At 39.4% G+C, this 144,179-nt stretch overlaps 1 protein-coding gene across 1 annotated transcript; it reads right to left on the reverse strand.

Annotated features, from left to right (window-relative positions):
- Positions 1-28,792: 28,792 nt before the first annotated feature.
- Positions 28,793-99,254, reverse strand: syndig1l (synapse differentiation inducing 1-like). Its single transcript, XM_051960695.1, has 4 exons — positions 98,700-99,254; positions 87,191-87,841; positions 49,201-49,338; positions 28,793-31,450 (listed from the first exon to the last, which is right to left on the reverse strand). The coding sequence occupies exons 2-4, from the start codon at positions 87,707-87,709 to the stop codon at positions 31,292-31,294; spliced, it is 816 nt and encodes a 271-aa protein (XP_051816655.1). The 5' UTR covers positions 87,710-87,841; positions 98,700-99,254; the 3' UTR covers positions 28,793-31,291.
- Between the last annotated feature and the right edge of the window lie 44,925 nt (positions 99,255-144,179).

Consider the following 144,179-nt stretch of genomic DNA (forward strand, 5'->3'; position numbering starts at 1 on the left):
AATCTCCTAAATTGTGTCATAAAGGCAACACAGTTGGTGAGCAAGGTGGGTTGAAAATGATGATTGTTATTATTGTAAAACAAAAAAAGGCCTATATGTAATCCCTGTGCTCTGACTGATAATGTAGCACACTGGAGTAGCTCAATGTTATCAAGACACACTAAGGTGGTTCTGAATGTTCTCTCTCAGATGCTTCAGAACATACCAGGAGAACTCTGCGTTTACAGTTGGAGGCTGTAGGAAGAAGTCACTGTGCACGAAGAGAACAGTAAACATGCTCCTGGTGTTCCTGACCTGACTATCCTTTGCTAGTGTTAGAGACTGCAGCTATTCCATTGTGAAAACTATTGTTTGTTCTCTGACTCAGAACCACAGACTCACCTTTGGTTGACATGATGATCCTCCACATGAAGGTTAGATTTTCCAGCTGCTGACTGCTGTAATGTTTACTCTCTCTCTTTGAAAGTTTGAGCTGCACCAATAAAAGGTCTTGATATTTTTCACGCGGTGTCCTCATGACTCGTGACAGTTTTTGCTCGTACATGTTGCATATGCATGAAAGCAACACACTCCACAAACTGTCTTTAAGCTTTGGGTTGAAAAGTTCATCATTTTTACTCATTTGATGAAAGGTTTCCATCATGGAAAATTAGGCCCATTCTCATCAGGTCCTCTTTCTTTTGTCAGAAACAATCTGCAGTGAGTTCTGAATTTCGACTCATTTGGAAGACTTTGAAACATCCTGTTCATTTCCTGTTCGGGATGGTATTACAATTTGGCAAATCTTCTGATGTCATCCAGAAGTTTCCTGCAGAGCGGTTTTGAAGCTCCTATTTGGTGACTCCTGCCATTCCCATCTTGGCAGTGCATGACTCCTATTAACTCCCAGATAATCCAAAAATTAACAGAAGTGGCACATATGTGGAGCCGAGGCGAGCTATTGACTGTCCTATGAAGGCATCCACCAGCTGCCTGAAGCAGCTACACTTTTGATTTTGCTTCAAAAGAATGATTTATATAAAAATTCACCACTTGTACAGTTGTCGTGAACGAGGAAAAAAACTGTAAAGACCAAAACTGCTTCTTGATCCAGACTGTAAACATGTTTATTTCTGCTGTAAAGTTGGACATTTTAACAATGAGGTCTGTGGGGACTGACTCTCTTTTGTAGCCAGCCTCTAGAGGTCATTTGTGGAAATGCAGTTTTTGGCACTTCAATGTTAGTTTCATTTTTCAGCCCTGGAGGCTGCTGGTTGGCTGCAACAAGCCTAATTAAGGTCCCACCCTATACATTATCTGGCAGATGCTTTTAATGTATGTGCACACCCTGGTTTTTTTTTTTAATGTGTTTAGCATGCTGATTACCAATGCACATTTACTGGCTAATGTATGAAACCATCTGCACTGCCATTTAACATCATTAATTGTAAAAATGCCAAAGAAGTCTGACGAATCAATTAATCAGCTACTCATGTAAGGTCTAATTGCAATGAAATAAAGACAAGGATTGACTCATAAATTAAGGCGAGCATACAGTACATGAGCCTACATGTGTTACCAGTTTACACACATCAAATGGTTTTGAGCCTTTTCCACAAATGTGTCATATAAACGCTTTGATGTGTATTTAATGTTGAGTTTCTATGCACCAATGCACTCTGGGTGAGAGTTTTCACTGGAATCGTAGGTGGGCGTCAATCTGCTCATCTGGAGCTTCCATTCCAATCCTTTTAATATCAGGAAGGGCATGAAAAATGTGACATTGTGCTAAAATTAAGGGAGTCTATAATAAAAGCAGCAGCATGTGAGCTACAGGCGTCAATATGTACAAATGTGCATTAATATTTATCTGTGTGCAAGTGTAGGCGCAGTGCGTCCACATATCGGCATGTGTATGTTTTCTAAATCCAACAGCCGCCTCGTCGCTACCCTCTGGCCCTCGTATATATGTGTGCACAGAGTCTATTGGGATCCCACAGAGTCAACAGAGCCAGACAGACCTCCTCTGTGCGTCTGCCTGTCTGTCTACTAATCCTCACACTTCCCATCCCCGCTTCTGAGTTAGATATCAAGCAAATGAAATGAACACGCATCCCCAGTAGATGGGCTTCCATTTGAAAGGCATTAATGTGAGGTTCTTCTGCACTCCTCCCACACTCCGAGAGAAGTGGGGGGGAAAAAAATGACAAGACAGATCTCCCATGGGCTGCTGCTCAGATGATGGATTTGTAGTGAAAGTGCTTCATTTCTAGCATGAGGATACATTTCAGCACCAAAGAAATGTGTCAAAATGCTTTATATCCCAAATATGTTCCCCCTCTGTTTCCTTAAATAATAGAAGACCTCCGTAAGGTTTGTATTCCCTTTTGATAACAAAGCCTGAACGAATCCTCAAATGTAATTATGTGGCAATAGCATTAAATTCACACTGGCGAGAAACATAAAACATTTTTTTCTTTTTTTTTGCCAACTGCATCCAGCCCAAAGCTACTAAAACCCTTGACATGTACCATTAATATAAATATATGTAATACATTTTCCAATAAAGTACCTGTGTCAGGTAGTCTCGGCACAGTGTTTGTTCAGGGACAGCTCAGTCAGATTCTAGGGTGCAAACAGCGATTTTCATTATTTCATTTAGTAGACCACAGAATTGGCGGAATTGTTTACAGGATCCCTTGCAGTGTCAGATTCAACAGCTTCAAGTCCATCAAAACTATGACTAATAGTGGCTATTTGACCTAACTGCAGTTCTATGGACACAAAGGAAACAGATCAATGGGGGTTTATGATGTTAACCGTTCACCATGACCATTTTTATGTGCATTTTGATATAGAACAGAAACATTATTGGAAACAGCATTTAAAAAAAGAACCCCTCCAATTTCATTAGAGAAACATTATTACCTTCACTTGAGGTGATCTTTAACTTTTTCTGAAAAGAGTTAATGTGCAGAAAACAGATGGAAACTTTTCTGAGTAAGTTCTGATGTAGAGTCAGCCGTGTCTGCCTCTTATGTTGTCTACACAACTGTACAGCATGAAAAATGGCCAGTATCAGCTGACATTAAAGAATAATTCTTACTTCCCTAACCGGTAAAAAAAAATCCTAAAGATTTTTGCTCCAGTCATAGAGGGACAAAGTTTTGTTGGCTTCGTCTTCTTTGAGGTTTTGTTGCACTTGGCGAACTCTTGGTTTGATTTGCAGCTTCTTTACTACAACTAGCTTTTAGTGCCACCTTCTGATGACACAGTGCAGCCTAGTTTATTAGCTTTTTCTTGCATAATTTAGCAATGAATGGAAACAATCCCCACTCTCATCCAACCGGTTGAGGCAGCTGGCCACCTGCTTCTGTTGGAGTTTTTTTTTTTTATCCTCCCTATTTTTTTTTTCCTTTGTCAGTCATAGAGAATCCAAAGTCAGTTTTTGATTGTTGGATTTTCTGTTCTTCATTTATAATTTCTAAGGGTATACCTTACTATGCTAAGCGCTGTGAGATGCCATATGTTGTCAGTCTGATCTAAATAAATAAATTTGAATTGAAAAGCACCCTAATATGCATTTTTCTTCTGTTTATAATTTAATTATGACGTTTCAAAAGTGTGCTTCAAATTCACTTGATAGTAATATGAGAACACAATATGTTAAATTTCAAATTTTATGCTGGGGATGGCGATGTTAAAGAGGAGAAGGCTGCTACTTAATGAAAGCAACGAGAGAACAGTAAAAAATGGTGCTTTTTGTCTATTCTGAATTTAACCAATCAGCATTAAGCACCACAGCAGTTTTTACAGTACTGCCTACTCCAGAAAGCTCTGAAATAGGATCTATAGGTGCAGTTCATGCTGTTGGAAAATGCACTAAGACAGCTAAACATCTTTTAAACCAGGTCACAAACACACACTTTGTGCTGTAAGCAAAAATGGCTAAAGCATGTGCAAGGTCCCAACCCTTTATTGGGAGCTGTTTACAACTGTGGATTTAGTGTATGAGCCAGGATTTAAAGAACCCATGTTATGCTTTTTGTGTTTTTGTTTGTTTGCTTGTAACTGTACATGCTAATATTTTGCAAATCTATAAATCCTAAAGTTCACACCATAGGGAGTCATTGTCTGCCACAGAATACTGCTTTTTACCTGACGGAAACACCTTGTTTAAAATCCAGGCTTTTCTTGTGACGCTTATCTGCATTATATTTCTTTAACGCTGGACTAACTACAAGGTAGTTTCCAACAAAAACAAGCGGCTTCCTTGCAATCCAACATCTTTACATGTACGTTTCTGCGCTACCTCTCTGTCTTTACTCAGAGATCTGGGGTCACTAACATACAGTACATGGTTTTGATTTTGACCAATCACAGCAGACTGGGCTTTACGTGATCTACGGTGTCTGAAAAAGAATGTTTTGAGCATTAAAGCATGTACCAGAACGCAGAAATATAATTCTAAACATGCAAATGTGTGTGATCTGGGCTCTTTAAAGCTGTATGTGTGTTTGAAACATAATAAAGTCCAGTACCCATGCTGATTGCAAAAGATGAACTCATGAACCAGTGTAAAAGTATGGCTGTGGGATTTGTTCACTTTAAGAAAGATATAGATTTTCATCATCCTTTGAAAACGCCTCAGTACAACATACATTAAAGTAACACCAGCATGGAGCCAAGTGCAAATAATTCAAAAGCGCTACATTTACATTTGTGAAGATATTGAACATTGACTTCAGGACTTCACTGCAGGGCAGCAGCAGATTCACCATCGAGCTGCAAACCTGGTATGAGATTTCTTTTTTCTCCATCGTTTGCTGCTATTCGAGTGCAAAGCTGTCGGACTGAGCCAGAACCCCTTCTGAGTTCACTGTGATGGGTTGTCTGGTGAAGATCAGCTGGTCTTTCTTGTTTACTCTAGAGTGTAATATAAATAACAATTCTGATTAAAAACTGAGACAAATTTAGTTGAACTTGGTGAAGTGAAGCCACCAATGTGATTTGAGCTCAACTAACATTTCAAAGGCAAATATTGTACTTTTTACTCTGCTGCATGCATTTGACAGCTTAAATTACTTTACAGATTAAATTTTTAATACAAAACACCATGAACAAATAAATTGTGATATAATACTGCAGGTTAGCATAAGGGTTTATTGATCTGTGAAGGGAAATTCAGAAGCTACCGGGCAGAAACCAATAAAGCATTTTTTGAGATTTAATCCAATTGTCGAACATTTATTATCCTGAATTACACTATTCTGCACAATGTGCACTCTTATTTTTTGGTGTTTTAAGTGTATTTCACTGCTCACATTTTGTACTTTTAACAGAGTATGTCTACACTGAGCTATTGCTGCATTTACTTGAGCGTCAGATCTTTAGTAATGTTACTTTATTTCGGTGGACAAGTTTAATAAAATTGCACCATGTGTGTAGCTTTAAAGACAAACTCTACTAGCACACTACTGTAGCAAACATTTCAGTATGAACACACATGCTGCTACACCTCTAGCTGTTATTTTAGAGCTGCTGCAGCTCATCGCTTTTTCCTCAAACCCATGCTGGGAAATGCATCACTTGTTGACGGATGCCTTGTGTGTACCTCGCCATGTTATGCAGCACATACAGCCTCCCCGAGAGGCTCACGCCAGCTGTTCATCTCTTTACGGTGAAGGCAGCTTGTGGGCAAGACACTCTACAAACAATCGCTGGTACGATGCCTATGTTGACGGCTTTACATGGCCAGGAGGGAGGGGGCATCCTGCCAAGAGGACGGCAACTTTAGGGTTTCTGTTCGATTTAACAGTGGGAGACATCTGTGTGGCAGCGCTTTATCTGTCTGTTGAGATTCTATGGATCTTTCTGAGGGTCCGATCTCAGTTGTGGCTCTGCAGATATTAAGCTGCAGTGTTCTGGTCCTGTTTTATGCCAGTTAGCTGACAAGGTGTGGTGCATTGGGGCTGTTTGGACATTTACGTACCATATTAATTCCATTTGCTTATGATACTTGCCAAAAAATCAAGTTGTAAGGAAGTCAGAGGAATGGAAAGTGAATGAAATGTCAACCAAAGACTGCATTTTTATTTGATCACAGTTTGTCGCTGAGAGCAGTGGGCCGTATTGAATTTGGCTCAGAGGAGTCACCAGCTGTAGTCAACTGTAATCACTCACAAGACATTAACCCTTTAAGCTTCAGTCAATTCCAGCCGTTTTCAGTACAAAAAATCGCTAATATTCTATTTTTAAATAAAAAAAAATACGAAAAATACAGGGAATATTGGACGGGCATCGCGAGGTGCATTTCCTTGAAAATGACTGATTCGGGGATTTTATACCGACTTCAGGACGTGTTTTGGATAAAATAGTTTACTGGCTTGTGTCATCTTGATGTAAAAGGTTGGATTGTGGCCGTTTTTTGTGGAATCTTTTTTTTGTGTGTAATAATAAACCCGGAAATGTGAGTCGCGCTGTGTGCGTTGAAGCCGTGTATAGAGAACAGATGGATGAATATTCGTTTTTGTCGGACAAATGTGTTTTTCTCACCCGCTGTGGTAATCGCATCTGAAAGTGGTTTATACCGGCGGATTCATGAGAATCTAAGCTTTCCATTGGCGTATTCACCTTATTCAGGAAGTGAGGCAGGGCGGCGCCATTTTTGAGATCGACTTCCGGTTGACCGTCTTCGCACTACAACAACATCGAGTCCTCTCGCTACTGTAGCTACTTTTAACTGTTCTTTTAAGCGATTTTAACATGTTTGGCATCAATTGCGCTGTCCGTGGGTGCCACAACAACTGGGGAACGATGAAGCTTTCTCTTTCTCAGAATTGTTTAGAGCACGGAAAGGTTAGATCTGAATGCTGCGGACCAGCTCATGGCTATGTAAACACACAGCTTGCATCGGTCACTGTCAGCGCAGCTACAGCGATTCTACCAAAGTTCAGTTTCCACTAAAGACCTTGCTATGCCATCAGTGAGGTAAAAAGATACTCTCTGCTATTTTGAAATGTTGTTATGACTGCGGTTTGGTCAGAATCAGTTTTTTGTTGCTCCAGAGAATTAGCATTAGCTTGTGACAGGGCTAATAACACAGTAAACCGCAGGAGCTGTTTCACAAATGACAATAACAACCTCCGTTTGCACAACCACATCATATATACATGAATCAAATAAAGTTTTATTCAAATCAACATACCTTCCATAATATCGCAGCAGCGTGACTGCAGGACCGTCTCAACCCAGCGATACAGGAGCATCCCGTGGTCTCCACCGCTTCATCAGCTGTCGCCAACACCCACACCATGTGTGAGGAGGTACTAGCCTGACTCGGGCTGACATTAGCTTTAAGAAACGTATATTCCCGTTCTTGATGTAACAGAACAGCGCCGACTTTACCACTGTGCAAATATTGATAGGCTTCAGTGCTCTAATAATTCCTCATAGCCGAGCGATCAACGCCAAGAGACAACACGAAATAGTTCAAAATATCGCCATACATGACTTGTGGCCACTTTTTCATGTCATCCTCCCACTCTGTAATAAGTCGCGGATGAGGCAGACTTGATCCATTTCTGTTTTTTAAAGAGGTTTTCGTTTCTTCCCACATCACTTTCTCAGTTGTAAACACCGCCATAACCGAGTTACCGGAAGTGCTACTCAAAACAGGAAGTCCCGCCCGTTGGAAAATGGGCGGAGCTGAATAAGGTGAATAGTGTTTGTATAATCGTGTTTGCAGCCGTCGGACATTCTTGAAATTCCTATGCAAATTAGTTGGTGTACCGCCGGTGGTACACTGAAGCTTAAGGGGTTAAGAGGCCATTTCACCAAGAAAATTGGATTAACACCACTTTCTACATCACAAAAACTAATAATCTAAGTTGCAGTGTGTATATTTTATAATATTTACAGAAGATTTTATGAAGGAATTGAAATGCGGGATCGTTTTGTTGTGATCCACTTTTTTTTCTTCCAATATATTCACTCAGAGGAACTTTCTGAGGCCACAAAATACCACCTGTGTTTGAAAATTTGGCACTTCTCAACAGGCAATAATTAAAAATATGTCCTCTGCTGGAGTCATTCAATCATTTAGGCCTGCTGGGAACACGAGAACAGTTGCTGCATCAAAATGCCTTCCAGTAAAAAGGATTGTTATTACTATTATGAATGTAACCTAACAAGTGTAAATATTGAAGTTGAGACCCTATAATATTGTTTATGGTGTGATTTTCCCTGATTAATTTGCAAATTAGGGATTAAAACCCTTCTAAAAATGACATGAAACACTACTTTACCTGACCATAGTAGATATTAAGGACAAGACCTTACAGTGGAGATTAACCTGACAAATGCCATAATATATTTGAAACCCTAGAGTATTAAAAATAATAGACCTCAACTTAGCTATTGTAAATATTATGGCTCCGACCCCGCGGCATTATTAATTATGGAGATTAACCTGACCAATTTGAAGTTTTGACCCTACCACAATCCCATTTTCCCATATGAGTAAGTTTTATTTTTATTTATTTATGTTGCATATCAGAATCTAATTCGGCTCAGCTTCCTTTTAAAACATGTTTTTTTAAATAATTAATTCATCACAAGAACTAACCGACAATGGCCTTCTGCTTACTGAGATTTGTTAAATTACAGTAAAATACCAAAGATGATGATATCAGCCTCGTTTCAACAATATGTTGCATTAATTTACATGTTGCTGCTCTTTATTAGATACCTGTAACAGTGGGATTCTGGCAACACATATTCAGCGTGTTCAGCACCACTCTGTCACTTTCCATTAAAGGATTTCCTGAGGCATTAATAGATGAAATTCTCAGATTATATCAAAGCAATTATTTGAAAACAGTGTGATTTCTTTAGAATGGATTCTCGCAATTTTGCATTCAAATTGGTGCATGGAGCTGCGGGGCGGCTGGTAGACTCGTATAGTAAACACTGAAACACAACAGAAGTGGCGGCGTGAGACAAAATCATCGGATTAGGCGTGTTAAAACAAAGCCTCTCAAATTGGGAAATACTCAAAGCCTTTATCTCCACCACTTCTCCGAGTGCGTATCTGTATTCCGACTGTTCCAAAAGGGCTTATTGAACACTGTTAGAAGAGTCGGTGTTTGAAAGAAAATGAAAAGGAAATGAGAGAGCGAGAGGCAAATCCCATCCGTCCCTCTGTACCCCGATTAATTAGTTCCGAGTTATCCATGAAAGTAATACACTGATAAGGCCAGGACAAACAGAAGCCAATTACTAGTGTTTCCCTGTGAGCTCAGAGCTCCTGAACACCAGCAGCACTGATGGAAAACATTTAAGGCTCGGTCTTGTGGGCTGATTGGGCAGGTGTTGGAGGGTGTTTGAAACCGCTCTCCTTGCCTGGCAGCACACCGCACATCTTTTCATTACCGAGCCAAGTGCACACCCTTATCAAGCTGTCTCCATTGACACTGGGAGATGAGCCGGTGCATAAAAACGCCTTCTCCAACAACAGCTGTGATTGAGGGAAACGTTGGGACCTGAGCTGAGCCTTGAGGACAGCAAAAAAAAAAACAAAACAAAACACATGAGAAACTTCACACACTTCCATTCAGACTCCGTGATATGTAGTTGTGTTTGTGTGTTTTTACTCTGCTGCTGCAACGCCGTCGATTCATTGATTCTGCTGCCACCACGCTTCACAGGCACCCTTTGACCTGGAATAAGAGTTTTTCTACAATAACCTGAACAGCTGGATTCTTTCGCCCCCAGCATAATTAAGCATTGATTAGCAGTCCACTGGTCTGCTAATGCATCATGCACCAAACCCCACGGTTGGGAGCTTTCAGCAGATGTCCATCTGTGTTTTCAGAACTCAGTACCCATTGAGTGTAGAAGTGAATTTTATTTAGTCTTGCGCAGTGGTGGAGAATGGTCTGCTGCACCTCATTATCTACGGTAGGTTGTTGGGAACACTCTGCTGCATTTTGTACTTCTTTAAACCAATTACAATCGTCTTGGGTGGTGCAAAGTGCAGGATGTGGCGACGTTGCTGCTGCAGAATAGTGAAAAGGGGACTGTTCTGGTGGAACATTTGGATACAGGAAGGCGAGTGCTGTCATTAACCTTCTGGACCCCAAAACTCACCTAGAGGTGTGAAAATGCATATTGTTTTCAAGAAAATTATCAAAATGATGCCAGAAAATTGTCAGATTATCAGCTTTCTGTCAAAATACCTTCATTGTTCGTGTCTAAAAATCCAGGTAAAAATGCATTGTTTGTGCTAAACTGCTCATGTAAATAATTAAAAGTTCTGTATTCCTCGACCTAAGAGTGAAGCTATTATCGACTCAACTGCAACCAACAACCATGTAGCAGAAATTCAGGGGCTTGTTTGTTGGATGAACTGCAGGCTATGAGGAACAAAGAAAAAGACAAATTATAAATTTACATGGCAAAATATCTGTAGAGTCACCATGTGTTTTTTTTCCAGGGTTAGCAACACCTGTGGGCCTTGGGGGAAAAAAATGGTACTGTAGATTCCAAATTTCTGTAAAATGATTTATTATTCAGACGTTGCTGAGTCCTCTCTACTTCTAGTCATATTTTGTCTGTCTCTATTGAGGACCGGGATTTTATAATGCATTGAAAACTGAGCCCCCGCCCCTCCACACCCCCCCATCCCCCACCCCCACCCCAAAAAACGGAACATGTGCAAAAACATCAAAACAACTTGCATTTTTTAATGGTTGAAGTGGCTAATTCACCAAAACAATCAGCAGGGCTTTCTTTTTGCTTCAAGTCTTTGTCAAAACCTGAAATTTCAGCATGTAAGTTGCAGCTTGGAGGTTGTTTTTCCTGTAGTGAAAGACTTGTGAAAACAGTAACAACAAAAGAAGGATGGCTTGGCTGAAATGGCAGATTTATATGTAAAGTTTCCATCTGATGAGTCTGACTAACAATTTATTTAGAAGCGCTTTAATGTTCATTACTCAAAGCGTCTCGCTGCTGAATGAGCCGCCTTCACAGCCTGACCCGACATTTCTTAAAGAGCAACTCCACTCTCTTCCTCCTTGTCGCCGTCATTAACCGTTCTACTTAAACATAATAATCAAGTGCAACCACTCGCCCTGCAATCAGCCTCTTACTCACTTAAAAGCACCTTCTCTTCCTCCTGCACTGTGAGTCTATCTTCTCCCCAGACACCATTCACACAATGGGCCTTTTTCCTTTATTCTCAGAGGAGAGAGGTGGGATGTCGACAATTGTTTTGTCACCGGAGTCGAGCCTTGTAAACTTGGCCGATGCCTTTGAGGATGTCAACAAAGCCTTCACCGCGGACCAGCTCGCCACTGGATGGGGCTGTCATTGGGAGATAATTGACTGTCAATTAGCGTCACGGACAATGACGCGAAAGTCAGCGGGAAGGCAGTAAATCACTACCTGTCTGTCAGGATGGCCTCGGCTGCCCTGGTCTCGTCTTCATTTCGCTTCACTCTCCATCTCAATTTCTCTCCTCTACAAGGTGTGCTCTGAAGTATCCTGCTCTTTCACTTTATCCTGTATTGTCTCCTGCCACTCTCCCTGATGATATTTACTGCACCTTCAGCCGCCACCTCTCTGAGGAACGATCGCTCCAACCGGGGTCAGGGAAAAAAATGCCACAGATGGTCTCCATTTCAAAGGTCTTCCTGTGCCACTAGCTGATTGTCACCACTCTTTGCTTAAAGGCCAAACACCTCCAGTATCATTCCCCAGGTTATATGCATCAACTCGTGTCGGCAGCTCGGCTTCTTTTATCTCGTCATGGCGAGATCTAAAGGGGGCTTGTGGCACACAAGTTCTATTGAGCTGTTGGCTTTTGTCTGCGCTTACAAGCACAAACACAAAGCTGTGAAGGAATCAATAAGCGTAAGAGCCATTTAAATAGAGCAGTTTTAGCTGTGACAGACCGACGCCACAGTGCAGCATAGCTTCCAGAAATGTGTCTGGTTTTTTGAACAACACAGAGCTAATATGTCCGGAAAAGAAGAGCTGTTTTTAATCAGAAACCGGGGCAAAAGCCGTTCGCCAGGCTCTCAGGTTGAAGCTTCACGGGTATTCTCGTGTGTCATCTCAGTCATACACACACTAAAAGACTGGAAAATAGCATCAGAATATTAACATTATGGTTCTAGGTGCTCATGTGATCTCACAGGAAAACAGATGGAAACAAAAATGAGACTGTGGAGCAACAACTTGCTGTAACACCAATAATACTTTGCAATGATCAAAAATCTAAAGCACGAGGCTGAACTATTCTGGGTGAGAAATTGGTTGGGAAGAAATGGTCAGTTTGGGTGGTTTATACTTCAGAGAGAACTAGAAGTGAGAGATTTAGTGCCACTTTTATTATCTGCTGCCAACATTTGCCGCAAGGGCTAGGATGTGTAGTGTTGCTTGAAGAGGCTAGCATGATAATCATCCAGATGTCAGCTTCTAAATATCAAACATGTTTGATATGAAGACCAGTTCATGCTTTCTGCATTTGTCTAAATGTTCGCCAAGGTATGCTTGACATAAAATGCATCATCAAATTAATTCTGCGAGGGTCCACAGCCCAAAATTTGCAACCGCACGAATTGTCTAATCACTTAGATTAAGTGACTTATGCACTTATGCATGTGCCACGAATATTCTGTCGTTTACAATTTTATAATTCATCACGAACAGAGTTGTAATTCACAGTTGCTGCAGGACTTCTGAGGAACTTCAATTTTTGTATGCTTTCCATTGATGAAATGGGAAGTTATAAATTCTCCACATATCCTTTGCTTTGTCCCACTGTTCTCAGCATATGGTGCTACATTTCAGTCTGTCAGTAGCTGCTATGTCCTGGAGAGAGAACAAATTTGCTGTTGTTAATGTGGCCCTGGTCAGTCTACAAGTACTTTGGGAGGTTTCAGACGAGAAACCCTTTACAGTACCAGATATTCTGGGCTAAACATCATTTCACACCAAGATCCTTGACTGAACTTCCTGTCTGATCCCTATGAGAGCTGAAATGTTGATTCCAGCTAGAAGAATTAACCCTTCGATGCACAACATGGGTCAAGAGATACCCATTTTCCGTTGAATATGGGTCACTTTTGACCCATGTTGTGCATCAAAGGCCAAAGAGTGTTATTTCCACTCACCCTCCAGCAGTGTGAGACAAATTCACCCCAGTTTACCCTTCGGGACAGTCGGAGGAAAAATCTGGTTTGGGATCTTGGTCTGAACTGATGTTCAACCGAGATTATATGGTGAAGCTTACAGATCCAGTCTGACTCATCAGCCGAGCAGATAATATCAAAGGTGGTATTTACGAGTTGAAATCAGGATGGTTCAGACTATCACTCTACCTCCTGCAGCCGTGGATGCTGTTGCCAAGCTACACTTAACCTCCTGACTCTCGAGGCTAATGTTAGTTATTAAAGTTGATTGTTAAAATCTCACCTCCAGTTCTGACTGAGAAATAGACGTGTGCTGGCGATTTTCTCATTCAAGATTCGTTTCTGCTTTCGTTATGTTTTGTTTCTTTTTTCTCCCTGCAAAGTATTATTAATAACGTTGCAGCAAGTTGTGGCACCCAAGGGCGTAATCATCAGCCAAATATTGGGGGAGGACTGAGTAGGATCTTGAGGCTTATCTTAATAAAACTGTCCTGACGGCTCTGAAGGAGCTCAGGATTCATCGAAAGAAGCTTTAATACAAATAATTCCCTTGGAATCTATGTAGAATAGATGAACTGTTGGGTTAGCAGAGGTGCCCAGAACATTATTTACCGTCAGATCCTGTTTTCATGACGTTATTGCAGGTGTGCCACATGCATGTATTTAAAATGCACATCACTCTCAGTTTAAAGGAGCATTTATAGTTTTTGCCAACAACCGATGAGCCCAGGAAATATCACTGATAATATGTCCAGATCCATTAACTTTACAAACTGTGCATTAAAATATAGCAAAAGGAAAGATGCACCATGATTGAAGACAGCTGCAAAAGAAACAGAACACAAGAAGTTTGATTTGTGATATTGCAGAACTCTGTATTTGTACTACTGCTGACTAAAACATACAAACAAAAACGCATATTCATTGGAATTTCTATTCTGGACCACTCTCAGTGCAGAAATATGCATAATTCTTTGCATCCTGTGATGCTCCATTTCATTTAACAGCACTTTCACTACATTTACCTTATTTATTCCTTTATAATGTGTGTGTATGTGTGACTGGCAGAGTAAATGGAGCTTTTTTCTTTTGTGAAAGACTTTAAATTTTGTTTTATGTGTACACGCAAATACAATCATAGCTTTTGAATTGATTTTAGCACCAGAATTATGCAGGGTACTGCTTTAAATATTTAGAATAAGGAAAAATTGTGGCCCACAGGAAATACAGGACAAATCCAACACTTTAGCACTGCATTCAAGGATGTTGTATTCACTCTTGGTTACTGGGTGCAACCAAATGTATAATAATTAGGAGGAGGTATCACACACCCAGGTTTTCCCAAACAAACAGAACTAAACTGAAAATAAATGGGAACTAACAGACAGAGTAATTGACAGAACTCTTAGAGGATAAATGCTACATTTTTTCCTGTATGTTGGTTGGGACGAACCCTTGGTGTCCCAACAGTCTCCATTTTTGCTTTCTGGTTCACCAGCAGATTACATGATGTGATGCTCTGCTGCCTGACTGCTCCCTCTGCCACCATAATCTTAATAATATCTTGTAGTGTGTGATTTGCCATTATTTTCCAATCTTGTATGTCTGGGATTAGAGAGAGGAATGCGTGCGAAGCTTCTCCTGATGTCTGTGATGAAACCCAGCATTAAAATCTGTTTGGAACGCCTGAAGTCTGAACCCAGCATTCGATGCAGCCTCCTGCAAACAAATTTATATTTGTTGTATATAAGCTGGGAGAACGATAAGTGCACCTCCATATTAATAGGTAGACTTTTTTATTAACCCCCTATGGGAAATTGCAGTCTTGCAGCAGCAGTTTATATATATATATATATATATATATATATATATAAGAAAAATACTTTTAAAACATATACTAGATAAAAATTCTAAATAAAAAAGAAGAATTTATAATATAGAATAAAAACTCTCCTACTGCGATTTAAGGTTAAATATTTAAGCGTCAAACCTAGTGACTTTCAATTTTTGTTGATGGGTCTAAATGGTGTCCAGTCATTTAGACTAAAACTGGGTTAAATTTGGTTCAAAAGGGAATATTTAGTAGACGTCTAAACCACACTTTGCTGTAGTTTTGACATAATTTCATTGGCTGTGTGTTTAAATCCATGTCAAAAATGACATTTATATTTAAACATGTATATTTAATGTATGTGAAATGAAAATGAAAATTAAGAGGGAGCAACAACACAAACAGCAGACTCAAGCAGAGATCAAACCTACAATATTCCAATACCAACACCAAATTAACAGCTCAAAAAACACACAACGGAGGTTTATATTATCAGACAGGAATATAATGATCATGTAGATATTAAAAAAATGGCATAAACATGGTTTTTACATTTGAAAAATAGGTGTCGGTCATAGAGTTGTTTGACCGTACCACTGAGAGACGACTATTTAAAATAATTTTAGCACAATATATGAGCTTCAGTTGTGCATATTCAGTAATACAACCATTTGTGTGACACAAAAATCTAATAATTGAATCAAATTCATATAAAATATAAAGAATATAACCATCATTAATGATTGAAATATAACATAATCAACTGAAATCAGTACAGATAAATGGTTCTCTCCACTACAGTGATCTAAAGTGGGTCTATATACAATCTTTTTTGGGGTTTAAAGATGACAAAACACAAATGAAAGCTAATTAATCACTTCTTATTTCTATATTCTGCATCTGGCTTTGTTCTGGATACATATATATCTTAATTTGTTTGGCTCAGACTGATCTTAATTGAGCTTTGACATACCCATGCTGCAGAAAAATGGCACTTAAAACTATATTAGCACAGTATCTGATTCACTTAAACTGCAAATCTGACATATTTACACTTGTGTGATTTATAAATTATGTAGCGCAGTAAACCGTTTGCGCTAAAAGTGTAAATATTTCATAGCTGCAAAGTTGGAATCAGCGTGTAAGAAAGTCTGAAGCCCAGATATGGAGTGGGTCTTCTGAAATTGGACAACGCTGCGGGTGGATGTTTGAAAGCAGAAACTGTGCCTCGAACATACAGCTGCAGGGGATGTTCCTACAGAGCAGGTGTATTGTTAAAGATAATGACAGCGGGATGCGTGTGTGGGCAGCCGCTGCATTATTCAAAGTGCCATTGCTTCCATTTCACGTTGCCTATCGCCGCTGTAGGCCTCATCTCGTCTGCAGAGAGACGCCGTAATAAAACTCCCGCTGAGATGCTGTTAACTCAATCAAGCACGAGGATGTCGTCGTCAAGGAGCTGTTATTCTGACGCACTGTAATCTTTTAACAGTCATTAATGTGACAGTTCTCTGCTGAGGTTGATGTGAAGCGGGCTGATTTGTCTCCTGACAGTTCTGCATGGTGTCATTCTTAACATTTACCGACATTAATGGGTCATTCAGTGAAAAGTCAATCAGTACCTTGAAGTTTTACCTTTGTGATATCAATAATTTCATAGTTACAGACACTTAAAGTATGAAGAGGTGGGTTAAAAGTTTGCGCTTTTCTATTTGCACTCCATATTCCAGTATTTATAGCTTAATAAGTGCAGGAATTAAACACAGTTCACAATTACTGTTACATCCACTCCTAAAGTCCGTCTTGTTTTTGTTCAACATGATTATTTCTCTCACCAACTTCAAGCATCAGTATGAAGTATACTGAAGTTTCAACATTGAAACTGCAGCAGTTTAAATTCTAAGAGTCATAGAAACATAAACTGGGATCCTGGATGTGTTTGTTTTCTAATAATTCACCAGAGAAAGCTTAAAGTGCATTCTGGCTAAACTTTCCAGGCTCATATCCGCATACGTGATAGGTGGTTGATTCGGAACTAGTTATAGACAATGAAAAAAATCATTTTTGCTCACATTTACTATCTTCTAGATGTGATATCTTCTGTTTTAAAGAAGTCGTTTTGTAATATAGGCATATTTTAGCACAGCTTTTGGCTGTGAAATGGAGAAATAATATCGGTTTTAACATGTTTTCTACAACAGTTTGGATAAATCACATTCATCAAACCAGTTTGGAGCATTCAGAGCTCTTTTTTCTCCAGTCATAGTGCTCAGTTCTTTTTCTGTCTGCCTTCTTCCCATGAAGAGTAATCTTAGAATCAAACGCTTGTTTTCCCCACAGGGCAGGGAAATGACTGTCCTTGAGCAAATAGAATCTCAAATTCTACATTTTGTGTGTTGTACTATGTCTAAAGTAGAAACGTCTCCTGACACTAGGGCTGGCCCGAATAGTGGTTTCTGGTCTCCAGATATTCAGGCCCTATTAAAGACGAATATTTGAATATTCGAATATTCGTTCCGCCCTGTAACGCCCCGAGGGGTGGAGGTGGGGGGAGCGAGCGAATATTCGGATATTCGGGTCCAGCCCCACCTGACACAGAAGGAAACCTCTATTAGATGATCCTGGTATCTTCTTTGTTTAAAAATGACCCTTTCATTGTCTATAACTTGTTCCAACCAACCACTTATCACGCATGCTGATTTGAGCCTTGAAAGTTCATCCAAATTGCACCTTTTAAATTTTACTCTGGCGAATTGTCAGAAAACAGAAACACATCCACGGTATCAATCATGTTTGTCATAGACATTAAACTGCTGCAAATTTATGGTAGAAATTACGATACATCCCATGATTCTGATGCTCAAGATTGTTGTGTGGAAGAAAAATCTGATTTAGTCTTCAGATTGTGACACCTGGAGAGGATGTAAAACGGATTTGGTTCTAATTTATAACAAAACTCAAATGTGTTTTCCACTCTTGAAAACTTCTTGTGTTTACTTCCTGTACTTAGGAAGTCATGATGACTAATAATGCAAATTAAAAAGCAGGTAAGCTTGACCCACTCTTATGTACGTCAAAGACCTGCAACTCTGAAAATATTCGTAGTATGAAGGTAAAACTTTGCATGACTTCATTAAATATACTGAGGTTTTTGTACATAAAACATCAGCTCATTCTGAAGAGATCAAGTGTGAACTTCTCAGACTCAGGTATTCAAAAGCCTTGCAGAAAATAAAAAATAAAATACTGGCTTTTCCCCAGTCAGTCCGAAGTTCAGTCCTCAACCTTGACATTTGAAAGTCAGCTTTGCCTTGTAGACATTCAGTTGGCCTCGTGTGCAAATTAACATCATAACATTCTAAAAGCAATGAATGCTCGTATTTCCCCTGCAGTGTTTTTCTGCTTGAGGCTGGTGTTGATTAGCTGCTGCTCAGTTATACTCCTCCATCACGACAGGTCTGAGCCCATTTCACTGCAGTGCTTATTCTTTTTTAATGTTTCGCTTAATGAAAGAGCATTTTAATCCAACTTGTGACACATAAAGTCTGGAGCGTCTGTCGCCGTGGCATCAGAAGCTTTAATTCTGTTGACAAGAGAACAAGGCTAAATTTGGCTCCTTTAAAACGTGGAAGAAAAGCCGTCTTTTGAAGGCGTCTGTCAGCATCACTCCCAGCCAGTCGCTTAGAGTTGGCCGTTTTATTGGCTTCTCTCTGCACCCTGTCCCACTTTGTCCCGAGGAAAATAGCTTTTGAATTTCATAGACAGTCATGACTCTGCTTGGAGCGTAAATGTTTATTAGGCAGACGACCCTGAAAACACACAAAAGCCAATATAGAGGAAAGAAGAGATTAGTTTTCACTTCTGCTAAAACACAAATGGATGTGCTTGTGCTACAGGCGGCAGATTTAGATGGCTGCGTGTGTTTTTCTTGGTCGTGGGTGTGTCAGAATGTTAATCAGTTTGATTTGAGGCATGAATTATCTATGAGCGTTTAAGTCTGGATCATCCCTCGTGGCATTGTTGGACTTATTGTTACTGTTGCAGAAGAAGACAGCGAGCAGATTCCTGAAATCAGTTCATTATTTCCTCTTTATTTTCCCTTTCTAACCCCAGTGTGACAAACAGCCACATGTGGTAAAAGGTCTTCCTGTGTGGCTCATATAAGAGAGATGGATCGAGTGCTGCCATTCGACCAAACTATTTTCCCCAAAATTACATAAGTCTGTAAAACTGCAGGCAGGACAACTACTTTTTCTATTTTGAGATTTTACTACATAGAGGTTTAATGTCTGTAAAATTGCTCTACAGCGTTGGAAAGTTTGCATGAGTCATCCAGTGTAAAGCCTGAGGACGGAATCAAACACTAAGAGGCTGGATTTGGGTTGCACACTTACCAATTAACATTTACATGAATAGACACCAGTTTCCAGTTCTACAGCACTCCTTAATGGCCTCCTCTGGATTTTGCTATAAGCAGTGGACATAAATGGAGTGATACCAACATTTAAATGTCATTTAGCCAACTGGAAAATAGCTAGGTAGAATAAAACCTTTGCAAAGCATTCGATTAGACAATTTTACCACTGATTTGAGTAAAAAAATAAAATTAAAAATCCTGCTCCTTCATGTGCCCACTGAGCATGAGACCCAGTTCTAGTGTTGCAGCCTTTCTGTAGTTTTAATTGAGCCCAGGATCTCTTGGGTTAAACCTGTTTACTTATTTATTAATAATGTACAAATCACATAGATATACAATGTAAATATTAAAAATTCCAGTCCGAAGTTCATATATTGTGTCAAAAGAATATGAATGTTCATCTGTCGAGATTAGATACAGACCAGTTTCAGCCTAAACATTATACCATATTTTTCTCACTAAAACAGCTATAAATTTCCAGAGATGCACAATATAAAAATATTAAATAATTACTTGTTATGTCTAAAAGTGTACTGTAAATAGCTGGAGAGATTTGGGTTTAATAAAATCTAGGCACAGAGAATCATTTGTCCAGCTAAATGTAGCCTCATTCATTTGGAGATATTTGATTTATTTTTTTAACCTTAATCTTTAAAGAAACAAAACAGATTGTGTGTGTCCGCCTGCAAACTGTGATATTTCATCAATCGTGCTGTGCTCTATATGCCAAAAATACGCCATTTGCACCAGATCTTTTTCAGCAGACTGACTCAGCTGTGACCAACAGTTGCGGTAAGAAGTTCTGAGAATTTTCGGCTGAACTGCAGGCAGCGTTTCCACAGACAAGTATAGAAACAAATTAGAGAGACTGAGAGAAAGAAATCAAACCTACTGGACCAATTAAATAAATGCAACATGGCTCCAAAACAGTTAACAGAGAAGCAGCTTCTTGGAACATACTTTTAGCATGGTGAAACATCTTTCTACAGCTGATCAGTGGAGACTCAAAACTGGACTAAAACTTACCTAAAATTGTAATTTTGAACAAATTTTTGAGTCATATTGGGACAATTTTCAGATAATTCTGTACAATTCTTGAGTCAGGTTGGACATTTTTTGTTACTTTGGATTAATTTTGTGGTAATTTGGATACTTATGTGGTACTTCAGACACATTTCAAATGATTTTTAACAGTTTTAGGAAAATTATGCATACTGGATCAAAAAATAAATGAAACATGGCTCAAAAATGGTAGGTGCAAGCTACTGGAAGATGCATTCAGCATGGTGAAACATCTTTCTATGGCTGATGGGTAGAGAAGAGAGAAAAATGTCACTATCTATAGTATATAGAGAACTATTGTTCTCTAATATTTGCAACACCTGTGTGCACCTGGAATGTGGATTTCACATTTTGTCTATTATTGGAAAACAAATAATCAAATAAATTCCACATTTATGGCTTTTTAAAAGGTATAATAATGCACAGTAGACATTTCTGAGTTCTCTCTACTTCTCGTCATGGTATCTGCTGTTTAAAGTCCTCCACTTCTATAGAAACAGAAGTGGAAGACTTTAAATAGCAGTGAAAAATGAGCCCATGGTGAGTAAAAATGTAGCAGGCGCAAAACTGCTGAGTTCGAGGGGTTAAAAAAGAAAAATTAGAAATGCAACTGATGAAAACGAGGCTAACATGTCTGTATCTGCTGTTGACAAACTTAATAAATATTAAAGGCTAAAATGAATGCACATTTTCATCAAAAAGCTGAAACTGAATGGATATCAGGTGCTAAGCTATCTTCTAGTTCATTGTATGCCTATGAAGAAGCATATTTCTGGAAATATGGAAGTACAGCGAAGGCTTTGCAAATTATCTATTCTAGGAGTTTGCAGGCTCATAATACAGCTTGTTGTAAGAAATTTTCTATTCACGTTGATAACTGCCTTGCCGGCTTTTTACTTTATCTTATCTCCCAGAAAAGATCCCCAGCTGCTGCCTCCGACAAACTCTGAATAGCTGTCCGTACACTGATTCCTCTGTACAATCTCATGTTTCCCCTCTCTGACTCGGCTTCCCCTCGCGTTGCTTTGGAGCTGATAAATAAATCTTTACAGAGGTATCTGGTTCTCTCCCGAGGGCCTCAAAATCCATAAAATTAGTTCCATCGCGCCCCCTTTTCTTCCCCTTTGCTTACAGACAAACCGACAAGTGCAGAAGCAAGATAATAGCGGGAGTTATGTGAAAACGCGAAATCCCTCGCTTTCATTGCATTTGAAAGGACTTTCCTCGAAACGTGTCGAGAGGTGTGCAGAGTCATGGATGTAGCCCAGCGGTGCAGGTTTAGGACTGTATTTTTCTAACAGGAGCCATTTTTCCCAACGTGAGAGGTTCTCAGGCAGCCCTGTGAGATTCACCACCTCTTCAGCTGCAGCCCGAATATCCACCTGCACAAAGAAAAACCGCAAGGTAAACAACGATCCTAATGCTTCACCGAGACACACACTGTAAACATGTGCAGATAATTGCCCTGTTTAACACGAGTGCTGCTCCATGAGTCTCCTCTTGACTCAAAGTGGCACACGTTTGTCACTCTGCAGGCTTGGGACGGGAAAAAAATCCGGATATTTTCTCTTGTAGGAGTAAAAATCTACACAAACTCAATCGCTGCTGCAGTGTTTGTTTAACTGCTGCCAATTAAAATAGATTTCTCGCTCTATGGATATTTTCAACTTTTTCTCATGAATAACTGACAAATACAGTTCAGTCTTCTCATCAGGGTTATTCAGCAGGGACGTCATTTTCTTCTCTCCACTGAGGTTTTCTTATTGAAAGGCAAAAGTAAAAGCAAATATACTCACAAAAGAATATCCAATCTAAATATAGAGACTCTCAGTGGAGACACGGCTAAAGCTCTACAGCAGCAATACTGATGGAAGGCAACATTCACTGTACTTCACCATATTTGTAATAATTGCAGAGGTCGACCGTGATATTAATTCAACCATATTTCACCAAACAGAGTCGTTTTCTGGAAAGGCTTTCTTTTTCTGCACCTTTCTTCTGCCTCTTTCCAGCTCAACAATTACAGACATTGTGCAAGCAATGATAAATGAAAAATTCAGAATTTTCGGTGCAAATTCAGGAAGCTCCCATTGCTGCACAGCATGAAGACCCATTAACAAAAAGCTTTAATCTATCAGAGGAGTGGAATCTCAAAGGATGATTAGATGGATGACTTGCACGGCAGCAGGCAGTAAGGAACATTTTAATGTCTTCCTACAGGCTCCACAGTTATTATGTGACGGGCAATTAATATCATATTCAAGGATAGTGTCAGTAAATTAAAGTAAAGCACAGACTTTTCTTATCTTCTCTAAATGTACTGTAGAAAACACAGATCTAAGAGAAACTGCAAGGTTTTCTGGCAATACTAGACCCATGCAAAGGATTTAAAAACAATTTAACTGCAACATACAGATAATAAAGACAAATTGTTCCTAGACCAACATTCAGAAAAAATCTTTTCAAGATGTTATTTAGGACTAAGATGAAGGAACATTTTCTGGAAACCTCTTGTCATGTGATACACTCCGATCAGGTATAACATTGTGACTGCTGACAGGTGAAGTGAATAACACTGATTATGTCTTCATCATGGCTCCTCATCTTTAGTAGGTTGGATATATTTGCCAGGAAGTGAACATTTTGTCCTCAAAGTTGATGTGTTAGAAGCAGGGGAAATGGGTAAGGATTTGAGTGAGTTTGACAAGGGCCAGTTTGTGATGGCTATCTGTAACATATTCTGTCTGTAACATAACGATGCCTGTATATGTTAAAATATCTATCAGAGGGACCAAACCAAGACTTTTGCTGCAATACTTGGCTTTTCACGCAGGAATTTTACTTTCACTTAAGTATTTTCACCTTGCTGTACTTATACTCTGACTGAAATAGAGGATTTGATTCCTTCCACCGCTGGAGACAGAAATGTTTGTATAAAAGTTTCTTCATGGCTGAAATGCTTTCCTGATCTACAAGCTGTAGCCTGAGGAGCTGCTATGGAAGTGAAGCTGCCTGAGGCCTGACTTGAACTCATTAGCTCAGGTGATAACTGCAACATTCATGGGATGTTTGGAGGATGTTGTCAAGGCCATACATTGTAGGGGAATAATGTTCCCAAAGCCAGCATTTAATCAGTGTTTTCAAGATGTTTAGGAGGTAACCAATGGCCTTTTTTAGTGGTATTTATCAACAAAGGTAGAAAATTTTTCCTTGAATGTTGCGACCAAAGTTTGGCGATGTTGTTGATGTTTAGTGGAAAAACTTTTCTACAATGTTGCATGAAAACATAGGAAAAATGCTTTCAATGTGACATTCAGAAAAGGTTTTAAGAATGTCAGGGTGTGACAGGTTTAAGAATGTGTTTGGAAAATGCTCAAAAAATTACTGGAATTTTGCGCATTATGTATACAAAATGAAGAATGTTCTCAATGCTACATTTACACAGCATTTAAAGCATTTTAGAGCGTTACAAATTAAACAAAGTTGTTACTAAACATTTGTAAAAAGTCTTTAAAGAAGGCTAATCTAACTTAAATACTTTCTGGGAAATAAAAAATAATAATAAAAAAAATTTGATGTAAACAAAACTTTCTGCTGAATACATTTCCTGAACTTTCTCAACACATTTTTACAACAAAAAAATCCAAAAAAAATCCAACCGAGATGCCACAGAGACACTGAATCCTCACCATTTGTAACCGAGTAGCATAATAAAGCCAAAATAGCTGCGATTAATGATTGCTTTCACTGTTGATTAATCAGCTGATTGTTTTCTTAATAAATCAAATAGTTGTTTGGTCTGTTAAATGTTAGAAAACAGTGGCAAATGTTGATCTTTTTTTTTTCCAAAGTCAAAGATGACAGATGCCTTTTTTGTCCACATTTCAAAGATATTTATTTGACTGTCACAGAGGAGGAAAGAAAGCAGAACATATTCACATTTGAGAAGCCAGAATCATAAAATTTAGACACTCAATTCATCAAAACAGCTGTTAGTCTAATAGCTGTCAACTAATCCATCAGTTATTGTAGATCTAAGAGGAAGCAAATTGTACTTACTTTATTTGTCTGCTACGTATCTGCCATAGAGTATTTTCACATTGCTGGATTGCGTCTTTAACTTTGTTAAACGATGCGAATATTTCCACTGCTGGGAGACGGGAGTTTGTATAAAAAGAGCATTTTTTTATGGCCAGAGTGCTTTGCTGATCTATATAGCTGCAGCCTTTAGGAGCTGCTATGGAAATGAAGCTGGACAGCCCGAGGCTTGACTGGTTCTGTCCTCTGAGATGAGAACATTTACAGAATATAACATCTGCACTTTTTTAAAATGGTTTGGAGCTCTGGAGACACTCGGTGTCCTTTCAGTATTAAAAAAGAAAAAGAAAAAGAAAAGCAGCGCCCACTTCTCTAAGCTGCTTTCTCTACATAATCTTGCACCACAAAGGTACACTCAAAACCAGCACCTGCTCATTGTGCTATTTTTGTGAAGTCTCATAAGCTACAAGAGCCTCTTTGTCTGAGGTTCCAATCTGTCCAGAAATTTACTTAACATCCCAAGAAATTCTATTTTTTAAAAAAAGGTGAAATTTGCATATCTTTCGTTGTCTAAATCACTGAAAAACCGAGGCAGCATCACGAAGCACTCCAAATCAAATATGTTAAGTATGGATATTTGAAATAGTTTCTGCTGTAGGGGAATATTACACAAGATGACCTCAGTGGGAGGAGGATACTCGCTCGCTTTTCAATTTCCATTTTGCTCAGCTTTTCTCGCTGGTATGAAATCCTCACAGGTGCCTCGAAGGCACTTTATCTCCCCAAACAAACCTCAAAAACCTGTAAGGGGAGCAGGATATCTGCAGCTTCTGATGTACTACACCCACAATCTTCCATTCGGCAGGTTGGAAGAAAACAATGAATTCCTTCAGAAAGTATTTGCAATTGAATTCGGGCTCTTTTTATTTTATATTTTTTATCCCGCTCTCGTCTCTGTGTTGTGGTTTCAAAACGCTGTCGGTTCCACCTCTGTAGGAGTGAATGTTTACTGCAGTGCACAGCGGCTAAAAAAAGACTCGATAAACAATGGGTGAGGGACGTGTGGCGTGCACATCGTAATTAAAGCGCAGTTCTGAAGCTGATCTGCATGTCTTTTAGCCCGATCCACCTGTGAACCATGTAATTAAAGCTGCACATCTCCACTGACTTGCAGTCGCTGTCATTTGTGGGCAAGTGTGAGAGCTCATAAAGTGGAGTTTCCAACGTATTGCACTATGCTTGAGTGAAATACAACAACCCATCTCAAGCAAAGAAAAGAGACTCTAGTGTCGTAGCTCCCAGTCTGGAACCCAAATAAAGCTGAGATTCATTTCTCTCCAGTAATCTTTGACATGATCCACAAAGCATCGAGAAACGGTCGTCGAAATGATGAATACTGACTCATCTGCAGATCTGTGGGAGTGCTGCTTTTTTAAAAACAAAAACCTCTCAATGATTGAAAGCTTGTGATGATTCTATTTGCAGCTTTACAACAACAGATCACTTTTCCAGAGCTGCCGATAACTTCACAAGTGATTTTTAAAGGGAGCATTTGAAATCCCTCGTACACAAATCAGAAGAAAACACGAGAGGACAAGCAAAATATTTTCCTGCTCGCTGTCTTGTTTTCTCAGACAAACCCGTCGAACACTGAGAAACACAAGTGCCAGCTTTTGATCTATATTGTTCATTAATTCAGCCGGCTTGTGCGTCTGCTGCTGTGGAGTGTCGCCTGTTTAGCATATCCTGGTGAGAAAATAAAAAAGGAAAGTGGAGCATGCTCTTTGTTTTGCTGTATATGAGCATTGTTCACCCCTGATGACTAGGCGAGCATCTCAACATCGCCTATTGTGCTGCAGCGTGTTCGCTGACAAAGACATCATCCTGTGACTCACTCTTTTCTCCTCCTCCTGTAATGAAAGCTGCTGCTGCAGTCAAACCCACTGCTTTTAGCATGAACACAGCCGAGCCATGTTTAACCTTCGCTGGAAGATTCAGCCGCTGGAATTTAGATCCTTCAGGATCCATTTTGAGACCAGTTGTTCTCTGCTGTTGACCAGAAATTCCCATGGAGGAACAGAAACTGGGTACGGCAACGAATTTAATTCTCTGCCAGGGTGGGTCTAGTTACCCTCGGTAAGCCTCGATGTTGGATTCTCCTAAAACTGGCCGACGAATCACCATGAAGTGTAGAGTTAGAAGGCAGGCGTAACTAAGTGACGACAGAGGCACGATGATTCTGACAGAAACAACCGGAAACAACTAGCCTAGCCGCACTAGACAACCCACGGCAACGAATTTAATTCTCTGCCAGGGTCGACAACAAAAACGACAAGAGTCGTTGAGCTCCATTAGCACCGACTCTGAATAATCTTTCTGTTAACATGTCTGTAATATACTTGAGCTTCACCCATTGACTGTATAAATAAGGCTTCACCGAACTACCGCATCCTCTGATTTCCGGCGCTCTAGGAACTACATCAGCCTATTCGTTGCGCTGATTGGTTGTATACCTGCCCAATTGCTGCAGAGGGATTTGATAGACAACCTTTTAGCCCGCCTCCCTGTCAAGAGTTCCTAGACCCTTGCGTCTTCAGACCTGGGTCTAGTGTGGCTAGGCTAGAAACTGGGGTTAAAAAGAAAGAAATTGCGTCAATCGGAAAATAAAACAGGAAAATAGAACTGCATATTTTGTGTTGATTCACAATATGTTGAGTCAGTGCAACAGAGAATGAAAATGATGCCCGATCAAAAAAAAAAAAGTTGCACACTAATATTTTGTTGGACCACCTTTAGCTTTAAAAACGGCACTCATTCACTGTGGCATCATTTCAAAAAGCTTCTGCAATGTCACAACATTTATTTCTGTCCAGAGATGCATGAATTTTTCACCAAGATCTTCTATTAATGATGGGAGAGTCGGACCACTGCGCAAAGTCTTCTCCAGAACATCCCAAAGATTCTCAATGGGGCTGAGGTCTGGACTCTGGAGGACAAGCTACTCGTAAAAATGAAGTCTCATGCTCCCTGATCCACTGATTCACAATGTGAGCCCCATGAATCCTGGCATCATCATCTTGGAACATGCCCATACCATCAGGGAAGAAACACTCCAATCATTCAGTATATTCAGGTATCAGCTGACCTCATTCTTTGGGAACATAATGTTGCTGAACCTGACCAACCCCAGATCATAAACCTAACCCCCACAGGCTGGTAGGCACTAGCCATGATGAGGGCATCACTTCATCCACCTCTCTTCTTACCCTGATGTGCCCATCACTCTGGAACAGGGTAAATCTGGACTCATCAGGCCACATTTGTTCGTCAGAGATGATGGTTCACCACTATCCTTCCAGGTTTTAATAATGTGTTGGATGATTCTTTACCTGATTTTAGTAGTTTCAGAAATCACTTTGGTGGTTTTCTTTGGCCAGTTCATCACTGCAGTAATTATCCAAAGGAAGGCTCTTGCCAGTTTGCTGAGTTAAATCCAGATGGTGACTTTTTTTTTGGCAAGACAGTGTAATAGCTACTTGAAAGTAATGGCTAAGCAGTTAGCTTTGAAAATGAATAAATAGTTGAAAAATGGTAATGGACAAAATATATAGTATTTGTTACCTATAGTGTATATTAAAATAACTAGAAATAATTAGCTAAACTAATGCGCAACCAAAAAAAAAAACAAGTAGTTTGAGGGTTAGTGAACAGCCTGAACAGCTGACATAGTTCGCTAAAATGAACCACTGAAATGGTCAACTAATGTGTAAGAATGAACTGTCAAAATAGTTTTTCTCAGTTGATATTTAACTCACTACAATTTATAATACTGATGTTTAAAGGGTGTTTTTTGCTCACAGCTGTATGTGTTTGCTGGACAAAGAGTTTGAAGCCATCAGAAATAATTTGCACCAAAAGCAACAGCCACTGGTCTCTGGAACATAATCGCTGCTCTGACTGTGTGAAAGTGACGATAATTTGCTTCAGTGTAGGAAATGCCAGTTTGTCCTGTTTCTGTTGAGCTGAGTGCCGAGTGGCTCTTACATTCAATAACCGAGGCGGTGACAGCAGCAATGAGAAACACTAGAGCTACAAATTTCAGAGCTGCTTTGTCTCTTTCTGGGAAAAAAAAAAATCCTCCTACACTGCATGACTCAATCATCTGCTTTAAGAACAACTCAGCCAATTCTCTGTTTACTGAGGGTTTTTTCAGATATGAATTTTTCTGTAGAGTCTATTTTTATGTAAATCAAAGCGAGGAAAATAATATTTGCTTTTAAGAAAGGTCATCCTTCCTTTCTGGTTTATTTGTCATTACATTTGAACATGTCTTTATTTGCACTATGTACACATTGCCTTCACACAAGATAGGGGGAAAAAAAAAAAAAGATCTCCAAACATAAACAAAATAAAAAAGTCATCTTCTTTAACTCGGCTTAAGAGCACGACACAGAGAGATCACTATCACCCTGGCATTGAGAAACGCATTCAGCAAAGGATCTGATCACAATGAGAAGAAAAATAACAACAGCATCAAAACTCACGTACTGTCGGAGCACATTGCACGATACCAGGTCGCCGAAGAAGCCGGAGGAAAAACACAGCATTTGTATGACACGCTACAAAAACACAAAGCATCACTATCAGCGGTGAACCCTTCTCTGAGTGATGAAAGCAGACTTACACGCTCTTTCACTATAGTTACAGTGATGGTCATGACACACTGGAAGTCAGTAGCTCGCCAGTTGCTGCTGGGACGAGAGGTCAGAGGTTAAAATACCAAACATGTACAGTATAATAACCAGCTCATGAGATGACCAGAAACTCAATGAGGTGAATCTCAGGGCTCCGAATGTATTGATCAGCTCTTTAAGATCTGTTTCTCCAAAATAAAACATTCTCAGCAGCTGTTTTAGTCAAGCAAAGCAAACTTTAAACATCATCTTATGAAGAATTTTGCTCTTCATTAGTGTGTTTCTTTTTATTTTCACACAACTATAGATGGGGATTGTTTACTTTCAGTTTCTTGACAGCAGCCGGTGACACTGAAAGTGGCTTATTAGTGAAATTAATGTGGTTGTGCTATTTTTGGGCTATGCTCCAGAGAATACACATTCCTTCAGAAAAAGCCATTACGGCGAGCTAATTGTGCACAATAACTGTCAGGTATGACTAATGCAAGACCTGTGCAGGGAAGCGTATTTTGTAGCCTCTTGAGGCTTCACGGCTTGAAGCGGTATCTGTCTGGCTTGCAATCGACAATATAACAACACGAACTGACGCACTAGTATTTAATAAGAAGCCCTTTGTATATAAACTCAGTGGATATCTGTAAGGAGTCTGTGATGGGGGAGATTGAGACATGTGAAATATCCTGGTTTATTAGCCACAGAGACGAATGTGGGCCAAAGTATTGTGCAAAAAAAGGAAAATAAAAATGAGCCCCTTCCCAGCCAGATCAATTTTAATTTAAGCTGTTTTATGATCTGACAAAAACATGTTCAAAGTCCAATCAATCATGCGCAGCAGCAGCGGTGTACTGCCGCCATAGCCGGAGTCATGCAAAGAATAATTGATCAGCTGAATTCAGAGCTGTCGGGCGGAGACACTCTGTTTATTTGTGCAGCCCTGGAGGATACGTAGGGCTTTTAATGACATTATCTACCTGATTTATAACTTCCCCAGCCTTTGTGAACGGCTGATGCCTCATTTCACTCGGATGCTGCATTTATATTTTTTGTTTGGGAAGCCATTTTGCCCTGAATTTCTGACCATCTCACCACCTCACATCTGTGCTTTTACTTCAGAAGCGACGTTAATGAAGATGCCTTCAGACAGCAGGAAACACAAAGGGACAAACGTGAAAAAACAAAGCACATTTAGATGTATGTAGGCAAACCGCATCTGCACGAGCAGATTTTGCGAGTTCTTTGGGCACCTTCTTCGATAACCTACACTCCTCAGGCGTTGTTGAGATTTTTGTATTCATGCCAGTGCATATAATTCAATCAGAATGAAGCATCTTCTGGTCCTGATGTCATTTTATCATCATTTTTCCGAGCTTTCAGTGTTTTTTCGATGACACTCAGCAATAGTTCTGCATTTTTGTCGTTTCTCCGAAAACAGAAGCCCTCCTTTTTCATGATTTAACAAACTGTGCATGTGATCTTGTGTTTTTGTTCTTGTTTTATCATATTTTTCGTTGGTGAAGGCTCAGGTGGCAAACTGACATGACAGATGGCAAGACTCCATAGAAAGGCTCCAATTTTAACAGCAGTTCAAATATCAACAGTTTAGTGTTTCTGACTTGGTTTTTCACCTTCTTTAAACTTGTCTAGTTAATAATGATGAGTTATTGGGTCAGTTTGTTCTCTCCAAAGTTTCCATTTGGGCTCTTGGAAACGAAGAAGATGATGGTTTAAGTCAGTGGGATGCAAACTGGGCTCCAACAAGGACTCCTGCCATTACTCAAACCCTTCGTCTCAATGAAAAAAACAAAAAAAAGCAAAGTTTCGCTATCCCCATTCCCTCTCTCCTCGCCCTCCAGCTTGACCTCTCTCCAGTCACTGTGGCTAATCTTGGCTGACGGAGGGCCTGTTGGGAGAGAGAAGGCTGGAAAGAAAGGAAGGTGGAGTGGGGGGGGGAAACTGTACACTCCCAGAAAAAAACTTTTTCCTTGACGTCTGCAGGAGCAGCGACGTTCCCCAGAGGGGGCTGTTTCTCTTCCTGGGCTCCCTGGAGGCATTCGGGGAAGGAAAGGTGCGGCCGCTATATGTGTCCTGGTTTCGAGAGGTAGGCGATGAGAGCTACCACCACCCCTACGTAGACGCCAGTGCCTATAGTGATGGAGAGGGCTGCGAGGAACAAAGCCCTCCGGGAGGCGATGTTGGCCAGCGGGAAGTCACCTTTGTTCACTGCCTTGGTGGTCTGCAAGACAGAGAAGAAGAAAGTCAGGAGTCGGATTGTGTTTGCGGTAGATTTATTTATTTCTGTGGCAGTGTAGAAAAAAAAAAATTGGAATTGGAGGACGGGCCCACTGACCGAGCAGGCGAGCTCATCATGCGTGTCAGGACTAAAAAATGGCAATTAGTGTGAAAATGTCAAGGACTGGAGGATACGGTCATTTCAGCTGCTGGTAGTAAATGATAAACGACACATGAGAAATGTAGATTTATCATAATTTCTCACTAAGTTTCAAAAAAGCCTTTGTATACATGTTTCTATACAAACGCTGGACACTTTCAAGTACTAATCAAGCTAAAAAGCAGGTTATTTTTGTGCTTCTGAAGCACAGAGGGTAGTAGCAACTCCCGCTGCCGTGACCCAATTACTATGTGTTTAAGGCTCTAGTGTATTTCTACATCCCAGTATAGAAACATATAGATCCCCTCTGTGGTGTTGAGGTAACCACTCCAGTAAAATAATAGCTGCTCTCTGCATAGTGAGAACCTAACTGCAGTGAAAAAACAACCAAGACGTCACCATCCAGAGACAAACTGTAAATAACACCAACTACTTTTCTCCAATCAAACAGAAATCCTGAAATAAATAACATATTTTTGCCCTTTGACAAAATGTTTTGCTTTGACGACTGAAAAAAACGATAAATCCTTCAAGCCAGAACGAAACCCTGTCTGCTGTTTTTAATCATCTGAGCTGAACGTCTTGAATCAGGCTCATCAACGAGCCCACAGAGTCGCTGTGTTTTTCTCCCAGACTTGTTATGTTGGTGGCCCTTTGGCCTGCTGTCTCTGCCCTCTGATGACTGCCTTAGAAAATGTTGTTGCTTAGAAAAGGCACAAAGCCGCCGCTATACAGGCTGTCATGACGAAAAACAGAACACTGAGCACTTAATACGGTGTTATGTGCTGTTTTATAGTTTCATATCGTTGTTTGATGCAGTATTAAATGAGACATCAGCAGTTTGAAATACTTAAAAGGTGCATTTAAACGTGTATATATATTCAGTTGTGGTTTGATTTTGAAGAACTATTCCCAGTTACATCACTGTTCATTGCAGAGTTCATGAGTACTACATAAAACACAAACCTATGCTAATCTTAGAAGCTTGAAGACCACAACCGCCAACAAAACACATGCTTGACTTACAATATAAAGCTTCATTTATCCATCTGCACTTGGTACTTTAAATTGATTTGCACAAAGATAAAAACTCTGTGAAATAAACTGTAAGAATAGGATGTAGCTTTATCTATCTTGCTTATAATGCAAATATAAGAGCCAGGATTCTGCCATTGTAGCCATGTGTGGTTTTATTAGCTTCTGGTACTGACATGATTGTTATTTCTCTCTTTTCAACTGCATTTATTTCAGTAAAAGTAATGGTTTTTGACATGTTTTATTTACTCCAACTTCAACATAATCTGTTCTTTCACTATTTATTGATGTATTGACGCAAATTGTAAGAAATTTTTCCTCACCAATTATATGCAGCATTGACCACTAATCATCAATTGATCATTAAAACAAATTGAGATCAGTCAGATTAAGCTATTTTTAATTACATACATAAGAGGTGGCTTGGCTTCATTAGCATCTCTATCCTAGTATTGCTGCCCTAGCTCTGCCCAGAATCCATTTACTACCACAGAAGTCTTTGTCATGGTGCCTGTTGCTAGCTTGACTTCCACAATACTGTCTGCTTGCCAACATGACCACCTCTTAAGGTCACTTCAGTTCTAAACACAGATGAATTGATTACAAAATCATGTGCTACCAGTCAAAAATTTGGACACACCTTCTCATTTACTGTTTTTTCTTTATTTTCATGATTATTACCTCCGCCAAGGAGGTTATGCGATCGGGTCCGTTTATTTGTCTGTCTGTGTGCGTGTCTGTGGACAGGATTTCTCGGAAACTACTTGTCAGATCTTCATGAAATTTTCACCAGAGGTGGATCTTGGTAGCCTAGCCGCGCTAGACAACCCACGGCAACGAATTTAATTCTCTGCCAGGGAGGGTCTAGTTACCCTCCATAAGGCTCGAGGCTGGATTCTCCTAAAACTGGCCGGACCAATCACCATGAAGTGTAGAGTCAGAAGGCGGGCGTAACGAAGTGACGACAGAGGCGTGACGATTCTGACAGAAACAACCGGCGCACAATAAACAGTTATCTTTCGACTCGGCTTTGGCCACAGCCCTTAAAGATTTGAAGCTAAATTTCAACTTGAAAGATAAACAAAGGACAGCACTGAAGTGTTTCATTGAGAAGAAAGACGCATTTGGACTTATGCCGACGGGATATGGCAAATCCTTAATATACCAGTTGGCTCCGCTGGTTGGGAAGCTAATGGGACTTAGCCACACAATCCGCCGGTGCTCTCGGAACCACGTCAGCCTATTCGTTGCGTTGATTGGTTGTATACCTACCCAATTGCTGCAGAGGGATTTGATAGACAACCTTTTAGCCCGCCTCCCTCCCTGTCGAGCTTCCCTAGACCCTTGTGCCGTCAGAAACATGGGATCTAGCATGGCTAGGCTAGGATCTTGGCCCAGGGAAGACTCCATTCAAATTTTGTGTTGATCCGGTTAAGGATCTGGATTCTGGATCCGGATTTAGATTTTCCAACTACGTATCATCTTCCCTTGGCGGAGGTCAGAAATCTCGGATTGCTCTTGTTTACATTGTAGATTCTCACTGAAAGTATCAAAACTATGAATGAACACATATGGAATTATGTAGTAAATAAAAAAGTTTGAAATAAGTCAGAACATGTTTTATATTTTAGACTCTTCAAAGTAGCCGCCCTTTGCTTTGATTACTGCTTTGCACACTCTTGTCACTCTCTCGATCAGCTTCATGAGTTAGTCACCTGAAACAGTTTTCGAGTAATCTCGAAAGAGTTCCAGAGATGCTAAGCACCTGTTGGCCCTTTTGTCTTCACTCTGTGGTCCATCTCCTCCCAAACCATCTGGATTGGGTTTAGGTCAGGTGACTGTGGAGGCCAGGTCTTGGTCAGATAGCCCTTACACAGCCTGGAGGTGTGTTTGGGGTCATTGTCCTGTTGAAAAATAAATTATGCTCCAACTAATCGCAAACCTGATGGGGTAGCATGTCGCTGAAGGATGCTGTGGTAGCCATGCTGGTTCAGTGTGCCTTCAATTTTGCATAAATCCCCAACTGTGTCACCAGCAAAGCAGCCCCACACCATCACACCTCCTCCTCCATGCTTCATTTGGAAACCATGCATTTAGAGACCATCTGTTCACCTTTTCTGCGACGCACAAAGACACGGCGGGTGGAACCAGAGGTTTCAAATTTGAACTCATCAGACCAAAGCACAGATTTCCACTGGTCTAACGTCCATTCCTTGTGTTTCTTGGCCCAAACAAATCTCATCTGCTTGTTGTTTTTCCTTAGTAGTGGTTTCTTAGCAGCTATTTGTCCATAATTGGTTCAGTCTGCTCTGAACAGTTGATGTAGAGATGTGTCTGCTACTAGAACTCTGTGAGGCATTTATCTGGGCTCTAATCTGAGGTGCTGTTAACTTGTGATTTCTGAGGCTGGTGACTCCGATGAACTAATCTTCAGCAGGAGAGGTGACTCTTGGTCTTGATTTCCTGGGGCGGACCTCATGTGAGCCAGTTTAATTGTAACGCTTGATGGTTTCTGTGACTGCACTTGGGGATACATTAAAAGTTTTTTTTGCAATTTTCCGGACTGACTGACCTTCAATTCTTAAAGTCATGATGGACTGTCATTTCTCTTTATTTAGCTGATTGGTTCTTACCATAATATGGTTTCTAACAGCTGTTAAATAGGGATGCCAACTGTGTACCAACCTGATTTCAGCACAACACAACTGATTGTTCCAACCCCATTAAGAACGCAAGAAATGAACCACAAATGAACCTTGATAAGGCACACCTGTGAACTGTAAACCATTTCAGGTACCTCATGAAGCTCAATGAGAGGAGGCCAAGGGTTTGCAAAGCAGTAATCAAAGTAAAGGATTGCAACTTTGAGACTCTAAAATATAAAACATATTTAGTTATTTTGTATTTGCTACATAATTCCATATATCTTGCTTCATAGTTTTGTTGTCTTCAGTATGTATCTACAATATAGAAAGTAGTAAAAATAAAGAAAAAACATTGAATGAGAAGGTCGGCACAAACTTTTGATTGGTAGTGTAATTTTATGAAGGAAAAATATATAAAACTGTGCAGACACAAATCTGCCAAATCACAGATGGCCAAGCAGTAAATATTATTCATTTGAGTTAACAGCTGGCAGACACAGACACTCATTTGTTTGGAGTTATGTTTCTGGACAGTTTTCATTTCCTTTTAGCTCTGTTTTATTCTCCACCAACTTCTGAGACCATGAAGCAATGTGATGACGGCAGGAAACAATATCCAGAAACTGTTTTGGTTTCAGAAAGCCAAATGATTTGACAATAACGAGTCAAAAAATTAAAAAGGTTGATGAATTTTTAGCAGGCTGTAGCTTATATTTCAGAGCATTCATACAGGACAATGCAGCAAGAGACCACAGTGTAATGACTATCACAGCAGAGAGGTAACATCAGCTATGTAACTGATGCTAACATTGCTCCTTGCTTTTTGTATCATTCAACAAAACCTGCAGCATTGACATGAATACTAAAACCCAATAATGACTGGAGGTTAAATGGTGGTTTATCTTGTCTATCGTGCTCATTGTTGTTGTGTTTTCAGAGCTCACTGTTTGAATGGACTTCCTTGCTGAGAGGTAAATAGAGGAAAGACAAATTATTTTCATTTCTTGTTTCATTCACATCACTGAATAGAGGTCAGCGCCGAAGCAGAAATGACACAGTATAGAGTGTTGCACTGGCATTGTTCAGGACTCCGCATTGGTTTTTCCATTTTCCGTCGCCATTGTCTTCCCCTAAACTAAATTCTGTTCTGCTTTATTACAGCATTGTCACATATTTATCTGTGTTTTCTTGATGATGAGATTCAGCGTGTTGCTAAATCTCAGCCATAATTGATTGTCAGTCCGACTATTGTGCTGATTGTGTGCCGATGCAGTTTTGAAATGTAGTCCGTGGAAGTGTGCGGTGACCTTCATTATTCTGGAATCCATTTTAATAATGACGGACTTGGTGTATGTGATGTGTGCGAGCTGATGAGGCTGGCCTCGGGGTCGCTACATCTCTCTCCGTCCCTTTCAGTTTGGAGGCGAGCCAAGAAGACGAGGCTACGTTTCTTCTGTCGCAGCCGAGGTTAAGAGCGAGAGCTAGTTAGACTGCAGCGATGTGGTGTCTGATGGTGGCAGTGAGGAGAAAACTAAACGCCAAACTGAGCTTCCATACAAGCCTGTTATGACCTTCAGCTCAGAGTCTGTGGAAGTGAGGTTCATTTGCAGAAAGCTCTGCTCATCACAACAGAAGTCTGGGAGGATTTTGGAATTGAGCTGTAAAAGGCGGCTGATTCATAGAGCTCCTGTCTTTTATCAGATGTGCTCCACATAGCTAACTGAAAGGATAACATGAGAAAAAAACTAGCCGGAGAAATCAAAACTGGTCATTGCAATTCTGTGCAAATATTTTTTTTAAATGACTCGGTATTCTAATTTCTATTTCAGTGTTTTGTTCTTGTAGTTGACGGTACCGTTAGTGTCTAGGGGAGTAGCCTACAACCACAATGTATGGGAAAAAAAGTAAATAAATACATTTTTTAAAAAGTGGAGTCCTGTAATGTTTAAAAACTGTACAACAAAAAAACAAAACAGAGAAAATGAGAAAATATTCGTGAAACAGTATTTTTGTTTGCTGATTAAATATAATACATGAATGGAATTTTATGATCATATGTTGTAAAATAATTAATACAATTATTTGTGGACATTATTTATAGTTTTGTCCTGTTTTTTGCAGTGTAAATTCATACTTTTTCGGCAAGTTTTCCAGATATTACCTGTAATTTAACAACACAAATAAAATCAATAAAATTGTGTTTGAAATATATACACCATTTCAAAACCTTAACACATATAATTTAAATTTTTTTAAACGTAATGAAAATTTACAGTGAAATGTTTTAACCGAACAAATTACTATTCTGTGGAAACATTTTAATGCTGATTCTATGTACAGTTTTTTGCAGTTTATCTGCAAATTAATATATTTTTTTCTGTCAAATTCTGTGAAAAACAATTAAAGAATCTTTTCCAATCTTCAAACCTTAACATACATAACTCTTCTTTCAAATAAAGGCATGTATTTGTCAAATGATTATTTTTTCAGATTTAAATAAAGTAAAACTGTAATTTTACTGTCAAGACAGATTTTCATTTGTAAAGACACAGATTTTTATTATTGACAGTTTTGCTCTTTATGTTTTTAACATATATTTTTTTTCTGGTATCTGTATCTTTTTAAACTATGATCATCCTTAAAATAATAAATTGTTTATAAAATTACAGTTAAAACCTGTTTAAAAATAAATTTTAGACAGTGCAGTCTGACCCAGGCACACGACCATTTTATGTTTTATATAGCACATCTGACCGAGCAATAATTTATTGACTGCTGCTGACTGACATTAATAAAACACTATAGAATATATTCTCGTTTTTGTGGCTATATTCCTTTATTTATTCATTCATAGGCGTTCATTTATTCAATAGGCAGCCAATGTTTGAGGATTTCTATCACTACACACAGAAACACTGACTTCTTAGGTCAGCTGCAGCAGAGTGTTGGAAGAAGCAAACTAAAGCCGTTATCTGAAGGCTGCTGCTAATTTAAATTTCATCCGAACAACAAGGATAATATGACAGATCAAGTCTTTTAATTCTGTTCAAATACCAAACTGTCCAGAATTAGGGCAGTCAGTTTTTGCATGGCCAGAAGTGCACATATTCCACATAATACAACCACTCTACTGAATGTAGACTCACATGGACACTAATGGTACAGTGTGACCACAAGAGCAAAACACAGAAATGGAAAATTTGATTATTAGGGTTTTTTTTTAAGTTTAAAAAAAAAAATTCTGAAGCAACAACTCAAATGCACACAATTAAAAAAAATACTCGAGAGACAATTATCTGTTTGTAAAGTAATAAAAAAACTGGATAATTAAAATTTCACACCCAATTTTCATGTTTTGATGACACCTGCATTATAAATTATTTAAAATATGTAAAATACTAATTCAAATAAAATGTAAATATGGCATTTAAAGCTGTTAAATTCTGTAACTTTGCACCGCTGAACCATTTTAGAACCTTATTATTTGTGGTCAAAACAATATTTGCCATTCTTATCTCAGCATATTCCATTTTGAATTTTTACATTTAATTTTATTTTTTGTGAAGAAAATTCTTCACTGGAGTACTGTTTGCTCAAAAGAACACTCACAATCGTCTCCCAAGTCAAAAAAAATGTTTTAATTGGAATCAACATGCACAGAACAAAGTCTGGGAAAGTGACTGACAATATGTGGAAACAGTTTAGCAGTTTAGTCACAGGATGTTTGTTTCGCAGTGGTACTATCAGTTTCTGAGCAACCCAGTTTCAGCCATCTGCTTACAAAACCAACTTGTTATATTTTCATGGTGAAAGTTAATCAAATTTACTGGGTACATCGGGTTATATGGGTTCACAGTCACGCATGTTATACAGTAGTTTGAAATCATAAAGAGCATTTAATCATAACATTATTATAATTTTAGAACATTTATCCTATTTCAATGACCACATGGCTGCTACTCTTGTACAGTTGGTGCTACTTTCTGTGTCCAACAGCTTTATGTTCTTTGAATTGCCCCAAGGGGACCATTTAAGACTCTTTTTTTTTTTTTTTTAAACTGAAAGAACAGAACAAAGAACTGCAAAGTGCAAAATCCCTCAAACCGTGGCCCAAGTAAATGGCTAAAAATCCTAGTAGATTGATTTTAAACTATTATTAATTCACTTTACATAATGTTTATGTGTAGAAGTAATGATAAAAGCAGAGTAGCATTCCAAATAGAAGGTAAAAGTTCAGTTATGTCTGCAGAAGTGAAGCTAAGTGAGGACAACGGTCATGCTTTCTCTGTTTACGTTTCCTTTCTCTTCCCTATTCCTACTTCAAACTCAATCATTGTCTGCTTTTTTCTTCCTGTTAATCCAATCAGATGTCACCGTGACCTTTGCTAGCCAATCATCATTTAACTCTTCCTTTCCCTGCTGCTGTCATTTCACTGGAGACTGATTTGATCCTTCCTCTATATCTCCAGTTATCGTCTTTATCAGCACTAGTGTCTAAACTCAAATGGTGGCATCACAGTAACTCAGAACTTTTACTCAAGTGTTGTATTTGAGTACAATTTTGAGGTACTCTGCTTGAATATTACCATTTCCTGCTATTTTCTTCTTCCACACTGTACTTCATTGCATTAATCATTCAGTTTTTTAGGATGATTTGATACAATGGATGAAAATGAATTACAACACAGTCGCAGAATACATCCTCCAGACTTTTTGATTTCTTCCAAAAAGCAGTGTTTGTGGTTGTTAAAATCTCCACCAAAGAGTGATTTTTTTCTTGTAAACTTTTTTTCATATTTCAATAAATATTCCAATGATGCAACGTCTCAGCAAAAATCAAAGATGAGAGATAAACTGAAAACGTTCTTTTCCCTCTCTCTTGTTGATCATATTTGATCCCCTCATATTTATTTGCTGTCTCGCCATATAAAACTGGATTTAAGGTAGTTCAAATCTACAGCATCTCCAACAAAGCCATTGATTCTTCATTATTAATCTAATGGCATGTCTCAGATAGTCTCAACGAGTGTCCCACAACATACTAGAGATGAGAAGTGAACGAAAACCTCCACATTACTTGGCGATCACCATTTGTTGTTGTCTGTATCCAAATCTCAGGACGCTAGAAAGCAAATCTCATTCCAAAATCGCGCGATATCGACTATCCGAGCTGGTCAGTGTGGGGGGAAAAAAGCACGTTAGGGCGGACTTTGACACGGGGGGGCAAGTTGCCCCATACTTTTCGCTAGCTGAGCTGCTAAGCTGCCTGCCTGGCTAAATACTGGAGCTATGTCCAAAATTCATTTCTCCATCACTCACATGTATGAAATGACATGAAAACAGACCCCAGGTTGAAAAAAAAAATGAAGTTCCCCTTTAAGTATCTTTACATTCCTGTATCAGTACGTTTACTTAAAGTAGAAGACCTGAGTACTTCTTCCACCACTGCAGTATGTGGTCTAATCGCCAAAGACTCCTTGCATATTCTTTCAGCTTCCCCTTCTGTGCAGACTAACTCAGATAAAAATAATTTAATTAGCCTTTAAGCCTCTTTGTCTCTCCTGATTGAAATATTGTATTATTCATAGTCTCGGCCCATTTGCACTACAGTCATGCAAACCAGACAAAAGAGCAGCGGCACCAGACAATGACCTCTACTTTCTGTTACCTCTCTTTGTGACTCAACGTTCTGGATCTTTCTGTCTGCAGTTTAAAATCACTTCACTGATGCATAAAGATTTGACGAAATGTGAGACCGTATCCCTGCTTTGGCAGCAAATATTAGAACAAGACAAAGATGCAGCATTTATTGCTGCAAAATAACGCTAAGCAACGTAAAAAGACAGATAATTAGTATCTGTGCTTCCTGCATTTTCTGTTTGAGCATTACGACATAATTACCATTTACTCACTTAGCGGAATGAAAAGGTCTTTGTTATGGCTGTCTTTAGGGTACAGAGACTTTCTTTGAGACATTTATTTTAACAAGATCAGATTTGTAAAACTCCCTGTGTTTTCTGTGGACAGAAACGCAATGAGAAAGTGGCTGTTTATTGAAATAATTCACTTTAAGGTGGCAGCCCAGGACAGACTCAAAGCAGTAAAACTTTGGCTCCATCCATTGTTTTAAAATGCATAAAAGCAGCTTTCAGACAGGAAGTGGCACCGGCGCTCCCATTCATTTCAACTGCTTGCACCGCACAACAACAGCATGCCGCTACACCGAGCAAAGCGCAGGTCAGAATTCTACTTTGTTGAACTTTAACCCTGCACGCCATTACATAGGAATATGTGGCCAATAGAAATGCAGTTAATGCCCAAAACCTGGAGCTCGCATCTTGTGGACAAACTGAAGTGTGCAGCTCCAGCATTACTATGGGCTTGTGGCTGATGGTCAGTGCCAGCACTGTGTTAAATGACCGTGTTCAGAGTAGTTTCATCAGGACATGGGATGATCATTTTGCATTATTGATTAATCCATTAGGAATTTAATCAGGCTGAAAATTGCACCCCTCGACAGAGATTAGTTTTGAAACACTGTTGTAATATTAGTGTGGATGTAGCCATAGTCAGGACCCCTTGGCATCACCTTTGAACACATTGGTTACCCTTTCGTGTCGTTTTTTATTACGCAGAACAGTCAGAACACCTGCTTCAGACATTATCAGCCCATTAAATCGCTGTTATTATTGCGCATCATTCCATTACATATGAACCAGTAGGGACCTCCTAACCCTAAGCTTAACTAAGTAATGGTGGTGTCCAAATTGAAGTAAACACCAAGTGAAAAACAATGAGTTTAAGTCAAAATAGGACGTAATGATTCAAGATGGGACTTGAATTCAAGCCAGGTGGGTGGAAGTCTGCTGACTTATGACTCCAACCTCCGTATGTGGAAATTTGTTCTTTGTGCAAATACATTTACAGCTTTACCTTCACTGAGCCTACCAGAAGGTGGAGGAGGTCCGTACCTGCTCATATGTACAGGAGCAAACTGCTAGTAATAATGATTTATTGGCCGGGTATAATATCCTAAGCTGTTGGTCCATCAGACCATCAGACCATAGAAAAATGTTCTGGCCCGGTGTCATCACTGTTCCTTCTTGTCAGGTAACAAGAAGTTTTCTTTGTAATGTGTGTCTAATGTAATGAAAAAGTGTATCTTGACCCAAATCATGATCTTTTCCTCAGCTTAGCCAAGTAGTTTAAGGGCCTAAACTTAACCAAACAGTACATCAAGTAGGAAAGTAAGTGAAAAGTGATGGTTTGGCATGGGACACCTATGTCTCTTCGGTGAAAGTCCTGTAACGTACACCACCACCAATCCAACTTCCGTACATTCTATTGGCTTCAAATGTTGATGGGTATGCACTGATGCCAAAAGACACCTTGTGCGTAGTAAAAGCTATGACAAAACATCAGTATTTGAGGCTCTGGGAAAGAAAACGTATCAGGTTGACTTGTTGCAAAGTAACCAACTTTGCATCTTCAACCACAAAAGTTTAATCAACTGACTATGAAATGGAAAAACAAGTCTGGAAAACTAAACGTACCATTTATCACGATTGATTACAACTGCTGAAAAAGCTGAGAACCAAGTCTTTCTCGATTGCCAGTAAGGGCTTTAAAGACAATATTTATGAGTAGCAGAGGAAGACAACGTAGATAATCACCTTGAAAGGTCAGGAAGCAAATCTGGACAAAGGACGTGTATTCAAAGCAAAGCCTTCAGCCGCTATGTCAATACGGTGATTATTGAAACAAAAGCACCATTATGAAGGTTTTATGGGAAATTAGGCTTGAATTTGCTTTCGAAACAAGACAAAGCAAGTTCTCCTTTAGAGGACGGAGGAGAAAGTGATGTGACAGTGGACAGCTCTAGCTGAAGGACACAAGCTTCCATTTGTCCTCTGAAAGCCTTTGTTAAACACACTGTAAATGATTTATCAATTATAATTAAATCAAGGCATGTTGTGGCTCCCAGTGAGGATCCACGGTCTGAAAGACAAACTGAAATAAAGCTCTAATCTGGACAAAACAGAGGAGAATAGAGTTGAACTTTAAGTACGTGTCAATGGGACGATTTTCCTTGAATACCCTTGAGAGAAAAATGGTTAGAAGCATTTTACGGCTTTATCTCCACAACCTTGGCAAAATGATTGAAATGTGGTGTCATAGAATAAAAGATAACATCTCAGACTGAGCTGCATGGAGACACATACCGAGATGGAAGTCAATCCAGCACACTTAACAGGTTTTTCTTCCAAATAAACAACATGGAAAAACCTTTAAATCTCCCTCTTTCTCTGTTTCCCAGCCTCCCTCGCACCAGCATGCATAAACTGTCTCGCAATAATTAGCTCGTTCATTTTTATTCATTATGATGGCTGGTATGCCATAAGATAACTTCAGGGGAGTCTGATTTGCATAACCGTGAAAGGAACTGCCGCCGCTCCTAAACTCTGCACTTTGCAGCGCAGATGTCTCAGAGCAGAGAGAAAAATTTATCAGCATCTCCAAACAAAACACTCACCCTGTTAGTGGCAATAATTGAAACTCAATTTTGCTTCCCAATCAAATGCTCAAAGCTAATTTTTCTCAGATATTCATGGTTTTCTAGTCATTATCACTTTAAAGTGTGTGTGTGTGTCTGTGCTGAATCCTGCAACTGTGCATCCCTATTTACCATAAAGACATTACACAGAATTAAAGATCTTGTCTTTGGCAAATGGCTTTAAAGCAATTTAAAAAGGCCTCCGAATGAATGCATGTCTGCTTGTGTGTTCGCCTCCTGACTCAACTCCTCTCCTTGGGAAGCCAGCAGCTCTCTGTTTGACCAGGCCTGACCTTCCAGTGGAACAAAAACACTATTGATCCGCCGTCCGCAGACTCTATTACAGTCGCTAACCTGTTTGTTTGTAAATGTCCTCAGAGTAAACGGCGACGCTGATGCGCGATCATTTCATTTGGGCTGCCCTTGTCAAATCTCATAATGCATCTGCTTTATGCCTTCCTGCAAAGGTGCCAAGCAGAAGTGACAGGAACAGTAAAGTCCAGGAAAAAAAATACAAAAACTTTCAAGTTAGTTTGTCAAACTGTCCAGATACGGTGCAATAAGTGAACCCACTGAACCCCAAGCAGTTACGGGTGTTATTTGGCTCCTGTCCTCTTACCTTATTTTTCACTCTAACATAAAGTCCTGCAGCTCCATGGAAACAGAACAACAATGACTAAAAGTAGAGAGAACTCAAAAATGTCTTCTGTGCAGTATGACAAGGTTATAATGCCACAAATTATAAACAGGAAATAACTAAGCTTCTTCACAAAAATGGAAATAATCCTCAATCAACACGCGCAATATGTGTCCACAGGTGTTAAAGATCCACATACTGTAGATGTTTTGCTATTTACAACAGTTTTAATCCATTCCCACACTTGTCTCCTGTCTGTTCTGTGTAAACACAGCCTGCAGTTCAGCCAAAAAGCTGCAGATTTTTTCTCATGTGGTTATTGGTTGTGTCTCAGTCACTTATAGCTTCATGTTTGCAGCGAGGGGGAAAGGATGTTTTGCTTTTTACAGATTCAATTTGCTGCAAACCGCTTTTTTTTTTTTTTTGCCAAATTGTTAAGTGAGACATGTAGAATACATTATATTGATTTTAATGAAATATCATGATATTCACCTTAGATATGGATATTTTTCCTGATGTGACAGATGAGCAGTTCAGAGACAGTTGGAAAATTGTTGTTTTCGCGTTTTCTGCTTTAATGGTAAAGTTTAAACTTTATTTTTTTTTAAAAGATGCTTCAGAAACCTGTTGGTGCGTTTTGGGGTTCAGAGCGTTAATTACATTGTGTGCAAAATACACCATGGATGTCGGGAATCTCGCTTTGTGTACTTTTTTATGGTGAGAAATGACAGATTCATTGAACAAGCCCTTGCTTTTACTTATACTAAGAATATGAATACTGTGAAAACGAAATAAAGTAGCTGCTGTTGTGCATCTTTCAGCACCACTGAATTGTTAAGAGCGGTAAGGAGACACAGCAAGAGATTACTTCAGTAATAACAGTTTTACACTTGATTGCTGGTAGACTGAGAAAGCGAGGGAAGAGGCCATTCTCCTAATCCACCCTAATGTGTGGAATAAGTACACCTTTGTGTTCCTGAGGGCTGTGGTTCATACAGTAATGAACCGTTTTATTTTTACAGGCGTGAAGGAAAGCCGAGTCGCTCTAGAACGAACAGCATGCGTGTCTGTAACTTTATTGAAGTGATTAACACCCACTCGCTTGAATCAATAACAGCCTCATTTCATGCAGGATCCACGATAATGAGATACAGAAAAGTAGACATACATGGCAAAAATAGCATACTGTTGCTATTTCACAAACCATGTTCATCATATTACAAGAAGTAAAGCTCCTCTTGGCTCGCCTGTAGTTTGTCTGATAATCTTTTCTTATTTTATAAATTATACCATTTTAGGCATTTTTAAGTACATTTTGAGGGACTTTACATATGACTTTAGACCCAGGATAAACAACATGTTTGTTATGTGTCATGACAACATCGAGGAACACCCTTTGGCAAAGTAAATTATAGACATCACCAAAATCATTTTAAAGTTTCAATCATAATCTTATAATATATCCACTAAAATGTACTGTTCTGTCAAGAAAACGGTAAAAAAAAAAAAAAAGAGCAATAATTAATAAATGCAGCATTTAGCTGTTGCTAGTTTTGTTTGTAGTTTCTTTAGGCTATGCATTCTTTAGGTGAAATCAGTCAGAATCTTAAAATTGTATCTTCATGTGAAATAGCTAAGTACTTTATATTGACTCTGCAGACCTCTGAAGACTTTTACTTTTTTCAGAGAACACTTTCCTGTCACTACAAAGTGCAGAGGCATGGGTTTCAGTTCCAAAATTCCTGCCCATATTCCGCTAAAAACTTTCAATGTCCTGACATTAAGTCCTATAAAGTTACATCATTTAGTTGGAGGGGCTTCCTGAACAACTGAACGAAATGAGGACCAGTGGAGTGGGTTATTGAGCAGTAAAATTAACCGATCCCAGACTTCCTCCATATCTTTTCCTGACAGCTCTTCTGGTCGCCACCTTCTAAAGGAGGCAGATTGGCAGAAAAACCATCCATCCCTAAACACAGCCATCACTTGCCCATAATTACTCAGGAAGAATCAAATTAGCTCCTGACAAGATAATTCACTGACTGGCTTGGACTCCTTGCGCCCACAGATAAGACAGCTAAATGCTCGAGCTTTTGATAAGAATTTATAGTCAAAGGCTGAGCAATTTACTGAAAAGCTTGTCGGTTGGTGGCAGGTGTGTGTGTTTACATGTGCTTTTAGACATGCAGTGTGCAGCATGTGTGTGTTTCTAGGCTACTGATGGCCCTTTAATGTGTTTTTGTGAGTTGATGATGCACTAGACAGAAGACATGTGATGATCCCTGTGCTCTTTGTCTGACAGATGTTGTTCCCTGCAGAGCTGAAAAGAGTACGAGGTCCAGTTGGAATCCATTAGACACCTCTCTCACATGCTGCTTGCTGCTGTTTCCATCTACAACAAAGCTTCAGAATTAGCCGCCTTACTGACTGCCAGACTGTCACACATCCTGAAATCGCATGTCCTTGTTCTGGTTGGAAAAAAACCTGCTGTTTCTGACACGTATTAGAAATCGATTGCTGCGGGTTACAGTACAGAGGTAGCATCAAAAAGTTTCACTCCGACTCCCACACACACTCTAACTTGCAGAAAGACATTTATTTCTGCCCTTTCTGCATCAGTCCATCAGGCAATTGTCTGGTATTTTTATGATTGCTGTGATATGGAGAGTTTTTCTTCTAATTTTCTGTATATTATTGAAAATTGCCATGCAAAAGAGTGAAGTGTGGGATTCATGTTTTTCAAAATTGCTTCGTAAAATGACTAGTTATACACTTAGAGCCACTCTGAACCTCCAAAAACCTCTGATGCGAAGAAATATATATACATTTTTTTAAAAAGTGGCCAAAAGTACACCTATCAGAGACAGAAAAGATAAAAACAGAAAGATTTGGGGGGTTTAATGGGGAAAATTAACAAAATCTAAGTTTAAATTTGTGATATTTAATGAAAATAACTTGGTCTCAATCAAAAATGCATCAAAAATGAACAATTTGCACCAGATTCTACAAAAACAAAAACAAATCTGGGCTCATTGATGCAATTGAGAAGTCATAACTGACTGAGCTGTGACCAACAGTCATGTGCCAAAAATTCGGAGAGATTTTGGGTTCAACTGCAGGCAGTGTTTCCACAGAGGCAATGACAAGAGAGACGAAGAGGAAAATACAACTTACTGAATCAATAAAAATAAATGCAGCATGGCTCAAAAACAGTAAGAAGAGGAGCAAGTTGTTGAAAGATGCATTCAGCATGGTGAAACATCTTTCTGTTGATGTGCAAATAGAGAGATAACTTAAAGATGAAACAGATGTAGAGCAGGGCTTATGGAAAAAATATATTCAGCTATCTTGATCAATATTGAAATGACAATTACTAATCATCCGCTGCTTTTAGGGACAAAATATTTATGTTGCACATTCACATTTAAACAAACCAAGCTCGGTTTTTACTTTCAACTCGTGCTACATCCCTGCTAATGTGCAAGTCTGCATCCGAATGAGACTTAAACTAACTCTACATCAGGATTCAGTGCACTCTCAGAAGGGCAAATGTAAATTAATTTGTACCCAATTGCTGAATATCAATAGACACAATTTACTGATGCTCCCTAAATGCCTCACATGCAGGCTACAGTAGAAGCTAGCTAGGCATCAGCTCAGAGACCAAAAATTACTGTAAGGAGAGTGAAATAAGGAGTTCTAATGTCAATTTTACCAGAGCTGAAAACCGAGTGATGGAGTCTTCAGTACAAGTGGCATGTTTTGAATATCAATGTCACAGTCAATCATGTTTATTTAATTTGTTGGAATCTATAACCATGACTTTTATTGGATTCATTCTGCAGTCACTGAGATTTTAGGTCAATGACATGTAAAATACATATGTGTCTAAAGAACTATGTGATTTCATAATTACACCCAAGTTTCTGGATATAAAATTGGAAATTTTAACCACACAAATATACTCCTCAAGGTCAATCCTTTGAGAAGTAATGTTCCTATATTCATGCAGCAAATCCAGAAAGATAAACAAACACACAAAGACAGCTCTGTTTAAGATGTACAGACAGGAAAAAAAAAACTCATGTAATTGAATTTGCATTGTGCAGTTTGATGCATTTCTTCCAGCAAATGCGACTTTGTGAACTCCGGCTCAAACAAGGCTGTTTACACTTCCTGAGAGCTCGTCGTCTTCAAAGCGTCGGCACACCTCTACCTGGGTTCAACCTCGATCCTATTCAAAACAGCGCTAGTTCAAAGGGCCTCTCTCATCTTCCTATTCTGAATACTTCCTTTTCTTGTTGTTTTCAGATAGAACCTTGGAAGTGATTTATATAGTCTTCCTAAAGGAGGCTCTCAGCCTGTTTACAGAGCATCGAGCAGCCATTACAGGTCGGCCTTGAGTTATTGATGGGTAGCTCAGTAAAAATTGGCCTTGCAGTGAGAGAGGCAGCTGTCAGTCCTTTCTCTATGCGTGACACCCCTTAATCTTCCAGTAATGAGTCATGCATAAAGCTGGGAGCGTGCATGTGTGTTTATGTGCTTGCATGTGACACAGACTCCTGTGCTGGCGGTTGTGTTAGACCTTGACAAACAGATGCTGCATCATCCAAGTGTGACAGACTTTGTGAAAGACAACTTTGAGGGCGTGTGCATTGAATATCTGGGTGTACAGATGTAGGCGTGTGTGTGTGTGTGTGTGTGTGTGTGCGTGTGTCCTCACCCCCTGCGAGAAATAAAAGGCTGCAATCCCCAAAGGCCAGAAACAGCAGAGCATGGAGAATATGGCCAGGCCCAGGTGATCTCGAGGGGGGACGACGATGAAGTTGTCTTCGCTCTCGCTGTCGCTGGAACAATCCGTCTGCACCGAGAACAGAGAATGAGGTCAAAATGCCATTTTTGTGGCTCATGACGATCACGATGACATTAATTATTACACATTTAAGTGGCTTATGAGGCAATCTTAAAGGAAATCTATGTAGATGAGGAGACGGGTACCACTCCGATGTTTGTTTGGTAAATTTAAGGCTAGAGTTGGCAAAATCATGCGTTACAATTTGAATTTAGTGCAGCATGATTTAGTTGTGACTCTTTTTGAATACACCCGCATGATGCTAAAGACTAGAAACAAAATCGCACCGATCTGTTGTGTCTAATCGCTCAATGCAACTTCACTTTGGTGGCTGCAAAACATCAGTATACAGTGTTTCGCAACTGTCCAAATACTGTTCATTTGTCATTTCTTCGTCTTGTCTGCGGGTCAAAAATGGCCCAGCCACTACGTTGAATTTGACCTTTTTTCAACTTGAAATTCGATGACTTTTCCTAAAGTGAAATTCACATTATTGTTGCAGGTTCTGCACCTTGTGGATGGCAGAAATGACTCAAAAGATGTGAGAAGATTAATATTTTGTAGTTTAGTTTTGTAGTTTTCCATTCCATTGTACAGTATACGGCACCCTTGTTTCCATTCAAAAATGAATTTAGAGCTGCTTTCTTCACATTTCTGGTGCTTTCTTATGATATAGAAGTTGCGAAACAAATAATGTTTACACCTATGCAGTACTTTTAGCAGCAATAACAGTGATAATCAACCTCTACTTTTAGTAAAGGAAACAGTTGTAACATGTGGGATGTAATAAAAACAAACAGTGTCCATTGATTAAATAAGGTCTTTCTGCCCTCTGCAGAGAGAAAAACCCAGACATTCACAAAGTGTGTGATGCAGGACAGCTTGGTTCCTCATGTCAAATAGATTTTTGGTTGAAAATTCAATGAAGCTGCTCTATTTTAGAGACTCAGTGAAAGTGGGTAATTTTTTTACCCTGAGAACAAGGGGAGTCTACAGGATGTTAAGACAACACGATGCTTAAAGTGGTTGGGGAAGCCAAAGTCAAACACCGGCAACAGCATAACCTCCACAGCTGCAGGCTGCAAAGCTACTCCAACAAACTTTAACAAATTAGAGGAGCCTGTGCATCTAAAAACCTACTCAAGTCATCTGTTTTATAGCTTGTGGATCAAAAACAGAGAATATCAAGAATATTCCTGGAGAAACAAAGACATGTTTTCCTCCACTTGTATACATTTCAGTTCAAATGGCCATGCAGATGTTGCATTCATCACCTCTGGATGGCTGAGTCTGATGCGCTGTTCTGACTTGTGAAGCAAACTGTTGCTGAAGAAGGAAAAAGCTGCTGTCTACTTCCTGCTGTGTGCAGTTTTCTCCAGCATCATCTGTTCATCACAGCACCCTGTTTTTCACTGCAGCTGTCAGTGTTGTTACATATAACCCATTCATCAACTGTGACAATTACATTCTAGCTTCCAAATATAGCCGATCTAACCAAGGATATTAGACATAACAAACTCGCATACAATCACTGCAAACAAACAGTGCTGTAGTGCTGTGATGCCTGATTACACCAAAAACAGCGTCCTTTTTCTTTAATTATCTGGTTACACGAAGCATTGAAGTTTGACAAAGACATGCGCTTGCTGCCACCCCGGATAGATGTAATGTGTAATTGCACAATGTGGCTGTTTAATTTATTGAAAAATTAATTGTAGATATATTTAAGCTGTATAATAACTAGTTTTTGGTGGAGAAATATCACATTTAGGTGTCTGAGTCTATCTGTGTCCAAAAGTAATCTGTCTGCCGTCATGTTGTATCTGGTTTTATTACACTTCTGTTTTCCTATGCATTAGACAAACAAGGCATGATTTGTTGAGCTTCAGAGGTGTTGGCAGGCAAATTTTGATATTTTTAGACAAAGCTGGTTTCCTCATTTCCCAGTGTACCAGCATACAAACTGGAGCTCACCAGCTGTTGGCTGAAGCCTAAAATAGTCAAGAGAGCAAGCAGGTACATTTTCCTGACTGTCAGTGTTTAAGTCATAGCAACAGATTCATTTCAGACACCTTCATCCTGTATATTTTGGTGTTTTATTCCTTGCGCACAGTTACACTGTGGCTTGTTTTGTAATTTTAAGAAACTCCTGATCCTGTCATGGCAAATTCTAGCCTAGCCGCGCTAGACAACCCACGGCAACGAATTTAATTCTCTGCCAGGGTGGGTCTAGTTACCCTCCATAAGGCTCGAGGCTGGATTCTCCTAAAACTGGCCGGACAAATCACCATGAAGTGTAGAGCCAGAAGGCGGGCGTAACTAAGTGACGACAGAGGCGCGACGATTCTGACAGAAACAACCGGAAACAACTAGCCTAGCCGCGCTAGACAACCCACGGCAACGAATTTAATTCTCTGCCAGGGTCGCCAGCAAAAACGACAACAGTCGTTGAGCTCCATTAGCACAGACTCTGAATAATCTTTCTGTTAACATGTCTGTAATATACTTGAGCTTCACCCATTGACTGTATAAATAAGGCTTCACCGAACTCCCGCATCCTCTGATTTCTGGCGCTCTAGGAGCCTATTCTTTGCGCTGATTGGTTGTATACCTACCCAATTGCTGCAGAGGGATTTGATAGACAACCTTTTAGCCCGCCTCCCTCCCTGTTGAGCGTGCCTAGACCCTTGCGTCTTCAGAACATGGGTCTAGCGCGGCTCGGCTAGGCAAATTCACATAAACTGGCCAACTACAACTGACCACACCATCAAATATTCATATTATAGTTCCAAAACTCATAAAGTTGCAACTCATTTATTTACAAAAAGAGCAGCTTAAAAGCCTCATACTAAGGATTATGTTCATATTGTCTTATCAGTTAAGCATTAAATGGCAGAATATGAGGCAACAATTAAACTGTTTTTGTAAATAAATGAGAAAACGGAGATAAACTCCAGCATAAACAATGATAAATGAAGAGTAAAAGCAGAAATCAAGGCTTCAAATAAATTATTTTATTGTTTTATTTTACTGCCTTTTCATTTTTAATGTTTAAAGTACATACGAGAGTAAAATAACTTAATTAACTGTGATGCTTGTGAATCAATAAGCACATTTCAAATATCAATATGAGAACTTTGACATTGCAATTTGCTTTTATTGACTCTCTTGCATGAAATAGTTTACAGGAGGTAACTGCAAATAACTTATAACTTAAAAGTGCATCCATATATAATTGCTTTTAAATGTATGATCTCTGGTAAAGTAGATTTGCAAGCAAATCCGGGGCCTGAGGCAAATTTCACAATGACAGATGACAGAGGAAAAAGTTTTTCTTCTTGCAGCAAAAACAATCTGTGAGCAGGTAGAAGTGATTTTCGAGCTGACTGGTGGGAGAAAGAATCTGCGGAAAAGAAAAAGGCATTTGTGTAATGGGAAACAAAACATGTCACCGCATGCGGGATCATTTGCTTCCGCGTAATGTCACGGCTCCCATTCATGGACTTTTTGCGACGGCCCATTAGTTTCTCATTACGTCTGAGATATGCAGATTCCGACATTTTGGGCGTCTAAACAACAGATGGCATCAGAAAAAGAGCCATGCTTGGAAGTACACTCCATTTCAGATTTGAAATAGTTATGAATCAAACACACCTCCTCTCTAAAGCTTTATGAAACTATTTCACGCTCCACGCAACATTCCTCACACGGACCTGCAGCGCCTTCAGCTAAAGACGCTCATCATACGTCTGCATGTTGTTTGGAAGGTTACAGATTCTCACTCCTGATCCAGAGCACAAAACAACGCTGGAGGTGCTACATTCTGACCACAAACACTTTTTACCCAGCAACAAAGACACAGATTCATCTTGCAGTGATGAAAAGGCGTCGCAGATTGAGGCCACGGTTTCTATATGAGCCATTAAGCTACATCCTTCCCACATTATCCTGTTTGATGGATGATCCAGCACCAGAGTGGAACAAGGAGAATAAATGAAAAAAAAAATCAAGGCCAACAATATATTGAAGAAGAAATAAGTAATATGTTGAATATTTCAATCAGAGATGTCAGGAAGGATGGAGCCTCATTTACAGCAAGGACTCTGACAACACCACATTTTCTTGCTCCCTGAATGTGTTTTATGTTTGGGCTTTTACTTTAAACAGATGTCCTTTGACTATAATTTGCTATTTCCTGAAGGTAGCTATAAGGACACTGTGCTCCTGAGTCTTCCAGCCACCCTGCTTTGTGCTTTGGCATCAGGCCCGTGTCAGCGTTAGATAAAGTTGGTTTTTCTGGGGCTATAACAAAACAAACAAGATAGTTTATTTTTGCCTCTCAACTCCCTTTACTCATTTGTTTCAGACTTCTGCTCTGTGAGATCCCAGCGGCGTCCGGCGTGGGATTGCTTTTGCTTTTTAAATTTTTTTTGTTATCTTCAGGGAGCGTTTTGTAGATGAAAGGAAATGAAGAGAGATTGGAAGCAGTGGGCAAGAAACTGTGGTTCAAAGTAATGGAGTACATTTACTCAAGGGCTGTCTTTAAGTGCAATTTTGAGGTACTTTTTCATTCTTTCTTACATTTTAGAGAGAAATATTGTGTGTTTTATTCATTGGCAGTCTTTAGGATGCAGAATTGACACAATAAATAATGTAAGAAGCTTTTTAAAAAATACAACATGCAGTTAGATTAAAACGTTCAAACTTTTTGTTTTCTTCAAAAACACAGTGTGTAGTTAGCTGACATTTCTGTTAGCTGTTAACAGCTCCGCGAAATGAGGATTTTGTTCTTCTAATCTTCTCACATAATTCAAAAACTATTCCAATGGTCCAACATCTCAGCCAAAAAAAAAATAAAAAAAAAATCAAAGATCAGAAAACAAGAAAACAGATTTGCTGATTAGAACTTCATTTTTCATGTTTGGAGCCTCCGATTTGACTGCAGACACACTGATGTTTCACTGTTAATAATCTAATAATTTATCAGCCAGAGGGACCAAACCAGGACCAGACTTCAATACTGCAGAGTATATTTTGCTGCTAATATTATTACACTTTTACTCAATTAGGATTTTTCATGCAGAACTTGTACTTGTGGTATTTTCACACTGCTGTATTGGTAACGTTACTGAATAAAGGACCTGAATGCTTCTTCCACCTCTGACAACACCTCTGGTACCCTAAATTACCAAAATGTAAGTGACATACTACTTTTATAAATTAAAGCTATACTTTAGAATAGCTGCTTTATAGACAGACTGCAAATGAAAGTAAAAAACAACATAAAGTGTTTCAATAAGGCAGAACGCTAACATTTTCCTTGGCATTGATTTTCCAAGTCTCTAGAACTCTACTTCAGCAATAAACATCGTTCTTCCAAAAGATATTCCCTCATTTGGGTTTTTCATGATGGTTCTGCAAAATGCTTCTGATTGGTGTTCAGTCGGGTTGAGTTCTGGTGACTGTGAAGGCCGTAGTATCTGATTCTCATCATTTTCATCAAACCGTTCAGTGACCCCTTACGCTCTGTGGATGGAGGCATCCTGTAAAGCACCACTCCCATCAGGATAGAAATGTTCTCTACAAGGACAAAGGTGATCACTCAGAATAACTCGGTATTGATTTGCAGTAAGGAGACAAATGAATCCAAACCATTCAGGTTCAGGTTTTTCCTTTAATTTGACACGTCTTACTGGAAAGCTCTTATTTTGTAGAGGAATCATTTGAATAAAGGCAGGTGCCAGCATATGTTCTCTTATTTCAGATTTTACTTTACATTTGTAGTTCTTATATATAGATTTACCATCAGAAATGTCCTGTTTTCTTACTACTTGCAGATAATTTCTACTTATGATTACATCAAGTGTGGGTAATGAGTTGATGGTACTTTCTCTGTTCTTTTACAGGTTTATTTGTTAGAATAACCTGAATATGAAGAAAATTAATAGATTACAAAGAAATAGCATGAATACACACAGGAACCAGCACATTTCTTTGCTATTCTATGATCTGACCTAACATTGGCAGTTTTTATGCTGTAGCTACATCGTCAAATAACAGCAAATGTCTTGTTTTTCTTCATAGATACAGCATTTTAAAGCAGAACTTGCATTTAATGGTGTACATACACCACTGAATGCATTCTTGAAATTAACCAACAACACATCTTGAATGAGCTGCCTGTACATTTTCTGTTACTTTACAGACTTATTTTCTATTAGAATGCACAGTGTCACCTGCATTTATACATTCAGGTCAGCCTCATCGAACAGTACTACTTAGTGGAGGAATATAATGACTAAACACAGGTGGCAGCATGCTTTTCTGTTATTTTATGAATTTACATATCATTTGCAGTTTTTATATTGTAGGTATGCCATTAAAGAGCAGAAAATGTCCTGGTTTTCAATATAGATGCATCATTAAAATGCAGAAAATGCCCTGTTTCCTTTACTGTCTGCACTCTGGTAATTAACCACCATGACCTTTTCCATGGCTTTGTATATAGCAATGCTATACTGTAGATATGCCATTAAATAGCTGAAAATATCTTGTTTTTCCACCGATATACCATTTGGCAATAGAAAATATAGGTATTTTGGAGCAGAGCCGATATTAAAAAACCTTTTTTTTTGTTAAAAAAATGTGGACAAGGTTAATTAAGTGAGAATTTCCTTTTTTAAATTACAGGATGAAGTGCAGGTCATGAGTTGCCAGCGCTTTTTCTATTACTGTTCACATTTTTTTACAACGTTCAACTTTTGCTTTTTTATTTTAATAAGCATGGGTACCGTTTAGCACTGTGATGTTTGCGTTGTATTTACAGTTAAATTGCTGTAGATGATTGGGAGCTTTGGGAATGCATGTGCTCCCTGGGCCGAAACAGTTCCCAGTTAATTTTAATAAGACACAAACCTCACAGCCATGTTTGTCTGGTTGCTGGTGGGGATTAGAAGGCTGCCGGTAGAGATGTGTAGGGGAAATTAATCTTCTCCAAAAATAGACCTCTCGAAGACAAAAACCAGTATGTTAAACACCAACACGGACTGAAGAAGCCAAACCTTTTCTAAATCCTTCATTCACTCAGACGCTGTCGGTCTGTGTTTTCCAGCTGAGCTCACCAAGCTGTTCAAAGCTGTGAAAACGGACTCCTGCAGAGGTGGTCGATGCATTTTGGCCGACTTCATAATGCAAAGCTGAGGTGCAAAAGGTCATAAAACATGAGCATAATGCAGCTTACATTGTGCATAATGTCAGCCTGCTTTTACGGCTCGAAGGAAGCGCTACGGTGCAATCTGTGCAGAGCTGGCGCTGCTTCGTGCTGTGCTTCAGAGCACATATCTGACATTATCTGCACGGCCTTCTGGCATGCTCGGAGAATGAAAATCATCCAGGGATCCTATTGGCTCAGAGAGAGAAGCTCAGGAAGCAGGAGAAGTCAGTCAGGTGACGGGTCTGCATGTACGAGGAGGTCATTAATGCTGGAGCTTTCAGAAGAGAAGCTACCAACCGCTCTGCACCAATTATCAGTGCCATGACATCTTTTATCTATATTTGTTGTCTGCAAATCCAAGTCATTGGTTAATTCCAATAAAATTGTTTGAATCGTTCTTTTAGTTAGAAGTTATAATATAACAACTTCTAATAAAATCATGCTCAATGCATGAAATATAATATTTTGAGTTGGGGCAAATAAATAATAAAATAAAATGTGCATAAACGCTTTTGAGTTGGCTACTGATAAAAATGAAGTTGCTCCAAGTAGTATTTCCATGTTATTTGAAAGGAATTTTTCAGTGTTATGTACTGAGTTACCCGACTTATGAAGCCATGTTTTTGATTTGAGAAGTAGAAAACGCGGCTATGAAGATGTACGTGTTAACTAGAGATGTTAATGATTATCAGCTAAATGATTCAATGCCGTTAACTATTTAACTTACTATGAATGTAATAAAAATAAGGTAATTATTTATTGATGGGGAAATCTGCAAATTTGAAAATGAAGTTAACACTTTAGGTGAAGAAAACATTTTATTGCCAATTTCATTAAGTTACCTCAACTTGAATTTAGTTTTAAATCAAATAGATCATTTTTTTAGTTTAAATTACACACAATCTGACACATTATTATGTTGGGAATTAATTATGACATTACTAACACACAATGGGGAAATTTGCAGATTTAATTAAAAAAATAAAGTTGACCTAATGGTGAAGAAAAAAAATTAAGCTATCAAAGGTGATTTCATCAAGTTTTAAGTTTTAAATCAATGTATGCACTAATTTGAGTTCAAATTACTCACAGAATTGAGTTAGTGCAATTATCAACATTATTTTGTCAAACCAACCCTTCAAACTATAATTTGCAACTTAAAAGGTTTAGAATTTGTATCTCACTACCGAGCATTTAATTAAGAGGCATAAATAAATGACTTTTTCGAGTTGAATGCTAAATTAAGTTCCAGATCACAAACTCCTCCACTGGCTCTGGACTTAGTGAAAAGCTGATTTTGCTTTAATGTAAACAGTATGTTGTTTGCCAACTTTCAGCCTGACTTTTAATGAGCGTACGTGTTGGTGTGGGAGGCTGTCAATCGCTCACCTCCGCCATACCAGAGTCCTAATGACGATGCATGCAGGCGCTGCTCTCTGTGCTCAGATATGTCCTGTGCGGTGTAAATCCCGTCAACACGAGACGAATGGCTGACAGGTAACGAAGAGTTAATTGATGGTTTCACCTCTCTGCTATGACGGCAAAACCAAGAGGAGGCCTGGTGTAATTTGTACAACAGGGAATGTGCCCCTGTCCCCTTTTTTTACCCCCTGTGCTATATTCTCCTTTCATTCTTTTTTGCCCTGATTTTATGTGAACTACATGGTGTGACTCCTGCTTTGGTTGTTAATAAATTGGGATGGTTGTTTAGTTGATATTTTAGTGATATCCAGTCATTTTATATTAATAAGTGATTGTTTCCATCATAAATAATTATGGAATTTGAAAAGACATGATCATAATGGACGCAAAAAAATAAAATTTTAACTTTTGATGAAACATATATGCAAGATATATCTCATGGACATCAAAAATCCTTCAATTATGTATTGACCCAATGAAGTCTCTGGTTATACATCCCCATCCTGCTGCTTGTGCTGCACCAGCACACCAGCTCACCAACAACTCTTCTAAGACACTGCAACACTTTGGCAATTTGTAATATTGGAATAATTCAGGCATAAATGTTGGAACCAGAAACCGATTCTGAAGAAGAATAAGGATACAGAAGCAAGCTGACAGCACTGGTTCTTTAGGTTAGTCTGGATACATGTTTTTGATACTGTCATCGGGGAACTGCAGGTTCAAAGTGGAAATGGTGTTGACTGCTTATTTCACTCATCATTTGTCTAGTAGCATGTATAAATACACCATGTAGACATGTTTACAAGGTAAACCATTCCATTTTCCCTGCTCACTTGTTGTTCAAGAACACTTTACAGCACATTTACTATACTTCAACTTTAAATATGACGAGGCCTGATGCAGAAAGAAACTGGATTCATTACTTGCCTGAATGCATAAGCAAAGTTGATGAGAAAGCACCAGTAGAGATGATAGAGTAGAGCCAAAATGGCATTTTCAGCACTTTTACAATCCCGACATGGAAAATGAATTCATGAGAAATGCCAAAAACTATGCACAGTGTTATCTGATGGTGTCTGCCCCTTGCAACGTCCATAAGCAGACATCCAGTTTGAAAAGGGGGCAGCAGAAATCATTAAGCTCTGCGACCTCTTTAATAGTCTCCACTTATTCAATTACATTTCTACAAAAGACGCGGCATGCTCGCTTTGCATAAAAGTTATCGGCTGGTCATCTGGATTCAGTGTCTGTCGCCAGGCAGCTCTATCCGGCCTTAATTTGCGCCTTCTGCATCGTAATGCTACATTAGTGCAACATAAACTGGGCTTGTATCCTCGCTCCAGATGGTCGCGTTAAGTTATGCCGGGTCAGGAGCCCATTGCCCCAGATGCGACTGGGTGTTGTCTTAAGGGCTTGCAATTCATCAGGCGGTGTGATAGAGTGCGAACAAAGGCGACAGCTGGTAAAAAGAAATATAAGCGTTAGCCCGCGGTTAATAAGACCTGGTGATTTACTCGGTGCCGGGGCTCGGCAGCCCTGTGGGGTCGGCCACACTCGGGTATCTCAGAGGGACACTCAGTCACAGAGTGTGTGATCACAATAGTAAGAGCTTTGTCATGATGCAACCCTCTCAAACATGTCGACGGAGGATGTTCTACCTGCGGTGAATTAATGAGCAAAAATATTTGGTTTTTTTTCCCTTCCGCTGCCCCGTGGCCTCTTGTTGACAGGTGTGCAATTTAGGTTTGTGTAATGAGGCCACAACAGGGAGACACGACACATCGCGCTTGGTATTCACACTGTGCTGCGTAAACAGGTTGAGATGCACAAGCAAAACCATGTTGTGGAGCAAAGAAATCAGTGATTAAATCTGACAAAAATAACAAGAAGTGTTTGTTCTATCAAACCAGAACACCTTTTTGTATATTCCTGGTTATTACAAAAATGCTTTTTAGGGCTCTGGTGCAACCTTTCATGAATTTTAATGTGCCTACTCCAGCCAGAGACCTTTTTTACATGTCGCTCTCCATCCCTCTCTCTTCCCCTTTTCTATCTCAGCCCCACTATCAAATAAAGGCAGAAAAAATGCCCTCAGAGCAGAAGAAATGTATATCATTTCTCAATGATAAGAATAAAGTGGTTATACTTTCATCTATCCAACTTAGAGAGTAGTTTGAGAAATATAACAAAGGAAGAAAACAATTTATAGTGGATGCTAGGGATTATCTTAATCAATAATCACCAGTGTTATTAATCAACAAATGATCAGTTGATGACAATTTTTGCACAGTCATTATTTGTCCTATGCTGATGTTAGTTTGCAGACATGTGCTTTAGACTGCAAAAGAATCTCTGTTACCCATGTATGGATATACACTGTCCTACTTGATACTGGCTTGTCTGAAATGCATGAGCTCTGGTTGGAGGTCATTAATCATCACATAAGTCTTTGTCATGGTGCCTGTTGCTAGCTAAAACTCCCACAATGCCCTTGCTTGCCAACATGAACTTCCTGTAATCTAGAATTCCTGTAAGACGCTCAAATTGGTGAAACACAATTTGGCAGGAAAATACCGGTGAAAATTTAAACTGTAAAGTCTGAGTTACGCTTGGGAGCCATAATGAAGTTAGCGAATGTAGCATAATCCAATGTGGCAGAAAATGTAAACAAAGCCGTCTTATGTCCATGTGACTACTGTATATACAGTATTCGGCATTTCGCTTGTTGTGTAACGACGTTTTTGTCCATTTCGCTCGCCAATTAGTTTCACTGAACCAGTTCCAATGTAATGATGAAATGCCGTACGGTAAACCGAGAACAGACCAGTACTCAGTTCCGACGAAACGACGTAAGTCGAGGACGTCGTAAACTGAGGACCTCCTGTACTACAGTTAATCTACAATACGTTTTCTGACATGCATGGAATGTCAGACGGTTTTCACTATCTTTTGGAGCTTGTGGAGCCACAGTACATGCTAACGTTTCCACGCTACATTTCAGACAGTGTCCTACTGGAGCTTTACAACAAGGTTCCTGATCACCTACAAAGCATGAAGGAACAGGCTGGAAGCAGCAATGTATTACAGAGCTATTTTGATAAAGGCATTACCCGGGTATCCTGATAAACCAGAAAACATGGTTAAATTAAAAATAAACAAGTCATTAAAATTATCAGCAGCTATCGATATTTGAAATTGGACCTTTAATCACAATATGTTTTTTAGCTTTTTTTAAAAAGCTGCAGTAAAGATGGGATTGTTCTGAGCAAACTAAATATAAAATATATAGATCTAAAACACTTTGAAAATCACAGGGCCATAGTTTCAAAATGCAGTATGATCTAAAACACCTTTCCACATGTTGAGATAAAACCAGTGTGACTGTGACTGCATGACACTCTGAAACAAATGCATCTCTAATTTAGCAGCTAATTGATGAGCTGCTGCCTCTAGCCGTTTAATAGAAGATTTGGCATGACTGTGTTACATATTCACATCCAATGAGCGAGTGTCAGATCCAACCTGACAGACTAAAAGAGAGGAACCAACCAGATACCAAGCAGAACACCCCCGAGGTATTGTTAACTGCCCACCATTTATTCTGCACATCAAAAAGAGCCTGATCTCCTCTTTGTTTTTCTGAGTTTAAAAAAAATATCCATCTCAATCCATCAGGCTGATCATTTCTGTGCCTAAAAAAGAAACTGCTCAGATTTGCAACATGTAATCATCCCCGAAGGGCTGATATTACTCAAAACTCATTGCATTACAGAAGCATCTTTCTCATTATTCACTTTTTAATACTCTGAGCTGCCATTCAGGAGAGGATTAAAGAAGCACCAGCGAGGTTTGGCAAAGAGACAGTAATGTGCTCCTTTATTTTTCTTTCAGGGACTTTATTCAATACCAGGAATTAGAAGAATCTTTCATTTCTTTTTGCTCTAATTGACAGTTAAAACCACATGTCTGTCTGTTATCATTTGGGATGACCAGCTGTGACAGAGTCTGCTGCTGCTCTGGGAGGAGATGATGTGCAGCACTTGAATCCCTCACCGACTTCCCACTGGGGAAACATTGCCAGCTGTGGTTAAAGAACTGCTGTCTGTGCAGTGGGTGAAGGTTTTCATCTGAGCAGTTATGCTGCATTGTCTGAGCTGCTGCCAGTGCTTCTTAAATCTGCAGAAATCTAAACCTTAACTTGTAAGACCCTCGATCAGATCTTTAATGACCTCATCTCCTTTACGAGATTGCTGAACAGTAAGATAGACGAGCCAGAGGTCCAAGTCAGGAATCAAGGAGACCTCTGAGCTTATTTGTGTTTCTCACAGATATTGCTACAGGAAAATACTCAAAATGTTGTCCTTGCAGTCGACAGAGGATGGCAACGATGGGATTTTCAGTTAGCAGTGAGACTGCAGTCTACATACAGCGGAGGTTTTCACATGCCATCCAGGGGGGTTTGTTGGTTTTTGTGCTCACATCTAATCAAGTCCTCACTGATTAGACAATTTCTGTTGTTACTTTTAAAGGAGGAGAAAAGGTCTGCATCAGCAGCTTTCAAGAATGAATCTCTTTTATTTGTTAGCCGAAGGAACCCGTGAACACTCCCACGCTTTCACCACTTTGGACTTGCCCAATCTAACAGTGGCTGCAAATATATTTACTCGCGAACTTATTAAATATTTAATTAAATTTAGCTCCAAACTACACTGTAAAAAAAATGAAAATCTGAGTATTATGTTCAAAAACTGCAAAAAGAATGAAAATAGCAGCAGATATCTGTAAAATACTTATACTTTTAGCTAAGTTGAAGTTTTACCTGACTACAATTTACACAACTGCTGCACTTAAATACATATTTAGGGTATTTTACTTGAGTATTTCCATTTTCTGCTCCTTTGTATGTCCACTCCACTGTTTTTCAGAGGGAAATACTGAAATTTTGACTTCACCACATTTATTTGATAAGCTTAATTGGTTTGCACGTTCATATTAGTTACATAAAATAAAATTAACAAATAGATAATCATGCATTATTATTAGATTAAGATCAGATTTACAAATTTCCCGGCAGTAAATAAAGTCAAAAATAAAATCTGTTTCACGCTTACAAACTGCAACACTGAAGCGATGAACACATGAATGCATTAGTAATTATAACTGACTTATAATGAATATTAAATAAATTCAATTGCTAAATAAAATTTAATATTTAAAACAAATTTATAAGGTGCGTTAATGGTATATTTTTCTGAAATGGCCCATTCTACATTGTATGTGCTGCTACTTTCAGTACTTTTGGTACAATTTGATGCTAAAACGTTTTTAAGAAAAAACATTTAAATGCTTCCCTTTATTTGTAACAAAGTATAACTTACTTTTACTTAAGTATGAGATGTGATTACTTCTTCTGCATATGGAACACTAAGTAAACAACGTTAAACACTAAAGATTAAAGGATTATTTATGAAAGAAACCCATTTGACAAAACAAATTCCTCATTTTTCTCTGTTGCTTCAGCCGTTATTCTCAGCTGTCAGACCCCCTCAAGGTTAATGTTGCTTCATTTTCTGCCTCTGTTGGACCCAACCCTCTAGCTTTGCCAATGTCCATTTGCATGACGTATAGTTCCATGTATCACCACGTGCCAACTGGAGGTGACAAAGGCCACGTCACAGTTTTATTGAGCGGCACTGCATCAGACTGAATGGTCCTTTTATTGGCCCATGATCCAGCAGGCAGAAACCATCAGACTGACAGCTGAGTTCAGGTTTGCAGGTCTTCACTCCGCTTTAAACCGAACGGAACATCTCAGGGTTTCTACTGAAGGACCTTTGGTGCTACTGTGATAAAACCGTCATCAGATATTGAAGCAGAATTTCAGTTTCTTCTGAAATGTAAAATTTACTTTGCACAGAGACATCCTCTGCCTTTGACAGAGATATTTGTTGTGTTTTTTTAATTCATGTTTGAACTCTTTGCAGCTTCAAATATGCTCATCTGTCATGCTTGCAGGCATTTTTTCAGCAGATTTGATTAGTCCCATCTGCAAACGATGTCAACAGGCGACAGATATTTATTATTTTGAGTTTTTGATGCAGCTAATTAAAATAAAGCATTTGTCCCTCAACCTAGACCGGAAAGAAATAAAAATTCAGAGAATTCTGTCATTTTGATGCATGTGGAAATGACTGAAGATGAAAAAGTCAGTGATACAAAGCAAAATCCAGTTTATTTAGTTTGGAAATTAGATTTAGATATGATGTGTGACAGCACTGAGTGGAAAATTTTTCAATTATATCAACAAGGAAAGGTATGTTTCTTTTAGAAACTGAGATGTCCAGGCATCTTTCAGCAAAATGAGCTTTTCAGGAACAGAAACAAGAACTTCTCAGCTAAATTTCTGATTTCAGAAAGGGCAGCTGAAGCACATAGTTTAATGTACAGCCTTTTGTTGCGGGAACAGACAAAAATTTCAACACTATAGTGTCTTCACCAGAGTGTAAAACAATTACAAAAACCAAAGAGACTGTTTTTTGTGCTTGAAAATATTCTTTGGTTTGTCTTGACCTCCTTTACTTTGAGTAATAAAAAGAAAAAAAAATCTAAATTCTGACTGCAGCTTCATGACTGAATATTTATTGGTTTCTTTCGTCCTCTGTGATGGTAAATTGAATATTTTTGTGTTGTTGACAAAACATTTGTCATCTAGTTCTTTGGGAAATGGTGATTGCCATTTTTATTTATTTTTTTTACCATTTTCTGACATTCTGGAGACCAAATAGCAAATAGTTTTTCTCATTTTGGACAAATTTTCCAGTATCTGATTTGTTAAAGGTCACTGAAGTTGCAACAATAATTAAATTACTTACCAGCTTTTTTGGAAATAGACTCATCAGTTTGAGTAATTTTTTCAATGAAGAATAGTCAAAATTCTCTAATTCCACCTTCTTAAATATGAAGACTTTCCGCTTCCTTTCCATATTTTATAGATAATAAAATTAGTCAGTTAATTTAGAAAATAACTGACTACCTGAAGCCCTAATAATTACACATATTTTCAAATGCAGTCAGAGCTGATTATAGTTACCGATCACATCTAATTATTCAATCCCGATTTGATCTAATAGGCAGCTACACAACTGTGTCCTTCTGAAACTGACTTTACTTCTATTGTTTCATATGATGACAAGATTTCTGCAGCTCAGAAACGCTAAGACCTGCTCAGGTAGAATGAAAGAAGCTTTAAATCCCACTTACTGCTCATCTTAAACGATCCAAGCGATCGGTTTGTCACTTGAGGTTAAATGAGAAACGCCTCTGAGATCTTTCAGAAGAGTTGATGATACAGAATCATATTGGGTTCTGGACCTTTTAGGAAAGGAACAATCTGTGTGCAGCGGACTGGAGAATGACTGCGTTTTAGGTTTAATGAAGGCAAAAGGCAAAAGCTCTCACATTCTTTCCGATTTAGTCACAATGGATGACCCTCCCAGTCAAAACTGATCTGATTTAAAATGCTGCAAAAAGGAAGGTAAAAGGGTTATTCCATACACGCCTCCGATTTTATCATCCTAATACCCGGTGACAGAAACGGCACCATGGAAAAAGCTGAAGAGAGGTCGTTTCTATTGAAATGTTGCATTGCAAGGGCGGCACTAAAACATGTTCGCATTATTGTGTGAATATGAAATGTAGTGATAAATGCAAATTTTATCCAATAACAGATGTCAGACAAATAGAAACGCTGCAGGTCTTAGCTCAAGCGCTTTTTAAATAAATATTATGTGGGTGAAAGTAACGTGAACATTTTAATGGACTGAATGCACGACAGCCGGATCAAAGACGTCCAGGGTCAAACTGACTCTTCCTCAACGTTTAATCACAATGAGCAGGCTTTGATGCTATTCTTCACTACTTACATGTATTTCCACTCAGTACAGTAGCTTGTATGCTTGCTTGGCTTTGAATTTTTAAAGACTGTTTTTCATTTTAGTGCACAATGACTGCCAGGACAAAATGAACACATGTATATCTTTTAATTAGATTTTTAAACCTCCCCAGCTGCATTTATCATTTTACATGATTATTTTACATTTGAATTACATTATTTATCTGTTGCATGTTTACCTTATTTGCATGTTTTAGTTTCTGACATAATTATGTTTTAATTTACATTCTAATTAACTTTTTTACACCTTGACATTTCAATGTTTATATTAGCTAGTTGTGGTAACAGTTTTTCTCTATTATCTGTTGCCATTAAGTCACAGTTGTATTTATATACAATACAGATTGTATTTTGACTTATGGAAGAAGAGCTCTGGCCCTTACTCATCTCTATGAGCATAAATAAAAGTTGAGCGAATCAATAAATAAATGAATCTTCAATGTTTCTCCAGAAATACAGCTCAGCATTTTTGGAAAAGAATATATCTGGGCTGTTATAAATATAGCTCCATCATGAACAACCCAAGCTGCATGAGTCGTGATTCTGTCTTTCCTCTCCTTCTGTTGGATTTCAGAGTGAATAATAGTTCAAAGCGATCAACAAATTTGTAATTTAGAATAGGATTGTGGAATTTTACATTACCACCAGAGGCCAGAGGTGTTGCCAAGACAACCAGAAGGGAAAAGACACAAACAATAATCTATATTACATCAAAATGAAAGAAAAAAAGATGTCTATTTATTTTTTAGAACTCTTTTCATTTTTACAAGATCAAACATGTCCAAACTGGCTGAACCAGCACAAACGAGCAACATACTCCTGAGCGCTGCTACATATGGTTAATTTGAAGTGATTTTACACAAACATCAGGGTTTCAGCTGCAACACAACCTCACAAAAAAGCACAATAGCTTAGCTAGTCTACAGCAAAAACCCATAGTAGTATCTCAATACAGGCTGTAAATTCGCAAAGAGTCTATTTTTTGGCCTTATCTTTTCTATTGGCTGTTGTCTGCGTCACATGACCTACATGTGTCTTGTAATTTACACATAAAGAAGTAACTCTGGCTGTGCTCAAAACTCCATACAAGATAGTCAGGGGTCCTATGTAGTAGAGTTCCACTAATACGGGTTTTCCAGGACCGATGCTGATTATTGGTACTCAAGAGAAGCCAATGGCTGCTATTTTGGACCGACATACATTAAATGTAATGTTTAACAGCATGTCATAGCAGAGCACCTTTCATCCATAACTAGACTTCTTCATTGGTAGAGTGACTATAACTGAAGATGTAGAACAGAAATAGTTAGTTGTGTTATTTCAGAATTTGCCTTCTACAAACTGAAACTCTGCCGTAGAACTTACTAAGTAATGTGAGCTGGTTAATATCAAGGCAGATCAATCCCTGCTGGTTCATTACCTCCACTTGGCTCTTCAATTTGAGACCAGCAGCACTATTCTCAGGGATGAGTGGTTAAAGTAGTGCCCAGACCTCCATTTGTCTTTCAGCAGCACCTTATTCTTCCTAGAGCTGCGCCGCTGTTGGATGTACTCATGTGGAATGTAGAAAATCTTCCTGACACCACATCCGTCACTCACAGATCCACAAATTGCTCCTCCCAGCTTTAAATTAGTAGTCAGGACTGTGTCTCTACATCTTATACTGTCCATTTAAGGCAGATATTTCGGAGATAGCTTACAGTGTGATAAATGTCCACTTCAGCATCTTAAGGTGACCAGCAGAAGCTACTCCGACACATACTACCAGTCAAAAGTTTGGACACACTTTCTCAGTGTTTTTTCTTTATTTTTACTACTTTCTACATTGTAGATACATGCTGAAGACATCAAAGCTATGAAGAAAGATATATGGAATGATGGAGGAAACAAACAATAGTGAAATAACTCTAAATATGTTTTAGATTTTAGATTCCACAAAGTAGCCACTTTTTGCTTTGGTTACTGCTTTGTAAATCCCTTGCCTTCTCTCAGTGAGCTTCATGAGGTAGTCACCTGAAATGGTTTCCACTTCACAGGTGTGCCTTTTCAAGGTTCATTTGTAGAATTTCTTGCCTTCTTAATGAGGTTGGGACCATCAGTTATGTTGTGCAGAAGTCAGATTTGTACACAGTTGATCACCCTATTTGACAACTGCTAGAATCCATATTATGACAAGTGCAGTCGCAACAACCATCAAGTGCTATGATGAAACTGGCTCATCTGAGTCACCAGCCTCAGAAATCGCGAGTTAACAACACCTCAGATTAGAGCCTAGACAAAGGCCACACAGAGTTCTAGTAGCAGACGCATCTCTACATCAACTATTCAGAGGAGACTGTGTGAATCAGGCCTTTATGGTCAAATAGCTGCTAAGAAACCACTACTAAGGAAAAGCAACAAGCAGATGAGATTTGTTTGGGCCAAGAAACACGAGGAATGGACATTAGACCAGTGGAAATCTGTGCTTTGGTCCGATAAGTCTAAATTTGAAACCTTTGGTTCCGTGCAGCACAGAAAAGGTGACTGGATGGTCTCTACATCCACGGCATGGAGGAGGAGGTGTGATGGTGTTGGTAGGCTTTACTGATGACATTGTTGGCAAAATTGATGACACACTGGACAAGCATGGCTACTACATCATCCTGCAGCGACATGCCATCCCATCCGGTTTACATTTAGGTGGACCATTATTTATTTTTCAACAGGACAATGATCACAAACACACCTCCAGGCTGTGTCAGGACTATTTGACCAAGAAGGAGAGTGATGGAGTGCTGCGTCAGATGACCTGGCCTCCACAGTCTCCTGACCTAAACCCATCCAGATGGTTTGGGATGAAATGGACCACACAGTGAAGGCAAACAAGCCAACAAGTGCTCAGCATCTCTAGGAACTCCTTCAAGACTGTTGGAAAACCATTTCGGGTGACTACCTCATGAAGCTCATGGAGAGAATGCTAAGAGTGTGTAAAGCAGTAATCAAAGCAAAGAGTGGCTATTTGGAAGAATCTAAAATATAAAACATGCTTTGACTTATTTCACACTTTTTTTGTTTGCTACATAATTCCATATGTGTTCATTCATAGTTTTCATGCCTTCAGTGAGAATCTACAATTAAAATACTGATGAAACATCAAATGAGAAGGTGTGTCCAAACTTTTGACTGGTAATGTACAACAGAAAAACTGCTCCATATTTCTTCTCTTTCCTAATAATACTTAGACATGAACCTTTTAGTGGAGAATAAGAGTCAAATAATAGTGAAATATTAGGTAAACAGAAGAACAACAGATATAACTGCAGGAGAAAAACTGATCAGTCTCAGTCACATAAATGGAGGAGATAATTTAATCACTCCTATTTCTACCTGAAGTACAAAGAAACACTTGTGAGACAGAATCCACCTTCAAATTCAGTCCAAACCTAAGCAATAACTAACAGAGTACTGGCATGTTTATTACTGCAGATATGCAACCGTACTCGATCATAACAGATTTAAGTACATGGGAAAAGTGCTGGAGCCCCTTTAGTGTGTCTTCATATATGTACTTTGGACAAGCGAGTGGATGCAGCTCTTGTTCAGGAATTAGAAACTGTTCCAACCATTAGGCTCCTGCTAACTACTTTAAGTTACGAAAAAAAAATCCTGGAGGGATATGGAAGATATAGCTCAGAAAAACTAAATGACAACATACGAAGTGCAGTACCTAAAAAGTAGGGAAGCAGTAAAATTACACTGACAATGTTGTACATAAAAGTGGAATATTGCACATGTAATCAAAATGTTTCAAATGAAATATCACACCTCATAAATGAAAATATGAAACGTCACACATTACATACTGCACATTCAGTGAAATGCTGCACATGATATGGAAACTTGTATTGCACAAACTACTGAGAATCAGCATTGCAAATGGTAAGGCCAAACGTCCAATATTTTTTGTGGAAAATAGGCAAAACTTAGTTCTCCTGCGTGATCTGCTGTTCTGGCATTCAAGATTAGCAATGACAGCAGGAAACTGAGCAGTAATTCAGTTTTAGTAGTCTGACTCTCCAGGTATAATCCTGCCTTTGTTTCCCATTTTTCTTCTTCACCACAAAAAACAATGATAATAACCTTTGAAAATTTTATGTTTCCCTCAAAGTTTGGAACGTACAATAAGATCTGAGACTCTCAGTAATTGTAATACTTTTCATGACGTATAATCTCTTGTGTTTGCTACACACCTCTGTCAATTTGTCTTTCAACATTCACTGTCTACAGACTTGCATCACTTGCTTTTATGAAAACCTTCTTGCCTACAAAACTGTCTGATTCTAACAATACAATATCTTTGCTGTCGTGACTTGCAACAGCCTTGATGACTATCATCAGTTTAAATCTATACAGAGCTTTTTTTCCTGGTGCAATCAGACCATTCTACATCGTGATTTGTCTGTGCAAGGGAACAGTCTGCCTGTGCAAGACTATGCTTTTCGAAATGTAGAAGTTTAAGCAGTCAGATGTGTCTGACTGTCGGGCAGTGAGACTGAAAGTGGGGCAGAAACAAAGGAAGGTTCATTTAGCAGATCTGTACACCTGTTCAGGCTGACGCTAATAGGCGGAGGCAGGTGAGATTGCCTTACTTATCGGGCACAGAGACCTCGAACATGTGAAGTGTTCCGCTTGTTGACTTGCGAAGGCGAAACTCTCACTTTTCATGTGAAGGTCGGATCACTGTCCTTGCAGCTGGAGGATATTCACTTTACAAGCACTTCAGTACTGCCGCTGCTACATGCCATCATGGTCCTTTTATTCTGCATTTTTATGTTCTGCCTACTAACTGCGCTGTTATTTTCCAATATCCTACAGAAAAACAATCAGAAGAAAGCTCAGATAAAAGGCTGAGGACATGTGAGGATGTGCAAACAAATAAGTCTCCTATGAAAAGTGAAAATCTTCTTTAGAAAACTAATAAAGAGAGCAACTTTTAAAGAAAATTTGAGATGTAAGGCATGAAAAGACTCTTGACACAGAGAACACATTTTGTAGAAACAATGTGAGCAAATCTTTACAAAAGCTGATAATTGGATGTTTTGGTGTTTTGAATAAAAGGATTGTTCTCTGCAGCTAAAACTGAGCTGTAAAAGAGTTGGACAAAGACATATGTGAGGCTGAATCACACTGAGATTCCATTCCCCCCCTCCATTAAAAGCGTCTTCTTATAATGTCATTCTTTTGTCTTTATTTCCCAGGTAGGGATATTAAGACAAAAGAAAGTCTCTTTGAAGAAATGCCTCTCCTCCCTTACTGATTCTCCTCGGAGGCTATCTGTAATTTACTCTTGCACTTTGGTAATTGGAGGATTTGTGCTTTATTTAATAATTCCTTTTGCACACACCCCTTTGAAAATAAAATGCAGAAGAGTTCATTCCACCACAGTACTTTTCCCTTTTTTTATCTTGCTGTGATGAGAAACAAAGAGGGAGTTAAAGGGAAAGCAGAACCAGCACAATCCAACCTGCCTCCAGTCAGCCAGCTTTTATGAAGATTTAAATCACTTTACATCGTTTTATTACTTTACATCGTTTCTCATAGTGCACACAAATAGTGTATGCCTGGAGCTGCATGTATCTGCGAATGGAAGGAGGAAAAAATCATGTTTGCACCATTTTTTGACACCTATAAACAAGAACTTGTTTTTGACATTGGTGGGGACATAAAATGGTCTTGAGGGGTTCCTCCGGAAGCTGAACTTCATCTAGAGCCTTTTATATATATATATAGATTTGGTGGCCAACACACTCATAAATGGACGTTTTATCTGTCAGTATTTACCTGAGACAATAATTACAAATAAACTAACACACCAATAATTGAAAAACAATGCTAATTAGGGCTATATGTGAAGGTTTGTTAATGTTACTGTGATGGAAACTTCTAAATCCCACATAGTTCAAGACCCTTCCTTGGCATTAAAGCTGCGGTCCGGAGTTTGAATCGCAGCATCTCCCAAAACACTGTTGGTCCCTCCCTCCCTCTGATTTCGCCCCTTTATTTGTGCACGCGCGCAGTACCTGACAGGAGTGCCCGGAGTGCTGCAGCATCTTGCCTGTTTTGCTGTTTTCCACTCTTCTACATTTAGTAAATAATAAAGGAATTACGTTAGAATTCTGTATTGAGTCTAACTTGTCCTAATACCAAAATAACATGAATCTGCTAGGACGAACTAGTAAAGTTTCAATATGTGATTACACTCGTGTATCCCTCTCGATGACGTTGTTTATCAAACTTAGGGCATTTACGCCTGTATATGTGTTACATTGTTTATTTATTTCTATCTAGAGTTCAGAATTGCATGACTCCTCTGACGAAGAGTATGTCCCAGACGCCCCAACATCTTCCTCCAGAGGTCGGGCATCTAAACGAAGCCGTCAGGCGGGCTATGGAGGCCGTGGTCGGGGAGCGACGCGAGCACCCCGAGCCAAAAAACGTCCTGCAGTCTCTTGGCCTGACAAACTGTGGGATCGGTAACTTTTCTGGAAGTTGCTGATCCCTGATGCTCTCTCCTCCACAAGTAAAACAAATGTGCGCGCGGTTGCGTAGTGCATAGCTCGCCCACCTCTGCATGGGCTTGCTTGCTGTGCGCGTAACCGTTGATTGACAGCATGACAAAGCTGAAGCTTGAACTTGATTGGTCGGCAGCAACCGGCGCTTTTTGGAATAACATGGGGGTCTATGAGAGGAAGGCGGAGCTCAGGAATAAATTTTCATATCGCGTCATACTAATATTATATTATAGCATCGAACTAGACTAACATATTTAAGCTTTGTTAAACAATGATACATAAATTGAAAACAAACGGAAACTCCGGACACAAGCTTTAATGAACACTGAGCTTTGCACACAGCAAAAACCTCCGTAAGAGAAACTGTAAAATAAAGAGGGTTTGCACAGAAACCCTTGGAGGTTGGATGCTATTTTGTTTACCAGCTAAGGAAAAAGTTTGACTTGCGTTCGATACTTACTGCTGTATAAAAAACTTCCTTCTTTCTTTACGCATTCCTTTCATCTCATTCGACTGTTTGAGTCCTTCTGCAACTGCTGAATTCAATTTTATAGCAAGACAAACTTCCTAATTTTTGGTTTTATTTAACAGAAACTTGCACTGTTGGCAGGATCGCTTGTGTAAGAGGAACATCTGGGACCAGCGCTGAGGGTCAAGAGGTGAAAAGTGGAAGCCCTGAAACTAGCAACCGCTCATGGAAAGGATCATGGAAGAACCAGTTGGCATCCAAACACCATCTTTCTGGTAAGTAAGAATTGCTCTTCTGGAAGATGCAAGGCCAGAAAAGGCAAAACCACCTGAAGTGTTGCCTGTTCATTAGTAGGGAGAACTTTTTAATATCTTTTAACCTCTTAGATAAGTCGGTTCATTTGTAAAATAGTTGTTTGATCAGCAGAAAAATAGCCTTCCGTTGCAGCCCTACAACAGAAATGATAGAGCCTTCACTCAAGCTTGTCAGCTAAACTTTGAGGCAGTTACTTTTTCCTTTTCAAAACAATGATCTGTAAATTTATAGTTACTTCTAAGCATAAAAAGCATGTATGTGAACTATATCCACGCTCTAAGAATACAAACAACTCATTGTCCACTGCCTTGCTCCTTTTGGAAGGTGCCAAAAATCATGTTTGTTCTCGTATGACTGAGTCTCCTGAGACTCTGAAGCTTCTTTCAGTCTCAACTGATGAGTGTGGATTGATCAAAGAAGCCTGAGAAGAGTTTGAACTCAAACAGGCCTCTAATTTCAATTCCCAATTCCTCCCATGATATTAGTCCATGCAGCAACAGATCTGAAAATGATTTGAAAGTGTTTTTGAACCCAAAAAATGGCTGGTTGTACCTTCAGACTCTCCCTGTTCAGAGTTTGCTTCAGTTTCTGCAAGACATCCAAACCTGGTTTCTCCTCATACTGAAAGCTTCTTAGAACTATTCTGTAAAGCTTCTCAGCTGATTTTTGAGTGTGTCGATTCACCAGACAAGTCATCTTTTTGGTTGCTGTTGTTGGTGAGGATCTGAATGGACTTAATCCCAAAGGGAGTCAGACGTTGCCACTGCTTTTTCAAAAACTCCTGAAAGTTTTCCTCAATTCTTCTATCTTGTAGGGTGGATCTGACCCACTCTGTTGTACTTCTTATTCCTGCAAAACTTTTGGTACATTTTTTCCAGGGACTTGTTATATTCCATTCCCCAATCCCTTTTAATGCCAAAAGAAACCTAAGCACAGTTTGTTCTTTTTTTTTTTAAACTTTTCTCACTGATCCATTCAATATCATGTCTACCACGATGGATAAAACCACTTTGATAGTGAGAAAGCACAAACTGTTTCCTTCCTCTGTCCACCTGGTTGGGCCAGTGATCGAGTGAACCTTCTGAACCTGCTGCTGCTGCTCAAAATTGACTGTTTGCTTAATGAGCCTATTGAAAGCCATCAAGGGACTGACTTGGCATGCAGTCTGAATGATCAAGTCAAGGCAGTTTGTGCCATGATGCATATACAAAGCCAGTGACCATCAAACTGTATGTTCACAAAACCACAAAATCTACCAGTGGATTTGAAAGACATATTATCTTTAAGAAATTGCCAAAAAGATCGTAATTACAACAACCCAGTACTGTCAAAACAAAAAGAATTTTTGGTTTTTCACCTTTCCAGCTAGTGTTTGAACTCCTCATGTGACATGCTGTTCGCTTTAACAAAAACAAGAACGGAGACAACTGTGGAAACAAATGAAACACTGAAGCAGTCAATTATCCATAGTATGTGAGTCACCATTTATTTTTTATGAATTGGTTGCACATATTGATTCCATTTATCTCCTTTTTTTTTTAAAATAAATAATCAAAGAACTTAAACTTTTTTCTTTCTTTTCTATGATGTATGGCATTTTAACTGTCATACTGCACAGAAGACTTTCTTTTAAAACTTCTAGCTAAGGTTATGGTTTTGCGGTAGAGGAGCAGAACTTTATATTGGAGTGAAAACGACATCAATAGCTTCAAGCAAACTCCTCTCAAGCAAGACCTTATACGAACCATAAAAACCTTCAGGTCATGTTACGCATACTGCATCTAAAACATTCTGGCTCTGTTCCTGAGACATCCTGTGTGCCATCCATACTGGCTGAGTGCTGCAAAACAGGTAAAAGGGGGATGGATAGCGCAATACTTCCGACAATACAATTTCCTAACAACTGCAAAATCTCATTTTACACTGGAGGAGAGGAATAGTCTTCACAATGGGATAGCTGAATAGAGGAACGGGCATCATCCTTGGCTTTGAATTTGAAAAGCCGAAATGGATTCCCATCTTGCATCTCACGGCCTCACAGTTCTGCCGAGCGAGGTTCTGTATCGAACCGACAATAATTTGCAGGCAGTGCAGAGCGTCTTCTTGTTATTTTGTCCAGCACTCATACTCTCTAATAAAGGCGAAAATGGCAAACAGAAATCTTTTTAAAAAATGATGACTAAGATGATTACAGATGCATGTGATACATTAGTGGTGCGGGCTGGATAAATAACTATAACTACGTGAGCAAAAGTAATTCAACTACATTTCTTCTTTTCGGTTCTTCTCACTGGCAGGTGTAACAGGAGGTGAAATGGGCACTAATGAGAGGCTTCTGCAGCTGCACCCAGTTCCACTATGATTAAAAAACAGAGCCAGGCAGGCTTCATAGATCTGATTTAAAGAGTATATGCATGTTTCTGTCCTTGTATGTGCACAATCTATACATCTATCTGGCCTCTGGTGAGCAGGGTGTTACACTCTGTCCCTTACAAAAGTGTCCAATTCTTGCCCAGTTGACAATAATACTATGGCTCTGATGGTGCTAAGAGCAGGTATAGATCACATCATGGAATTGGTAGAACTGCATCGACATAATTGCTGCTCGATGAGCTTGTCAGGTATTTGCTTTGCTGAACTCACAGAAATCCAGACTCGGTAATCAGCTTTCTGATCACTATTTTTCTGTCATCTCATGCTGATGAAAACCTTCAGAGAACCTGCGTAATATGCATTTTGTAATGGCAGTATATCATTCCACATCACAGCATGATGATGATGATTATAGATTAGACATCGTACAAGAAGCAGATTCAGCTGAGCAAGATGACGGGTGAAAAATAAGATTTTTAGAGACACAAACTCTCTTCTCGCGACTGGGCTGAGGCAGGCAAAAGCCATTACTGATTTCTTTATTAAATCAATATGAGGAGAAGCTGCGTATGAAGAGAAGCAGACAAGATAGACAGATAAAACAACTTCCAGAACTCTATGTGGAGCGAAAAGAATGAAAAGCAGTTCAATCCCTGAAGTACTGTACGTCCCTGTTGACCAGGTCACAGCAAACGGCGGTTGAGCAAACTGTCAGTAACATAATTAGCTTTGTTGCTAATGAGACAACAAGTTCGCAAAGGGTTCTCTCTGGGTGCTCCAACTTCTTCTATCTAGCAATCTATCTATTCATCTGTCCATCCATGTGCAAAAAAATAAACAAAATATCAGCTTCTGTGCCATCATCATTCGTTACTGTTCTATAAATCATCTGGTTCCATCGCTGACACTAAGACCATCACTGAAAGCAACATATACCCTCTACAACTATACATGTGATTAGCTGGAAGAGCCTACTTATGTGGGACAAAGACCACAAGAAGCCATAAACATTTGCATAAAACCAACACTGCAGCAAAATAGAACACAAATAATAAATATTCTCACGAGCACAGATTCCTGTAAATAATTTAGCAGTACATATACAGTATTTAGCTCATTTTGTGCCCAGGTGTGTACTTTTGTTTTATCGTGCTGTCGATAGTTGCACAGAGCTGTAAAATCAGCACTATTGCCCAAGGCAAATTTCCCATAGGGGACAATAAGTATGTTTTAATCTTACTTAATAACACATATAGTTAAGACAATTATGGAAATCAGCATTGATTCTGTGCTTGAACTGGTTCACATCCGTTTGTCTTAGTGGCTTACGTCACAGCTGCCTTTGTGTTCTGTATTATGCATCTGTGGCTGAAAACAACATCATCAGCACAGGACAAATGTCCAGAGTGCTGACTATGTTTTGTAAATTAATTAATTATTGATTGAAAATGCTGCATTAATTTAGAACACTATTCAAATGTACTACACCCACCCTAACAGTGGATGCAAATTGAGGACTGGCCTTACGTTTGTATTGCTACTGATCAGTTAAAAATCGCCTCAATCAACCCTGACCTCGATTGGACTGACACCAGAACATCTCCAATTTACACCAGATCCTGTAAAAATGAGAAGCCATTTGTGATTCTGCTGCGATCAAGAGTTGCGTAACAAAAATGTAGGGACTTCACAACTGAACTGCAGTCTGTATTTAGACAGAGTGGAGAGGAGACAAATGTGGAAGCAAATAAAAAACAGAAGAAGTAAAATATCTTTAGCATGTAGAGCCAGTTAGTCTTCTATCATCTATTGTTCTGCTGCTCATAACATTTGTGGGCACTTGGAAAAAACATTGCACGTTTCCTTTTTAAAAAAAAAAACTCTTGGGGGCCGAAAACTAAGAATATTCAAATTTAATTACATTTAATTAAATTATTTATGTATTTATTTTTGCAATTTTTGGCATCACCACTTTATTACAATGCTTGTTACAGACACTATCCTCTCTTCTAGCCCTGGCTGTGCTGTTTCCACAGAGGGGAAAGACTTGAACAATGAATCCGCATGGAGTAAAAATGTAAGAGGAGCAATAAACGTTCAGAAACTGCTTGCACTCTGAAAAGTTATTCTAGGGTAATTTTCCCACCAGTTAATTAAATGCATGGCTGGGATTTTATTTTTTTTTTAAAGAATAAAAAAAACAGTATTGTGATGAACTGGGCTGATTCAGTCATGGAAAAAACAATATTAGACCACCCTTGTTTTCTTCAATTTCTTGTTCATTTGAATGCCTGGTACTACTAAAGATCTTGAATAAGCCCCTAGTCTTGAATACAGTGAAACATCCCATCATACACACCTCTTCCAGGTATCACTGCTCTCAGGCTGACAGTGCCTGATAATGCTGCACCAAACACTGTTATACTGAACCTATAATCAAAGTAAAAGCATCAGGTATCACCGTCATGTAACTGCCATGTTGTCCTTTATGAAGAGAGCTTTCTGAAGTTCTTCCACCGAGCAGAACAGCGACAGTACAGAACTCCCGTGCGGCTGCGAAGATCTGGACAGCTGTAATTATACTGAAAATTGTGTTCATCACAGGGTATAATGTTCCAACTTTTTGTCACACTGCCAATCCTAGCCTCCTCTCACAATGCCTCCACTACCTGAACCTTTCTTCTTTGTTGTAGCTCCCTCATAAAGACGTTTCTATTTTAGTTCACTTGTGCTTCTGTGTTTTTCAAGTTTCTCAGTAGAAAAATGTATGAACTAAGATAGATACTACCTGTGTTTTACTGTGTGAAATCTCATACAAAGTCATGCAAAAACATCTCCATTCTCACACAAATGAATATGCATATTATCCTTGGCAATAAGCTGCTAGTTTTAACCATCTTTCCCTAATTTTATACAAATTTCAACATCCACGTTTCAGCATTTACAGACTTATCTGAAACCGTTTGAACAGCATTTTCAGTATAAATGTAAAGAGAACTCCTGCTAACCTTCATATCAAAAGCTGGACGAATAAAATTAAGAATGATTGGTGTGCTTCGGCACATTGTTTCTTTAAAGGTACTTTGTGCCAGTTTTTGCCTACTAGCAGAAGTGGATCTGTGTTTCGACTGTATGATTCACAAGCGTCACAATCGAGTTTCACGCTGCTCTGCTGATCTACAATTGATGTCAGTAACACACAAAGACAAGCAGGAACGTGCTCGTAAAAAGGCAGTGAAGAACACAACTGCAAGCTGCTAAGCATGGATGTAAACGGCGCAAAATAAAATACTCAGAAGATAAGTTTTCTAAATAGAAAAAGGGGAAAATGTGTTTTAGCGTCATGTTTCGGTACCCTGTCTCATGCGGTTCTGAAAAAGAAGATAAGTGCAAAATTTACATTTTACTTGTGTTAAATGTGTGCCAATAAGTCCTGAAGTAAATTAAAATAAATAGTAAAATAGTTATCTTTTAGGTCTGTTTGCTGCTTTTAAAGAGCTTAACTACAATGATTGTGCATTAGGCTCTAAATGTTTCCCAAACACACACGACATAGGCTACGTTCACACTGCAGGCTCAAGTGACCCAAATCTGATTTTTTTTTTTTTTTTTTGCCCCTATGCGACCTGTATCTGATCTTTTCATGACAGTCTGAACGGCACAGATCCGATTTTTTTCAAATGTGACCCAGGCCACTTAGATATGTGGTCCTAATTCCGATAGGCATCGTATCTTTTGCCATGCAGCTTCAGTCTGAACGGCCAGGTCACATTTATCCGACCTATACGTCATTGGTACATGACAAATGTCACTATTCTGCGTCTTCTGGCTGCCGAAGACATGTGTCTTGCCATGAGAGTGTTAAAAAGAGGCGCTCACATATGTACATAAAGGTTGCCCTTGTCATTCGAAAATTCTGAATGAAGTCCGCATCTGTGAAGCCTCTCACATCACTATCCCACCACACCTGGCTGCGACTCTGCACCCACACAGTTCTCTGGACTGACGTTGCTGCCACTGCCCCACAAAACGCCAGGGCCAAAATCCTGGCTCTCTTCTTTCTTGACCTTCTCCTTAAAACGATTAAGTTATAAATATGCTGGCTCCGGCTGGACAACAACTTTAAAATGGCCAGACACGCTCTACTGTTAGCGTCCATGTTTTCTTCCGTAAACACGGAACACGCTCTCTGCGTGTCGTTGTTGTGTCCTCTTCTGCACATGCAGGACGCTTTTGGGTCGTGTGAGGTTCACACAGGAGATCACATACAAGTCGCATTTAATTGGAAATGTGAACGAACTCGCAAAAAAAATCGGATTTCACAAAAAAATCGGAATTGAGCATTAAGCCTTAACCCAAAGCCTGCCGCTCGATACTGTGCCTGAACACCTCCTGTGGAGAATCACAAGGAACACTGGTGCTGCTGCACTCCTGTCATCAGGCTGCTCACTCTAAGCCCTATGGAAATTATTTAAGACTTAAAGAGCCCATATTATGCACCTCTACTGGTTCATAATTAGATTTTTGAGGTCCATGAGATCATGTTTTAACGTCCAAAAACACATTATTTTTCTCATCCTGTAGATTGCTATAGATACTTTTCTATCTAAAATGCTGCATTTTAGCTCCTGTCTCTTTAAGGCTCTCTTGTAATAAGCAAAGGCTGCTCTGATTGGTCAGCTGGCCAACCAAAACCAGGTAATGTTGCTTCATAACCCCTATGGGTATAAGCAGAAAGACATAGTCCAAGTAGAAGCAGCTCTAGTGGCGGGAAAAAATGACAGACAGTGGGGTAACATGTTACCTATATTACACGTGTTACATGGTTACATTGGTAACTAATGGGGAAAAATGAACTTTAAACCAGGTGTTTCATGCAGTTTTGTGTTTATTGTTGAAAAACTTCCGATGGTGCTATGACTCCGGGCTTTGCAAGTTAGCAGACTTTTAACAAAAAAGCAGCTATAAAGCACGTTTTAAGGAAAGAAAGAACCAAAATGCAGAAAATGAGCCCTTGGAAAGGTACAAATACACATATAATACAATACAAACTTAACTTCTGATTGTTTACAAGAAAACTACACAAGCTAACTTTAAGCAAGTTGATATTACTGCCAAATAAATCCACTAAATTATGTTTTACCCTCAAAATGACAGTGCAGCATTACCTTTAAGTTCTCCTCTGTGTGCTGATTCAATAACTAATTTCTGTGTATCAAAGTGGCATATTTAGATTTTTATATTTTAAATTCCATGAAAAAATTCCCTTCCTAATTCTTTTCCACAGCACCATTCCACTTGGTTTACACTGACATGACAGTACGAAAACACATTCCACAAAAACGCTGTTCAACATATAAGTGTCATTTTCACTGTGGCCAGATCACCTTGGCCTTTTGTTAATGACAGATAGGATCGGGCTTTTGCCTAGTCGTGCTCATCTGCATCTCGGTGTTCTGTATCTGTGTCCTGAGTGGAGGTGGATGAGGTCTGTGTTCAGCGGGTGCATTATGTCCTGTTCTATTATGACTGCAATTTGTGTAATGGCCCTGTTGTTTAATTCTGTGAGGTTCAGTGTGGGAAGACTAATTATTTTGGCGGCTGTGGTGGTTTGGTTTTGTTTGTAAAAGTGAGCATGTTATAGAAGCAGATGGAGCAGTACAGGAGGACAGACTGGATGATGCTTACATACAGCAACAGAAGGGGATGGAGGCAACATGAAGTCCTAGTAATTTACAAATGTCTGATGAGAGTCTCTGGTGGCTTCTCTTTTGGACGGTGATCTGCTCAAAGGTGACTCTATCGTCTAGTGTTTTCCCAAGGTATTAATCCATACACACGTGGACAAAATTGTTGGTACCCCTCAGTTAAAGAAGGAAAAACCCACAATTCTCACTGAAATCACTTGAAACTCACAAAAGTAACAATAAATAAAAATTTATTGTAAATTAAATAATCAAAATCAGCCATCACTTTTGAATTGTTGATTAACATAATTATTTAAAAAAACAAACTAATGAAATAGGGCTGGACAAAATGATGGTACCCATAACTTAATATTTTGTTGCACAACCTTTTGAGGCAATCACGACAATTAAACGATTTCTGTATTTGTCAATGAGCGTTCTGCAGCTGTCAACAGGTATTTTGGCCCACTCCTCATGAGCAAACAGCTCCAGTTGTCTCAGGTTTGATGGGTGTCTTCTCCAAATGGCATGTTTCAGCTCCTTCCACATATGTTCAATGGGATTCAGATCTGGGCTCATAGAAGGCCACTTTAGAATAGTCCAACGCTTTTCTCTCAGCCATTCTTGGGTGTTTTTGGCTGTGTGTTTTGGATCGTTGTCCTGTTGGAAGACCCATGACCTGCGACTGAGACCAAGCTTTCTGACACTAGGCAGCACATTTCTCTCCAGAATGCCTTGATAGTCTTCAGATTTCATCGTACCTTGCACACTTTCAAGACACCCTGTGCCAGATGCAGCAAAGCAGCCCCAAAACATTACTGAGCCTCCTCCATGTTTCACCGTAGGGACAGTGTTCTTTTCTTCGTATGCTTGGTTTTTGAGTCTATGAACATAGAGTTGATGTGCCTTACCAAAAAGCTCCAGTTTGGTCTCATCTGTCCAAAGGACATTCTCCCAGAAGCTTTGTGGCTTGTCAACATGCATTTTTGCAAATTCCAGTCTGGCTTTTTTATGAGTTTTTTTCAGCAGTGGTGTCCTCCTTGGTCGTCTCCCATGAAGTCCACTTTGGCTCAAACAACCACGAATGGTGCGATCTGACACTGATGTACCTTGGCCTTGGAGTTCACCTTTAATTTCTTTGGAGGTTGCTCTGGGCTCTTTGGATACAATTCGAACGATCCGTCTCTTCAATTTGTCATCAATTTTCCTCTTGCGGCCACGTCCAGGGAGGTTGGCTACTGTCCCGTGGGTCTTGAACTTCTGAATAATATGAGCCACTGTTGTCACAGGAACTTCAAGCTGTTTAGAGATGGTCTTATAGCCTTTACCTTTAAGATGTTTGTCTATAATTTTTTTTCAGATGTCCTGGGACAATTCTCTCCTTCGCTTTCTGTTGTCCATGTTCAGTGTGGTACACACCTTTTCACCAAACAGCAGGGTGACTACTTGTCTCCCTTTAAATAGGCAGACTGACTGATTATGAGTTTGGAAACACCTGTGATGTCAATTAAATGACACACCTGAGTTAATCATGTCACTCTGGTCAAATAGTTTTCAATCTTTTATAGAGGTACCATCATTTTTGTCCAGGCCTGTTTCATTAGTTTGTTTTTTTTAAATAATTATGTTAATCAACAATTCAAAAGTAATGGCTGTTTTTGATTATTTAATTTTCAATAAATTTTTATTTATTGTTACTTTTGTGAGTTTCAAGTGATTTCAGTGAGAATTGTGGGTTTTTCCTTCTTTAACTGAGGGGTACCAACAATTTTGTCCACGTGTGTACATGTTGGAAGAATAATGATACAGAAAGTCACACTCTTCAAGCTGACAGGTTTGATTTCTTGGGGTTGTTACGACTGAAACATGGGAAGTGTGAATCTACATTCTGGACACCGTCATCTGCAATATTAAAGTGGAAATACCCAAATTGTGTGATTTCTAGCATCTGAAAATCCCAATTTTGACATGTTAACAATGCAAGGTAAAACTATTTTTGCTGGTATAAGTCTTTAAGATAGATATGCAAATAATACAAGATGAGTTAATGGTAATGAACAGCATAAATGGTTGTGGGGCCGTTCTGTGTTTCCAGTTCAGACTCTGGTTACATACTGAAATCCTCCTTCACAGCAGCGTGTTAAATACTGAACTTTAACCAGTCTGAGCATGTCAGCGGCGGGGCTTTCTACTCTGAGGTCTCTGCAGTGTGTCAGGCTGCGGGCAGGGTGGTTCAGACTTTGTGGTGTCAATGGTCTCCTGCTGCACGGCTACATAATGAGTCCCACTGTGTATTTCCCTCTTTACATCTCAAACCATGGCTGTAGGGCTGATGATGCTATTTTTTTTTTTATTATGTTCTTGTTCATTTTTCAGCAGGAAGTGAGTGGAAAAACAAGAACAGTATGGTAATGTGTTCACTTAACCTTTGAACGCCTAAAAGTAGCTTCTGGTTTGAGAGATTGTGTCTCTGTCTCATCTGCTCTGCTTTTTGTGTGCAAGTTTACAAGTACAATGGAGGAAACACCAGAAAATTAGCAGGTTATTTGCTGTTTGTTGTCTGTATATCATAGTTTTTTAATCTCTGAGCCAATCTGATCAGTTAAGATTTGTGTCTTTTTCCCCCAATGATTATTGCCTTTTGCCACAATGCACTGAGTGGGCTCCCCGGCTATATGTACTCAAGTCACGTTGCATTTCAGCAGCAACATGTTTATCACAGCAATCCCGGTTAATTCTGGTGGACTCTGGTGTGTGGCAGCCAGTCCATTAGGTGTTACAGGACACTGGTCGACTCTCGGCACCCTACGCTGCCTGTCCAATCCCCTAAATCCTTTGGAGAGCTTTGTGCTATCGGTTGTGCCAGTTGAGAGTGAAAATACTGTGGCTAATACCGCAGCACTGTAGCACCTAATATCCCTGTGTGAGGCAGGCATGGGTGATTTATTATTATCTAACGACGAATTTTACTATTGAGGCCAAGGTCAGTGGATCAAATGGGATTTGCGCTCAGTAAAATGTCAGCGTGATCCAGCAGCTGAACCCAATCCTTCGGTGTGATGATACAAGTGTACACGGGCCGCAGGAATACGAGCGTGTTCGCTCTCATTGAGCACAAATACACTACAGTTATGAAAGCTCGTATTAGCTGGATTATCATGGACTTTTCACTGGAAAACGACAACAAATACCTGCTGAAAACCTTGGTACCCAAAAATCCATCAGTGGGTTTCAAAGACTTTTTCTTTGTTAAAAAAGAATCCCCTAAAAAACACAACTTAACGAAACCAGAGACTGTAAGCACAGAAAGCTAAACTTTAAAATAGACCTTAATAGTTATGTCAATGATTAATCACTAACTGATTAATGCCATATTTAATAACATATTTGTAAAAATTTAGCTGATTGAAAACATATTAACTGATAAGGCAGAAGACAAAGGACCTCCATGTTCAGAAAATGTTTTTGTAGTTTAGCTGGATCAAGTAGGTGTAAATGTGAGTGTGATCGTTTGTGTCTATGTGTAGCCCTGTGATAGACTGGTGACCTGTCCAGGGTGTCCTCTGCCTTCACCCTAAGTCAGCTGGGATAGACTCCAGCCTCCATGTGACCCTAATTACGATTAAGCAGTCTATAGATAATGAATAGATGGATAAACAGTTTGCACCAGATCCTTTAAAAACAAAATAATGTCGTGCTCCTTGGTACATCTGAAAAGCCATGAATGACTCAGCTGTGACCAGCAGTCATGCAACAATAATTTTGGGTCGTTGTCATACGATAAGAAAGACTGAGAGAAAACTATAACATTCATACATCAAAAAATGCAGCATAGCTCAGAAAACAGTATACAGAAGTGCAAGTTGTTTTATGGTATATTCTACATGCTGAAACATTTTTCTCGAGTAATTGTGCAGAGTATGAAAAATGCAGAATTTCTAGACATAAAAATGTTGCTAGGCTAAGTCCAATCAGCTTTCAATAGCATGGGTCGTCCATTTTTGCCCTGTGGGTACTTAGAAATATGTTTTACGGCTTACTCCAATTGTTGTAAAAACAAATAATCAAAGAAATTGAACTTTCATTTTGTCTGTTGATATTATTTATGGCATTATCATTGTCATACTGTGCAGAAGACATTTCTGAGTTCTCTCTTCTTGTAGCTATTCTATTTCTTGTAGCACTATAGCTACAAGAAGCTCTTGTAACTTCTTGTAGCTATAGCTGTGCTGTTTCCAAACAGATTTCAACATCCCCTTTCAGCATTTGAAGGACTTTATATTGCAGAGAAAAATGAGCCAGAGTGAGTAGGAATGTAACAGGACCTGAAAAAAAAAGCTTAGAGTTCAGAGGGTTAGCTTCAGTTACTTAACTCACCAAATTCATATATCTACAGACTTGTATCTGTATGTGTTATAGTGTCCTTGATGGTGTAAACTCCTTCAGTTGAAGACCCATTCAACAAACTCAAGGTGACACACATTTTCCTACGTTACCAGGGTCAAACCTATCAGTGAACATCATAAAACTACTGTCCATTCTGAACAAATAAAAGCGTTCATAATTTCTTCCACTTCAACACATTCTCACAGTAAATTATCATAGCTATGTTGGTCCACATCGTAAAATCATCTTAATTTCACAATAAAAGCCATCAAATTGAGAGATACTCGTGTTTATTTTAGGGGACATATATACATTTGGATTTATTTACATTGTAAGTTCTCACTGAAGGTGTCAAACCTGAATGAACACATATTTAATTATGTAGTCAACAAAAAGTGTGAAATAAATCAAAACATGTTTTATATATTCGATTCTTAAAAATAGCCACCCTTTGCTTTGATTACTGCTTTGCACACTCTGCATTCTCTCGATGAGCTTCATTAGGTAGTCAGTTGAAACGTCTAGAGAACCGTGACTTGTACTGAACAGAAGTCCACATTTGGAGGTCGAAGGCGCAGATGGTGGCATAAATCGGTGAAATTTAATCTTGAAGACTTAAATTTGAGACTCATCTTGGATAGTTTTATAGCATTAGTCTTTCACTTCTCACTGTTGCTTTGACTTTTGCTTTTACTTGCTGATTTCCACTCCTTGTTTACTAGCATTTTCAGTCAATGTTTGGGTTAAGTTTAAGCACCAAAACTATTTAGGTGAGTCATGGTTTGGGTTGGAACACTCTGACGGTACGTGAAGTTAGGGTGACGGTTAGGATTAGGATTAGGCTTACCTGGTTAGTGTTAGAGGGGTGTTATTGAGATTACTTTCTGGTTATCGCAGATCAGAATAAATAAAAATTAACCTTCTGGCAAACTAGAGGGTAGAGAAGATCCCTATGGACCAATATGTTTGGGAATAATGGCCCTTATAATGTTCTAATGAAGTCCTAATCGGTGGTTTTGTTTTCGTTGTAAACCCACTTGGTTAGTTGTAGGTTCAATACATGGTTTGGGGTTTAAATAAAACCTGTTGAAACACTAAACCTCAAGCTCTTTTTTTCTTTCCTGTTACGCTGCCACAAGAATTGCTCCGAAAAAGCAAAACACCTCACAATTTACGACCTTTATGGTAAAATAATGCATTTAATTGCAATGTTGAGTCTACTTAGGTTACTTTGGAAATGTCATCCGTAATTGTTTTCACTAGGATGCACTCTGGCAATGTTAACTTGATGTAACTATTTTATCTTGTTTTTGTGCATGTTTACACTGTAATATATTTGTTGAAGTAGATTTTTGATTTGACATTTATCTTCTTGTAAAGCACTTGGTAACTTTGCTTTTAAAAAGTGCAACACAAATTGAATTATTGATAATATTCTGGTTGTTTTGTGCTATGAGCCAACGTAGCTATTTCATGTATTGTCCTTCTTACCTCGTACTCCACATACTCCTCCTCCTCCACCTCGTAGGAAACAGTTTGGATCTTAATGTGTTCTCCATCCTCCAGCAACTTGGCCTGAGGATCCTCTGTGCCGGGCGTCTCAGCTCCGGCTGTGTTGGACACCTCCTTGGCCTTCTTCTCTGTGAAAGTGGTCTCGCAGCACTCGCTTTTGTATTCCTTCGCCTTGATGCTGCCACTGTCCTCCTTGTACAGGATGAAGTTGGGCCTGTAGAAGGCCTCCACCGCCAGATGCAGCGAGGTGGCATCCAAAAACTGCTGGGATTTCATCTTCCCGTTGGTGTTGTAGCCTCCTCCGCTCACCACGTTGCCATTGCTCACTTTCCCTCCTCCTATTCCTCCGCCTTCACCCCCACCACCACCTCCTCCAGCAAAGTAGTTAATAATGTTTTCCTGGTACTGATTATTTGGGAATTCTCCCCCGTAACCATTGACCATGTGCTTACTGTTTTTGTCCAGCAATGGGTTCTGGAGTTCACTAAGATTCTCCATAACAACAGGGGTCAAAAGTTGAGTGGAAAGAGCTTCTCAGGGATCGCGAAGAGAGGGAAGAGTGACGTTTGAAACCTCAGTGGGTGCGTTTACTTCGGAGAAGGCGTGAATGGCATTTAAGCACTCTGAGATCTGCAGAGGAAGCAAACACAAACAGGGAGATGGAGAGGTTTTAGCGTCAGTGTAAAACTTGGAGGGAAAATTTTCCTTGACATCTACCCGCAGGTAACAGTTTACCCAACATTTGCTCTCATCAGATCAAAGTTGAGCTGTCGTTCCGGCAGCAGCAAACAACTTATACAGAACGCCGCTTGTCAGAAGCTGCACCCTGCAGACGACTCAATTAAGTTTCATTTGCTGCTGCGCTCCAGACGCATAAAGTAACATTCCCATTCACAAACGCACACCAAAGTACGAACAGCGGTACATCATAACATCTCCAGCTACTTAAAATATCTAAGCACACCATCTTTCGTCTTCTTACTGTGTTAATTTGATTGTTATCGCCACATTGTTTGGGTCTTATTAGGTGTCATCAAGGTGTCACTGTCTGATATGCATCAGTTCAGGTCTTCTGCACCTATAAAGCTCAGAGGGATGTAAAATTCCACACCTGTATAAATCTACAGCTGATACTTAGACTGAAATTACTTTGACACAGGTTGTAAATGTTCTTTATTGTGGGAATATATTACAGAATAGGTTGAAGGTGGGCATAAAAGCAGCAAGTAGAACTTGAAAAATAGTCTTTCTTTCTCCGTTAAAATGTAGCTGCCCAGTCTCAGGGTAATCTCGCTACACATCACTGTATGGATATGACTGCAGTGCATAAATATCTAGATATTAACATATCTATGCAATGATGAGTTTGTGAGTAATTCAAACAACAGTCATGGATGTACAGATGATGATGCTGGATGATTAAAATGCATGTAAATTCCAAATTATTTTACACCTCATCACAAGCGACTAGCATTGTGGGAAAGGTCAAGTCGCGCAGCTTAATTTGATTCGTCCTGCATCTCGCAGAAACAAATACTTCCAGAGCAATTTAGCAGAGAAGAATGAATGCGCAGAGTGCATCTGTCGGCTCTAAGGGTTAACTTAGACGACCAAGTCTGCCTCAATATCTGCTTATTAAAAGCTGACATGTTGCTATAATATTTTTGTGGGTTCAAGAAAAAAAACTGTAAGCTAACACGAAAAGTATGAAAGTACCAAAAGCTACACTTTGGCGACTGGCCACTCTCTCCAAAAGCGGATCAACTCCATGGACCTCCATATTAAAAATGTCCAACTTTACAGCAAGAATAAATGTGTTTACAGCCTAGTACAAAAAATGTTTTGGGCTCTGTAGCTATTTGCCTATTTTTAACAACTGTACAAGGGCTGAACTTCAACATAACTCATCTGTATCAATTTTATTTATTCTTAAAGGTATGCACACTTCACCTCTTTGCTTCTTTTCATGTTGTGTAATGAAAAATTGCTTTAATTGTTGAATTTTGAGACAAAAGACTCGGCTGTTGTTCAAAACAGAACAATATGTGTAACAGCTATGACAATATATTCATTTTTGTTAGTTAAATCCTGTGGTCAGTTTTCCATATCATATAAGAAATACTGAGTCCAACCTTCCAGAGACAAAAAAAAAAAAGCATTCTAGGGATGGAAACATATCTCCCATAGTGGACCTCAAGCGTTTTTCTCTGACCTCTTTTCTTGGAAGTTTATGTAACCTTCACACAAACATGCTGAGCTTGTAGAAAGTCACTCCACTAACATGAAGTAGTTATCCTAGCAACAAAAATATGCAGAAACTGATCATGCAATGGAAGGTAACATAAATAAATGATAAAAAGGAGTCGGGTACTAACAAGATAGTGATGGCTGGAGCTGCCACACTGCTGAAACCTATGGGTGATGTGACATCTTTATATAGTCAGTGATGGTGACAGATCATTTGTTAATAAACATAATAGTACATAACTTTATTTGCATTTCATCTTTCAAAACTGGAGTTACAAGGTGCTTAACAAAAAAAGCGGCAATAAAACATTAAAGAAGAATTGCCAAAAGCATCCTAAAACTTGATATAAATACAAAATGCCTCACTTCACTGAACCTTCAAAACCTGACGGCTGCATATTTATTTTTTCATCTTAGCTTGAATCCAATGTTACTTTAATATTCTATCCTTGCTTTTTGCTTTTTGCTTTTTTAAAAAAATATCTTTGTCAGAACATGATATCAGGTTTTAGGTGATATTTTAGATTTTCTCAAACAGTAAATCCTCTTTCTTTTTTGGCTCTACTCAGGACTAAACCACTTAATGAACAGCTATACTCATTACTCCATCAAGGAGGTGGAACCACGGTGGAGTAATGTGATGGTCGGCGTTGGTTTGTCTGTCTCTCTGTTAGCAACACTACTCAAAAATCAGTGAATTTGAATGAAATTTTTAGGGAAGGTTAGAAATGACGTCAGGCCCAACTGATTAGATTTTTGCAGTGATGCGGCTTATAGTCTGGATCCATAAATTTAACAATTTCAGCTGTCAGAAATGGTGTGACTCAGCAGCCTTGGTCGAGTACTGCGCTCTCTGAGTGCTTTTCTAAGTTATCCTTTTTAATTGGCAAATGGTGTCTAACTAAAGAAAGAACTGACTGATCTGAACATTTGGACCCAAAAAGGATGCCAACTAACCAGTATGTCTGATGAAGTTAAAACTGTCAATGATTTTGCAATTTCATTCTGTTCTCTTTGTGTAATAGTCACACTTTTTCTCATGTGACAACGCTCCATTTAAATATATAACAGTAACTACTGAACTGAACCCTGACTTTAAAAAATTACATCAAAATACCAAAATTTGCAATTGCATGTTTTTCCCAAACAATCCACTGCCAAACAGGTGACAGAAAATTTACTATTTTTTAAAAATAAATTTTACATTTTCAATTAATAATTGATTACTTTATGATTTCACATGCTGGAGATTCAGCCCTAACCCAGCCTGATTCAATAAAATTGTGCTAGTTGGAAGTCATTAAGAATTGCAAAAGACTTGCTCATGGTATCCCCTTGTTAGCTAAATCCCCATAATGCACTGCTTGCTACAACAAAAACGGACACCTCCAGCTAATCTCCAGTACTGCTGTACCACGTTCCCAAACATAAACATAAACGGTTACATAAATGTCCCATAAGTAAGCTGATTCTTATTACTAGCATTATAAAGCTCCATATTACAGTGGAATGATAGTATTTGCTCTGTGCTACCAGAGAGGTCAAGGTGTGTCATAGACCAAATATTGATTTATAGGCCTCGATCAGCTGTAAAGTGACACAAATCCTTTACCTTCAAAAGCATCCAAACCCAATTCTAGGCTTCTTTCCCTTTAAGCTATTTCCTCCCCGCAGAAATAAGCCCGAGTTTTCTGCTCTTCAGCTGTCACCCTTTACCTTTGTCTGATTAATCTGCGTTTAAAATAGAAATGCCAAAAGCAGATTATTTCTCGGGGTTGTGACCTCAATCGTGTACCGCTGGCGTACTGCTGTATCTCTGGATGCTTGAAGGTAATGTATTTTCAGCTGAAGACAACGAGATTACACATAATGTAAAATGGCATTGTGGTGATGGGATAAGGATAATAGATTGTTGGTTCACAGGTTAATCACTTGGACACTAATCACCTCATAGACAATCCCTACATTTTGTTTGTATGTTGATTAATTGTAGTCAGAAACCTCAGCTGATCTATATCGAATTTTTTTTCTCTTTACTTTAGGCTGATATATTCAGTGCTATGCTTTGATATAATCATCCCGGACATGGTACATGACTTTACAATAGTTGCTCAGGAGAAGAAATGAAAATATTCAGAATTTTTCTTCCTAATTTCTAACAATTTATTCAGCTGCAAACTGTAGGCAAACTTTGAGTCGATGCTCACACTGGACCAGACATGGAGTACAAAGCAGGTGGACTTAATCCGTGTCCTGAGGGGACCAGAGCTCCAGACTAACACTAGTTGCACTGGTGCATCCAAGTTTTCCTTTAGACACCAAATGTACCAAAAATGTTCACTGCTTCACTGACAGGAAGTCAAGAAATTCTAAACATTGCCTTATTTGTCAGTAATCCTTTAACACATATAGTAAACAAGAAAAGCACCAGAGAGCGCAGTACGCCACCGAGGCTGCTTAGTCATATGATTTACGACAGACAAGTCCCGATAAGTCCACAGCAGTCGATCTGTAGTAGGATTGCAATCACGTGATGTTCACTTGTTGTCATAGTTACAGTGACGCAATGCCGCTATCTCGCAATGATACAGAAATCTTACAAATCCATGGATCCAGACTATAGGCCACATGACTGCCCTGTCCATGTGTCATTTCTGATCTTCCCTAAAAATTTCATCCAAATCCGTTAGTCCATTTGAGTAATGTTGTGAACAGACAGATAAACAGATAGACAAACGCATGCCGATTGTCACATAACTCCGCCGCGTTCCTTGGAAAAAACATGCAGATTAATGTTTTTCTCTTTGTCATAAGAATAATCTGGACTTAAAAGTCAGCAAAATGTCGAATTATTGTCATATCTGACTTCTCGCTGCTTTGGTTTACCGCTGCCTGCTGGGGAAATGCTTCATTGAGGATTTCTGCTCTATTGTCCAAGTTGATTCAACTGTTTGCTTTCAGTAGTCCTGCAGCAAAAGCTCTGTTTCCAGCTATGCTTTAGCCAAATTCTGTACAGTAAAAGGAAGCATTACATTGGCTGTTTCTATCATATCTCAGGTTAGTGGTGTGGAATGGCCAATGCGCATGCAGACACTCGTAGTTTAGAGGAAGACAGTGTAACCCAGGTTGCTTTACACAGGTACAATTTACAGATGTCCCCTAAATGCCTCACATGCATCATGAGAAGCAATGGTTTACTAACGTTCCCTAAATCCCTTGAATGGATTGCGACTTGTTGGCTGTTTACAGAGAAGCCTCTAGTCTCCACACGGTTACATCAGCACAGACAGCCCAGTGACCAAAAATGATTTTGAAAACTGTGAAATAAGATGTTCTAATGTCAGATTTACCTCAGATGAAACAATGATTTTATCTACCTTGTTCACCCAGAGACACGGAGACAAATCTGCTTCATGCCAGGTGTAACCATTGAAAATGTTCACTGGTGCTTCACAGATTTTTGATCACACTAAAGCCCTCAGGACACTAATTGACAATCACCTAATCGCTCTTTTTGTTGTCATTTCTTCTCTTTATTAAATTATTCACCAAGGCTCTGTTCTACAAAGGCTCCCTTGTTTCAGTCTTTATTTTACAGTACAATCATCACTTCCTTTTTTAGATTCCCTGACTCCCTTCCCTTACTAACTTTTTGTGTTGCACTTTCCTCCCTTTCGCTTCCTCATTTTCCCCTGCAGTAGGGTTTTTGTTTGTTATACTTTTCATGTTTTCTGCCCTATGAATAAAATACAAGCACTGAGCTCCCAGACTTCCTGGAGCTCTGAAAGAACTGGACAGTCAACAAAGTCTTCATAGTTCCTCCCTGTTGGACCTCTTTCTTTTGAATATGCTGACATTGTTGTTGCACACAGTGCTCCTTTTGCTCCACGTATAGCTCCGGGGGTTTGCACAGTCATGCAGTTCGAGTGTGAGGATCTTGTTTGGGAGACGAGCAGGTGCTGAGGCTGCTTTCTGCTTTGGATGCTGCTGTTTCAGGATCTTTATGCCCTCTGACCCGGGTTGAAGCCCAGTGGTGGCATCTGCTTTGATAGTATCAGAAAATATCACACCTCTAACTACAAATGCGATCATTTGTTGCATAAAATTCGCAGCTGCCTCCCTGGTGGTGCGGATGACCATTCCGAGCTGGTTTTGTGGGCATCAGCTTAATTTATTTTTCAGTATTCAAACAGCTTTCTATTAATTGGCTCCTACAGTGTCAAATACAACTCTTACGCAACATACCGCATGGCACTTTCTAAAATGTCAAAGAAAATCACAGGACAGGCACTTCACTGAAATGGGCTACAAATAGCATGTGGAAATCAATAAATCACCGCTGCATTAATACTCGAGCACAGCTGTGATCGCCATAACCATGTGAGACCAACATCAGATCTGCAAAGACGAGCGGCTTCTGCTGGTTTCTACACCAAAGTTTAGAGTCTCACTCCCAACTTACCGCAGCTTCATCACGGCTCCTTTGGTGTCAGAATTGAAGAGTCCCCTTTGGAGTTATTATTTAGCATGCAGGGTAGTCTGACAGAGCTATAAAAATCCAGGAATGTCAGGAAAAGGAGCCGTGAGCCAAACGTTCTCTGCTGGTGTCGTCACTGTTGCCTCTTTTCAGGAAACAAGAGGTTTTCCTTGTAAATGTGCCTAATGTTGTGAAAAGGTGTATTTTAGCACAAACAACATCTTTGATGCCTGGACCTAACCTAACAACAATTAAATCCAAGACTTAAAGACATTATGGAGGGTGTTTTTTTTTTTTTGTTTAATTTGTCTGATTCACATAAAATGAATATACTGACCTTTAGTGGACTTGTATGTATGGTTTCTAAAAAATTTAAAAAAATAACTGTGGACATGGCAGGACCTGAAAAACATCAGCCAATCAACGCGCTCGGACCGAGGCATTTGGTTTGCTCCCTTTCCTGTCAATCAAAAATCTTCCGGCTCAGGCCTAGTTCCGTAGATTACGTACGCCTTGGACTTACGTGTTTTGTGTATGTGTTGCTTTGGTATAGCTTCGTAGTTAGCTGGCGACTTGTTTTGCTCATCTTTTTTTACATGATGGCAGATAAAGATCCAGGGGGACCCAGCCGTAAAAGAAAGCTTCACGAGTGCTATGCAAGTTTCTGGAGGGGGGCGTTTCTTCGTAAATGTTAAGAGGGGGGAGGTTAGAGGGGGGTGAGGGAGAGGTTGTATGTGCGCATGCGCATGCTACGTTCAAAGTCGTAGGAAATTAAATCTCCTCTAATGCCTTTAAGACACATAATAAAATGAAACTATGTGAAACAAGCCTGTATTGTAACCTCAGCCCCCTCAGTAAAAGTTTCATAACTACAGCTGCTGCCACTGTTCCAATATTCTGTCAAGGTTCTTCTAAAGTTTTGAACCCCACAAACCACTGGCATACATGTTTTAAGTGAAAACTATCTGTAGAGCTGCAAAAATACACCATAAATCTGCACCAGACACTGTAAAAACAGAATTGTCCATTTTTTTTAACATTCCAACCATCCTTCATCATATCACGAGTGACAGGAAAAAAACAGCCAAAGATAAGCTTAAAACTGTTACATTTCATGAAAGCACATACTTACATGGGTCGCCACTCAAAAATTCACCACAAATAACCAATTTGCACCAGATTTAGTAAAAAAAACAACAACTAGAAATTCTGCGCTGCTCTGCTCAACTGAGAATTCATTACCGACTCAGCCGTGACCAACAGTGAAAAATTCAGAGATTTTTCAGTTGAGATGCAGGCAGTGTTTCCACAGGGCAGAGAGGAAACGACAAGAGAGCTTGAGCGGAAAATCAAACGCACTGGATCAATAAAATAAATGAAGCATGGCTCAAAAAAGGTATACAGAGGAGCCAGCTGTTGAAAAATACATTCAGCATGGTGAAACGTCTTTGCAGAGCTGATGTGCAGAGTAGACAGAAAAAGTTTGCAGAGGCTGTTAAAGGTGTAAGTAGTAGAATATTTAGAGCACGTGGAGCCTCTTCTTTTTTCCAGTAACACCTGTAGGCACATGGAAAAAATGTACATGCTGCTTCCATTTTCTTCAATCTTATTTTCGCCTTTTTAAAAAAAAATGATTTACAGCGTAAGAACATTTTTGAGTTCCTGGTACATCCAGCCATGGTTGTGCTGTTTCCATAGAGGTGCAGGACTTTATATTACAGAGAAAAATGAGCCAACAGTGATTAAAAAAATATGACATGAGAAAAAAAATTACTCAAAGTTCCTTTACGTTGTATTGTATATCAGCATGGGTAGCACCAGCATTCATGTCCATCTTTTGCGCAACAGTATTTGATGCTCGACAACTAGAGTGGGTTTGGTTTGATTTGATATATAATCAAACCAATCTCTTTCTGTGATTTTGCTCCAAAAAGACCTAAATATTTAAGAGTTTCTCAACAGTGGCAGATGTCGGAGCCTCAGCAACAAATTAACATTTTGTTTTCTCTTCATTAACGTTCTCCAAACAGATCAGCGCTTCAGGTAATGCAGACGGATAAATGCTCATAAACTCTGACATGGTCTGAGGAAGTGGATACAATGGCTGTCGCTGCCTGAATAACTGTTCTGAAAAAACCAATTGCTTGCTTTTGCTGCTGTAAAAGTCCAACTCTGCACAAGCTGACAGCGGATTAGTTTTCGTGTCATTACTTAGGGAACGCTCTGAGAAATCTTTCCGGTGTTGTCATGCTTCCAAATACGTTGCCACCGTGTTGGGGGGGCTTTTTTTCGGCAAACGGGAATTAAAGTGTGAATAAGCTATTTCGGAGCAAAGCTGAGCAATGTAGGACACCTCCGAATGAGCGGAGATGAGTGTCACAGAAATTACAACGGTTTAGTGTGTGCACATTTGTTTGTGGGCGTTTTTGAAGCATGTGAGTAAATATACGAGTGGGCGGATGTGTTTGGGAAAGAGAGAGGGAGTAACAAAAGAGAGAGGAGAGTAGAGGGTGTGTGTGGGGGGGGAGACAGAGATCACACTTATATGTGATTCTCTGGTTGAGTGCGTTCGAGCGTGTTGGCAGACGGCGAGGCCGGTGTAAGGAGCTGGGAGGGAGCGGCTGAAAGCGAATGAGGCGAGGAAAACAATTCAGCATGACAGAGATGCCACAAAGCGATGCGGGCCTTTGTGCTGCAGCAGGGAGCCCAGAGGTGTATGACAAAGGGGCCAATAGACTAGCGGACAACCTGTAAGCGTGCAGGTGCGCGAGGGTGAGAAAAAGACCGTGGCACTGCTAACATGCCAGATACATCTGTGCGATTCAACCCCATTAGACTCCAGTCAGCACACTCTATTTCCCTGTGTCAGCCCGATGCCAGTCAACCTCGCACCTCTGACCCTGAAGCCGAGAGCGAGTATTATCAGCCGGGGCTCCGAGGCCGGCGTGGCGGGCGGCAGCTGAATACCAATGTGTCTTATCTGTCGGCCATGTTTACAGACCCATTTCATCCCGGCTGTCTCCCTCGCAGCTTCTCCGCATGTGGAGATCCGCTCGCTGCTGCACTCGACGACAACAACTTCATCTTCCTCTAATTTGATCTCAGAGGCAGCGGCTGGCATATAATATGCATAATAAGGCAACGGCAGGTAGTTATTGATGATCATGAATCGCGGGGTAATGCATGAGAGCTCGTTGTGAAAATGCAAACACATCCGAGGGCCACATTTGTCAGCGAACCTTGCTCCTGTCCTCAAGCACATGAAAGTCCGCTGACAGATTAAGCAACGGCAAAACGATGAAGTGAGTAATGGGCTTAACGGCGTGTTGACTGATCCCTTTATGAACTATTATCATCAAAGGACACTGTGTAAAATGTTATAATCCACTTGAAATTAATCTCAAGCCTACCCCTGTGCCGGCTGATAGTCTGTCCGCTCTGTCTACGTATCTATCTGCTGGTAAAACATTAAACCCTCAGTAAAGTCACCTTCCACAGAGGGAACTAAGACTCTTGTCTCCTCTCATGCACAGCCACGATGTTATCACTTTGTTTTCTCCTGGTTTGCACACCTCCGTCACACGATTTAAAGTGTTCCTTGATGTGTAAATCCGCCATCCATCTCCCTCACATGTGTTTGAATAATTCAATGGCAGGGTGTCGTCAATGGCAGCCGTGCACGCTGTTGCTGGAATGGTTTGTTGTTAGTGGGAGGCAGGCTCTGGATAAGTTGTCTTCATTGCGTATTGATCACAGTCTCCAGCAGGAGATGGCAACACACCAGAATGTAGATTGTGTTTTGTTTGCAGCGATCATTTATAAAAGTGCTCGCTTCTCCGCCTACGGATGGATGGATAGAAAATAAGGCTTTTAACTCAGAGGTTTCTGAGTTTCATCTGTTTGGGTTGCAGTGATTAGAGCTGCCATCACTTGTCCCAGTTGTTGCAGGAACCATGGACAGATAGAGGCAGAAGATGGGGATTACTGTGTTACTAAATGCATAAATCTGTCAACATACTCGCATTTTTAAGATTTGTGGCCATTTTCTGATCAAAAAGCAAGTTCCTATTACATAAAATGTGACATTTTTTACGTGAAAACTTGCTCTAATGTTGGGTTAAGGTCCTCTGAAATGATGAGAGTGCACAAGCTGCTCGCTTCATAAGACCTTAATGAAACAATTAGCAGCAAGATCACCTTAAACAACTCTTAAAAATGAAGATAATATTAATGAATGATCCTGCATGCACACACTGAACCACCCATTTGCTGTTCTGTGTTGCTTTCTTTGTTTAGAAGGTCAAGAAAACACAATTTTCTGAGTAATTTCAAAACAGAATACAGCTCTACAGAGTGACTTGATGGCATTTTCCAGTCACACAAAGACAAGAAAACTGGATTTTTCTTTTCTTTTTTCTTTTTCTTTTCTTTTTTTTTAAAGCTCCAACAGACGCAGGTGAAAACTGTTAGCAGAGTTCTTTATCAACAACATCCTCCACCTCCTCCATCACTGGAGACACACATAGCAATGCGACACATCCACCACTTATTCCTGTTTAGCTCTGAAATATGAATATGCGCGTACATGTAATAATTAAAAAAAACATCGCGCGTAAAGACCGTTTGCCATCTCGTATTAGACCATTAAAATCACGTTTAACTGATTTTACAAAGAGAAAATGTTATTAAAAATCCAGCATAAAAAGAAATAAAATCGAGAAGACATGATGTTTTGAGGTTGATGGATGAATTCTCTTCTCTTACCTTTGAGTTCTTGTCAGTCCAGATATTGTTTGGAGGCAGCAAACACTCGCTTGTTTTCGCCTAGGCATTATGGCTGGGATGCTGACGGTGTCGTCCACGGAAAAAGACATTTCTCAGACTTTCTCATTTGCACAAATCGCTAATCACTCCCGGGCGAACAAGTCTCGTCAATCTCCTCCTCCCCGTGAATATGAAGCTCTCTCTCCCACAATAACAGAGTTAAATTCAGTAAAGTTGAAGCACCTCCTGTGGGTGTGGGATGAGTCCTGGAAGGTTTTGGAGACGCGGATGTGGAGATGAGGAGTCCAGAACGCTCGGCTTTGCGCGCAGAGAGCGAGCTGCGTCCAGCCTGCTGCTGCTGCTGCTGCTGCTGCTGCTCGCTCCTACTTCCACTGAGGACTGGAAACGTGTGAACGAGGTTAATCTACTCTTCCAGCGGATGTTTGTTGCTGCAGATCATCATCAGGAGGCTGCAGCAGGACTCCAAAAGCTCCGAATCTGAATCCAAAAGTGGACAATTACCGATCGTTCACTGACACTCCCTGATTTCTGACAATTGTTTCAACCCACTGGAGCCATTATTTCAGACCTGGAGTCATAAAAGTAACGAATTATATGTAACGGGTACAACAGGAATGCATTATTTTACTTATTTACCCCTACTGAAAGTCAATTTGTTGCACTCCTCCGTTTTATATTACTTTGGGTAGACCGATTTGTTTATTTATATTTCTTTTAGGGGTGATAATGATACGGATTATTAGTAAGGTCAATATATAATTGAGGGACTTTTGAAGTCCATGAATATATCTTGCATACATTTTTATTAAAAGCCAGTAAAAAACCCAAAAAGCTAATGTTTATTATGTTCACTATGATCATGTCTTTGCAAATTCCATATGTTTTATTATGGAAACAATCACTTATTATTTTAAAAAATGACTGGATGTCACTAAAACATCAACTAAATATCCATTCAAATTTAATAACAAACACCTTCTAATTAGCTAAACAATAATACAATGAGCTTATTCAAAAATTTGTTTGATTGTGCTTTTTTTATTAAGTTGAGATAATCATGACAAATATTTCTTTTTTGATAATATATCAAATTTTATATGGAAAATAACAAATTGTATCTGTGTCCGAGAGTTACCCATTAAAAAAACACCTCAAGGAAGTGTGTTCATTCCAGATCACATGACCTGCTCCACATGATGTCATTTCCTCCTGAAGAAAAGACTGGCAAGACTCCCAGGCTTTTTTTAGTTATTTAATATAAAGTAGTGTTTGAGTCAAGAGTGGAATTATGGCATGTCAACAGGTTTACTACAATATCTTTATAAATAACTTTCAATTTCAATTTTACACCAAAGTGCTCTTCTATAAGAAAAGACTATGACTCACGTTACAAAATTAACCAAACCAGTAAGTGATACTCGGGTTAAGAACCTTTAGTGTTATTTATGGTTATTTTACCTCAGTAAATTACATATTAGGATTAAGTTTCTGAATGTCAAAGCAACTGCTTTAACTACTCCAACCTGAACCCTGAGTTTGCAAAGAATAGCAGCAACAGGTGTAATGTGAACTATTTCCAAAGCTGTACAGACATATCTTTGTCATTTATTTAATTGCTTCATTGTCGCTGCTTTTTAGGCGACCAATCACATATTAGTTTAGATGAGACTTGTCACCATGGTAACCCAGAACATAAAGAAACAGAGAGGAAGCTTGAAACGTGTTGTAAAAGGATCATTTTTATTAAAACCAAATCTTCCTAGCCCTAATGATGCATATTTGATGTCTTAACTCATCCAAAGTTCTAACATGTAGTAATCGCTAATTTCTGGATCAAACCATGATATTTTACTTAACTTAATGAAACAGCAAAACAAAGCTGTTTCTTTCAAAACATGAATGCAATTTAGTTGTACAGGAATGCAGTTGCAAATGTTGAGAGGCAAGGTTGTATAGAGAAAAGCATCAGAAGACATTTTTAGTAACACACTCTCAAACTTCTTTACTTCATAGCGACTTCACTAAAAGAAATAAGGATACAGATAATCCGAACAATGCTGAATAATATTCCGATAAACCTCTACTCTGTATGTGATGAATTTGAAGTGAGACTGGGTTTGACAAACCCTCCATATGGCCATCTGGATACCACAAATTCCCTTCCTAATGAGGAGGAAATGCACACAATCTTTCTTTTCTGCTCTTTTCTAGAATATTTTACCGCAAAGCCGCAAGAAAAGAAGCCCAAAAAGTACTTCACAGAAAAATGGCATGCAGGTCTAGGAGAACCAAGGAAGCACTGGCAGCAGGAGAAACTCTGACTGATTAGTAAGTTTCAGCAATTACTGAATTTAGGAACAGTAATGTCTTTAACTACTGCATTACAGACAAACATAATGGCATTACAACAATGTATTACCCCTACTGCTGCCTGCAGAAGGTACAGTGTTGACAAATAGTAAAATCTAAACAAGTAGCACCAGTTGTTACTAAACTGATCCTGCCTAGGATGGACTGTCACTTTTCAGAGAGTGTTTCAGATCAGACAGACAGACAGAAGTCACTTTAATAAGCAGCCAAAACAATTAGAGATTGGACTGCAGGTCAGTGAAGTGCTTTTGTCTTCCGTGAGCCTTGATGTGATTAATTAAAATACACAATCATTTCAGTAAAAGCTCTGCAGCATTTGCCTGATTTGACATTGCTCCAATTTTAGAGCAAATATGGAGCATCCAAACTGTGAACTTCTTATCATGAGTGACGGAACTTCCAAGTTCCTGCCGCTGTCAAAGTTAGACACGACAGACTTCTGTTCATCTTCATCCTTGATTTTATTACTGATCTGAAATGGGCATGGCTCAGTCGGTCCATTAGCTGCAGCACTGCAGCAGCGATTCTTCATGAGCTTCATCAAAAAGCCTTTCTGACATTTTGACAGTGTACCATAATGACATCAATAAAACATTTAACAGTGCAAAATACTCAAGACAATGACCAGAACACACACAGACAAGAGAAAGTCTTGAACCGGCAAGAATCAAAATATTCAAAATCCACTGACTTCTTCTATGGAGAGAATCAGTCACTTTCCTGTTACCTTGGAATTGCAATTCATATGATTATTTCTGGATTGATTTCAGTTTCATCAATGTAATCTTTTAAAATTTGATAAATGTGATGCTACAAACCTCACATTTTAGTGACATTTCAGTCAGAATCTGACTTTTTTCCGTTGTTTGTTCGACAGCTGACACGGTCATGATGACACACATTTAAAAACTTGTTAATAATAATGACTTTTAGAGTAATATTAAAAAAAACATGCTTCATAGAACTGTCCTCAGGATTACAATTCTGGACTGAAATAGTATTATTTTATTAATCATTTCTCACCAGAGGGAACATTTCGGACAATCCCGTCAGCTTAAAACCCATAAACATGCAAATAAAGCAATTATTTTCACACGAACGGCAACAGAAACTATTAAATTAGAAATACTGGGAATTATTTCTGTAATGTAATCAGCCTTTATGCATGCTGCGCAATACCTAAACACTTCAACAGATATTAGTAATATTTAAGTTTTTAATATCCATCCTAAAGATGTAATGCACACATGTACTTACGCATCAACATTCACTCTATATTGGTAGCTGTCTTTTTATTCTCAGTGTGTTTGTATGGTGGAAAAAGGAAACTGGAGAACATACTGTGCATCAGGCATGAACACAAACACAACAGCGCAGGATGTGGAAGACTCCGTTGTTTAATCTGACAAGTCCAGATTCTGTCAGACTTCACACTCTGTGTTCACCATGTGATGGGACATTCTATTAATGCTGTGTGGAAATGAGAACTGTGAGCATGAGAAGGAGTGCAGCAGGTTCAGACTGATGAGCTGAAGGATGCAGTGTCCTTTTTACTGATGCAATTTTATTGGTGTTTTTACATGTACAAATTAGGGAATGTTTAATATATATACACTGATCAGCCATACAACTGAAACCACTCATTGGTAGAATAATACCAAAAACAAATGATCATATCTTGGTACAATCCAATGTTCTGTTGAAACTCATTGTTTCTTGCATTGAAATGGATGCTACTTTGACACCTAAGTTAAACATTGTTGAAAACCACCACATGGCGACATCATTCCCTGACAGTAGGACAATGGGTCCCACCACACTGCAACTACTACTCAGCAACTGCTTGCGGAACATGACAAAGAGCCAGAAATGTTGTTCAGGCTTCCAACCCCCAGAGATTCCATTCTGATGGACTAAATTGGGGTGCACCGGAGCAAGTTCAATCCATCAAAGCCAAACCAAACCAAACAGAGGTCTCATATCCATGCCCTGATACTTCAGAGCTATTCTGGTGACATGAGGGGCTCTATACAATATTAGACTGGTGGTTTTTTGTCAAGGGTGACTAAGAACTTCAAGGACTGCATCGAGAAAAATCAAAAACCATTTGTACTTTTATTTCGATGGTCATTAAAGTAGTCTTTATGTTCAGTGACACATTGCTCCCAGTACTCCTGCACAGCTTGAAACACTCACTGAAAGTCCTTTTATGTATTCTAAATATTTCAATTAGCACCTGCGATGGGCGCTCAGTCTCCTAAACTATGTCAAAACAATGACCTTTCAGCTCAAATTTTATTTTGGAGACAGAGCAGAAGTTGCAGGGTGCCAAATCTATCAAATCGTGCGGGTCAGAAGCAACAACTGTGAACATGTGCACAGCAGAAACAATGCCAAGAAGTCACATTATGTAAGCATGTCTAGTACCATCTGACATGAGCAATAATTCTGATAAACTGTGTCAAAATGGCACAAAGTCACAAGAAGGTAGTAGCCACATGCCATCACAGCACAGGTCAGGTTGTTTGCGCCAAATGTTCCCTCTTGGACACCTCAGGATGTCACAGTACAGTGTACAGCACAGTGTTTACAGTTGGACTTTGGGGAAGGAATTCAAGATGAATGTTGAAGAAAACTCTAAAAATGTCTGTCTGGTCTTTGGGTGGGAGCCGCAGACCCACTTCCGGTCACCATGAGGATTCTCCACATAAAAGTTGGATCATCCAGCTGCTTACTGACACACAATATGATATCTGCACTCTGTGAAAGTTTGAAGCTGATGGAGAAATCCAAAATGTGTACCTATCAGCAGTCATGAAAGCAGATGTAGCACTGATGCTGACAACATCATGCTATGCGGTCTCATGATTCATGACAGTTAACATTCGCTCATGTTTAGGCCGTGACATGGTCCATGCTCATGCATCTGAAACAATCCCAGAAGTCTTATCTGTATCCATATACACACACGGTTTCAGAATCTACAACTCTTTAAATGGAGATGGTGTATATTCCCTCTGTGAAGATCTTGATTTAAAGTTCAAGGCATCCTTAATGGGGATAATGTGAACTTCAAGTGGCTAATTTGAGTGAATGAACTTCAAAGGAAGCCCGTATCTGCGATCTAAATCTCCTTTAGCAGCACATAAGTGGAGTCCTGACCACAATCTTGTCATTTTGATCTTTATACCAGAAAACCGCAGTGTCTGCAGGAAGGGATTTTAGGTATTGACACAGTATATTAGGCTGATACGGCTGTTGGTGCGTTTGACATTTGAGCCCCCTGTGCAACTGAGCGAGCTGAGAAAGTAGGTCAACAAATAGCCAGAAAGTGAAGAAACGATGAGAAACAGTCAAGATCATTGCTGAGGGTGACCAAGGGATGGACAACGGAGGGGAAAAAGAGGGCGAGTGCAGAGGGAGATGTCTCTGACAGGCTGTGTAATAGCTTGAACGTTCTGATACAATGAGCACACTTCCCTTTCAACATTTTTTTTCCACGGCCACCCTCTGTCCTCGCTTATTATTTGTCTGCTTTTCTCTCTCGCGATTTCATTTTTTTAATACTTTGCCATTTACAGCTCTTATTTTTTCCTCTGACTCAGTATCACAGCAATCGTATCACACAAGTAGACTCAGATCTAGTGGCTAGCTGCAGAAACATATCAGGCATAGACATAGTAGCTGTCATATAATTTAAGTTGCAAATATTCAGATACTTCAGCAATAATTAATAAAAATATTTATTGATGACTATAACGTTCATTGGTGTGTCTTTGTGTGTAGGTAGGCTAGGTTGCATCTTCTCAGTTTTTTCCCTTTTCTCAGGTCATGCCAGGTGTAACAGCTCAGATTAACCCTCTGGCCAAAGTAGACCCTGGACAGGTCACCAATCTATCACAGGGCTACATATAAACTAACAAACACTCTCACATTCACATCTATGGACAATTTAGAATCACCAATTAACCTCAGCATGTTTATGGACTGTGGGAGGCCCCGGCTGGGACTTGAACCAGGGATCTTCTAGCTGCAAGTGAAAAGTGCTAACTGCTAATCCACTGCACTGCCCAATTTTGGCTAAAATGTTTAATTTTATTTCATTGCTGAAATTCTCATGCTGAAATTGAGATATTCATTTGACTGATGCAGTCTCATGGATGTATTTTACCCTGGAAAGGTATATTCTGGGCCATTTCAGTCCCTGGGGTATAAATTGGTCTTAGCCAAAGTATACTTTACCTGGGGGTTTAATCTGTCCTGTTCCACACAGATCAAGTCAATCTTAGTTTAAGCACAAATCAAAGACAATACAAAGAGATACTGAAATCTATTGTACATAAACATTTGAAAGAAACAGCAGCAAATGTGGATGTTTTATCCTAATGTTTTTTTGGTGTTCAAGTCAGTTTTTCCTTTGATTTGAACTTTCTAAATTGTTATTAGCTCAAGGACATTCTAGTCACATTCTTTCATAATGATTTGAGCATACCTCTGTTAAAAAAAACCTAAATAACTTCTTAACAATGATGAGTTTAACAAGCAGAATTTTTATGTGCCAGCAGGTATAAATTGGAAGGGTTTACTTTGGCGGGGGTTAATCTGGCCTGTTTCACCTCTTGGATTGTCCAGGTGCATCTGTGGCTCCTTACAATCAGCAGAGATGGCTAAAAGCTGTGTCAACCTGGTCATCATTGCCAGTGGGCCAGGCCAGCTACTAGTGTACTCGCATTCTGCCGAAAGCAAGAGTGTGGTGCTTGAAGGACTTTGTGGTAGCGCCATTTTGTGCTTAAGTAGGCTGCCTTGTGTTGGATTTTGGTTTTGTTTGTCTTTTTGGAAATAACTAATTTTAGTTACACGATCAGTTTTCCTGCCCCTTTACTCAGTTTTTCTTTACATTTGTTACTCCTCTCATCCCCTAGCATTCAGGGACGTAACAATGCCCAATAACAGTATGAACTCTGAAGCTCCTTCCATTGCGTTGCTAGTGTGATAGTGAAGTTTTGTCTGTGATGTGCATGCATGAACCGTGTCACAGTTGCTGGCATACAAGAAGTCAGGAATGATATAATAAGGATCATTCCTGAGAGCAATGTACTGCTGCACAAGAAGACTATTTTGACTGATATGTTCAAGTTATGATCAAGTTTTTGATTTCTAGAACAGTGGTTCTCAACCCTGTTCCTCAGGACCCCATGTCCTGCATGTTTTAGATGCGTCCCTGCTCCAACACACCTGATTCAAATGATCAGCTCGTCATCAGGCTTCTGCAGAGGCTTGATGACGAGCTGATCATTTGAATCAGGTGTGTTGGAACAGGGAAGCATCTAAAACATGCAGGACATGGGGTCCTGAGGAACAGGGTTGAGAACCACTGTTCGAGAAGAGCACACCTTCCTTTCAACATTTTTCCACGACCACTCTCCAATCCTTACTTATTTCTCTCTCCTGCTCTCTGTGTTCTCATTTTTCTCCCCTAACTCAGTATATCAGCAATCACATCAGACAAATAGATTCAGATCAGAGACATAATACACAGCTGTTCTTCTAATTTATGTTGCAATTATTCAAACACATCAGCATTAATTGATAAAATACCTATTTATGCACAAAAGCTGATGTTTCAGTCATTTAAAACTACATTGGATTAATAAGAACTCTGAAGCTAATTGCTTCTAAGAAGCGTTCCAAGTGCTGCAGGAGCACTGGGAGCAGAGTATTGCTGCACAAGACGACTACATCAGCAGAGATGGAAGCCAAATTTTAATCAGGTTTTTGATTTTTATTTGAGCACACCTCCCTTTCAACATTTTTCCATGGCCACCCTCTGTCTTTATTTCTGTCTTGCTCTCTCACCATTTCATTTTTTTCTTACGTTGCCATTCACTGTTCCTATTTTTTTTTCTCTCTAACTCAGTATCACGGCAATCACATCAGACAAATAGATTCAGATCTAGTGACCAGCTGCACTCAGGACCTCATCAGAAACCCATCAATCATAGATATAATCCACAGCTGTTCTCCCTTCCTTTGCCATTTTATTTTGAGCAGCTTGACCAAAAAAAGCAGAAAATGTAGCTGTATCCTCCTGTGTTTTTTGGAGGTGGTCGCTCCTCCCACATCTGCAGGCATGTCCTGAATTTCGGATGAGCTGTAAGATCCAATTTGTTTGTGTTCAGATGACTCCAATTCCTTCGGCACAGAACATTAGGGCTGCAAATTAATATCCCTGAGCTCAGCAGCTCACAGGTCTGCTTGGAGGCAGGAGACGGGCAGACTGGGATAATAGCAGACGCATGGAGAGAATTCTTTAACACCTGAGGTACCTCATCCTTATAAAGCCTTGTTCTCTCCTCTCTGCTTTTTTTTTTTTTTTTTTTTTTTGCCTGCGTTCCCCCTCATGCTTTCATTTGTCACCTTTAGAGACCTCCTCCCAAATGGGTGCAGAAGGTGGAGGGCTCATCTAGAGTGTTGTGCTCAGAGTTTCAACATCTCCGTCACTCTCAACAGGCACTCACGGCGAGGAGCTGCAGAGAATACAGATGAGCTGCAAAGTTTGCAGGGATGAAAGCTTTTCATACGGCTGAGCCAGCTGACGATATTCACACAGAGGTGGGTAGAGTAGCCAAAAATTGTACTTATGTAAGAGTAACGTTACTTCACAATAATATCACTCAAGTAGAAGTAAAAAGTAGTCATCCAAAAAATTACTCAAGTAAGAGTAAAAAAGTATTTGGTGAAAAGACTACTCAAGTACTGAAAGTACTGAGTAACTGTTTGAATGTAATGTCCAATTTATTTTTTGAGTAATTATCAGATCAGACAGACAAAAATGTAAAACAGTGTGCAAATGCGGGTATTTCCAAATAATAAAATTTTTAAAATACCAAAAATAAACAACATCTTTACAAAATGACAAGTTTAGGCACAAAAAATACAAATTTCTAAATCTCAGTTTTACAAAACATAAAGTTTTGAAACAAATATCTGTAGTAAGGTGACGTTTGTATGTTTGAACAGTACAAACTACTTCCAGTGACAATACAGCACTCATAGAGTCTATGACATAGACTGTATGTGCATGCTGTATCCCCCCGTATCACGCGGGCCTATCAAGCCTGACATCACGCTTCACTTCGGCCGTGTTAGTAAACAGAAGACAAAAGACAGAGATGTCCATGCTAATGCTATGCTAATGATCGGACTCTGAAGCAAGATCAAATTTCTCGAAAATGCCTCCGTTTTTTTTCATTCCCTGTCTGCTGCGTGTGAAGAGTTTGTGCCGCTACGCCGCTTATGTGACCGCAGGGCGACGTACGGTGAAACGGAGTCACATGATTATTGTTGCGTCGTCTGATTGGTGAAACACAGTCATGTGGTAGATCCACTGAGGGCGTCTCTCTGGCAAAATATAGCATATCTAATGTGGTAAATAAAAAGGAACGAGTGGAGTGTAGCCTGGTGTAACGGAGTAAGAGTAGCGTTTCTTCATCATAAATCTACTCCAGTAAAAGTAAAAAAGTATGGCAGAGAGAAACTACTCTTAGAAGTACATTTTTTTCAAAAAGTTACTTAAGTGAATGTAACGGAGTAAATGTAACTCGTTACTACCCACCTCTGTATTTACAGATGTTGGATTGGGGTTAAGCATGAGGCACTGCACACTCTTTATATTGTACGTGTTTAATGGGCATGCAAATTGTATTCATTTTTCTCATTTCTTTATTGTAAATATGCATATTTGTGTTGACATAAAGGTTATTACATCTCACCTCATAATTTAGTTAAGTCAGGACAAATTTGCTGCTGACTGTTCCCTTCTTTAGTATTAACAGTGACCTCTTTAGAAAGATTAAATGCTGCACAGCTGCAACTTATTCTTTAATTGTTTTATAACGTAAATGCATACCTTAATGTTTGAGAAATAGCTGTGCTTCCAATGATGTATAACACATAATAATGCACAAATAAGCATCAAATGATTTACCGACAGCTGCTGAACTACGGCTACGTGTGATAGCTTACCTGACTGAGAGAAAGAGAAGTCCACATTGTGTCCCGCTGTCAGATCCTGATCCATCCTGTCTCCAGGAGGATCATTTATATGTACAGGTCAGAAATTAAGATAAGAAGCTGAATTTAAACAAAAACAAAACCAAAGAGGCAGTTTCTACAGAGACATTCTCAAAACAGATTAAAGTGCAATGCTTAAAGTACTATGTATGACAGCAGAAAAGAGATATTATAAAGTAAAATGCACATTTAAACAGAATTTGAGTATTTTTTATGATTATTATTTCAGTTATGTCATGTTTAAATGCTGATTGTGGTGGATGGCTGATCTGATTTTTGGTGTTTAAGAGCAATGTGGGCTTATAGCTAGTAAAGGGCCACCATGACAGAGACAGCCAACCTTTTCCTTTCTTACAACTACTAGTCCTTTCCTATGATGCTTAACCTGACCCCAGTCTGACCTGAACTCTAACCAATTAAAGCTGCAGCTCTTCAGATCTTTTGTCAACATCTACTTATTCTTTAAGCTAAGCTAATCAGGTGCAGTATTGATTTTCTCATGTAACACTTCACAACAAAGGAGATAAATGTAGTTTTTAACATGCTGAGCTATTCTTTTAGCACACAGGGGAGTGCATAATCAGCCAACAACTTCACATAGCAGTAATACAGGTGACACCAGCTGCAGTATCTCGAATATATTTAGTTAGCAGTCCTGCATCAAGAGCAGAAGCTCCAGATGACACAGCTGTGTTAAAATAATAATGTACATAAACAGCAGTCATTCCCCCAAATGCACGAAAAGTTATATTAAATTCCACCTGAATATATTCATGACCCTGAGGCTAAAGTGTTGTCTCGAGGTGGTAGCTGCCAGGAGTCTAAACCTTTTTGTGTGTGTTTAATGTGGCTGAAGGTTTGCATGCGGCATACTAAACACAAGCAGCTTAAAGTAAATTTTAAAAAAAGGGGTTTCTTTATCTCCTTAAGCCTTCCTCTGAAGGTAAGATCAGTAGGTAAGAACATCAGAGCCTCCACACTGCGGATTTATAGCACGCATTCTCCAAAAAGCGCCTTTGTGTTCTCCCCACCAAACAAAACGGAGAACAAAAAAAATAATAAAACAAAAGAAAGGTCTAAAAATAATCAAGCTGGAAGTGGACCCCTCCTCAGTACAGCTCTGAAAGGACTTTGAAGGTCTTTCATGAATTTTCTTCTCGTTTGAATAAGAAGCGAGCAGATTATTGGAAAACACATTGAGGCTGTCACAGCGCTCTGTGCCTCCACATATCTCTACACTCCAGCTATGTCGTCTTTAATGTACATTCACAACCGCGGTTTGATTTAGAGGCGAATCTTCCTCTTTAAATGTGCTTTTCTTGCCCGCCCCCATGTCAGACATTAATTGTTTTTACACTTGTAAGCACCCCTTCTGTTTGGAGTTTGCCTTTTACGAATAAGCTTCACTAGGAATCCATCAAGCCTCTCATTTTAATAGTTTCTCGGCTCCTTGTTCTGACCGACATTTTCCCCATTTACTGCCTTTAAAGAAATCACCCAGCAATATTTAATTCTCCACCAGAGATTCATTCATTGTTGTCTATAGGACGACTATGAGGGGGGCCAAAAAAAAATCATTGTTCTGACTAGTCAGACTAACATCACCCCTCTGGATATTTAATGTGTCTTATTTTTACAAAGATAGAAAGATAAATGACAAGGCAAACCACTTTGAGTGAGGCTGTCCTTCCTCAAGAACATCACCTCAATTTAATTAAATACCACAGTCAATTATACAGTCCCCATCCTATTATTATTTAAGAAATCTTAGTGATAACCGGCAATGTCAACCACCTGTAACAAGATTATACTGTCCTTGAGTGTGTTATGCTGTATTTTATGAACTGAATATGCTTTATTTATTTAAGTACAATACATGTTTTGTTATAATTATTTATATAGAAAGAGAAGACTGATAAAAATGAACTCTCTGGCAAACTTGACAGCTAGATTTATTTGAAAGCTGATTATTGCACATTTTAACTTTGAATAAATACATTTCACTTTCACAAATTGCCCCATATGGAGGATATTTTGGCATTTCTCTGTTTTTTCACATGCAGAATTCTGCTCTGTGTAATCAGAGGTAAAGACCCAAAGTAAAAGGAGTTAATTTAGACATATAAGCTGATACTCAGACTGACACTAATTCTTTACTGTAAAGTCACTTGTCCGAAGTTAACATGGGTTTTGCTCTGTTGAGTCGTACATATTATTTGTTTTGGTTGCTTTAATGAATTGTTTTTTTAAGGTAAGAGAATTAAGAAGCCACAGATTTGTTCCATCATAAGTCAGACAAGCTTTTCCAGCTACCAGCTCACTACACAGGCCCTTGGTGTTATGACTCTTCTTTTTCTTCTTTTTCTTCTTTTCCTTTCGGCTTTTCCCTTCAGGGGTCGCCACAGCGAATCAATTGCCTCCATTTAACCCTGTCTGCTGCATCCTCTTCTCTCACATCAACTACTTTCATGTCCTCTTTAACCACATCCATAAACCTCCTCTTTGGTCTTCCTCTAGGCCTCCTGCCTGGCAGTGGCAAACTCAGCATCCTTCTACCAATATATTCACTCTCTCTCCTCTGGACATGTCTGAACCATCTCAGTCTGGCCTCTCTGACTTTATCTCCAAAGCCTCTAACATGTGCTGTCCCTCTGATGTACTCATTCCCGATCCTATCCATCCTGGTCACTCCCAAAGAGAACCTCAGCATCTTCAGTTCTGCTACCTCCAGCTCTGCCTCCTGTCTTTTCCTCAGGGACACTGTCTCCAGACCAAACAACATGGCTGGTCTCACCACAGTTTTGTAAACCTTTCCTTTAATTTTAGCTGAAACTCTTCTATCACACATCACACCTGACACTTTTCTCCAGCCGTTCCAGCCTGCCTGTACACGCTTCTTCACCTCTTTTCCACACTCTCCATTGCTCTGAACTGTTGACCCAAAGTACTTAAAATCCTCCACCTTCTTGATCTCTTCTCCCTGTAACCTCACTCTTCCACTTGGGTCCCTCTCATTCACACACAGATACTCCGTCTTGCTGTGGCTAACCTTCATTCCGCTCCTTTCCAGGGCAAACCTCCACGCCTCCAGCTTCTCCTCCACCTGTTCCCTGCTCTCACTGCAGATCACAATGTCATCTGCAAACATCATAGTCCATGGAGACTCTTGTCTAACCTCGTCTGTCATCCCGTCCATCACCATCACCATAACTTGGTGTTATGACTGATGAGAGTAAATAGCGGTGATTATGCGGCCTGGCAGATGAACATACATGAAGGATTGAACTGATGAAGAACCCTTTAATGGTGAGAAAAGGACAGTAAAATGAGCAGTATGTGTCACTCCTGACTCATATACACGACTGCTTAGTCACAACCCCTTGACGTCACATCTGAACACACTGCATATCCTTTAGCATTATTTTTCAACATGTTGGATACTAAAACTCTGTACGAAATGTTCTCTGTTGATGCTACTGCTTTTGAAGTAATGAGAAGTTTGCCTTGTAATATGTGATTATTGTTGTTAAAGTGCGTAGTTTAATCCAAAGCCATGATCTGTTTTTTGAAAACCTAATCAAGCAGTGAGTGAAAATGAAATTTAAGCCACGTTGGTATTCACTGTGGGCTCATTTTTCTCTTCGATATAAAGTCCTCCAGCTTTATGAAAGGAGCACAACCATGACTAGAAGGAAAGAAAAGTCAGAAAAGCCTTTTATCTAATAAAGTTATAATGCCATGAATCAGAAAAAGGAAAAAAAAATGCACACAATTTTTGTGTCATGCTGCTTTTATGTTACTGTTCCCAAATGTTTTATTTTCCTCTCAGTCTCTCTAATTTGTTTCTATACTTGTCTCCTCTCCACTCAGCCTGCAACTCGCCTGAGAAACAGAATTTTTGCAACTCAAGCGTTGGTCTCTGGTCCGTTAGTCACGGCTTCTTGGTAGCACAGAGGAGCACAGAATTGATTGTTTTTCACGGGCTCTGATGCAAAATGTTTATTTTTGGCTGAAAAATAAGGCGATTTTTTATATTAAATATCACACTTTTAAGTTAAGGTTTTGTTAATTCCCAGACGAAACCACACATGACACACAACTATTTGAAGGACTGTGAAGTCTGACGATTCCTTAATTTTTACAGGTTCTGGCAAATAAATGGTTTATTATTGGTGAGTTTAAAATCAAAACTTAGACCATGTTTTTTTAAACCACACCATAGACTTGGGGGTCCTGAGGCTTGAAAGAACCTGGTCAGGATGTTTGACAAGTGGAGTGTGCATGAGAGTTTCACTCTGGAGACTGAATTCTGTGCCCTGTTTTGGACCTTTACTTCCCCCCCTCCCACTTAGTTTCATTTTCATTAGCTGCTGGGTTAAGTTCAGGGACTAAAACCATGAAGATACATTTAGGAAAGGATCCTGGTTTGAGATAAAAGACACCTTTTAACAACATTCACAACCACATGTTACGAGGCAAACTTTTTTTCTAAAAAGACGCTACAGTGACAACACCAGCTGATAACCAACGACATACAGAGAATCAAGTGAGTTTGATAAATATATCACGATTTTGAGCTTCGGCTTGCTTCCAGTCTATCACACAAGAACTGTTCAATAGTCAGCAGAAAATTCAAAATCTGACACTTTTGGCGAATAAATGGTGGAATTTTGGAGATTTTTGAAAGCCTACACGCCTTTCAGACCTACTGGCTTGTTCTTGGGTTCAAAAGGTTAAAGTGAAAAAAAATCTCATATACATCTACTGACGTCAAAAATTGACAAAGGTGACACTGATGCCAAAGGACACTTTATCCTCTGACGCCAGCAGCTTTCATATACACCCCCTGTCAAAGGTTTTGAGACGGGTTCTCATTGAGAACCCGTCTCAAAACCTTTGACAGGGGGTGTAACAGCGGTATTTGACATCTTGAGAATGGGAACGGGTTGGAAAACTAGGTCACGGTTCCCCTGTGGGTGAAGCTCCGAGGCTCCTGGCGTGGCTCGAGGCTTCGTCTTACGTGGATCTGACAGCATGCATGTGTGTGACTAAGCACACCAGAGATATAATAAGTGTCTATGATTGCAGAGCCTTACACATGAAGCTACTCTCCTCAGACAGTATGATGTATGTACCTCTCTAAGGTACTTCATATACAGTATGCAGGTACCGTCTAAAAATACTGTGGCAGTTCTTTGGGCCACTGATGGCTGCTTTCAGCTCATCCTCCTCTTTGATCAGGACCCTCTCCATCTCTGCTGCATCACTGCTAGCCTTTGGGTGTCCTATTAAGTGTCTCTCTGGTTCTTTGATTCCACCACCTGCCTGCGCTTTTTGTGCAGGGCCTAGCCACGACTGTCTCAGTCAGCATCCCTGCCTTTGTGCGAACACAACCCCCTAAAGACTGCTGTACAGTCACGCGACCCACCCACCAGTGAAAACCAAACAACACGCGAGCTGTTGACGTTTCAAATGTCAGCTTATCTGCAAATGCTCCAGTGTGCCATATAATGACGGTGTCCTCTGCAATTAATTAAGCTGTTACGTCAATTATCTTAGTGGTAACATATTGTACAAACCCGAGCATCAATAGGTAGACCTCCTTGGTGACCATTTTCAAAAATCTTCCGTTTTCTCTTTTTATTCAGAAGCACTGACTGATGTATGTCAACTTCCGGATTCCTTTGAGGCAAAGAAAATGTGCACCGAAGCGAAATGAAACCATAAATATTTGCATTTATTTTCAGCTGGCACGGTATCAAAACAACGAAATGGAATGCCAGGCCTCATTTTACTGTCCCTTCGTGCTCAGTCAAGCCTGCTGTGGCTGCGTCTGGCTTGTGAAGATCCAGGATACATGATTGGCAACTCTTTAATGAGGGCCTGCGTACCTTTGATTACCAGCCCCCACTAATGAACAGCGTGTCAGTTTTGCCCTATTAGCGGAGAATACAGTCCTGGCTACCCGGGGTAATCAGTAGAGCAGCATGTCCAAATGCCAGTCAAAGGGCACACTTGATATTTCATGGAGCTCCCTGCGGAAAATTTGAATAATCAATTCAAACTTTTAGATATCATTTCTCTGGGGTGATGTCATTGCTGTGTGTGAGTGGATGGAGCTCATTTTAACACATGCTATGATTTCTGATTGTTGCTCTGCCTGTCCTCATTGCAACAACCTGGCTGATTTTAGGTTTTTCTTTTCTTGAGCAGATGTGACACATATATGCATATCCCTCAGTTCAGTTTCCCCATTCTGTGTTGGTTTCAGTTTCTCGTCTTGTTTAGTAAAGCTTTTTGAATCCTCTGCTGGTCTCCGTCACATCTCTGCGTCAACGCCTGGGTTCTCTGACCTCCCCTGTGACACCTTGAAGGAGTTCCCAGAGATGCTGAGCACCTGTTGGTCTTTTTGCCTTCACTCTGTGATCCATCTCATCCCAAACCATCTGGATTGGGTTTAAGTCAGGTGTGGAGGCCAGGTCATCTGACGCAGCACTCCATCACTCTTATTCTTGGTCAAACAGCTCTTACAGCGTAGGGGTGTGTTTGGGATCATTGTCCTGTTGAAATGTAAGCAATGGTTAAACCAAATGCAAACTGGATGGGATGGCATGTCACTGCAGGATGCTGTAGTAGCCATGCTGATTCAGTGTGCCTTCAATTTTGCATAAATCCCCAACAGTGTCACCAGCAAAGCCTTCCAATACCATCACATCTTCTCCTCCATGCTTCAAGGTGGGAACCATGCATGTAGAGACCATCTGTTCACCTTTTCTGTGTCGCACAAAGACATGGCTGGTGGAACCAAAGGTTTCAAATTTGGACTCATCAGACCAAAGCACAGATTTCCATTGGTCTAACGTCTATTCCTTGTGTTTCTTGGCCCAAACAAATCTCTTCTGCTTGTTGTTTTTCCTTAGTAGTGGTTTCTTAGCAGCTATTTGACCATAAAGACCTGATTGGTTCAGTCTCCTCTGAACAGTTGATGTAGAGATGCGTCTGCTACTAGAACTCTGTGTGGCATTTAGCTGGGCTCTAGTCTGAGCTGCTGTTAACTTGGATTTCTGAGGCTGGTGACTTGGATGAACGTATCCTTAGCAGCAGAGGTGGCTCTTGGTCTTCCTTTCCTGGGGCAGTCGTCATGTGAGCCAGTCTCGTTGTAGCGCTTGATGATTTTTGCGACTGCACTTGGGGATACATTCAACGTTTTTGCAATTTTCCGGACTGACTGGCCTTCAGTTCTTGGTGATTGGTTTTTGCCATAATAGGGCTGTCAGCTGTGTACCAACCTGATTTCTGCACAACACAACTGATGGTCCCAACTCCATTAAGAAGGCAAGAAATTCCACAAATGAACCTTGACAAGGCATACCTGTGAAGTGAAAACCATTTCAAGTGACTTCCTCATGAAGCTAGCTGAGAGCCATGGGTTTGCAAAGCTGTCAACAAAGCAAAGTCAGGCAACTTTGAGGAATCTAAAATAAGAAAAATCTTTGGTGTTATTTCACAATTACTTGTTTGCTACATAATTCCATATATCTTGCTTCACAGTTTTGATGTCTTCAGTGTAGAAAGTAGTGAAAATAAAGAAAAAATATTGAATGAGAAGGCGTGTCCAAACTTTTGACTGGTAGTATACATCACCATGTAACAAATTTACTCAACACCTGTCTAGTTAGCTAGTTTAGCCCTCAAACAAACAATGAGCAGCTACATCACAGTCTACTGCTTTTTCCCCACTAGAGCTGCTTCTATTAGAGCTACATCTCCCTGCCTGTACTCAGGTATCTGAGGTTATATATATAATCAATGAATAGCAGAGTTGGCTTTTTAGGAGATTCTTGAAGAGACAGGAACTAATATAAAGCATTTCAGACAGAGGCTGAGAAGATATACTGCAATAATGTACAATATGACAAAAATCATGTTTAAAAAAAACAACAAAGCATTACAGCATGTAAACTTATTCAAGCAAAGCCCCAAAACAAAATTAGTGGTATAATAATAATAGTATTAGCATTATGTGAATGTACATTTCATGAATTGGGTGATAGGGGTGCTTGATGCCTTTTATGGTTCATTCACACCCTACAGGTTTGGTTTGATTAAAACAAGCTCTGTGTGAACACTGCCATCTGGACCTTGACTCACACCAAACAAGAATGGAAGTATTTAAATGGAAATTTAAACAGCTTTGAACACTATTTTAGTGTGAAAGCCAAGCAAACCAATACTAAAATGCTGTAATTTCTGCTTCATTTCACACAAAGAGAACCAAGATCCAATGCAGACAACATAAATAACAGGAAACCAATTGTCACAAACACTTTGTGCAATGTTTTGTTAGACAAAACTGAAAGCTGACTCCATTGAAACCTCAGCTGTAAGAACAGTTGTATACCATCCCTAATATTTCACTGTTTTACTTTACGTCCCTCTCCAGTCACCCTAAATACCTATCTGTTTGTATCAAAGTTAAATATACTGAATTTTTTTCTTCCCATAAAAGTATTCCCCTCATGCTTAAAAATCTCTTGCATGTAACACCACACCATTGCTTCCTCTAGAGTTTGCAGGTTGTCTGCATGGATTCTCAGTGAGATTAGGTTTGTTGTGTATTCAATCCCTTATATTTGAATCAGTGCTTTAGTAGTCAGACAACAACCCTTGAGCAGCAACCTACACACTATAAAGTGTTGAACATCGTGATTGTGCATTAAAGCAGCCCTGCCTTAGCCTAGCCATGCTACACCCATGTTTCTGACGGCACAAGGGTCTAGGGAAGCTCGACAGGGAGGGAGGCGGGCTAAAAGGTTGTCTATCAAATCCCTCTGCAGCAATTGGGTAGGTATACAACCAATCAACGCAACGAATAGGCTGACGTAGTTCCGAGAGCACCGGCGGATTGTGGCTAAGTCCCATTAGCTTCCCAACCAGCGGAGCCGCGGAGCCAACTGGTGTATTAAGGATTTGCCATATCCCGTCGGCATAAGTCCCAATACGTCTTTCTTCTCAATGAAACACTTCAGTGCCGTCCTTTGTTTATCTTTCAAGTTGAATTTTAGCTTCAAATCTTTAAGGGCTGTGGCCAAAGCTGAGTCAAAAGATAACTGTTTATTGTGCGCTGGTTGTTTCTGTCAGAATCGTCGCACCTCTGCCGTCACTTCGTTGCGCCCGCCTTCTGACTCTACACTTCATGGTGATTGGTCCGGCCAGTTTTAGGAGCATCCAGCCTCGAGCCTTATGGAGGGTAACTAGACCCACCCAGGCAGAGAATTAAATTCGTTGCCGTGGGTTGTCTAGCGCGGCTAGGCTAGCCCTGCCTGGTTCTCTTAGCAAATTTTACATTTTTATTAACATTCTTACCTTCATGCATGCAGATGTTCCAACAACACAATTCTCCCCCTTTCACCATTTTTCAGGGGCATAGTTGCTGCATCCTGGGATTAGCACTACCCAAGACTAATATATTTAGTTTATATATAAAACATGCCAGAAAATTTTCCTCCTACAGAGGGATTACAATGAGGTACAGTCAGACCTTCCTACTGTGCCGATAAGACTGGTTTTATTATAAACGTTTCAAGACTGTCATCAATACGCCACAGTTTTTAAGATGGAAAAGCTCAGCCATGGTGTTGATTACTTATTTTGTTCCAATTGTGCTGTCTGTAACATTAAAAACCTCATACTTGCATGTTAACAAGTTGTTAAAAAAACATGATTTTTATCACTTTGTAATATGTTAATTAACCAGAGTTTAAACAAGTGCTGTTCTGAAATCTCAGAATTTCAGTCCTACTCAGTGAACAGGTAGTAAATGAATGTACTGAGCAGTTCTTCTCTCTTGGATCTGTCCTCAGTCCAGCACTCTTCTCCTCCTAAATACTTGGTAATCACATTTGCAGCTCTGGCATAAATTTCCACTCGTATGCAGATGACACTCCGCTCTATGCTTCCATTAGTTCCACTGATTTCTCAAAGCTCTGTGGCCTTCTGGCTTCCCACCCACATGGGTTGTATATCTGTGCTTCCAAGACTCTGCTGATCGATCTTTCAAGCAAATATTCTACCTTCAAACTTTTGCAGTGCAGGCATCCTGCAGATTTTAGGTTTACTCACTGACATGTTTGCTTTTCTCTACCAATTATTTTCCATTACTGTTGCCACAAAAGCATCTTTGGCCTTTCAGTATTCAGTAACTAAAACTACATTGAAAAGTCTCCTGCTGAAGGAAACACCAACATGTGGGTCCATGAAGGTACAAAATCCCCTTGAAATGTAAGCATATTCATCATTTTTAAGAAGCCTCAGTGCATTGTCAGGAACATCAATCAATAAAGTTCCTTCTCTAACAAACTTCACTTGACTGTAAAGTTGACATCAACAAAAAGAGTCAAATTCAAGGGGTTGGAGCAATCTGCATATTTATTATGTAAACCTGCCTTGCTTGTGCAGAGAGGTGGTTACTGGAGTCACCTTCATTGTGGGCAGACATCTGAAGAAATCTCTAGATGAGTCAGAATGCACAATGAGGGATTGCAGGAGGAATATTCACAGCTGAATACTGAAGGAGACAAGGGAGTTTAATCACCAGCCAAGACTGCAAGACACAAAAAGACAGAATCACCTGGAGAGAACAAAATTGCAACAAAACAAGGTGCAGGATCGGGACCATGCTTCAGTGGTTTCAAACAGTTTGTAGCTTTGAGCTGATCTTGACATTAATACAAAATTTATGTGGGCTTTACTTGGAGAGAGCTTTGTCTACAACTTAGATTTTTTTTACTTATTTAATCAAAACTATGCCAGAATATTTAACTCATTTTCTGTCTTCGTTCACTATTTGACTTAATATAAAGTGACTACTTACGGCAGATGTGCTCTACCAGTATTTGCATGTTAACTGGCCGAGTGAAAACCAATTTTCTAACACGCTACTGCAGGATTATCAACGTGATTTTTATTTAAACGTGGGAACCCATTCATTTATAGTGTGGCACATTTACATGTCCTCACTGCACTACTCCGCACAGAGTGGCTCCATTTAAAACAGCACACACTCAAAACTGAATGAGATCAAATATGAGGTTGATAGGAATGAATAGATTTGTGGACATATGCTTCTTGTTAATGCCCCAATTCAATTAAAACTTCATTTAGCATGTCTCATAGAGCCTAATCTCTTTGTAAAAGATATGGACGACTAAAAGGGGTTATGCATGGAGCAATAAATTCTCTCTCACTGTGCAGAAAGTCGTAACACCCTCCAGCTACTAAGATTATGACTGAGCAACTCAGCCAGAGGTGGATATTGGAAATAAAACTTAACTTGAGGTTACTATACCGTGGTCTGAGAATCTGGCTGTCAAGGTCCTTTCTCTATGAATTTAATTAAAATGTCAGACTTTGTGTTGGTCCATGCACAACAGTTGGCTCTATTATATATTTTCTGAGGCAGGGGAGCAGAGCAACTGGGTGGGAAGGTTGTAGAGTTGAGTGGTAGCGCTGTAACTAAATTACTTTTGCTATATGACAGCTGGCAGCAAGGCCGTTAGAAAAGTGGAGCAGCAGTCAGGAGAGTGAATGAAGGCTTGGTTGATGCATTTGTTAAACTAAAGAACACATCGGACTTTGAGGTAATGAGCTTTATTGCAGGTTATTTAGTGGTTTATTTAACCTTTCGTGGTTTTCACTTCTGTGTTTAGTAAAAGGAAAGTGGTTCAGTGAATTAGCTCTCAGAATCTGGTTGTTCAGATCCACCAAACTTGAGTGAAAAAAAAATGTGGAGGCTGCAGGTGCAAACAGGTAAACATATGAACAAGTAAAGTAAACAGTAATAACCACTTATTTTGCATAGCACAGATCACACAGCAAAAACAACTCTTATGATGATAGAGCAGGAAAATAAAATACAAAACTCCTCAGTAAAAGAAACAGAAATGTCTGAATTCCTTGAAACTACATTAAAACATGCCTAAAAAGATGAGTTTTGAGGTTTTGTTTGAAGCTTTCAACTGAATCAGACCTCATTTAAAAAGCTGGTCCAGAGGCGAAGGCTGATGACCCAGAATGCAGCATCTCTAAGAGAACAGATTTACAGGATCTTAGGGATCTACAGGGCCATACTTAACCAACATGAGAGTGGAACAATCAGGAGCTATTCCAATAAGAGATATAAAACTGGAAAGTAAAATCTTACAGTGCACTTTAAAATGAACAGGGATCTACTTAAAAGGAATATTTAAAGCCAGAGTGAGGGTTTCCAAGGATTTTTATGGGTGATGTAATTTTTGCCATCTTCCCGAGTAGATGAGAGTCCATGTCGAACTATCCCTTACACTAGAAGGGCAGTAGTGCACATGCCGGGGAGTGAAGTAGATGAGCATGCTCAGAATGTGTAACTTCTGCACACTTGTGGAGCATAATCAGACTCTGAACAGACAAGAAAATAATGCAACAACCTCAACTAGGTCAGTTTTACACCTTCCCCATCTGGAGTACATGAGGGTCTGTTTGAAATAAATTTCATCATCTTATGAAGTTCACAAGAGTCTATGCATCTCTCTGCTGCACAGCGACTATGCTAAAGCAATGCTACACATGCATGGCAGTAGTGTGCATGTGTGGCATACGACCTTCTACAACATGGATGCAACAGATTATCCTAAACATCTCCCTGCAAACTAGAAAAGTCTGTCGGTGTCTGAGTATCTTCGCAGCTTCACAATCACACAAGTGTCCACACTTGCCTGTGTTCAGGTCCACAAGGGAATATCGCAAAAACCACATGTGCTGTCTAGATTTAATTTTGGTGAGAAGACGTGCTTCTGCATTTTAGATCATGAGAAGTTTATTAAAGGATTTCTTCAGAGGCGGAAAAAGCAGGGAATGTAATGCAATAGTAAATTCTGCTGGAAATGAAAGTTAAGTCCTTCAGTGCCTTCCTTACTCAAGGAAGGTAGCAGACGTTTGAAACTGTAAAATGTCTTTCTCGTGATGTTTCTCACCTGGGATTCTAAGGATCAGTCACAATCAGAGATGACACGGCGCATATGTTGCTTCTGGAAGCAGCTTAATACAACTAGAGCTGCAATAATATTGGATAGAACTGACATTGTGGTAGTTTGTTTTTCTGTGATATATACTGCAATATGAAAAAGCACAGGAATCGGCACCAAACGATTTGAAGAAATGAAGAATAATTGGGGTTATTCTAAAAGTGCATATACAAAGAAACTAACAAAAATATAAAACAAAATCAAATTCTGACTCTGTGGGGTTTGTACCTAGAATATTGCCATAAACCTGATGTTGCATTCATTTTTGTAACCTAATCTTCCTGCTCAGTGTTTCTCTCCGGCTCCTCGCTTAGTTTGAAACCTGCATCACAAAACACTCTATTTGTGTCTTTTAAGTAAAATTTAATAAAACCAGCATACTCAAAAATCATTAAATTAAAACAAATAAATTAAAAAGTTCGATCAGATTAGATGACGAGAACTGTTATAGCTTGAGTTAATTATATGTAATTGTGACTCCATTAATTATGACAGAAGCAAAGGCGTAAGTGAAGTGATGTAGTTACAGAATCAAACTAAGGGTGAGGCTGGGGTTTATGGATGGCTCAATAAAACACTGGACTCTTTGTTTCTCAGCTCCAGTGATGCTTCTTGAGACTGACAGATTTTTTTCGGTCATTTATTTTATGCTATTGGCCTATCATGAAATCAGAAATCATAACGGATGACAGTGCCAGACAAGAATCAGTGGACAGTTTTGACAAACTGGTTACTATCTACAGAACTCCACTGTCTGAAATAAATGTGTATGATGTCACTAATTGGGGCTTCAATACTATATGTGTGTGTGTGTGAATTGTGTAGAATGTTTTCAAAATCCAAACCCTTGTGGTTCCACCAGACCTGTGAACATCTTTGTGATCTTCTCTCTTATATCTCTACTATACACCAGTGTAAAGAAATGGCATGTAATATATTGGCAGCCGGACTAATAATTCCTAATTTATAAGATACCGACTTGCGTGCTCTGTTTAGATTTTCACGTTGCCTATGTAGGTTAACATCATAACTTAAAAAAAAACAATAACACATCAATCTGAGTTCATGGACGGTGAAGAATCAATTTCATTTTTTAAAGTCTCATTTACGGTTCAGTGGACAGGCAAATACAAAACCCTCTGCGAATATTATAAATATGCCACTTTTTACAGATGAAGATTGATTAATTCAGCTGCTGAAACCATTAGTCCTGTCATGAGGGAGATCTATTCATCCGTGTTGTTTTTCTTACTCGATAACAACCGCAAGTAATCAGTATTCCAGCACCACCTTGCTCTCGGTAAGTTGTTGATATTTACTGAAATGATGCTGAGCGCTTCAATACTTTTTCTATTACTATACTGATGATATACAGTGAGTGAGTCACAGGATAACAGAATGTACATCCAAACAAGACTGCCAGTCCAAAGCTCTGTTGTGGCTCCTGAGGGCTGCAGTGTTCTTCAGGAAACTGTCGGGAAAATGTGTTATTTGGTACAGATAAGATGTAAAATACTTTTCAGTTTAGTTGGAGAAAGTTCATGCTGGTTCAACTAGATGTCAAGGCCTCCGATAAGGGTTCTTGAGGTTTAGAGCCCCTTATGATACACAAACCTTGAACATGAGGCACGGGAATATAACTAGAAACTCATACGAGCTCAGGTATCACCCAGATTGATGAGGTTTACATTCAGTATTGGAGAACAACCTGATGGGAACACATGGAGAAGGACTAAAAGTCATGGTGGAGAGCTACTATAACAGCAGACCCAAGAGGCTAAAAGAACCCGTTTTCATTTCCAGGGCATCAGAAACTGCCATTTTGTCAAAGCTGCTGGCATTTCAGGGATACGAACAACCTTTAGTGTCAGTGTTACCCTGCAGACGTATACGAATTTTTCCTGTTTAAAAGTAGCCCATAAGGAGCTTAAGGGGTTGAGATGGTGTAGGTCACAAAACTTACTGAGCCAGAAGACTGAGGTTCACATCCTGGGTTGAATCATTATTTTTTCATTTAGTTTCAACTTATTTTGTGAATTAAGTCAGGGGACTTTCACACAGACTGTCGAGGTTCATGTCTAGGGTTAAATCATTCTTTTTTCCACTTACTTTCAATTTATTTTGTGACTTAACTTTAACAGTTTAGTTGAGTTTGACACCAAAACTGTTTGGTTAAGGTCTAAATATACCTGTTCACAACATTAACCTCCACGATACCTCAACACCAGCAGAAAACATTTCATAGGTGTTGAAACTGGACATTAACTACAGCGATAGATGTTAAAGGTGAAAACTAGAGGCTGCACGGTGCCCATATTTTAGTACTCCACTAACACTGCATCTATGTGCGCAGTTAAAGTCCATTAGTGTTTTATAGCATGACATCATGCTACATTTACTTCATCCCAAGTGCATTCTACCTCCCCAGGAGAAGACATAAAAACTGCAAGTGAACCTTCTTTCTGATTAAACTACTAATAGCAATTTTAATGCATTTGTACAGTACTGATGCTTAGAGGTTGTTTTTTTTTTTCTTATTTGAGGAAATGAAAATAAGATTTGAAAGTGCAATCACTGAATTTATGAGGAATGATCCTCTGGGGAAGATGAACATGCACAACACAGTCAGACTGACTGAAGAAATTTTGGAAAAAAGGCACCCACGATTGCAATAACATTCTCATTCCCAGGATGGTAAACGCTGCCTTTTCATCAAAGCTGCTGGCTTTTGAAAGATACACAAAAGATGTCCTGTGGTGCCAATGGTGTCAAAACACCAGTGGACATACAGGAAAATTTCCTTATTAGCCATGTTACCATTCAAACTGCTGCTCCAGTAAAGAGCATTTACTGTAACTTGCAGTGTTTATTTCTTTGCAGTTCACAGCTTTCTATTAGTCTATCAGACTATCCTGTGCTTTGGATACTGATGGTAAAGATTTAACCTGGAGATGCAAATGTGATGCTCACAGGTCCTGACGAAGCAACACTGTGTGAAGTGAAACTGGACTTCAAAGATTTGGATCTGGTAGCCATTTTTAACCTTTTTAATGTTAATGCTAAGCCCCACCATTACAAATTCTCTGTCACTAGTTTTAGACGCCATCACTATATCCTAGGATTAGCTCCACACGATATGTCTGCGATTGCTTTAAAGAAATACAAAGAAGCCAGAATGAGTTTTTTGCCCATCCTTTTTAGAATAGTCTGGCTATGTGAGACCAGTGCTACACCTACACTTCACATATATGTGAAGTAACAGTAAGTCCATTAGCTCTTTACTGCATGACAAAACATTTATTTAACAGAATTTTATCTGGAGGAACTTGCAATTAAGTGCATTCAACCGTCCAAGCAAAAGACAGATAAGAAACTGAAAATTAAGCTTTTCTAAACAAAGAATTAAAGGCATTTTCAGTGCTGCCGTTTATAGTGCAAATAGTGGAATGTTGTCATTCTTCTTCTTATAGGAAACGAGAAAATAAATATTCATAAGTGCCATAATTTGCTGGGTTTCCATTAAATTTATCACACATTTTAACACTTAAAAAATACATATCTGAAAATTAAGATTCACAGTTATGTGTATATTCCCACTGAGGGAATATATAAAATGAATTCATCGGATACGCAATAGGAGAGACTCATTTTCCTGTAACTTGCAGAAGAAAAGGCTGCAACAAGATAGCAGACTTGGAAGAGCATCGTCCAAATGTCACATGAAAGAAAACAAACCATAAATGTATTAACTTGATAGGAACCTTGGTGATGGAGAGCAAACAGGGACAATAGAAATAGAAACCGTTCTTAACAGCTAGTGTTGCAGGTGTGTACTGTCTGAAGCATCCCTTATCAGCAGAAAACTGATTGACATTTCAAATGATTCCTGTAAAATACCTTTTATTCGACACCTGTTTCTTTTGTATTTGTACTGTAAGAACAACTGGATGGCATTACAGCTGCCAAAAGAATAGAGTTTAATCCTTAGGAGGTGTAAAAACAAATATGTTCAGCACATTTCACATTCATGTCACTGGTGGAATGTTAGAAAAACGGCGATCACGACTGATCTTTAGGAAAGCATGAACACAAACTGTCAGGCTAATCACACCAGTAGCAGAATAATATAGTAACTGGACCAGAGTGGACAGATGGACCAACAGATGAACACCACTGAAGCTATAAATTTAATTTACTGTCTTCCCTGATACTGTGGCCACCACAAAGGTTTTTCTGAACCACATGTCTAAGCATCTGTCTTTAGGAGAAAACAATCAGGTTCAATTTTCACTTTGAAAAACGTACAGCACAGCTGTTACCATGCTGCAGATTGTTAGCGTGGCTTTTTAATAAACTTATTTTATTTCTATTTATGTCTGTGTGTCAAATTTTCATACACAGGAGTTGCATATAGTGTTTCCCAAAATAAGCACAATATCGATTCTGAGAAATAACACCAAAAATAGCATGCTTTCTGGTTTGTTTGTGTCAGCAGCGTCCCACTCTGCTCCTGCCGTCAAAAAAATCCTCATCCCCGAAGCAGGCGGAGGCAATTTTCTCTCCATTATGCTGCAGAAAGCTGAACAGGCTGTGAACAAGCCCAGAACAAGCCAAGCCATTTAAATGGCTTTACATGTACGGCTATTTTTAAAATGGCACAACACCGTGGAGGCTGTTTTAAGCTGTTGTCTTCTCACTCATTTCACCAGTGCAGCCAAGAAATGAGCACGAGGATACGAGAACACCTTCCCTCATTTGATGTGTTTTCTCTCTAACCAAATAATCACAACAGCCTGGAAATGGCACATAAATGCTGTTTCGTTTTTTTCGTCTGAATGGCAGACAGATTGACGGCGTGTGTTTGAAAGAGATGTCATTTGGGCGGCAGCATTTTTGGCATCGGGCTTTGATTTGTTTTGTTTTCTTGTCAATCCTTCCTGTCTGGGTCTTTGTGTCTTTGCAGAGCACAGCCCTTCCTTTTTTTTCTGAGAGATGCTTTTTCATCGCAGACAGTCCTCGGAGGAATTGTTACTGATGCAAGCTATTGGAATATCACTCACCTGACAGCGATGTCACACGTCTTCTTCTTCTTTTCCTTGTTCTTGGAGACCGTCTGTAAAATTCGATGCATGTTGCATATTTTCACATTCCGGGGCCGGTAAATGAGTAATGGAATGGATGGCTTGAATTAATCTCACAGCACTAATAGAGTATTGAACATCACCGACTTGCTGGCATGAAACAAGAATTCACAGTTGAATGCAGAATAATCAGTGATGTGCGTCACAAACTGTAATTTCGGCAATAAATCAAAAGATAATTGCTGAAAAAAAGCCTCTGTTTCAATGCAGATGCTTTACAGTTGTCAAAACATTGGAATTTGTTGTCGGGTGTGTGTAATCTGTCATCCTATAGACAACATCATTCATTTTAATGACCACTTTTATTTTCCTATTGAACAGATGTTGTTTGCTTTGAGTCAGTCCTAACAGGTGACCATCACAGATTTATTTGCGTGAGCTGCATAAGCTAAAGAAACATTTTTACTCTCCTGTACACACATTTTCCATAAAGCCCCATGTGGTCCAGCTTCGACACCTAAGAGAACTTTAAAGGAGGATCCTGGTTCATTTCAACTCGCTGTATTTCCCATTAATGAGGTAGACTATGTCTCTACGTTAACTTTGCACTCTTCACCTTGGATGTGGAGACGCGTGGATATTCGGGGTCGCACTAAACAGCTTGTGAAAGGAGCTTTGTGGGGCAATTAGCACGAACTCCCTGCAGCTTTTCAATGAAACCTGTTTTGTTACACGAATGACTTCAAATGTTTGTTGTGTCTGATTGAAGTTTAACACAGAAATTTGCCATCTGGAAGGAACATTTTGCTAAGTGCGATGCCATCCAGGGACACTTGCTGTCTGACCTGATCAACAACACATTTCTGCCTGTTCACCTGTTTGTTTCCATGTTTGAGGGTAGGATAGAAGCAGAAAGACATAAGATGCACTGAAAGCAGAAAACTTCAGTGGGATTTGGATTCCGCAAATCTCAAGGGCAGGAGTGGGTGGTTGAAAATTCAAATTATGATTCACCACTACCAGACGGATGGAGTCAACAAACTAGGTTGAAAGGGAGTTTTTATAACACAAAAGCAAAGTAAGGCAAGTTTGAAGCATAAATGAGATGCGAAGTGTGCTGGTGGAAGAAATAAGGTGCAAAATCCTGCTTGTATTTTACAGTAAAAAAAACAAAACAAGAAGTCTAAATACAGTGTAACAACAGAAGTAATAATGAGCAAAAGGGATGGGTGGATTGTTGGGTTTTATTGCAAAGGCAGTTTAGACTTCACTGCCGCAAATGTGCAAAGTGTTGACATACAACAGACACAAATCTACCAAAGTTGACTCAAAGTCAGTCCCTCCAGGATTTCGCTGGTGTTTCTCAAGATTGTTGCGGCCTAATATGCCTGAATTCACGGCAGCTTTTGGAAAAAATTGCGATGTAAGTTGTGATGTTTTAAGTGTATTTGTTGCACTGAAATTGTGGGAGTTATTGACAGTTGCTAAAAAGTTGCATTTTTTTCAGCTTTTAGGACGTTTCAACATTTTAACTAACAATATTTATTCCTAAACTGATTCTGTAACAAGCTCTAACCCATTTTTACACCACCTTGCACAGCATGGTGGGAAATTGGCACCAACCAGATGCTGGTTTAACATGAAGCGGTTGGTAGATTAAAGACACAAAATAATCATTTACTATTGAATGAATCATATTTGGACACACCTGTCAGTGGCTTAAAAAGTTAATTTCACATCCGAGCATGCATGTATTGACACACACACGCTCACGGCTTGTCACGTCAATTAATTCATCTAAATTACCTTCATTCTTTCAGCGCTCGCTACAGATGTGAATGCAACAGCTTTGGTCACAGTGATTTGTCTGGTCTATGGTCCACTTGTTTGATCCATCAGGAATGGTTTTGCGCAGTCTTTAGCAGTAATTTTTGTTGGTACATGAGAGACATTAGAATCAGACATGTCTGCATCTTCAAACCATAAACATGGAAATGAATTTGGTGCATTACCTTTGGGCTGGGGACTGCTATGATTGGTGGAACACACGGGAGGCTAGCTAAAATTGTGTAAAAGTTGCGGTGATTGGACAAAATTGCAAGGTCACGCAGAATTCACTGAGATTGTTTGAGTTTATGTTAACTGTTACGATCGCAGCATCATGAATTCCTGGAGGGACTGCCAAGTTAACTCTCCTGCAAAGATAAAGAACTCTATGAAAACTGTACTCACTCCCTTAGAAAGATAAATTCTTATGAATGTACAGTAATTGTAATTTTGCATGTGCGCATCTCTTCATTCTCACAGTGAAATCACATGTTGTTCTTGACAAACAGGAGAAGAAGTCGGTGGAACTCAATATTTTGCAGGCGTAATAGTTTGCAGGTGTTGGCGTGAATGGAACTCAGAAACCATCTAGTGCACAGCTTTACCTGAAAGATGACAGGACATCTGTATCTCCCCGTATGCTAGGATATTGGTGGTGTTGCTGCACTCATTGCTCTGCCACCGAATGAGGAAGGAAACTGTTGCTGTAGAGTGAAACTTGTTGGTGGCAAACTGGGAAAATTTCTGGGAAAGTGTCTCCCAAACATCATATTCCTATATGACTAAAGTGCACTCCCATGTATGTTCTGAAAGAAAATGTAATTTTGTATTGAAACAAATATATTTTCTCAGTTGAAGGAGCCACAAAGTCTGCATACGAAAGTTTCAGAGGAGGATGGAGACACAACCATTATCCTGAGACTTACGTTTAGGTTTGCTTTTGGTTTTCAGTCTGTTTATATATAAGATGGATTGGCTTAAAATCAACGACAGAGAATCAACAGAAATAAATGGCAAAGGTATGTTGATTTTGTGACACGTCACAAACCACCGGAATCTGGCAGAAACTACGTTTTCTACAGAACTTAATCAAGAAACGTGAAGGAACGTAATTTTTGGGAGACAGGGTTGATGGATGAGAGTAATCCCAGCTGGGGAACCGCAACTAATGAATCTGCAGCTTTGATAAACATCCTGGAGATGCCGGTTCACCTTCACAACAGAAACTAAAAGACTGAACACTCAGCTCTTCATAGGCTCAGTCAAAGCAAATACAGCTAGAGAAATGTTAGCTTCAGGCAGCTAATTTCAATGTTTTAGTCAGACTTGAAAACAAAACAACAAACCTCTACGATTGAAGCAAACATTTAACACGACAGAGCGACAAGGTGGGAAATAACAGAAAAACAGAATCCTCCTTCAAAAATTCATCCAAATTTTCTCCATCTGACACGTTTATGATTAAAACAAAGGAGGTGCGTTGTGCCCGTGCTTGGCATTTCAGCTAAGTCACAGAGGGCATGTTGCATCAACTGACAGACTTCGGCAGAAATGAATGAGCCTCTAGTGTTCTGTGTCTGGAAGAAGAGGCAGGAGTCTCTGTGCACAGAGATAAATTTAGGAGAGAAAATGTCAACTTCTGTTGTGTGCTAGATTTGAAATGCACCCGAGATGTGAAGGTGAGGCTGGAGCCGAATCTCATGGTTAAGGATGCAGAAGAAAGAAACAACCTTTTACAAGGCTTCCTGCAGCATTGTAGTGGGGGGGAAATCACTTTGTAGTTCATTTTTCTGACTTTATTGTTTTATTTTGCCAATAATTATTCCCCAATTTGTTGTTTGAGCATCATTAATCTGCGAGGAGATCCTTAAGATAACTGCACTAATTGAGATATTTGCCAGTAAGATGACAAGTAATGCAATTCATTAAATGTGAGTCTTCATTAGCTTCTCAATCGATTACACCAACTCAAGACTTTATTCTTGCTCCTAGAACAAAGGCACAGGTTGCATTTAACACATTAGAATTACATCCAGATGAGCCGCAAATTAGGCACGACAAGCTAGTCACTATAGCAACATGTCGAGATAGGAGTCATTTTCATACCAGTCTGCCTGCACTTAATACAGCACACTGATTAGTTTAATGGGATGTTAGCATAAAGACGCTGGCGGTGTCCCCGGATGAAATTCATGGATCGGCAAGGTGGCCAAATATGTTTTCCTCCCTGATTAAACCGAGACGTCTCACTAGAATGATGAAAAAATTACAGACAGATGAAAATTGTTGTTTATGAAGAGCTAAAGCTCGAAGAATCCAGTCGCTGCATGCTGTGTGAGAGATATTTTCATATGTCTGCATGTGCTGCAGGTTTTCATATCAGGTAGCGGGATATTAAAAGCATGTCCCTGCCTATCTGTTTGTCCATCTATGGATCCACTGGACAAGACATCCCCCTCCCTCCCCTCCTCTGTTTATGCAACACACCCAGAGGCATTTCATGTCTGCAGGGGCAGATAGCAGGAAAGTCGACTAAGCTTGCAAATCATTTTTAATGAATCACTGTGCACCCACAGCCCTCCCTCCCTCTTCTGCCTCCTTTTTTTATTTTTTATTTTTAGTCCGCTCTCCTCCTCTTATTATGCTTTTCAGAAATGAATGCAAAAGAAAGGAGTTGTTTACATGCTTCGGCTGCTGTCTCCACATCCCCCCCTACCAACCATCCCCTCCGTCAAAATCATGGGATATGAAAGGCGACAATATTCCTTTAATGATTCCAGGCAAATTATTCTAAGGCACCGTGCTCTGAAAGCTTTTCTTTGATGAGCCATCGGCAGGCCTGCACAGTGAGAAAGTGAAAAAGTTTACTGAATGGATCGGTATCATTTTGCCTGGGAGGCAGTTATCATTAGCATTAAAATAGCGAGGCTGCCTTGGAGATGCAGGCTTTAAACTACCCTTTTTATATATCCTCACATTTGTTCATTACAATGTGTGAAAGGGAAAAAAAACAAATCAGAAATTAATCCAGCAGATGAAGCAGAAAGAGGAGAGTAACTCAGTGATGGTAGCGGATGGTGAAAAGTGGCTTTCCTCAAGTGAATAAAGCACTTCAGAGTCATTCAGAAGCCCCCGCTGCATGGATGGAGGTTTTTTTTTTTTATCCCCACTCGCAACTCCACAAGCCGGGGGGAGTTGAGCAATTCATCATACACAACAAATGCATTGACACACGCTCGGTGCACTTCCAGTGGCCCAGAAACCTCCAAACAGCAACAAAAAAAATATTAAAAGGATAGAATATATGCCCTGACACTCAACTCCTGCATCCAGAAGACGTGTTCTACACACAGATGTCCCATTGGGAGATGTTGTGTAGCATGTTTTCTTCTGCAAACTGAAGGAAGATATCAACATTTTTAGGCTTGTGCTACATTTGATTTCATTTTCTTAACTTTTGGCCTGTTTTAAGCAGCCGTGTGCAGGGAAACTGCATTCAGCCCCTAATGATTGTGTGCTCTATGGGATGCTGTGCTGATGCACCATCAAAGGGAATGTTCATCAGCGGTGCACACTTCATTTACTTCCTCATTTCTTATGTTCTCTTTGCCTGCCCTCTCCCTCTGGTTCTTGACTCCCTCTCCTGAGTTGCGTACCTTATTGCCGCTGCATTAGGACCACTCTAATCTGTGTGGCAGGGTGGAATGGGATGTTCAATGGCTTTTCCTCGTTTCCTGGCTGAGAGGCCCGTGTAATGTGCTAATGGACTGACCCCCCCCTCACCATGCTAGAACTGTGACCCCCAACCCCCATCCTCTACTCCTCCTCTGTGCCCGCCTCCACCCCACCAAACCATTACTACTATCTCAGCCAAACAAGTGCAGCCTCGCTGAAATCTTTTATAGTTGCAGAAAGACCGACCAACCACTTTTAAGGTCATTAGAGCCTCCCAGGTGAGAGATGTGAACTCTCCGAGCCGCTCGTCTCGGCGCTGCAGCAGTAATAGGTTTGGAAAGACGTCCACTCTGACATGATATTGTTAAGTACTCAAACATTATAGCAGCCGTGCGGCTTTGTAGATATTTTTGTTCCCTTGGATGGTTGGGATAAAAAAAAAGACATCAGGCCTGAGCTGAAGGGGTTACTTGTGATTACCAGATTTGCTTTTTAGATGCAGTTCACCTCAGGGATCTGTGGTTTTTATGGTTCTTTCATTGGTTTATCCTAAATCTATCTGCTCCTTGTGGTCTTTGCTAAAAAAAAATACCAACATGTTTTTATTCCCAGGGCAAGAAAAAAACAACATTCTACAAGGTTTTTGCCATGTTTGACTCCTCCAGCAGTGTTGTGTGAAAGAACAACATCCAGGTTATGTTTCTGCTCGTTATTACTTTATTTCTTACCAATAATTACCTAAATTATTGTTAAGATTCTTAAGATAACTGCAGCTACAGTAATTGACATATTTAACTCTTAATCAAATGCATGGTTGCAAAGAATAAACATCTAATTTACTGATTAGGTTAAACTAATTAGGTTGCAGACATTATTTTTGATGGGTTGTGTTGACATAATAATGTGGCTAATTGCATCAACCTTCATTTTCTGGGTTATTTAAGCACAAATTTCTTCACTGGATGATTTAAAACTAAATACAAATTGAGGTAACTTAAGGAAATTAGCTTAATAACAATTTTTTTCTTCATCTTGAATTCCAGATTTCAAGTCTCCCGCCTTTATCTTAGCATGCGTGGACAGTTATGACTTGATTGCAGAGGAAAAACTAATTCCTGTAACTCAAAGCAGTTTGTTGGCTGAACATAATGTCATCAGACATTGTTTTAATTAAAAACAGGCTCATGCAAATTGCTGTGTTTCTTTTTCTTCTTTTTTTTAGTGATGTAGTTGATTGCATTAAATCTTTATTAGATACTTAACAGCATGTCCGCACTTTATTCTTACTGTTGGAAGAAAGGGACAGCAGAAGCATTAGTCAAATACTTTTATTTTGTCAAAGCTGCTTGTGTCTCAGAGAATTTTCAGTGTCTTTTGGTGTCCGTACCATCTCCATTAATATCTGATGCCAATAGACATAGAGAAGCTTCTGCAGCTTTAAAGAGCTTTCTCTGGAGATCTGCAGCAGTTACAGTAGTTGCTAAATCAGTTTCTTGACAACTATTAAATGAATCTGCAGCTATTTTTTAAAAATGGATTAATTGGTTGAAGTATTTCTTTTAAAGAAAGAGGCTAAATCTTCGGCAGCTTCTTAAATGTGAGAACTTTATGGGTTCTTTCCTCCTCTGTGAGTAAACTGGATATATTTGAATTGTGGACAAAGCAAGACATTTTAGGACGTCTTTCTGGGCTTTGGGAAACACTGATTGACATTTTTCACCATTGTAAACACCAAACCACTAATCAATTGAGAAAAGAGATTAATCGACAGTGAAAGGAATCCTTATTGGCAGCCCTGTTTCCAAGTCCCAACACTTTCACCCACGAGACTGAGCTTCATGTCCTATTTTGGACTTTTATTTTATCATTTAGTTTTGTGTTTTTGTGTTTCTTAATTCTTATTTTCACTTGCTGTATGGTCAAATTTTGGGGAAAAAAATCCTGGTTTGGGTTAAAATATACCCTTTTACCACATCAACCACATGTTAAAGGGCAAACTTCTACCTGAAAAGGAACAGCAGTAGCTACACCAGCAGAGAACATTTGGCTACGAACTCCTGGTGCCTATGTCTGATGTTTATGGATTTTTTATAAATCAGATGTAGGTCTCCCTTCATTTGTTGCTTGAGATCGTCTAATTCTGGTCCAGGCTCCTAATCTCAGACATGCAGTATCATCTTTTAAGTCTCCATTTAAAACTCACTTTCTTTGTTTGGCTTTTCCTAAACATGGATCATTGTTGTATGTGTTTGCATTTTTCTGTGTAAAGTTTTGCCTCCTATTGCTTTTATCATACAGTTCTGTTGTATATCACTTTTAATACTATGACTTTTTGTAAGGGGCCACATAAGCTGATCTTATAGTTGTATACAGAGTAGTATATATAGTTAGAGTTGTTGTTATTGTTATTGCAATTATCATTATCAGGAGTGTTCCATTGTGGTCCCAAAGGGTCCTGACAAAGCTGCATGCTGCACAGTCACTGGGTGCTTTGTTTATTACATTCCGTGCTTTTCTATTTATTACTGGATCATAATTTTTTTAGGGAGAACTGATTGAAAGCAGCGACTGATTATGCACATTGTTTTGTGGTATGTTTTTCTGCTTCTAATGAACAACCCTCACTATTAAAATGATGCACTGTCTTATCAATACTCCAACACCATAACAGAGTTGACAACAGAGAATGTTAATTCATTCAAATACTTATTGGTTATGAGAGATAATGGCCTCTGAAATAGCTCACTTTAAATTCTTCAGCATTCACCAATCATTAACTGAACCGGCTACAGTTTCACTCGTCATTTTCTATCAAATCTGCATCCTTTTTTACTTGTATTCGTAGAAAATCAAACGAAAAGCAGCAGCTTTACACTGTCAGACAGCTGCAGGTTCTAACAATCGACTGAGGTTCAGCACAAAGGAATAATTTACTGAAAAGAAGCTGGTCAGAGAGATATGAGGACATTTTGATGTTGTGGAATAAGTACTGAAGTACACTTGTGTGACAATTGGAACATACTAAGAGTAGAGTCCATTCACAGTCTCACTTTAAAAGCAAAGTGGTAACAATTTTATTATAAATATAATCAGGAAAATGTTTTTGAAGTGTGAAAGTTGTAGTGTAATCATTGTGGGCTCTGCAGCATTACACAGCTACATTGTTTGATATGTGCTATAATAAAATCCTTTCTATAATTCAATAAATCATGATGCAGTAACATGCAAGCATCATTTTACTGTCGTAGTGGACAAAGGTGAAGCTAACTTCCCTCATTTTAAACAATGCTGAGTTAATCTGCGTAGTCTCCTTGCGCAGTGGCACACTGCTCCAAGTGCTCCTGCAACACTTCCTGAAGTCCCATTCCATAAGCACATTAAATACCATCTGCAATGCATGCTGGAGCTCCTAAACTGGGTCAAAACTGAGAGCCTTTAACTTGCATTTTGTTTTGCAGAAGAGGAAGAAGTCACAGGAAGCCAACTCTAGCAAGTGTGGAGAGCGATGGAGTGTGTTGTTGTTGTTGTGGTCAAAAAAATGAGAATTTTCAGCTTGCTTTGAGTAGATATGCATTGGCACGACAACGCAGCACAGTTCAGCTATTCAGGTCTTTCAGTGTTCCTCAGCCACCTCAGATTGTTACAGAATAATTCTAAATCTATAACAGTTTGATCCTCTGGGACTAATTCATGTTGCACAACCCTGTGAATGTCGAACAGTAGGCATGTTCTTTTTTTGTTGTACTGTTTACTTCATGTACATTCTTTGGTCAGTGAGACTGTCAAAGTTGTTTGGTCAACCGTACGGATCTTCCACACAAAGGCTGGATCAGTTTATTGCAAAATATGATGTTTGCTCTTTGTGCCAGTTTAAAATCCATGGTGAAATCACAAATGTGCACCCCTAATAGTCAGATGAGACTTTTACAGGGTGTTTCAAATGTTGAAGAAGCACGAGGAGCAGGACTGGTGCACAATTTGACTTGTTTAGAAGAGATGACAGCCAAATTTATATCAGGGATAGGTTTTCAGTAGATATCCTCAGCCCAATTCAGAAATTGGGATTAGGGCTATTCATGTAAATTTTTAACTTGTTTATATAAATATAAACCCACACATAAATGTTTTATTTACATCTGTTAACACACAGAGATGTGTTGATAGATGTAAACAAAGAATCAGGCATGTGACACATAAACCCATGCCTGATTCCTTGCTTACATCCATTACCACACAGAAATATAAGAGCTATAAAGACTTTATTAATCAGTAAAAGACTTAATGTGGTGATGCAACAAGGTACTATACTATATTAATAATGCAATGCTAGCGTGTGTCTTCTGTACAAAAATGGCATTAGCAGATACCAAAATAGTAGACTTTGAATTAGATCGGGAGCAAAATAAACTTAATCTGGACATCCCTAGTTTTATGTATCTAATCTCAAGAAGTGCACCTGTCAAATACCAACCAAAGTCTTAAAGGAGCAGAAAATACAAATACTCAAGTACAAGTGGTCCAGACTTGCTTTTGAGTGTTGAGGATCTTCCGTGGGTGACAATCAGTTTGGAAACACTATGCAGCGGTAATGCCTTCATTATATTACCATCGGAGCAGAGCAAAGAGCTATCGTGAAAATGTGTTGACATCCATACAATTTACATGATGTTGGGGTGAGAAAAGCCTGAATGGCTGCACCACTGTTCTGCAGGATTCAGTTATTGATTCTGACTGAGGTCTCAGTTTTGAAGCTTGCTGAGCAGTTAGCGGCGTTTCAATTTTTCTCCACCAAAAGTGTTTTGAGGCGTCAGCTTTCATACCACAACTCATTCTGTTCCCAGTGAGCGCTCGGCACCTCAGCAAGCAGTTTGGCAGTTTGCATCATGAAGCTGATTTGTGTACATCCAGATCTTCCACCCAGAATAAACTGGTGACACAAAGTCACCAAAAAATTCATTTTAATACTGTACTGTAAGTAGAAGCTGCTAGTAGTTGTTCTGCAGACCACAATGCAGTCATACAGTGATGCAGCGAGGGTCTGTGTTTTGTCATCTGTTTAATAGCTTGTTTTGTCTATCTGAAACCATAAAAATAATTCAGAAAATAAGATTTATACTGGGATATGCTGGAAGTTTAAACTGTCTGACAACCTAATGTTAGTGGAGTTGAATAGTAGCATGTTTACAGCGTGTTCAATAAAATAACACATGATTTCTAGCTTTTGTCTCATGCAATACCATCTATGGCTTGTTGTAAGGATACTGTAAAATAAAGTGGCTCTCAATTATATGGAGGCAGTAGAGAAAAATACTGTAGTACTAAGAATCCTATTTTTAAGAAAATACCAGGTCACAACAAGCTGACCTGAGATAGTTTCCACACAACAAACAGACGAGTCAACAGAAGTGAAAACATCTCCTTCTTGGCAGAGATACAATCCCGACCTCTTGTGCAGCGCTGTGTGCATCTTGATCTTTGCCATCACCAAAATGAGCGAAAAGAAAAGCTTGTATCTGCCCAGACTAATGATGGACAGTCACCGCGACCTGGGCCTGTTAGCATTTACTGCTGTGAGGACGCTGCTCTTTTACTTTTACAGCTTCCTCTAAAGTCCATCATCACCTGTAAAGAGCTCCAGGAAGCCATCAGGGCCGAGCAGAGCTGGATTTCTGCTTGACTCCGCGTAACCTCGAAACATCCCATCAGAGGGCTTAAAAGCACTTGCACCAGTACTGATGCATGTATAACACAATTTTTATAGTTCTTTGACTGCTCTGAAAAGTGTCCACACTGTTCCAGCCTGTCCTAAAACCTTTTTTTCTGGTCACCACACGCGGGGAAGAGAAAGAAATGGGATGTTGGCAGCCGGGGGCAGTGTGACATTTTGAATCAAGATACACACAGTGACACTCAGCAAATCAGAAGTTATTCTCCCCTTTTGACTCAGACTTTTTCATTTTCACAGACGACTGCAAATTGAGCCGCTGGCGCTTTTTGCTTTTATCTGCCGGACGTTAAGAGGAGCACCCAGCCGAAACATTTATTTTTGCTTTTCAGCTTGTTTGCTTGACCTTGGAAGATAAACACATGGAAATGCGACAAATTAAGCCACTTTTAAAACAGTGAATGTGAGCTAGCAAGAGTTTGTATTACAGTGTGCAAGAAATATAATTAAACAGAACAAGATTGCTTCAGATGATGCAACTTCCAGTGGAAAGAGCACAAAAAAAAATCTTGTCTTTGGTAAATGTTGTATCTGCGGTCACTTTCGACTTGAATCATACAACCACAAATTAAAGCGTAATGGGTATCCTTTCGGATCATTTTTCATGTCCAAGCACTAAAAAGAATCCATTAACATCAGCAATAGATGCCATTAATTTGTTAAAACGTCCTCTGCTGGTGCCATCACTGTTTATCTTGTAACATGTGGTTAAAGCTGTGAAAGGGTGTATTTAACCAAAGCATATGCCAAAACTTAACCAAAAATAACATGTTAAAATGACATTTAATCATAAAATAAAGCAAATTAAGTGAAGGAATCTGACTTTGAACAAAAACCTCACTTTCTAGCATGTTATGGGATTGTGTAGATATAGTATGCCACGTTAGGCTTTTTTCCCATGTCGTGTCAATGCATTTTAAGCTTTGTGTGTCTCATTTTACATGAAATGGTTGCATTTAGGATTAATGTCATGAATACATGGCGTGCAGTGATTCCTGACAGGCAAGAAAAGGCATTTTGATGGCGTGTAATGTGGCTTTTAATGATACCAGGCTGCATTATCCTGGGTGAAAGTCTTGTGACTCACGCTGCCAACTTCTTTTTAAGGCTCTTTCAAACTTCAAAGTCTACATACGTGACTAAGGACACCTTGTGCCAGTCTCTGAGACGACAGCAATTTTGTCAAAATAGGAGTATTTCATGACTCAGTCTGGAAAATAGGTTGAAAATATGTCTGAATGACACTACATTTGAATGTTGATATCAGAAAAAATGACAATAGTATTGAAAGTAGGTGCGTTTTTATGTCTTTATCAAGGTGTAATCAAGTTTATTCTCAAATGATTCTAGAACTCATGGAGTAAAGCAAACATAAAGCTTAAATCGAGCTGATCACATCACTTGATAATATGTGGTAGGGTGGTGCTGACATATTGTAGGTCATTGGTACCCTCTTATGTCTCAGTTGGGAGCTGTGTCCAAAAACCAAAGTTAATGTGCAACTGAACTGTGTTCTCAGTTACATTTTGAGGGAGAAAAACACATTTTCTCTCAGATTTTATTTATCAAGAATCACAAATATGTTTTTAACTTTACTATTGCTTGTTTTTTGTTTTTTGTTTTGTTTTTTTACCAACCAATCATGCTGTTATATTAGATGGGATGAAAGTTATAACCTAGAAAATGGAAAAGAAACTGCAAACATGCATGTTGTGAAATTATTGTATTTTAACCCAGATTGTCATATTTTCACAAAACTGAACCGACTGTTAAGTAAAAACTAAAGATAACCCCAAATGAAAATACAACTTAAGGCTAAAAATAATGATCCCACACTGGACACAAACCTCCTGAGTCAGTCCTGGTTGTACCTCCTATCCAGCATCTTGACTATAACATTGTGGATCTTACCAGATGAAAATACATTCCCCTGAAAATGTGCTTGAGAATACAGTGAATGTAGTTTTTTGAAGACGAGGTTGCAACTGAATAAAGACCTTTGGCAGTTTTTCTTTCAAATGTGCAACCTCCAGGGAATCGACAGTGAAACGCAAACTGTCACTGTCTTCAAAATGTCCCTTCACTTCTTGAAGCCGAGCACCCAGAGATGCTCCCTGAGGTCCGCCTGCCCACAGAATCACCTGCTCCAATGGGCAAAAAGAAGCTGATGCACTAAAAGAAAGGAAGCCAATCTCTCTCTCTTTTGTCTCCGTCTTTTGTCTTTGTTTGATAGTCTTCTGCTTTGTGATCTCGCCGAGCTTCATTAGAGCTGCTTCGTGTTGTAAAGGCTCTCGTGGCCGGTAGTTCTGTTGAAGGACGCGCATTCATTTTCTCCTTTTGATCATCGGCTTCGCACTGCCCTGAGCAGGAATTCACATTGTGTTTACTGTTTTCTCACTTTTAAGGTACTCATTGATAGACGGCAACTTTTACTCCCTAGCTCTTTGTTTCTAACTAGCTCGGTTGCTTTTCATGTGTCGTGTTTCACCTTGAACTACAAGATGACAAATAACAATGTAAACACACTGCTTCTTCTTAATTGCAAGAAAAAAAAGTGACAATTAAAACACTCCCTCTGGTAAAGATGAACTATTTCTTCACCTTGTTAACATGTCCTGAAGAATCCATTATAGATCTATTATCTATACGCCAGTCAGTCCTCATTAGGAGTGTTTTCCAGCTGACTTAGAAGGCAGGGGACACTCTGGACAGGTCACCAGTCATCTTTTATTAATCAGTCATTGTTTCCAAAATAAATAATTGTGAAATTTGTAAAGACATGATCACAATGAAAATAAAAAAAACATCAGGTTTTACTCTTCATAAAAATGTATGCAAAATACTATATCCCATGGACTTCAAAAGCCTCTCAATTATATATTGACACAAGCATTTGTGCAATACTTTTGTCCCATCTGAATGGAGTAGCTATAGTCACTGAAAGATGCTTTTTCACATTCGAGTTACTTTAGTAGTCTTAAATAGTCTCTTTTCTTAAATGTCCATTTTGATACCCAGATGTTTCCCTGTGGTTGTTAACGCTTCTGTATCTGGCTGGCTGGCTGGCTGGGTAAGTATGTATGTATTATGTGTTTGTGTGTGTATGTCCGGTCAGATATCTCTGCAAGTGCTGAAGTCAGGATAATCAAACTTGGCACTGAAGATCAGTCTAAGGTCCCCTGCTCACTTGTGGAGTTACAGGTCAGCAGATCAAGTAGGAAGGGATATATGTAGGATGATCAAAATTGATACAGAGTATCATGCATGGGCATGGTTCTGCCCTCTACTGGTGGCTCATCTAGTTGTCTTTGAAATGAGGAGTACTTCCATTTTCTGCTACTTTCTCCTTCCACTCCTCAACACTTCACAGGGAAATATTCCACTTTCTACTCCAAAGTGTCTCTACATTCATGTGACAGCTTGTTCACACAGAACAAGCCTTTTAAATACAACAGAGTTAAACCAGATTAAACCAGTGATCCAACTTTTCTTCCCAAAAAGTACTCCAGTGTGTAGTTTGCTTCACGTTGCAGATGTCTGGGTGTTAAAAGTTCCACCAAACACAGATTATTCCCTCTTAAATTTCAACAGATGTTACAATTAAGATTTGAGAAAAACAAAATAAAGTCATTTGTAGATCAGAAGTTTGTTTTTTCTTCTTTCCTCTCCAATTAATTATGTTTGGAGCCTCAGATTTATCTTTTTTTTAAACCTGCAGCAGCTCCAACAGTAATCTGCTGCTCACATAGTGAAGCTTCATTGTTCATAATCTAATCATATAAATCAGAAAGACCAAACCAGGATTTTTACTGCAATGTTTTAACTACATTTTCTGTTCTTTCAGTTATGTGGGATTCTTCGTACTTGCGATGAGGTATTTTCTGTCATTTTGTATCCCTTTTTATAGTAAAACAGCAACTAAAAGATCTGAATCTGTCTTTCACCACTGTTTAATTTTAAAGAGTCTGCTGTGTTCACTGCCACATCTTGCTGTCTCTCAGTTCAGACGAAGCCGGTCGTTTCTCTGCCGTCTCGCTCTGCACATTTAAGCTGCCGCCTCTAGGGATGGCGGGAGGTGTGAACTGATCCTTTTAGAGGAGAAAATGGAGTTCACACAAACCAGCTGACATTTAAATTTTCTGAGGATCAGAGCAGAGATACTTTGAGAGCAGAACTTTCATCTAGAACTTTCATTACCAGACAACGTTTGTATTCGGTGAGGATTCTGGACACGTTTAAAATTCAATGGTGAACGGGTAATAAAGGAGAGGTCAAATGGCAGTTTCATGCAGTTGTTTTTTTTTTTTTTTTTTTTACATGATTCATAGTCTGTGTAGTGTTTCTGAATGTAGAATGGACATTTCTATACAAAGCGGACGTCTTTCAACTGCAAATGGAGCTGATCATTTCTGGACACTTTTGTCCACAGAACCTAAAAGTGTCTTTTTGTGAAAGTATACTTGATATTGAATCTTTGCTGAAATTCAATACGCAAATATTTTTCATTTTATTTTTATTGTTGATGGCAATGTGTGCTCATATTTTTGTCCAGCTGTGTAAAGTATCTAAATGCTTTTGCTTTTTATTACCATCCTGAAGTACAATTTAGTGTCACTTGAGTTTAACTCAAGAACAGGGGGCCCTTGACATACATCAGAGTTCCATTTTTACGGTGTGACGAAAGTCGATAATTGCCTGAAGTCGGAACTCTGGTAAAAATGTAAACGAAGCCGTTATGTGCATCATGATATCGATCAGTTTACATATTTATACAACTACAGTAACAAAAACAGTCATCAGCTCACACTGAAACACAACTCCGTAGGAAAATACCAGCGAAAGTGAAAACTGTAAGTCTGACTTACGCTTGGGAGCCATAATGAAGTTAGCGAATGTAGCATAATCCAATGTGGCGTCAAATGTAAACAAACCTTCCTTATAGCGCCACAGTGTGACTACATATTCATCCACTCCAGTCTCCAGCTAGTTCCAATGAACCAGTAATGACGGAACACCGTACGTTAAACCGAGGGTCGGCCTTAATCAGGTTTCATATGTATACATCTCTTAAGTTTTTATACTTTAAGTATATTTAGATGCTTATACTTTAGTATTTTTACTCAAATATACATTTAAATGTACGACTGCTTTTAATAGAGTATTTCTTCACACTGGTATTGATATTTTTTTATTTAAATATATGATCTAGATACAACTTTTACCTTAGATTTTTTCCCCACCTAACTGCAAAACTGTCAAATTTTAACCTGTTAATGTTCATTTTGTTCTGATGTCGATTTCATTTTAAAGCCTTTATCATAATGCATCTCTACTCCTCTGCAGATTCCATAATGAATAATGTAAATTTAAAGCCCACTCCACCTGTTACTGTTCAGAGAATACTTTTAATTTATTGTGTGGCCGTCGACTGTCTCAGTTCATGTTCCCTTTAAACCTTTTTTATACGTCCTGTCAAATGATATCTGAAACCTAAATAGCACCTTTTCATTTACACTGACAGTTTTCATTATCAGACTGCAGTACGTTTCACATTCTCTTGGTTTTGTCGCGAAGGCTTTTATTAAGTTATTGCTGTCTGGCCTGTCAGTGATAAAGTGTGAGTCAGTAAAGACATGCAAGTCAGTTT

This window comes from Acanthochromis polyacanthus, chromosome 16 (assembly GCF_021347895.1).
Source record: "Acanthochromis polyacanthus isolate Apoly-LR-REF ecotype Palm Island chromosome 16, KAUST_Apoly_ChrSc, whole genome shotgun sequence".
Classification (NCBI taxonomy): domain Eukaryota; kingdom Metazoa; phylum Chordata; class Actinopteri; family Pomacentridae; genus Acanthochromis; species Acanthochromis polyacanthus.

Coding starts and splice junctions, on each gene's coding strand:
- syndig1l (XM_051960695.1), bottom strand. CDS start 87,709: ATGGAGAATCTTAGTGAACTCCAGAACCCATTGCTGGACAAAAACAGT. Junction 49,339..87,190: donor AGGAGTATGTGGAGTACGAG/GTAAGAAGGACA, acceptor TTCTCGGTGCAG/ACGGATTGTTCCAGCGACAG. Junction 31,451..49,200: donor CCTTTTATTTCTCGCAGGGG/GTGAGGACACAC, acceptor TCTGTCTTGCAG/ACCACCAAGGCAGTGAACAA.